At 46.9% G+C, this 144,179-nt stretch overlaps 1 protein-coding gene across 3 annotated transcripts; it reads right to left on the bottom strand.

Annotated features, from left to right (window-relative positions):
* Nucleotides 1-35,385: 35,385 nt before the first annotated feature.
* LOC119390864 (evasin P672) lies at nucleotides 35,386-97,276 on the bottom strand. 3 transcript variants are annotated; one of them, XM_049414967.1, is made up of 6 exons: nucleotides 97,158-97,276; nucleotides 71,127-71,156; nucleotides 53,345-53,395; nucleotides 43,520-43,560; nucleotides 40,333-40,416; nucleotides 35,386-35,611 (listed from the first exon to the last, which is right to left on the bottom strand). In XM_049414967.1, exons 2-6 carry the CDS (start codon nucleotides 71,143-71,145, stop codon nucleotides 35,489-35,491), a joined length of 318 nt encoding a protein of 105 aa, XP_049270924.1. In that variant the 5' UTR covers nucleotides 71,146-71,156; nucleotides 97,158-97,276; the 3' UTR covers nucleotides 35,386-35,488. The 3 variants fall into 3 exon arrangements, with proteins under 3 accessions (XP_049270924.1, XP_049270923.1, XP_037514501.1); XM_049414966.1 differs by lacking the exon at nucleotides 97,158-97,276 and adding an exon at nucleotides 88,981-89,120; XM_037658573.2 differs by lacking the exon at nucleotides 97,158-97,276 and adding an exon at nucleotides 78,254-78,313.
* Between the last annotated feature and the right edge of the window lie 46,903 nt (nucleotides 97,277-144,179).

Raw genomic sequence — 144,179 nt, 5'->3', positions numbered from 1 at the left:
TGAGTATGAACGTGAGCACCGGTGTGAGTAGGCGTGAGTCAGTACTTACCAGTGTGAATGGGTCGGTGAGTACCGATGGGTATGAACAGGTATGAGTATGAACGTGAGCGAGTACCCATAAGTGTGAGTACCCTTGAGTGTGAACGTGAGTACTTATGAGCGTAAGTGGGCGTGAGTATGAACGTGAGTGAGTGCCTATGAGTGTGAGATAGCGTGAGTGTAAACGTGAGTGAGTAGGAGTAGATGTGAGTAAGAGCGTGAGTAAGTGCTATGAGTGAGTGTACGTGTGAGTGTGAACGTGAGTGAGTAGGTATGATAGTCAGTGCACGTGAGTATGAACGTGAGTGAGTACCAATGAGTGTGAGAGGCGTTACTGAAAGTGAGTGAACATTTATGAGTGTGAGCGGGCGTATGAACACGAGTGAGTACCAATGGTCGTGACGTGTGAGCATGAACGTGAGTGAGTGCTTATGAGTGTGAGGAAGCGTGAGTATGAACTTCAGTGGGTGTGAATGTATGCCCTTCAGTATGCCCATCAGTGGGTGCGGGTGGGCGTGAGTATGAATGTGAGTGAGCGCCTATGAGTAGGAGTAGGTGTGAGTGTGAACGTGATTGAGTACGTATAACTGTGAGTAGGCGTGAGTATGAATGTGAGTGAGGGCCTGTAAGTGTGAATATGAACTTGAGTGAGTGTGTGTGAGTGTAAGTAAGCGTGAGTATGAACGTGAGTGAGTGCCTATGAGTGTGAGTAGGCGTGAGTATGAAAGTGAGTGAGTGCCTGTAAGTGTGAGTATGAATGTGAGTGAGTGCCTATGAGTGTGAGTAGGCGTGATTATGAACGTGAGTGAGTGCCTATGAGTGTGAGTAGGCGTGAGTATGAACGTGAATGAGTGTCTATGAGTGTGAGTAGGCGTGAGTATGAACGTGAGTGAGTGCCTATGAGTGTGAGTAGGCGGGAGTATGAACGTGAGTGAGCGTCTATGAGTGTGAGTAGGTGTGAGTATGAACGTGAGTGAATGCCTGAGTGTGAGTACGTGTGAGTATGAACGTGAGTGAATGCTTATGAGTGTGAGTAGGTGTGAGTATGAACGTGAGTGAGTGCCTATGAGTGTGAGTAGGCGTGAGTATGAAGGTGAGTGAGTGCCTATGAGTGTGAGTAGGCGTGAGTATGAACGTGAGTGAGTGCCTATGAGTGTGAGTGGGCGTGAGTATGAACGTGAGTGAGAGCCTATGAGTGTGAGTAGGCGTGAGTATGAACGCGAGTGAGTGCCTATATGTGTGAGTAGGTGTGACTATGAACGTGAGTGAGTGCCTATGAGTGTGAGTAGCCGTGAGTATGAACGTGAGTGAGTGCCTACGAGTGTGAGTAGGCGTGAGTATGAACGCGAGTGAGTGCCTATATGTGTGAGTAGGTGTGAGTATGAACGTGAGTGAGTGCTTATGAGTGTGAGTAGCCGTGAGTATGAACGTGAGTGAGTGCCTATGAGTGTGAGTAGGCGTGAGTATGAACGTGAGTGAGTGCGAAGGCTGAAAAAATTGGGGTGAGTGAGTGTGAGTGAGTATTCTCCTACAGTGCCGACCTATGGCCGTGACTTACGAGATCGAACTCGTACAGAACATGGGAAGCCACATTGTTCACGTAGAAAACTTAAGACCCTATCTGAGCCCCATTGCTCACATGGAGCAACCTAATGCTTTGCACTAGAGTGTACATGTGTGCCGTGAAGTGTAAATAATTGCTAGTGTTTGTATATACTTTTGCGTGCGTGGAAGTGGAAAGACTGATTGATTTTGTAAATAGTTCTCAACCGGACTCTTTAGGTTAGTTTAGTTATGTTTCACCAATGTTCCCTTTTAGTTTTACGTGATGCATTACATCGGGACGACCTGTTTCAAAACCCGGGCATGTCACGAGCGATAGCAGACGACGCTCGGTGTGTGTCTAGCGCTTTCGCGCGAAAACGCGAAGATCGGCGCCGAGCTCGCGCGCGATCGGGCAGCTTCGAAGAATTAAGAAAAGGGTCTGGTAGTCCCTTCCTGGTCTTCACTGTGTTCGGTCGTCTTTCTTACGCCACCTCGGAACCCACAGAATCCATGGCCGCAACGGCACGTCACACCGCAATAAATTGTACTTATGGAATGCACTTGTGGAGATTTAGCACAAAGAAACGACCCAGTGCGACAGAAAAGCAGGGAAGCGCGGTAGCGTTCTCGTATCTAACGCCATCCTCCGTCATTCCTTTGCGGTGAACTACAAGATATGCAATACCAACAAGCCCGTTAGTCTCTTCTTTAATGAAGTTGTTAAATGAAATACTAGAAAGCTAAACAAAAAATAAGAAAAAAAACGACGGTAGTGAGAGGCGTCGGCGAATAAACACATCACATGCAAAATAATTCAATATTTCAAGTCACAAAACAACATCAGAAATTCTATTTTTTGTCGAACCGCACGGTCTTTTCTTCTTTTTTTGCGGTCGAAGGAAAGTCCGAAGGAATCCTCGCCTAATTTATTTGTTTCGGCCGGGCTGTCATGCACGTCTAGCAATGTTGTTTGGGCGACAACTGATACCTGTCATCTTTAAAACCCATTCCCTCTCCCTTTCATCAGTGTCTAAAGAAAAATAAACATGCTAGCGCTTGCCAGCGAACCAAGAAATCGAGGGGCCCCACAATCAGCATGCTCGGACTCTCCAGATGTTGCTGCTATCATCGTCTCCATCGCTATGCATACGTATGGACGCACTGGAGGTGGGCGCGTATCTATGCGTTGTCAACCTTTTGAACAAATTCTTTTTCAAGCTTGAACATTTGCTCTTCTGTCAGCAGCACATGAGGCTCAGAAATCTCAGTTGATGTTCTGACAAAGAACCCTCACATCGTCGTGTGTCCAATTATGGACTAACTGTCCCTTCGTTAGAAACGCCAAGCCACTTGTGCATTGAAATTTGTCATAGTGCTTTGACTTGGGGCTCAGATGTCAATGTATGTACATAAAGGCAAGAAGATTTGGCATTATTGTCTGTTAGTTCTAATTAATAATGTACTCACTTCCCTGGCATCCCCTGACCTCCACGCATGTGGTGCTTCAGCTCAGGGTAACTAAAAAAATAGCAATCCAACGCTTTCGCTTACTTCTTTGCCCTGTTCGTCATGTCAGCTTCGGTAAACAAAATGTTCGTGGTTATTGATTGAGATGTGTGCGTATACCGTTTGCACCTAGCTCATTGATTTGCCCACTAGGCGAATGTTTAAAACTAGGAGACAAAACTAGAAGTTTTGTCAAGAAACTAGAAACTAGAAACTAGGAGACAAAACTAGAAGACTAGAAGAAATGTATACTTCGCTATTATGTGTGGATCACTTTCTAAATTATTTCTGATGCAGCGAGTCAAAGCACAACGACGCGTGTGTGCATATCGACAACCAGAAATATAAATATAATTTGTTACACATACATGTAAGTAGGTAATGGCAGGCCTAATAATTGGCGTGGCCAGAGTAGGGGGGTTTGGGGCCCAGAAAGTTTTCTAGTTTTGCATATGTAAACTACACGCACGAATATACGCAAATGATGGTTTTGAACTCTCCCCCTCGGAAACATTTGCTGGTTACGCCACTGCGCTTAATGTTATAATGTAGCAATTGATAAAGCGACGAAGAAATGATGTGTTGATTAAAGCGCCGCATGGTGAGCTGGTTTACGTGGCGGCAGTGCCTGCATGTTCCATCCCACTCATCAAGATGCCCACAATTGCGTTCCACTTTCACGCGCAGGTATCAACGCCTCAGGCTTGCAATGTACGGTCGCACATGAAGTTTTACGTAGTCTCTTTCAAGCGTCTCGGCAAATTTGCTGAGCTGAAGGGGAGTATTAAGTGATCTGTTGTGATTTCGTGTTGTTGCGTCTTATTGAGATGCACTGCACATGCGTTACACCTTTGTTCTTCCATCCATCAAGGAGTTCTTCATTTAACGTCATCGAGACGTCGTCGGATACTACGTGCTTCACTGTGTTCATGGTATAGTGTGGGCTTACAGAGACGGGAATGTTGCCAAACGCTACGAGGTGTCAAATTTTGTCGCATTGTTGAACTGCTCAAGAAGTGGTCAATTTGTCACGCAATGTGAGTCTACCGTTAACTACACAATTTTTTACCTGGAAGGAACATTTTGAATCTTCCAGTTTAAAACAGCGAGGAAACGGGCAGCTGGTCACGCCAATGCCCGCGAGCAGTCGCCATTAATTGAGCAGTTGTCGCGTGCCTTCAGAAGCGGGTATCTTTTCCGCTCCTGTCACTATCAACAGACAAACGAATAAAGGCATCCGCGATTCTGGAGCTGTGAAAAGGTGATATTGAGCATAAAAACCTAGCACCTACAGCTGCGATGTGAACCCCGGTCTTTTGAGTGCGAAGCAGGCATTCTACCCCACACCACTTCTACGCAGCCGTGCGAAACACTTATACGACGACACATTGCAGACTACCGATCGCAGCGCCAGAAGCGGATTGGCCCTGTTTGGGCTTCACTTTTAGAAGCTAGTTCCGGGCCCTCCCCTGTTCTAGTACTCTAGCCGCATACAAATAATATTCTTAGCTCGAGGATGCTTGTTTGATTGCTGACCAGAGTGGCCGAATTGCGGTGGAGCAAAGTGGAAATCTAGACGTGAACTTAGCTTTGGGAGGACGTTAAATAGCAGGCACCACACATACGATGCTGCACCGAATTCTTCTTTTCGCGCTGCTTCTTGTCTGCTTCGGTCATCCGGTCCAGAGCGAGCATCTCATGTGGAATTCGTTTCCTTCGCGGGTCGCCGCCACATCGTCGACTGACACAGTGCTCGGAGACATTTCGGACCCGTTGTGGAAAAGAACGCCCATTTCAGCGGTGGATGATGGTCATAGCCTGCCCGTCAACGTCTTTAGCGAGGCCCTGTTGCCCGTTGCTGGCAATGGAGCTCACGGTGGTGACGTCACCTACGATCATCGAAGTTTTGGACTGCGCATCCGTGTGACGTCGGTACCACTTGCTTATAAACGCCGGCGCATCAGTGTTTCTTAAGCGGGTGAGGCAGCAGCCCCGCACACACGATGCCGAACCATATTCTTCTTTTCACGTAGGTATGCTGCCGTAAAAATGCTTAGTCTTTTCGCTCCGATAACCCCTAAATGTTGCTGCTTCCTCGCCCACAAAGCTATGGTCTTGATCATTTTTCACTATGATCTCTTCTACTAAATTGCTGCAGCTGTCTTCTTTTCTTCCATTATGTTTATACAGGCTTCGTCGATGCCCTGATTCCGCAGTGCCTGCATGACTACTGATGTCTCCACCGAATCAAATCCCTTCTCGTAATCTATGAAGGGTATATATAGGGGATGGTTGTATTCCGATCATTTCTCTATCACCTGATTGATAGTATGAATATGGTCTATTGTTGAGAGGCCTGTACGAATTCCTGCCTGGTCCTTTGGTTGATTGAACTCTAATGTCGTATTAATTCTCTTGGCAATTACTTTTATAAATGGCATGTAGAAAACAGACAGTAAGCTGATGGGCCTGTAATTTCTCAGGTACTTGAGGTCCCCTTTCTTATGGATCAAGATGTTGGCATTCTTCCAGGATTCTCGTATCCGCCCCGTCTAGAGTCACTTCGTATACAGGGTGTTCAATTTTTCTAACATAATCTATCCACCGTCTTTCAACAGGTGTGATGCTGCCTTATCCTCACCAGGGGCTTTGCCTATTTGCAATGAAACGAACGAACATACATAAAGTATATGGTTGAACCCCCACCAAAAAAATTTCTGGCTACGCTACTACTGCTTCAGGTAATATTGACGTATTGTTGCTTCCCTTGTTTCTTTAATATTGTTAGTCCTAACGCAGATTTGCGGCAACGATTGCGACGCAAAACAGTCCTCTACAGTGCCCACTTTCCCGTCTGTGCACGACTGTCTGGCTGAAGGGCTTCAAGATCGGCATTATGATCTGAGTACTTAGACGAAAAACACAGTTGTACATGTTCAAAAATATAATTTAGCAAAGTGTTGGACGTACTAACAGCGCTAGTAATCTAAGAGACGGACACTTCATGTGGTCTCTCTTTTTTTCTCGTTGCTAATATGTAATTTCAACCATCTCAGCTTTCTGCTAATGTGGGCCGGTCATAGGTCAAGCGACACTCGAGGCTACCGATAAAAAGGTAGTTTTTATTGTATGCCAATAAAAAATGTACTCGCTTCTAAACACACGTCGTACGCCACACTTTTATTGCGAGAGCAATTATATGGGCACTCTCGGCTGATTTTTGCCGTCGCCGTCTGCTGAGGGCCGTCATGTCCCGGAGATGCATATGTATGTCTATATATAAAAAAGTACAAAGAAAAATAAAGCAGAAGAAAGAATTCTGAAGTACCCGACCACGGATTCGAACCAGCAACCACTCGCTCCCCAGCGCGCACCGTTAGGCAACTCAGCCACACGCCATGTATGCGCCGGCGAAATAACGGCGAGCTATTTATATACACCATGTACCGCTGGTTGTAAGCAAATCTCGGAGGAGCATGAGTGCGTTTTCTATCACGCAACGCTCCTAATTTTCTTTCAATTTGAAAACTGCCCTTGAGTCGCGCACGACAATGTGGCCCTTCTCTCTACCCACAAGTGATGTGGTAGAAAAAAATTGGCCGCGTATCTGCGTGCGTCTCTGCAAAGGTCGTCTAAAGACGACAGAAGAGGCGCTACGTGAGATATGGGCGCCATCTGGCTATACGTCGGGAAACATGAGTGCTGTGTTGCGGGCTGGTAGTCCCGGCGCAGCAGCAGGCGAAGACCGGCGGTGACCAACGCGACCGGCGGGGACGCCAGCCAGCCCGAACACGCGGTTTGGCGGGAAGCGCCGAAGCAGAAGGAACGTCCGCACTTAACGAGTGCTCTCCACACACTATTTTATTTACACGTCGCCTGAGTAAAACAGAAATGCCAGAGCGGCACCCCATGGCATTCATACAGTGCAATACGGAACCGAAACCTAAACACAACAATGAGCTCGTGCAGAGGGCACGGAGGAAGACAAGTTTCAGCGCAGTCGCATTTGCAGCGCAGCTTAAGAAACTAGAGTCTCTAGAATTACGTATATATGTATTTTCTATTAAAGGAACACAGCACCTAATACTTACCTAGTGATGTTGCGCCTCAGATATGCGTAATGTTTGCTTTTTGATCAACAATGTACACAAGTATGAACCTAGTCATCCGTTCAAGGTGGCTGGCCCTTGGGCAAGTGGTTCAACTTTGGCCACGTGGCTGAATCGAGGGACGTGCCGACAAACAGAAAGACAGACCAAAATTTAGGCGTTTAAGTTCCCCAAGAAAGACTATCGTCTTTAAAAAGAAAGAACACCGGGAGCACCTTGCATCAGGCGCCCCGTGTGGCTGGAGACGCAGGCGGTAACTCCACGTGCCACAGTTTAAAAGAAAATATTACACCACCTCCCGCTAAAGGGGACCATGAGGAGATAAGAGACGGAGCACTTGCACGATCGCGTTCGTTGGCGTCCGTTGGACATGCTACCAACCTCGCGTCATGGAACGTGAACAGGAACACGACGGGCGTCGTGTCTTCCCTCTAGCCTGGCCGTTAATTCTCACAGGGCAAGCGGGGAACGCGGTCGACAGGCGCGCGAGAGGGAGGCAGCGTAGGAAAGGAGAGAGATGGGGAGGGGGCGCGCATGCGCTGGCGCTCATCGTGGCGATTCGCAGGAGACAATTTCGGCATGTAGAGTCCGCATTTCAGAGGAGTCAACCGAAGCAAGCGCTGGACTGAACGCGCTCAGCGCTGTACCACTTGAAGGAGAGGAGACTAGAGGAGAAGGGTAGCGCATGCACCGCGAGAGCAGAAGCGAGAACGCAGGAGAAGCGCAAGCAGGTGCTGGTAGAGAAATGGAGAGAGTAACGTCCAGCTGTTGGAGAGAAGGAAAGAGGAGAGTTGCGCATGCGTAGTGTGAGTGCGGACTACCAGGCCGCGGGACATACCCCGACCAAGAGAAGCTTCGCACCTAAAAGAAATATCTAAGGGCGTCTGATTCTCCATTGTCGACACTTGCAGATGCAGTACTCCTAATTTTTATTTATTTCGAATATTTCGACGCGCACGACAAAGTGGACATTTTCTATACCCACTCAGGATGTGGAAGGAAAAAAATACAAAGAAAACAGGGCACACCTTGCATCAGACGCCCCCTGTGGTAGGAGACGCAGAGGGTCACTCCATGCGCCGCAGTTTAAAGGAAGAAGAAATATCTAAAAGCGTCTAAAATCTAAATATCCCCACTTATATTACCCGCCGGTTTCATGGCCAATCCCCCGTAGTGGGTAAGAGCCAAGAAGTAAGGGTCACGCAAGCAAGCAAGCAAGCAAGCAAGCGTGTGATTCTCCATTGTCGACACTTGCAGCGTGTTGCTCAAGCACATAGGCGTAACAACTCTCACAGTTGTTAGTTCACGCTCGCCCTGTGCATACCTGTGCGTTTATTTAGGGCGTCCTTCTTTGTGCTTCAGCTGCACGCTGCAAGTATCGAGCTGCGTGTGGTTCTTCTTGTGACATTTCGATTTCTTTCTATCGCATTCATTGCTTCGCCCTTGGGGCGAAACTGTGACTTTTTATTTGTGCGACGCATTTTCCGAATATTTCCGACGGACTGAAGGCACTGTGCAGTTGTTATCTCTCTCAGTAAACGTGACTAGCGCCATACAAGTCACCACGCCGAAGCGGACTACTCTGTTTGAAGTGTTCCTCAACGTTTGCTATTCGTCCGTAGCCGCAAAAAAGCAAGCGGGGCTCGCTTTGCGTTGCAGTTTTCACGCATCGACTTCCCCGCGCACAACTGCGAGCTACACGCCGGGAAGGGAACAGGGTCAAAATGCGCGAAGTGGCCGCATTTGCGCTACGCACTCGGAGAGCGGTGGCGCCATCAACTGAGTTCTCTCTTTATCTCTAACTTGATCTCTTTCTTGATATCTATCATGCATCTATCTAAATAAACCCCTGGCATTACGTAAAGCCCTCTTCTCTCTGCAAAAGCGGGAAGAAGGGTCCGATGACAGGGGCCAGCTACCAGAGTCGAGACCACCCGAACCCGAGTCCTTACAACGATCAAATCGACGAGCACAGCCTCATAACTCTCGTCGACACTGGAACAGATTACTCTGTCATAATTGGATCGTTCGCCACGAAGTTGAAGAAAGTCACCACCTGGGTAGACCATGAAATCCGGACCACTGGAGGTCAGCCATTAACGCCGCCCAGAATCTGCACAGCAAGAGTCACCATTAACAACCGCATGTATCCCGCGAGCTTCGTAGTCCTGTAGCGTTGCTCAAAAGATGTCATCCTTCGTGTGGGCTTTTTAAGCCTACACGGTGCAGGCACTAACCTGACATCGGAGTCAATAACACTATCCAAAGACAAAGCACTACTGCCACGTACGCTACCAAGAAAGCACGCTTTGAACGTGCTAGAAGACCTAATCACCATTCCCCCTCGCTCCAGCCTCATGCTTTCCGTCGGCACTCAGAAATCAGCAGACCTGGAAGGCGTCCTTGGAGGCGACCAGCACCTGCTGAGCAACCGCAAAATCTGCGTCGCAAGAGGAGTAGCCAAGCTGCGCGGAGGGAAAGCCACAGTGATGCTCATGAATTTCGGCAACGAATACAAGCACGTGAGCTTGTATACAAGCACGAGCGTTGCCTACATCGAAGAAATTGTGAAAGCCACCAGTGCTTTCGCCCTCACCTATTCTACCGAACCTACTCCGACGAACCAAGCTCCGCAACCAGCTTTCGACGACGTCAATCCCAGCCTTCCGTAGCATAAACAAGAACATCTCGAAGCTCTGCTCCCGAAATACAAGGACTGCTTTTCGTCGAAAAGAATTCACCAGACCCCAGTCGCAAAACATCGCGTCATAGCAGACGAAGCTGCCAGACCGCTACGCCAGAGCCCGTATAGAGTTTCGACGCCAGAACGCGAGGGGCCGTTAAGAAACAAGTCGACGAAGTGCTACGCGACGATATCACCCAACCGTCCAAGGGTCCGCGGGCGCCTCTTGTGGCGTTCGTGAAGAAAGATCGGACCCGACGTTTCTGTGTCGATTATTGCCGCCTGAACAAGATCACGAAAGAGGACGTGTACCATCTTCCACGGATAAGCGACACCCTGGATCGACTCCACAACGCGAGGTACTTTTCTTCTATGGACCTCAAGACCGGCTATTTGCCAAATCGAAGTCGACGAGAGAGACCGAGGGGAGGCTGCTTTTTTAACATCAGACGGCATCTTCGATTTCATGGTCATGCTCTCTGGCCTTTGCTCGTCACCTGCGATATTCGAACGTGTTATGGATACAGTAATGGCAGGATTGAAGTGGCAGACTTGCCTCGTATACTTGGACGACGTCAGTGTGTTGTATTGTGTTGTATGGAATGGACGACATCAACTCCGGTGAACACCTCCAGCGCCTTTACGCTGTACTTCAAGCATTCGACACCTCTGGCCTCACCTCGATGCCTGAAAAGTGTCGCTTTGCATACGAGAAGCTATTGTTCTTTGGCCACATGATCAGCAAGTCCAGAGTGTGGCCAGACCCCCGAAAAACAGCTGCCGTCGCTGCCTTCCCGCCACCCACCGAAGAGAACGCCGTACGCCGATTTCAAGGCGTGTGTGCCTGTTACAGACGCTTTGATGCGTCACTTACTTTTCACGGATGGCCGAGCCGCTCACGCACCTCACAACGACCGGCGCCAAATTCTGGTGGGAAATGGCAGTTCAAGCATTTCAAGAACTGAAACGGCGCCTGCAGACGCCTCCTATACACGCGCATTTGGACGAATACGCCGATACGAAAATCCACGGCGACGCAAGCCGCGAAAGACTCGGCGCCGTCCTTGTGCAGGGGACTGACGGACTGGAAAAGGTTATCAGTTATCCTAGCCTGTCGCTATTCAAGGCGGAAGCCAACTATTCCACAACAGAAAAGGCTGCGTTCCCATCATCTCGGCAACATCCAAGCTTCGCCCCTACTTCTACGGCAGGCCCTTCAAGGTTGTGAGCGACAATCACGCCTTGTTTTCGCTAGCTAATTTGAAAGACCCTTCGATCGCGTGGCACTGTGAAACCTAAGACTTCAAGAATTCGACATTACTGTCGCTTACAAGTCCGGAAGAGAACACTCCGACGCCGACTGCCTGTCTCGTGCCCCCGTCGATCTACCACCGCAGGACGATGAGGATGATGATTGCTTCTTGGGAATCATAAGCGTCGTCGGTTTCGCTGAACGACAGCGAGCCGACCCGGAACTCAGTGGCCTCGTGGAATACCTCGAGTGCACGACGGCCGTTGTTCCGAAAGTATTCAAGCGAGGACTGGCGTCGTTTTTCTTGCGAAACGACGTTCTGCTGAGGCTCTTCTGGCCACTTCCAGCCAAGTACATTTTCGTGGTGCCCTCAGCATTACGACCAGAATATCCCCCAGGGCCTACACGGTGATCCGACGGCTGGACACCTCTGTGTTTGCCGCACGCTCGCAAGAATATAGGATAAGTAATACTGGCCGTGCATTGCCGCCGACGTCGCTCGCTACGTAACGACGTGCCAAGACTGTCTGCGACGCAAGACGCCGCCAAGAGAACCAGCTGGCTTTCTTCAGCCGATCGAACATCGTCGTCGACCATTCCAGAAAATCGGAATGGACCTACTAGGGCAGTTGCCGACGTCGAATTCCGGAAATAATTGGATCCTCGCAGCAACCCGCTACGCCGAAACAATGGCCCTGCCCAAAGGTAGTGCCGCCGAGGTAGCCAAGTTTTACCTTGAAAACATCGTCCCGCGTCACGGCGCCCCAGAGGTCCTCATTACTGGCAGAGTTGCGGCCTTTACTGTGGAGCAAACCCAGGCTATCTAGAAATAGAGCCAGACATGTCACCGCCGGACCACCGCCTACCACCCACAGACCAGTAGCCTCACCAATCGTGTAAATGACATCGCCGACGTGCTGGCCACCTACGTCTACCTCGAGCACAAGATTTGGGATGCCATCCTTCCGTATGTGACCTTCGCATACACCACAGCCGTACAAGAAGCGGCGCAGATGACGCCTTACAATCTGGTCTACGGAACGAGCGCAGCAACGACGCTCGACGCAATGCTGCGAACTGCCACCGACGAAGGCAATCTCGACGTCTCCACTTCTTTGCACCGCGAAGCTCGACAGCTTCTTCGGCGCAGAAACAGCAGAGGGTTGACAGCCTTCACTATAATCATCGACGACACCACACGGAATACCAACCCGGTGACCGCGTGTGGGTCTGGACGCCGATACGCCGACAGGGACTTAGCGAGAAGCTTCTTCGGCGATACTTCGAGGCATGCAAGGTGCTTCGGCGTCTCGGTGCTCTGGACTACGAGGTTATCCCGGACGGCGTTACAAACTCTCAACGGCGCCGTGCACGACCTGAAGTCGTCCATGCTGTGCGCCTTAAGCCGTTTTATGTGCGTTAGCGAACGTACGGGCTGTACGTTTTGCTTTGTTATTGTACTTTTCTGCATGTACTTATTGCTTATTTTGCTTCCTTTGTAGCTACACTTTTTCTCCCCTTCCACGCTCTGTTACAAGCATCGGGGCGATGCCGTTTCAGAGCGGGGCAATGCCACGCGCGCTTTTTGTTATTTTTTAACTAGTCCGTTGCGCACGTAGCCGTCGCCTTGCCCAAGCCGTGCCGTAATGTCTGGGAACATTTCAGATTATCTTAGCGTCTTCTTATAGGCTTGAGCGCGCAAACGTGCACAGCAGCGTTTATTCTCGAACCTACGCGGGCACCAGCGATAAGGCTCGCATGTTCTATGCCGCACGGCGACCGCCGCTCTATTCGCCGCTATCAGTATACAGCTCGCATTGCTTGCTTGCGGTTTGTCTTGCCGTTTCCTAATCACAAGTTCAGCCAAATAAAGAGTTACGTATTTCCGAGTTCTGCTGGATCCTTCTTGACCATTACGACCACGCGACAATATACAGCAGCTGGCGGATATATGCTGAAGGTAACGTGAACCTCTATAGCTCCTTTTAGCGTATGAAAGTGTGGACTGATGGTATTCAATGGTCCCTATGATCAGCGGTGTCACTACAGGGCCAAGAAATACCGAGAGTCAGCGAATACAATTACCTCGGTCTATGTGTAAATGGTGTTGTTAGGTACATGGAGATGAAGGGAAAAGCCTTGGCAGTAAAGCGAAATTGGAATGCTGCAATAATGAAGCACAGAGCGTTATGGGGACACAAGAGGTACGAGGTACTTCGAGGTCTGTGGAAAGGTGTAATAGTTACGGGGCTTACATCTGGGAACTCGGTGGTACGCATGAAATCAGAAATACAATCGGGACTGGATGCGAAACAAAGAACTGTGGGACGCCTCAGGTTGGGCAATCGCGAGGAGACGACAAATGAGGCTGTGAAGGGTGATATGGGATGGACAAGCTTTGCGGTGAGGGAGGGTCAAAGGAAAATAAGGCTCGAAAAGAGGCTAGGAAATATGAGACAGAGTAGGTGGGCAGAGAAGGGGTTCCGGTATTTGTATAGGAAGAGCGTGGACACACAGCGGAGAGAACTCGGAGGCCCAATTGTAAATATACGGCTGGTCGTATAGGGTATATGGCCACATACAGCATTAACGGAAAAGGCGGACAGGATTTATTGGATATAAGCGATCGAAAGAAAACGACTTTCAGTAACTACCGAAAGGGTAGTTACTGAAGTGATTTCGATAATGATAATGATTTTGAAATGACTGAAATAAAATTTTATGATAATTCATGGGGAAGCGCTTTACCGTTCGCAGCCATGTGCGAATTGCCTTAGAACGCTACTAATAAAGCAAGATTCAGTAAAGAAGAAAAACAATGAGCATGCTCATTGTTTTTCTTCTTTAGCCCTTGTTGTGGTTGAATACTGAGATATCTACCAAGTGTGTGTTTGTGCGCGAGCCTACATGAAGCATTGGGTTGTAGGGTCAACACTGGAAAGCTAAACACGTTGGCTATGGAAATAAGTAAGAGACGGTTAGAGTATTGGCGGTAGAAAAGCAGAGAGAAATCACAAAAGTAAATAGCCCTTAGCATTCTGACCGCAATAGTCAGAATGGTAGGGGGCGAATTTATGTTTTTTTTTTCTCTTTGGTACGCTCGAATAGGCGAAGTATAAAAAGGCATTAGGACAATTTAAAAAAACAAACTGAGATCCGGTTATAAACCTCGACTCTCATTATATCTACCCATCTATCCATCCACCCATCCATCCATCCAAATGTCTTTTCGACTGTGAAAAGGAATTGTAGCAAAAATCCGGGACGATTTGCAGCGAAGGTGGATTTTTTGGTCGGCGGTTCACGACAGTACGAAAATTTGGGGGGGGGGGGGGGCAACCCCATTCCTGGCTACGTCCCTGACGCCTACGTGTTTATGTAAATTTTTCAAACCCCAGACGTCTACAACGAGCTGGGCTACGCGCGGCTTTCAACGACTCAGTTGTTGTAATACGCGTGGAATAGTGGCCTCATCTACAACTTGCCGTCTCTTGATCTGTTTACCAGCCCAATGAAGGTGAGGTAACCGTTCGAGAAAGCATTGCGCAGCACGATTGGAGCGAGAAAGCGTTGGTCCAGCGCGCATTTTCGCACCAGAGCGCGTGCTGCTTTTAGCGTTCCTGCTCTGCAGGGCGAACAAGCAGCGCCGAATAAACACGCAATTTACATATTCTAATGCTTCTGTGGTTTAACACAATAAAAACATTGCGTCTTATAATTATTAAGAGTACGTAATAACAGGCTCCCTTGAAAGAATGTGTTTCCGAGTGTTTCAAAGAAACAAAATTCAGAATGTCTTGTACCCGATACATTAGGATTGGTTTTAAAGCGCAATTAATCTCAAGTATCTGAGAAGTAGGATCTATGCTGGCGAAACTACTCCGTAGTTTGAACCCGGAAAGTCCAATACACGCCTGGAAGTACACAAGGACAATTAATTTTTTTGCGATGTAGTTGTTGCTTTAAAGGTAGGACTATTAAGTAGAACTATATTAAAGCAGAACTATTAAACATGGAAATATATTGGAACTAAGCACTTGGTCCTTTAAAGGTCGAACGTTTGTAAATAAATTTAGAATGCGTACGTCAATGGGGTCAATGATTCTTCCGGTAGTGAGGAACATCACAGTGAGATCGTAGCTGACGTCTGTTGCCGCAGCGTCATCGATACTTAACTTCAATTTCAAAAGAAACAACTTCCGCAAGCAATGTGTCCTTTCCCGGTGTGCTACAGAACAGCCTAGCAGGCTCATAGCAGACCATAGAGCAGCGTAAAAGAAACACGGCCAAAATCAAGAAACACAACATCAATGCGCTGCCACTGAAATCATAGTTCTGTTTCAATTAGATGGATGGCATTCGTAAGTAATCAGGAATCAGGATGGCATTCGTAAGTAATCAGGAATCGAAGTGCAACCAAGTGGCATATGCAGTCACAGGAAAGTTTAGACCATGCTGTGTGAAGAAAAGCCAGGGCTAGTTTAAGCGCTGATAGCGACGACAAGTGCTCTAGCAGTTACGCGATACTCCTAGTTTTGTCCGCTTTATATTTTGCAAGAAACCTCCGAGTACTGCGTAAATCAAAGAGCTCGGTGCAAAGGTATCCGCATGCATTTCAGTCAATAACATCGAACACTTTCTTGACCGATGGTGACTTGACGAACGGGGCAAACAAGCGAGTGAAAGCGTTGGGCCGCTTTTCTGCTTTTAGTTAACATGTGCTGACGCACTACGTGCGCGGTGGTCAGGGGACACTAGTGAAGCGAGTCACGCGAAGCCACCGGCTCACTAAGTCTTTGGAAGGGCCGCAGATTATTTGCAGCGTAAGGCACTCGTGCTGCCTTCTGCGAATTTTGACGGCGCACTGACATTCTCCTTACTTGCCACCATCGCGCGAAGGATAGTCCTCTCGCACGCGTGCATTTCTTGATTTTAAGAGAGTTGACTGTTGGGCTAGTTGGTGTTCAGATATGGGAACCATCGTTAAAGGCGCAACACCACACAACACCGCTCGTCTGGTCTTCTCTTGTGTTGTGTGGTGTTGCGCCTTTAACGATGGTTCCCATTTCTTGATTCCACAGCGCACAGCACACGGGACGTTTTTTTAACAGCGAAACCGTTTAAGCTATCCGCCTCGTGCGCTGCTGCTTTGAGTGGTGCTGGTGGCGCCACCAACGGCGAGCGGTGGCGAAAGGTGGATACGCGCGGCTCATAGAAGCCGTGGGCAAAGCGCCCGTTACTCGCCGTTTTTCTATTCATTTTTCATTCTGGTTTGATATTTGTGACCATGATGCGTATCTGCACAGGTTTGAGACGATTGCTAAAAGCCAAAACTGGCCGTAGCCACAATGAGCTGCGCCTTTGAGTATATTTTGAGCGGCGAAGCGTTGAATGTGTACGGTAGGCTGACGACAACCGACGCAGCTGATTACGCGAAAGTGAAAGCTGCTTTGCTGAAGCGATTTAGTATTCACGGTGGAAGGCTTCCCGAGATCGTTTTAGTACTGGAAGGCCAGCTTATGGCGACAGGGCTACGCAAAATGCCGCGCGACTCAGCCATTATTTTGACAGGTGGATTGAACTTTCAGAGACGGCACAGGAGTACGGCGCACATAGAGAGCTTCCGATTAGGGAGCAAATTCTCATCAGTTACCACCCGAGCCTGTTGCCACCCGAGTTGCCACCCGAGCTATATCTGAAAGAAAGGAAAGCCAAATCGCTTGTGGACATACTGGAATTGGCTGATGAATTCTTGGAAGCACGAGGTAGCAGGAATTTGACCAAACTCAAAAAGGAGGGTCCCGAGGATGCCAAGAAATCGGCACCACAAGAAAATAAGCATGCACAGGAGAATGTTCCGCGATACTTTTTGTGTAACCGAGCTGATCATCGCGCTAACAGTTGTCGAGTTAACTTTACGCGTCCGAGTGTGATGAAATGTTTTCAATGTGGACAAACTGGGCACAAGGCAGACGCATGTCCAAACGAAGCCAGTAAAGTCCAACCGGGAGTCTATCGAATTGAAGAGCGGGAAGAAGATTCCTATCGTTGATGCTGTGCCCACAACACAGGCAAGTTATGTCGTAAGTTGTAATTGATACCAGTCGAGTGTGCAATTTGTGTGATGCTTCTACTGCCTTGACTGCGAATGTATTTTGTTTGTGTAATAAACACATCGCTATGACTCGGTCTTTTGACCACAACCGGCGTTTGCTGGCGCAAAGCAGCTAAGCAGCTGTCGCAATGATCAAACTTTTACACTCCTATGTTCATTTGCCTTGCCGGACCTCTTCTAAATATTACCTAATATATGTTAGCACTTCAACAAGACAATGCTGGCGACACACTCTGAAGTGCTTGTTTGCGCGTAATAACTTTGACATACAGTTGTGTCAGGCGAGTCACTCAATGCTGGAAAGAGCGAGTAATTGAATGCTGCAATGAGGTACCTCGCTCAGTTTGTGAATTAAGAGCGTGATTTTGTAGAGGAAGTTATGTAAATGCAATACCGCGCACTACAATGTATCAAGCATGTCCAGTCTTACTGCTTTGTTTTGTTTTTACTACGTAAATGTTTTTCAACTCATTACCCCACTTTTTTAACGCCATGTAAAAGTTTAGTGTTTCTTTAATTAATACAAATATGAAATGTCTGCTTCACGTTTGAACATAACGTGCTTGCGCCGTATTGAATAAGGAAATCGCGAAATGTGCGCAACATATAATGGAGTAAATGCTTTTTTCCAGAGTATATGTGTCAAGAAATTATTGAGATTAAAGAAACCCAGGTGGTCCAAATTTCCGGCGCCCTCCACAACGGCGTCTCTCAATTATATCGTGCTTTTGGGGCGTTGAACCCGACATTACTGTTAAGAAATCATTGAGAAGCAAGGGCAATGTTTGTAAACCCGCCTTCTAGATTCACACTGGAGCACTGAACACGCACTCGCAAGTACACGTATACCCTTTATTATCGCGATTTACTTAGGGCTTCATTGTTTACTAACACAGGCCCTGTACCGCTTCCGGTTTCCTGCGCTGGCGTAGGCTAGTAGGATTGGCGGGGAACAAAAGCCTTGGCGAGTAGCCCGTAGAGTTTCAACACTTTTCTCCCTGTGTCTAGCAAAATATTTGAATTAAATATTCTTCTAAGCTACACACAACACTAAAAGAGTTAGTCTTTAACTATAAGCGCCTTTCTTTTATGTGAAAGTGGAAAAAGAGTATTCCCTTACTCTGAGAAAACTTTAAAAAACGCTTCACGGTTCGGCGTTGCAGAATAATAAATGAGGTGACCGAAGATTCTTGGGGTACACAACGTGCTCCTGCTATCCCAATCTTGAAGCCGTCTATACATAGAACAAATAGACAAAGGTTTTAGCACGCTTCTGAACGTCTGCGGGAACGGTGTCAGTGATTGCTCTGGAAGAAACGAGCAGCACAATGACCTCATAATTGACGTCAATCAAATCATGGTCATTACTAGGTGCACTTGAGGTCAATTTTACGAAAACAATCTGCTAGCAATAAAATATGCTCCTCTGTTAGGTACAAAATGATTTAACAGATTCAACGCACTGTAGTAAAACCAAAAAATTCGGCAGATCCCACGTACCATGGGAGTCGATGTTATGCGAAGCATGCGGCGGGTAGGCGACAGTGGCGTAACTTTTTTTAGTGAGCGACACGTAACAAAATGATACTAAAGATTTGAATTAATTTTATACGCACATATATATATATGCTGAAGAGCCACATATGTGTTATATAACCAGTTGTTTACGGTTGGGTAACGCTGCCAATGGCAACGTGGGTATTACCAACACCAGAAGCGTTAAGGTGATATGTAGTGCTTATACGTGTCCCGAGAACACACGCACGTTTCACGAACCCGTGTACATGTGTGGAAGAAGTTCTTGACAGTTCTTGAACAAGGGCGTCATCACCGTGATCAGTGAGCACCAGCAGCTGGTCATGACTTGTTATAGTATCCGGTCGTGATCGTGGTGACGAGGGGTCCATGTATAGTGAAGTATGTGGTATAGTAGAGCTGTTGGAATTCGTGGATGCCTCGGTCATTTCGTCGACAAATTGTCTGTCGACAGAGCCGGCGACATGTTGGAACCTGAAGCCACCCTTCGCGTTGGTGAGGTATAGGCCGTCGAGGCTGGTAGGCCTGGATAGTGCCACGCAGACCAACGTCAGTGGCTCGTGTTTGTCGTATTCGTAGGCTACCTGGGCGTATGTGGCCTACGTAGCCTAATCCACAAAGCGGCTGTCAATCAATCTGGCATCATCCTCGGTCAGCATGAGGCCATCGCCCAGCCTCGTAAAAAATGAAGAGGAGACTGCGTCGTTCTGGCGGACGAAGTGCACTTTACGGTGCGGTGATGTGGATATCATATGTAACTTTCGTTAATGTATTCCTCTGGGGTCGAGGAATGCTTCAATATATCTTGCTCAATCATAGGAATACAAATGTAATCTTTATAAGACTGCTATAAAAGCGGAGCCAACACTGGAACTACAGACGTTAACCTGATATGACGCCTGCATCGTAGGAGTACACATCGTAGGAGTATCATGTAGTGTTTATTGCGTTCTTTTAAGATTAGACAGCCAGCACCACAACCACAATTGACGTTGCACCGATATAACGCCTGCGTATGCTGTTTTTCCAAACCAGTTTATAGACCTGGCGTGGCTCGGTGGTAGAATATCTGATTGCCACGCAGAATACTTGGGTTCGATTCCGGCTGGGATCCTAATTTTCATTCTTTCCATTCGTTGAGTCAACGCTGCCGATGTTGGTTTTCCTTAACGATCTAGCATTTAAGTTGCCAATGTCTCTCCTCGCTGTTCCTGGGTAGATATAAACTGTCGATCACCTGTGGCGCATACACGTACCCCGCGGCCCGTGGTAAACGGGTATGTGCCACACGTGTCTAGTGGAAAGGGTTTGACGACGTACGCGACAGGATTTTAATGTTATTCATGTCCTGAACCGGCAATCATATTCGTCAAATACTCTTACCCTCCCATGCAAATTTTGGTCCACACCAAGTTAAGGAGGCGATCATGAGAGCACCCAGACGTAGGCGGCTAGATAGATAGATAGATAGATAGATACGTAGATAGAAACGCTCAAAGTGCCAGAGGTTCGCAAAGAAATGCTTCGCATTTAAAACACCGACTAAGGAAGGAACACGGGCACAAAGCGCTGACTATTTTAAATATTGAAATATTGTTACACACATGCTCTTGAAATAGCAGTGCATATATACATATGTATCCAAGTGCAAAAATCTTAAAGGGACTGTCTACCGCTTAGAAATTTTTTTCTTGTTGTGGTGAAAATGAGAAGATCGTTCGTCACTTCGTCAGCAACGAGCATGCTTTTTGCCCCATAAAAAATGAATTATACTTTTAATTTGATGTTGAAAATCGTGAATGACCGCTAGCGTCACCCAACAGCAATGTAGTCAATCTACTGGTAGGGCAAAAAATCCTCGCAGACAGACTAATTTTTCTTAAAAACAAACATGTATAACCTGGAATTGTATTTTACGCACATGAGGCAGCTTTCGGTTGCGTCAGAGAGTAATTTTTTGCTTTTTTGTGCTCACGCATCCAAAAAGGCGCCGTCTCTGATTTCGTCTGCTTCAACTCATGCAGCCCTCCGCGCTCGTCGTACTGTGCCTCTGTATTGTTAGGATGTCTCACATGTGCTCCTCTGTGAAGACGTGCTTTTATCGTATCTTTTTGATGACTCAACTAGGCTTGGATTGCGGTAGCAGTGCTAAAATAAACGCAGAGACTGCGATTACAGCAAAACAAGCGTTCTGTAATTGTATATTAAGGCATCATTTAACAACTACCGCGCTCAAAAAGAATGTTGCATTCATTGCATTCGTGTACAGCAAAAATAAAATAATCCTACAGAAACCACATGAGCTTTCAGTTTTAATTTTTACCGGCACTCCAATCGTGATCGTGTCGGTCAACCAGTGTTGTGGGCATGTTTCACGCCAATGGAATAAGACCGAACGCAGATAGAAAAATTTTGTTTTAAAAATTTCTTCTCACATTCCAGAGAAACCGCTGCAAGGTTGGACACTTCAAACGATACGCTCTCTATTGCGGTACAAAACAGAAAAGCGATGAAGGACTGTAGACAGTTCCTTTAACGCGCGCAGGGTGAAGGAAAGCTTCGAAGATGCGGTAAAAATTTGGGCACCCTTAACGGACTTAAGGGGGCCCTGCAACACTTTTCCAAGTAACCATAGAATGGCTTCATTGAAGGAGTTTGTTTTTAGAGCTTAGTCAAGAGTTCGACGAAAGTTCGTGTGGTCAGGTGTCATGATGAGGATGTAGATGTGTGAACATGGAACCCGTGTGGGTCCCGAAACGTCTCTGTGTTCTTCACCTTGACTTGGTCAGTGACCGCATCTACATCCTCATTTTTAGAACACGTGAAGTACGAGCGGAGCTGCAGAGATTTGTGGCACCCTGTAATCGCTTTCTCTCTTCTCACGTCCCTACGAGCGCGCTTGAAGCTAAGAAACGAGGGATGGCATGGGGCAAAGAAGTTACATCACGCGCGCGTCGTGACCTTGAGCACTTCTTTTTTTTTTCTTCCAACGCGTGGCTTACTTTCGTTGTGATCGCACGGACGCACGTGGTGGCCTCAGTAACTTCAACGCTCATGATGCTCAAATCAGCCGCGGCCACGAATTTTAGTATCTGGCGCAGTCATTTGGGTATATGGCATCATCTTTTGAAAGGGAACAATTTCTAGCTGACTTTGAAAATGAATTGTAAATTCCAGGCCGCGTGCAGCGCTATAACATTTGGCTCGCGTGTTTTCAGGAGCCCCGACTACCGATGGACAGCGTTGTATGGCGATGCTGAAAATGTCTTGTAGGGCCGCTTTAACGTCGTAAATACCAAGGGACAGCGGAGCTGAGGGGAAGCCTCAGCAATGGAGTGCAAAGTAATGTAAAGCTAGGACGTCATCAACTAACGTCACACTACCTGCACTCCGCGCGACTGCACATTGCAACACTATTCCATTGCAATCCTTGCAATAAACCAGTTGTTAGTAGCACCTGTCCTGTCTCTCACATATGTCTGTCTTTTTTAACGCTAAACCACGATTTTATGCCTTCTCCCACACCGTACTCCGCCCTACCATCTCCGCCGCTGCTCCTTATCTTCGCTCAACGTCTCCTCTTGTCCGCTTTACCACCTGCATGTCTCCAACCTCCAACTGCTATCTGCCAAACTATACTATACCCTCCCTCCTCACTTTCCTTGACCACTCTTTCTATGATATATTATACAAGGCTATGTTATGCTCTACCTTCTCCCGTCATTCCTTCCTTCCTGCTCACCCTCACACCACTCCTCCTCCTCTTCAATTTCCTTTCCCACCCCATTGCTATACTATATATGAATATGCTCTTATAATAGCCGTTTGGCACATACCAGCTAGGCGGTTTACAGGCAGCTTCTTCATTTTGAGTGAACCGGATGTGAGTAGTGGAGTTTGCCCAATATCTGTGGCACATGCACGCTTCGATGCGCTGTGAACACGGACAAGACAAATCAAGCTCGGCTACAACAACTCCGCTATATAATTTCACGGTAACGAGTATTTTCAAATGCTTCACTGAGAGGCGTTTAATTTGTGATCTTTGTATTGAATGTCTTTGTGGTATATTCTTTAACCTTGGCGCGGTAAAGAATGAAACTAAGTGGGTGCTTCTGTATGAGTTAAGCCTCATTAGCTTTATGTGTTAAGCCTGCTAAGCTTCATTATACTGTTAAGAGCGTGTCCCCTCAGAAAAAAATCCGGCAGATCCCACGCACTGTGGGAATCGATGTAATGCGAAGCAGCCAGCAAAGAGCTGCATACATGGCCTTGTTTGTCTTTGGGTCAAATGAAACCATTCATGCCATGACATCTAGTTCACTATATATGGCGCTGGTGTAGTTGCGCATCGCCGCCTGCGAGTTGCCTATTATCACCTCGGCCTCCGTGGTTGCAATCGCGAGGGCTATGGCAGCTTCTTCGGCCGTCTCAGTCTCTTCTGTGCGTATCGTAGCCCTCGTGACGCAAGTTCCTCCGTGATCCATGATCGCGACCGCGAAGCCGCGTTGGCACTCGTAAAGGGCCGCGTCCACGTAAACCGTTTCATTGCTATTGCCGAATTTCTTTTACGTGTCTTGGGCGCGCCTGTTGCGCCGACCGATGTGATGTGTCGGGTGCACTTTCTTAGGCAACGGCAGAACGACGATGCGCTCGAGAATGCGTCTGGGTATCCCGACCTTTTCACCGCGCTGCGTATGGTAGCTTATGCCCAGTGTATCGAGGATGTCTCGACCAGTTCTGGTCTTCGCCACACGTTCGTACTGGGCGATGTTGTAGGCTTTGATTATCTCGTCTAGGGTATTTTGTAACCCCACATCGAGAAATTTGTCCGTGCTAGTATTGACCGGTAATCTGATTGCGCGTTTGTACGCCTTGCGGATGAGACGATGTAGTTTGGTGCGTTCAGTCGCCTGCCATTCGAGGTGGGAGGCGACGTACGGTATGTGGTTCATAACGAAAGCATGTACTAGGCGAATGGTGTTGCTTTCCTTCATTCCGTTATGTCGATTTGTTACGCGTTTCAGCAACCGGATCGTTTCATTGACCGCGCCCTCTAGTCTGCGAACGGTTTCGCCGTTGTGGCCGTTGACAGACCGGCGCAAGCCCAGTACCCTATTGGTGTTAACTTGTGGGATGACAGCGCCGTCTGATGTGACTACAATAATTTCTCTGTATGCGCACTCGGTAACGGAATCGGCGTTCTTGGGTTTACGGCCCCTGCGCGAGGATCTGTAGAGCAGGAGCTCCGATTTAGCAGCGGAACATTCGAGACCCGTGTGACGAAGCAAGTCGTGCAGCACGTCGACGGCCTCCTGCAGCGTTTGCTCTACGTGGCCGTCATTTCCCTTGGCAACCCAAAGGGTATTGTCATCGGCGTACAAGCTATGGCCGAGGCCTTCTATCTCACCTAGTTTTCGTGGTAATCTGACAAGCACGAAGTTAAAGAGCATGGGCGAGATTACCGAGCCCTGCGGCGTGCACGTACGGCTCATGTATATGTCTTCCGATTCTAGTCCGCCGATTGCTAAGCGAGCCCGGCGGCCACTACGTAGTGGTACGTTCTCTCGTCCAGTGCCAACGCTCCTATACTTTCAAGTATCGCGGCGTGGTTAACGTTGTCGAACGCCTTTTTGATGTCGAGCCAGAGTGCCGCTTTGGTGGATCGTGTCGGATTGTCTACGATAGCGTTCTTTAGTTGAAGCATAATGTCCTGCGTGAAAATGTTACGACAGAACCCCAGCATCATGCGTGGGAGCATGTTTCGGTCCTTGAGGTAGCTGGTAAGGAGAGCGAGAACCACATGTTTCATGACCTTACCAACGCAAGACGTCAGCGATATCGGTCGAAGGTTCTCAATCTGTACCCATTTGCCCGGTTTGGGGATCATAATTATGCGCGGCATTTTGCACGAACTCGGTATAGCGCCCACATTTCAGCACTCGTTCATGGAAGCCGTAAGTTGTTCTATCGACTCATCGTGCAAGTTACGTAGCGTTTTGTTGGTTATCCCGTCCGGGCCTGGCGCCGATTTTGCGTTGAGCTTGTTCAGTACCGCCCTCACTTCTGCAACGCTGAAGTCCTCGCCTAGCTCCGCGTTGCCCTCAACCTCCCAGGCGTATGCCGAATGCGCGAGGGGGCTACGTGACTGGAAGTAACGGCTTCGCACGTCATCTAGAAAGTCCGCGGATGTGCCTTTGTAGTCGTGCAGCAACTTGTTCATATTATGCGCGTGCGCTGTTTTCGTCTCCTCCGGATCCAAGAGGTGCTGGAGGAGATGCCACGTCTTGGCCAGTCCCTGCTGGTTCTCCATCCCGTTGCAGATTTCCTCCCATTGCGTTTTGCATACCTGTAACGCGTGCCCTTCCATGTCCCTGCTTGGCTGTGCTATGCGTCTGCGCAGCGTTCGATTGTGGCGTTGACGCTTCCAACGTTCTTGCAGGCTGCGCTTGGCTGTCTTTTATCAATTACTTTATACGTGAGTTAATTTTTCTGTCTGAATAAATAGCAGAGGTCTGTAAGCAAAGAAACTTTTTCAATTCAATGTACGTTCTTAACTCAGTAGTAAGGTTGTTTTCTAAAACGAGATCATTCGGTGAATCACTCTGTATTTGACACGCTTTGAATCACTCTGTATTTGACACTAGCAACAAACTGAAATATCATGCGATGAAAAGCTAGCAGCTGCTATCCTTTAGAGCTGCTAGTTTGTCTTCTCATATCAGGGTATAGCATTCACCAACGCATACTCGTTTAAGATCGAGATGGCCGATACCGCCGAATGCAACGACCGTGCTGTCTAAGAAACTGCTGAGCACCTCTTGTGTTACTGCCCGACTTACGTAACCGAGAGGTTTCACCTCCGTACTCTTTCAAAGCACCTGGACGGAAGAGCCTTGACTGTCGAGAAGATATTGCGACCATGGGACCCTCCATGACAGTTCCGAAAGGGAACGAAAGCGCTCCTGAGATTTCTTAATACTGGACTTATGCACCGTCTGTGTTGTGAAACGCGGAACTGTTACGTCAGCTGCCACAGTGACTTTTTCTCTCCTCATCTGTAACTTTCCTTCTTTCCCAGTTCAGGATAGCCTACCGGGCTAAGCCCTGGTTAACATGCCTGCCTTCCTTTTATCCGTATCATCCTCCTCCTCAGTCAAAGCCTCTTCAAGTGATAAGGGCATGAGCACAGACGACCACACCCAGTAGGTCGATGTGTGTCGCCGGAGGAGCGCAGGCACACTCCTACGAAGCACGCGCGGGGTACACCCTTTAAAGCGTGCCCTTTTGCCGTATGCGCCATCTCGTGGGTCATAGTGAACGAGCCTCTGCCAAACTGATTCACCTCAGAGATCCGCGTACCACAAGCGCTAAATGGTGAATATATATAACTCGCCTTTAGTATGCTGGGTGATCTATGCGCTTGTGGCCGACTCGTCTAACGTGGAGCGAGTGCTCGCGGGTTTCAATCCCGGTAGTGCACTTCGGAAAAATTTTCTTCTCGACTATTTTTCGTCGTGGGTTTATATATAAACGTACCTATACATATAGAGACTGGCAAGGCGATGCCGACGGCAAAAGCCCGCCGAGACTGTCGATATTATTGTTATCGCAATGCAACAAATAGCAAACTGAATGCAATAAAGAAAATAACCTAACAATGGGCAGTTCGATTGCAAGAGTTCACTTTGTGCTAGAACGTTCAAACGCACACGCTTCTGTACAAGTTGTATCCACAGTATGCAGAATAACACATCACTTTATACATAACCACACATGAGTGTCCATCGCAAACGCTTGGCACTAGTTCATTGTCCGCTAAGAATATTTTGATAGACGTTCGCCTTTTCTGAGGACGCTTATCAGGCAACGGTTCAAGTAATATTTGTAATGTAAATGTACACTTGTTCCAACTTGTAGTTCTTTCTGAGTTTCTGCTTTCATTTGTGGACTTGGTGCATTCCTGAAGAATGTGACCAACGTTCTTAATTTCATCTGCACAACAGCAATCAGGGAATCGGTGTATCTTCAGCAGGAAAGTAATTCTGTACGCTACTTCCAGACGTCTCTTAGTGTCGCAGGAGATCAGCCGTCATTGAGAATTTTCTTTGCGCACCAGTTTCATACAACAGTGACAGCTTTTACTTAACACTCTCAAACCGTAGAACAGTGGTTGGAACCTTGAAGTAAAATAATTCGGAGTCGTTGGAAAGGTTACCTGTATTTAGAGGGACCGAGGCTACAGCCTAGTAAAAGAACAAGTGATCTCAACTCGCATCCAATCATACGTACACAGTGGGCCAATATTTAGCAGGAAAGGCTATTTATGAAAACGAAATACGCTGAGTGATAACGATGAGCAGCAAGATATACGTCAGACATTCCAAAATCATGACATGCTATTTGGCGCAGTCACCAAAGCGGAAAGTGTAGCCACTGCATTCTGCCAGTTCTAACATACGGAGGTGAAACTTAGAGGACAACAAGGAAATTCACCGTGTGTGATATCAAACGCGGCACTAGGAAATTCGATAAGAAATGAAGCATCACGCAGTGCACAAATCAATATATAGATATTGTAGCGAAAAGCTTTCTCGTGGCTCTGTCTCTATCGTGCATTGCTCGTGGAGGCTGCTCGTGCTCGGAGTCCTTGCTTTGAGCGGTTGCTTGAGTTACTGGTCGACCCTCACGCCGGCGTTCAATAGGCGTGTTTACTATATATATATTAGATGCGAAGCAGCTTAAGGCAGGGGCTTTGTCCATCCATCCCTCCCGTGGCGTTTACACTCCCACTGCGCATGCGCGTGCCCTCCCCCTATCTCTCCTCTCCTACGCTCCCTCCCTCTCGCGCGTCTCATTCTCTCCTGCGCAACGCCGCGAAGAGCGCCTGCGCCTGCGCCCCCCCCCCTCTGTCTCCTCTCCTACGCCCCCCCCCCCCTCTCTCGCGCCTCTCGACCGCGTTCCCCTTTCGCGCTGTGACAAGTAACGGCCAGGCTAAAGGGAAGACACGACGCGCGTAGCATTCCTCTTCGCGTTCCACGACGCTTTGAATGGATGGATGCAGCTTACGGCGATAGACTTCGCCCCATCTTAAGAACCTGACGAGACAGCTCCTAAAAAAAATTACACCATCTCCCGCTCAAGCGAACCATCTCCCCGCTGCTTCGCATCCACACATGGTTCCCTTTAGCGGGAGATGGTGTAATATTTAGGAGCTGTCTCGCCAGGTTCTTAACCTGTGGCAATGTCCCGCGTCGTAAGCGTAACCTTAGATCCATTGGCGACCGCTACAGGCGCAGCTCGCGCGAAAGAGTAGTCTTATTGCTCTTCTTCTTCGAGCGCCTTGATAATGATATTAACGCAGGTAAAACCACATATAGCATAGCCAACTGTAGCATGCGCACGCTCGCGCGAAAGAAAAGTCTTCCTCCTCTTGTTCTTCGAGCGCCTTGATGATGACATTAACGCAGGCAAAACCACATTTCCTCGATTTCCTCGACCACACTTTCGGCCACAGCTGCAAGGTCTTCGACCGCTTGAGGTACGACAAAAACCTGATCACCATTGCTACTATAAAAACGAGTGACGTCTTTATAGGACAGTAGAGGAATTGTACGGAGCGTTCACAGTATACCCGATTATCTCCGAGCCAGCTCCTCAATCATCATTGACTTCGTGGATACGGCGTAATTTTTTTGTTTCTTAAATTTATTTAGTTCACGACTAAAGGGGTAGCCGTCGCCAAGGAATCGTGGCCACTCCTTCCCTTATTTTTGATAGTAAGAGAGAAGAATCGATGGGTCGGGGGTTGAACGTCCCCAACGCGTTTTAACGCGATAGCGTTAAAGAGCTCGTATCGCAGAAATTCAGCCGTCGGCGTCGGAGCCGTTGGTTGTGAGCGAAAAATCATCATCTTGTCCGTGACAGAAAAATCGAAAAAGCTGCAAATAAAATAAATAATTAAAACGCTGGGTCCGAGTGAGAATCGAACCCAGGCCGTCTACGTGGTACGCATGTGTTCTACCACACAGCCACGCGTTTGCTTGGCGCGGCACTGAAAGTAACTTTCATGCTTCCCAAAAATACGCGTCCTGTATACGGGTGTCACAGTACGAGATGTAATATCGCAGTAATATTGCGTTGTACAAGCATACGTTGCCATCGGGCGTCACACCATGTCCATATCATAACGACTTGGTGGTTTAAAGACAGCCACCCATTACAAAAGGCACACACATTGCAACTTCGATAAAGTTTCTCGCGCATAATTGCTTCTGGTTTAAAGCATGCTACGCATTACATAAGGCACACACCTTAGCGCGCATTCTGGTAAACACTCGTAGTGTACGAAATGCGCACTAGAGCCAGGATATCGCTATCGCGTTCAACTCTTAAAGGCGGAGCTTAAGCGTCTCCCAATTTTTCGTAACTGCGCCAGTGGTGGTTTGGTTGAAATAAGGAGTTTGTGGGATTAAGATAGAGTCAGGTATCGCAAGACAGGCTAAATCGCGGTCGTAGGGAAAGGCCCTCATCGTGCAGTGTACAGAAAACCGGCTGCTGCTGATGACGATATATGGTGTTAATTGGCGCACGGGCCATTTAACGGCCACAGAGCGCCAGGACATGATGTGGGACGTGATCTGTAATGATGTTTAGTGGCTGTGTATAGGGGCCTGAAATGTCGCGCGCTTGGGCGGGCAAAACAAATACGTATTACAATAATGAGAGTGACGTGAAAGGTGTATAGTGAGAGTGAATGGGCGCGTCAGTGACCGTGTGAGCGCTGTTTAAAGTCACTCATTGCGCAGTTTTTGACCACCCCGCAGGATCCTCGGTGGAAGGTTGAATCAGCTGATTGGGAGTGGTACCGAATTCTTACGTGACGTTGGCTGTAGTGTCCACTCTAACCATAGATGATGCTGTTACGTATTTTACAGCTTTTCTACTTAACGCCGTAGCTGAATGTATTTTTCAAACGAGGCATGGGTTCCAGGCGGCGTGTTCCATGATAAAACGATGCATGTAGGAAAAGACGGAGGAATCAGGACAAAGAGTGCGTTACTCCCCGAACAGCAGAAAACCTCTAAAGTTTCAATCAGGTCAAATCGCAGGCGAGGAGAACGCGTCGAGAAGCTAGACGAGAGAGCTGAACAAAGTTTACATCGAGTGTCAACTCGTACACATATGAGGGAAAAGTTTAGATTTAGTGAATAAAGTTAAAGGGCAACAAACGCATTCCTTGGCATTAGTAAATAGCCACGGGGAAAGCTTAGAGGATCAAGCTAATTTTCGAGGCACACATTTTGAGCACACATCGAGCTCCTCAAACTATTCTGAAACCTTCCGAAAGTACAAAGCGCGAAGAAAACAACTAAAGATAGAAAGAAAACCTGCAAAAAAATGCGGCGCACAATGAACCATTCTGCTTAACAGAATTGCAGGCAGCGCTGAACTGTTGTCACACATCAACCCCAGGTTCTGACTGCGTAATACATAGGGTGCTGAAGCAACCAACCTACGAAACACAAAAAGCCTCCTTTCTGTTTACAGCCTTATATAGTTTTTCTTGTGGCTTTGTGCTACAAATGGGTGGTTGTCCATTTTCTCTTTCTCAATTGATTGAACCACACCTCGGCAACTCACCACTCACATCAAAAACATGCCGGACAGAGGTCCCTCTCTGTCGGCTTAGAATAGGACGCAAACATAGCACGCACGCACACACGCACGCGCGGACACAACACACACACACACACACACATACACACACACACACCTTATGTCCGGTGGTGAACCACCCAGGTGTGACAGATGCGGCCACGCACATACCGTACTTCACATACTCCTTGAATGCGATCCAGCAACATATACCTCTTCATCCAGCCATGTTTATTGGTAATGGACCTCTTTTTAAATATGATACATTAAAGCATTTTTAAAATATGGAAGTAATTTTCATGTCATTAACACAGCTGATCACTAGCACAGCCGCGGTTGCTACAGGCAAACATCTCCAGCTTCATTAAAATTTTTATCTCTCTCTTTCTCTTTAAGAGAGAGCACCTACTTGCCAGCTTTTGGATCAAGGGCGCTGACGAGGCATCCATTCTAATACAACATTTCTATATTTTAGCGTCACGACCACTTACAATTCATTCTCATCATGCACGTTTCACTCCACTGTCATGATAATATTAATTATATTTTACGCACTTTAGTGCGCAGAATTTTAGGCCCTTTTACAGTCATGAAACATAATCACTAACCACACCCCATATTATGACCTGGCGCACTTTGGCCGTGACTGGCCCTCGCGCCATAAAGCACTTTATATTATTACTGTTATTGTTATATTGTTTTGGACCTTGTTGGTTTATTTTGACCCGGTTTGGGGCATTGCTAGCCTTCTTTCAGGCCTTTGCTGACCACTTGATTGTGAGCGTTATCGCGCCACATACGATCTATGGGTGGACGACAAGCCGGGTCCTTAAAGAGCTACGCGCGTAAAAAATTGGGGCGGCTGTGCACTAATGCGATAACTGAGAAAATAGCGTAGCTGGTGGCGTTCCCCTCCTCGTTTAGATACGAAGCAACTTTTGTTAGGGGCTGTGTCCGGCGGGGGCGTCCGCGCTCCACTGCGCATGCGCCTACTCTCGCGCGCTCGCGCCAAGGAGAAGTCTTCTTCGTCTTGTTCTTCGGCCGCATTGATGATACGTGCAAAACGCGCGCTCGCGCCAAGGAGAAGTCTTCCTCTTTTCTTCGACTGCCTTTATGATGATACGTGCAGAGCACTTTAGGGGCCCGGGCTGTCGTATGCTGTCCTAGCGTGGCGCAACGCAGACAAAACCACGTGTGCTCGCACGCACTAGCGCATTCGGGCCTGTGTAAGGGGCTGGGTAAGAGGCTGTGGCCTCGCCCCCTAACACTCTCTCAGCAATCACGTGATCGCGTCGGGGAACGAGATTCTGCAGACGCGCGATGAACCCGCGCAGCGTGCTCCTACAAAAGTTCGGGACGACTAACAGTAACATTAACTACAGTGAATTCATGGTGTGCTCCACTTGCAAGGACGCGTTAACATCGGGCAAGGTGCCCGTGATGAACGGAACTTTAAGTCGACCCATGCGCTGCTTCGCATCCCCACATGGTTCCCTTTAGTGGGAGATGGTGTTTTTTTATTCTTTCCATTCGTCGTGTCAATGCTGCCGATGTCGGTTTTAGGGGCGAAGCTCCTTAAAGCGGCACCCGTTCGTCCCTCGTAGTGCGTAACCAGTCTTAACGCTAGTACCAGATCTTGACCTCCAAGGTGGTGCCGGTGGGAGATCTTTCCTGTGCGTTGTTGAACAATAAAAAATTCGCAGCGTGCGCGTTAACTAAAAGCCGAATTCTTCTGTCTCTCATTCCCCATTAGCAGCCATTGGCATGTTCCAGTAGGAAACGGTAGTAGAAGTAGAAGTGTAAGTGTTAGCTAAAAGCCGACTTCTTCTGTCTTTCATTCCCATTAGCAGCAATTGTATGCCTCCAAGGTAGTGCCTGGTGAGATTTCTCCTGTGCGTGATTAAACAATAAAAATTTTGTTCAAAACGCCGTTGATTGATGAAATAAACCAACGAAAGACGCCAGATGTTTTCTAAAAGCAAAACGAAAAGACGCCAGATGTTTCTAAAGCAAAACGAAAAGACGCCAGCTGCTTAACGAAAGACGCCAGATGTTTTCTAAAGCAATGGTTTTCTAAACAATGAAAATTCACAGCGTACATGTAAAATTAAAGTGAGCTGCAAATCGTCATAACTCTCATCGAACCTTTAGGATAAACGCGCCCGATCTCACGTCGGTGATGATGTACTGGGCAGAATTCACGGAAGATTCACGGTTTACCGATGAACCTCCGCAGCTTCGCCCACTCATCATCATTCACTCCGTGGATATGCTGTGATTTTTTTTTCTTAACGCTCTCGCATTTACGTTACCAATGGCTGTTCTCGCTATTCCGGGGTAGATATAAACTGTCAATCACCTGTGGCGCATGTCTGTACACCGCAGCCCGTGGTAAACGGGTATGTGCCACACGTGTCTGGACGAAAGGGTTTGACGACGTATGCGACAGGATTTTCACGTTGTTCATGTCATGACCCGACAGTCGTATTCGACAAATCCTTTTACCCTCCCATGCCAATATTGGTCTACAACAAGTAAGGAGGCGATGACGAGAGCACCCAGATGTAGGCGGCTAGATAGACTGATAGATAGGCAGAGACACGTGGATAAAAACCCTAATAGTACCAAAGTTTCCCAAAGAAATGCTTCGCACCTAAAAGAATACAAAGAGCGAGAAAGATGTCGAAACAAATAGATAAAAAAAAAAAGAAATAGGAAGGAACGTAGAGAATAGAGAGAAAAAAATAGGAAACATAGACAAAGAGATAGAAAAAACAGAGAAAGAGTGAAAGAGGAAGAAAGAGAACAATAAAGACAAACAAGCAAGGCCGCTCAGCTCCGCTCTTCCTTCAGGCTTGGCACCACTAATGCACAGCTGTCTCGTCTTTATTTCTTTAGGAATAAGGAAGGCGCCGGGGCGACACTCTCTGTTTTTAAGTTTGTCGCGCATTGACATCGTGGGCTTGAAACTTAGCAAACACATTCCTAAACAGATAATGTCACAGCAAGCGGAAAGGAATCTGTGCAATAGCAACAAATTGTAATGTTATACGAAGTAAGGCTAACAGCTGGTTTTTGGATGCCGCCTCGAGCAACCCTACAAAACCGTGGTGTAAGGGAATGTGGCCGTTCCAGGGAGAAAGTCTGTTCCCGTCCAGCCTTTCGCGTTCAGAGCACAGCACGTATAAGTGTATACGTGCCGTTTGCTGATGCGTGCTGGGATATCGCGCGTGCCAGCGATCGCGGTATTTGTCCTTAAGTATATAGGACTATGAGAACCCAGTAAACAGAAGTACGTGGCGTGCATGCGGTTTTACGCGGTACCAGGCGCTTTCAGATCATTCCCTTGCCTATCAGACTCACGTAATCTATGAATAACGGCACACAAGTTCGAAATCGTGCCTAGCCGCTCGTTACCAGACGCTGTATCAAGATGCTTTCTTGGTGGCTATGTATATTCGTGCGCATGATGTCAATGTCGGTTGCGCGCTCATGGCAGGGATTATCGCATAAAATCACAGTTTCACTGCAAGGGCGCGTCGTGCTCGCACGGGCTGCTGGAACCCAGCCACCAAAATCTTGACGATCAAAGATTACGCCGGTGGTACGCAGTTCCCGGAAGGCGCACCCAAAAAGGCCCCCGGCGTTTATTTACACTCGTATAGCATGCCCGATGACTTCATTGCCGCATGCCTTCCGTGAGCACAGATACGGAAGATAGACAGTGCAATGCGACTCAGGCGCGATAACTGCGCGCCAGCACTTAGCAGCACAACCCCTCCCCCGTTTTTTGCAAACCATATCGCGTTATGCCCAGGAACACCAATGCCGGGGGGGGGGGGGGGGTGTACCGAGCATTACAAAAAAAACAAGAATAACGCGTGGTGCAACGAACAATGCATTAATAAAATTCCTTCATCAATACCCCAACGCACTGGACGCTTGACGTCTCCCCGCTCTAGTCACATACCCTGTTGCCGAGGGCACCTAATTAACCAATAATGAGGCGACGGAATTGTCGCCTCACCGTTCAGCCTGATCATCGGTGTCTGGGAGCTGGGAACTCATAGCTCCCTTCGGGTTTCCCCTATTTCTGCAGACGGTTCAGCATCCTTCTGTTACGCTTTAGCGTAAAGAGCGCATCAGTTTTTACCGCGTAAGACCAGGGTGTAGCAACTGCTGCAATGACCGTGGCTTTCATTTGCATGTCGGTCACCCAGATTTATATCGCCAAGAGTGCGTTCTCTTAGTCACCTGGCTCGGTGGCGTTTGTTAAAAGACTGCACTTTCCGCTTCCTTTCAGCGCGTTCGTTAGCTTTCACGTCCAAAAGACCACACTTGACTGGGCCACGCAACTGCTGTGCCATTGAAACGAGGGTTCGAAGACGCCGGCCCATCAGAACTTCCGCAGTGCTGAGCCGAACAATGCCGGGTGTCGCCCTGTAGGCGAGAAGAGCCAAGTATGGGTCCTCAGATTTGAGCACAAGGCGCTTAACTGTCTGCACCATTCTTTCAATCTCCCCGTTAGCTTGCGGATACCTCGGGCTTACGGTGATGTAAGCCAGATGTATCCGCAAGCTAACGGGGAGCTTACGGTAATGTAAGCCTGCAGGTAGAACATACGATGCGCCGGAGGATGTTATCAATTTGGACTTAATACGGAACATGAGGGCGACGCCGACGCCAAAAACCCGTCCAGAGTGTCCGTATAATTGCTCTAGCAATAAAACGGCTGAGAAATTTAGTATTCTTACAGTGGAACATATACATTAGGGCACCAAGTTTCTTTCAGGCGTAGTATTTGTTCGTATTTCTGACACATCTGCGGGAAAACAGTGATAACTTCGACAAAACAATTCCATGCTTCGTATTACCCCGGCACGCATTGTCTAACCTAATGTAAAGTCTGTTTCGATTCATCTATCCAGACCACAGATTTGTTTCTATGGTATCAAATTTATTGCCTGACATATCAAACAAGTATATACACCTTTTTTCACAGATAACGTCAGCGGGCTTGAGGAACATGGTGTGTTTTCGCTCCGCTACCAGCAGTCGGCGTATGTGTGGTTGGATATACATGTCCCATTCTGGCAAAAACCAATAGTGCAGTTGTACATTTTCGGTGATGACTGTCCCAGTGTCCTTTCTAGATCACTGTAAGAAAACTAGAAGAGGAAAAAAAGAAGAAATAAGTACGTAATTATGACAAATTTATTTAATCAAACAAAAATGAAAACAAGTTTTCCAGTTTTATAACGTTCACATGCTAACTTCTCTGCTCGCATTTTGCAGAGGCACTATGTACTCTCATAGCTGTGTCCAAACAAGGCATATGTTTTACGGGCATCTATTTCTCTTGCTCCAAAAGTTCATTTTTTACCAACACAGTGGCTATATTGTTCGAAACATAAATTACCCGCTAGTTTGCTTCTTTTCACAACTGTGCTTGTCGTCTGCAGCATCGCGTGATTATATTTAGTGCTTACTCGCTGCTCACTTCCAGAATGAGATGAATGTGGTGATATTGTACTTTAATTATAAAAATATTATCTGGAATCTAACCTCCCAAAACCACATTACGATTATGAGGGACGCCTCATAATCAAATGCGAAAACTGTTCTTGTCTGCAATCTCGCATGAATGGAATTGAAGGACCAGCATTGCAACAGTTAGCATTCAGGGTGCGCCACTGATAGTTAGGTAGACCGCACCGTTCAACATGACTAAGCTGTAAGCTTAAATATCCTTTGAAGCATTTTCTAAATTTTGTGCATACTCGCTGTTCACTTCCACAATGAGATGAATGCGGTGATGTTGTACTTTAAGGTGGTAGACCACCATCAAAAGTCAATTTTTTTCGCGAGGTCGATTTTTAGTTTTTAGCTTTTTGTGCACCCCCAAAACATTCAAAAAGATCTTGCAACAAAAATTATCCTCTTGTGATCATTAGTTTGCGAGTTACAGAAAGTTTTTCATGCCCCATGCTCGTATAGCGAAACCAAAACCACATTGCGTTGGTTTCGAAAGTAAGTGTTGTTTCGTCTATATTAATAATATTAAAAATACTTTATCAATTTTATTTTTACTGTTACATATGAGGATGTCATTAAACATAACTTCGTGTTTGTAAATGTCTTTAAATCTCTAAAACCAGCCACAAGGGGGACGCACACCTTTTGCAAGCTCTGAAATCTTTCTTTGCGTTTTTCCCAAAATAAGAATTTGCTCCAAAACTTGTGGCGCTAACTTTCATAACTTTTTTGTCAGTGTGTACACTGAACTGAAAATTTGTATAATAATTTACAACATAGATATCTGTGCAGTGAACTAGAAGAAAATAAATTTATGGAATGTCTTTTAATTCACAGCTGATTTTGCAAACAGGTTCAGTCTAAATAGGCTCTTCCCCCCATCTTATTTGGTTTTTTTAACATTACTTCCTTGATCTTTACAGCATAATATTTATCCCAGTTCATTGCATAGCTCCAACGTTTAGTTACACAAACGCCAAAGCTTTCCTGCATTAAGCCACCTAATAGTCACGTAGCACGGTTGGTGTGACTACCATTTTTAATGCAATTTTTGACGAAGATCACCTCTCAAAAAAATAAATAATAAAAATTTTGCGCTATAAATGGCTGGGTAAGTGAAATAAGACATGCTTGTTTTGGAGAAAAAGTTATTTCGACGCTGGCTGTTCTAAAAACATTTTTTTTCAGTGGCCTACCACCTTAATTATAATAATACCTGGAATTTAACGTACGAAAACCACATTATGATTATGAGGGACGACTCATAATCATATGCGTAAATTGTGCTTGTCGCAATCTCGCACGATTGGAATTGAAGGACCAGCACTGCAACATTTAGCATTCAGGGTGTGCCACTGATAGTTAGCTAGACTGCACCGTTCCGCATGACTCAGCTGTAAACTGAAATATCCTTTGAAGCATTTTCTGAATTTTGTGTTTACTCAGCTGCTCACTACTAGAATTAAATGAATGCGGTGATGGTGTACTTTAATTATATTATTAATATCTGGGATTTAACGTCAGCGTGCGCACCAGCGCTCAGGACCGCGTCTTTTTCCGAGCGACGCAATGCCCCCAGCGTTCGCACCGGCCCCCCTCCATGCTCGTTCGCCCGACGAAAACAGGGCGGGGAGTTTTGTCTGCGCTTGAGGAGCAATCGACGGCAGGGTCTCGCACACGGGCTGATGATATCGCATGTCGCACGCTTAGTGCGAGACAGCCGGATCGTTTCATTTCTGCTTCCGCCGCGTTCGTCGCCAGCGCTCGCGAACGTAAAACATACGGTGCGCGTGTCGAATCCATTTGCACTATATAGGGAACATGACCACGACGCCGACGGTGACGACAGCAACCCGCCGAGGGTGTCGACAATTGTTATCACAATAATGTTAGCGAAGAATATCTTAGCAACCCTGCGATATGCTGACGATATAGCTCTCTTCGGCTATGATGGTGACGAATTAGAAAAAAAATTGCCCAGCCACCAATGAATAGCGCAAGGCTGAGACAGAGCAGAGATGGTTGTCACTCGGCTGCTCCCGGCTTGGCTAGGCACTCACACGCCGATGCATGAAGTATTGACATGATCACTTTGGAAATCAGGACTATTGGCTATGTATCGATCGGGTTCGATTGGGAATCGCTTGGCAGTCGCAGTGCCAAGTGGCCTAATTACATTAATTATAATAATTAGCTGAATTAGGTAAGTTAGCTCAACTGACTTAATTTGCACGTTTCGAGGTTTCGTCTACCGTCTTAATTATAGCTTACTTGGCCTAACTAAGCGAATGAGATTACTTAGACTAATTTGCATATTCGACGCGTGGTGTCGATTAATTCATCACAAGTGAACCTAGCCTTAGTTAATTAGCATAAGTAGCACTAATCAACTATTACTTAGTCTTAATTAGGCTCAGCTTGGCTTATGCTGCCGAGCTCGGCATGACTGGGTACACCAGAATCTAAACTATGCCTAATTATTTGACATAATTAGCTTAATTATGCTTACCTAATTAAGTATTAGTATGATCTACTAGGGTTAACTATGCTTGGCTACAATGAGCTTGGCTCAATTAGGCTTGGTCATGCTTAACATGTCTTGACAAGCCGTGCCAGCATGATGATAATTTGTTGTCTACCACGAGAACCGGGCAAACTGCGTACATAACAGCTCTGCTGTACTAGAGCGCGAAAATGCAAGAAGCGCTAAAATGAATATGCGAAGTACAAGGTTAAGGATTATTAGCTTAGCGAAATAGGAAGACTTCCAACCTGTGTAGTCTTACAAGAGTAAGCATGCCTAGGGCAATTACTGAGAATGGAGTCTATTCATGAAAATAAATCTACGAAAGAATAAAATTCCGCGTGAGCTGCTGCAGGAGGCACTTCCAAATACTGACAGGGAATTTACCGCTAAGGCGTAATGTGTCCCTAAGGTGTAATGTTTACAACCACTATATACTGCTGATACTAGCATTTGGGGAGAACACTTGGACGATAGCAGAGAAACTCTGGAATAGTTTAGAACCATAAAAAGCGCGATTAAACGAAAAACGATAGGTATTACAATCTGATACAGAAATATAGTATTGTGGAATAGAGAAGAAACAGTGGTAGCTGACATTCTACTTAAAACCAACAACTAAATAAAGGTAGATCCGGGTAGGCGTCGTAATACGATGGATAACAGTTGGTCAGCTAGAGCAACATAATAGATAAGGAGATACAGGAGACGTTGCCAGGGCTGGCAGATGGTTAGACGGGGTGACGATCTCGGGAAGTTGGCACGCAATAAATGGAATCTGCTCGCACAGGATATGGTAAATCGTAAAGTCATTGGTCTTCGGCCTGCAGTGAACATAACATAGGCCGAAAATGATGATGACAAAGATAAAATTTTATATCGAAGAAGCACAACACCTCTTTATCGATTTTACAAGCTTGCGAACTTAAAAAATTGATCGACCGCGGTCAACACTCCATCAAATGAAGCTTCAACAACTCTAGTAAGCACACTAAGCGAGGCGATATGAGAATTAATCACCTGTGAAATAGTCACCGTCCTTTTTGTGCTATTTGGTAGCGCAAAGTTTTTGCGGCACACTCTGACGAGAAATTACGCTACCTACCGCAAAAATTTATACCATTTGGCCGAATAAAATTGCCTGTTATCTCCACTACCAGTTTGGGCGCTTAAAATACCAATGTCGCTTTCCACACTCGAAAGTGCGTGCAGTAGTAGCAAACCCCGTACGTCTTTATGTATGAGAACTCTTGGAAGATTTGCGAACACCTGATTAGAATTCAAATGTGAGCCTACAACACTGCATATTCAAGTACGCAACATTGCCACGGGTCGACATCAGCCTGAGGCCTCGTCATCACGGCTCAATACATATTTTTTTAAGCGCACAATACACTCGAAGACATCTATTCAGGTATTCCGGCTGAGTGAAACGACGGTGATGAATAATTTCAGTCTCACTAAGTTGAATGTTCGTTCGCCAAGGCGTGTCCGGCTTAGCAGCAATACTTTGGTGAGCTCGAGCTCGAATAATCTCCTCTGAGCAAAGATTTCCTTTGGGAGAGAGCATCAAAGAAGAATTTTATTTTGTGAAAGAGTCAGAACTATATTTTCAGATGGTTTTGCCAATATGTATTACAGAATGTGTCAAATGGTGCGCGTTAGCAAAGGAGCATGATCCTTCGGGTTACTGAAAACCCACAATATGACCTTTATCTTGTCATGCTATGGAGACTTTCACGCACAGGGTGTAGGGTTTGGATGGGAGAGGATAGTCAGTTAGAGTGGTCAATTAAACGACTTCAAGGCCGAGTTGTGCGAGGTACTCACAAAGCACGTAGAATTATCCGGTTCCGTTTGATTCCACGATGCGGTAGAATTATGACAAGGCACGGTGCAATTCGGAGGCGCCAGCTGAAAGAAGAAAATATTGAATGAATGAGACTATTCTTCAACTTGCAGTTTGCAACGTTGAATTCAAGTTTTACTTTGAAGCGCGGACACCAAGACGATGCTCGTGTTCCCTGCTGGCGTCGATTCTGCTTAAGCCTTCCCGTTCCTTCACTCCTGTGGCATACGCAGGGCTTAAAGTCAGGGGGAGCGTGGGGGGCCCGGCCCCCCCTCCATTTTTTAAGGAGGTGCCCGGCCCCATCTTCGGCAGTCCGACGGTGGCACTGCGGCACCCATTTGACAAGTGCTGGAGTTGAATTTTTTGGCAGTAGTGCTTTGTGCGGGGAAATTATACTCTCTAATTTTCCGAATAATGATTTAATCGCGAATGTTTGGTTGACGGGGCGTCAGCAAAACAGAAGAAAACAGGTATCGTCGTACTGCTGTATGCGATTCACTGAGACACTGAACACCACGGGCAGCGCCTCCTGAAACCGCGGGTCACCACACTGTTCGACAGAGCGTCTTGGCACAGCATTCTGTTTCACGAGGCACCTGAGTGTGAAGCCACCAGCTCCTCAATCAGTAATGATTCCCCTTGGTGTGTTTAGTTTGCAACATAATTTTCATTCTTTTAGTTGTGCATCACAAGTCTGCAGTAATTGCAAAGACGCGTGTATTTTGCCTACTTTATTAGGCAAGTGGCAGTGTTAATAAATATAGCATTGTCGTGCCTGAGATTCTGAATCCAGTGAGTCAACTAATGTTACTTACTTTGAGCTCAAATATATTTAAGCTATTACATCCCGTTTTTTTTTAAATCAATCCTAAAATAATTTCATGTAATACTTGATGGGATCCACACGTTGAATAAATCCCCGAAATACATTCGGAATAATATATGTATGCACTGTGCATATATATATATATATATATATATATATATATATATATATATATATATATATATATATATATATATATATATATATATATACGGGAAGACAAGAGACGCAACTAAGCGGTTATCTTCAACGTTGGCAAATAAAATTAAGATAACCGCTTACTTGTGTCTCTTCTCTTCCCAAGTACGTTTAGTCCATTGTAAAAGCTTCTTGAGTGTATATATATATATATATATATATATATATATATATATATATATATATATATATATATATATAACTGGATACTCGGTGATACGATTCTGCAAAACACGTTTTTCAGCCTAATACGTTTTTGTTTTATATTTGGCCAAGATTGGCTCTTGCTACCGCGAAAGTGGATTTTGGCCGATATATCCATAAATCCTGCGTTTATTCATCGGTATGCCAGCTCGCATCCATTGAGATCCATCCATTCAGGGCATTCAGATTTGGCGAGCAAAGCTGCTCGTGAACAACGCACGAAGCCGCAGGCGGCAGAGAACGGTTGTTTTGCTGTCTCAGTTAAACATGAACGACCGGCTATGAGCTAAATGGCAGGACATGCATGTGGTGCCGTCATATAAAGGGCATGACACGCACAAATTTTGGTCTGTCTTTCTGTCTGTTTGTCGGCACGTCACTCGACTCAGCCTCCCGGCCAAAGTTGAACCACTTGCCCAAGGGCCAACCATCTTGAACGGCTGACTAGGTTCATACTTGTGTACACTGTTCATCAAAAAGCAAACATTACGCATATCTGAGGGGCAACATCACTAGGTAAGTATTAGGTGGTGTGTTCCTTTAATAGAAAATACATAGATACGTAATTGTAGAGACCCTAGTTTCTTAAGCTGGGCTGAAAATACGACTGCGCTGAAACTTGCCTTCTTCCGTGCCCTCTGCACGAGCTCATTGTTGTGCTTCGGTTTCGGTTCAGTACTGCACTGTGAGAATGCCATGGGGCGCCGCTCTGGCATTCCTGTTTTACCCAGGCGACGTGTAAATAAAAGAGTGCGTGGAGTGTACTCGTTGAGTGCGGACGTTTCTTCTGATTCGGCGCTTCGCGCCAATCCGCGTGTTCGGGTTGGCTGGCGTCACCGCCGGTCGTATTGGTCACCGCCGGTTTTCGCCTGCTGCTGCGCCGGGACTACCAGCCCGCAACACAGCACTCATGTTTCCCGACGTATTGCCAGATGGCGTCCATATCTCACGCAGCGCCTCTTCTATTGTCTTTAGACGACATTTGCAGCGAAGCACGCAGATACGCGGCCAATTTTCTTTTCTTCCTTCGTCTACAGAAGACCAAACATCATCATTATGGATGCTCCTCACGAGCTGACGCGTGTTCACGTGGCAGCACTGGCTCGCCCTCTTCTTTTCTTTTTTCTAGTTTCATTAAAGCGTTTCATCTTCTAAAGGCGTGTTTTTGGCTCCATGTTAACCGCGCCGCAGTTGGAAGGCTTAGAGGTCCAACAATAAGTGATCAGATACCGCTGTAAAGCACCGCTCGTCGTTAAACACTCATAGATAGGAGAATGTACATGAAGTCACGTACCCGTCCGACTAATGTAAATCATAGGTAGTAATGGGATTGGCATGCCTTGCATATAATGGCTCTCGTGGAATCATTCGAAGATGACGCCACTTGTATTGTTTTTTTTTTTACCTGGGACGAAATATTGTATAATGTCCAGAAACAGTCACTGGCGTCCGTTCTAGCGCACCTTGACAGTTGACAAATGTCTGTTGAAACAATTCTTGCATGTCGTCAACAGAAAACATCGCAGCTGAAGGCGACGACGGCACTGCTGAGATTTATAAGAGAGACGAACTTGGACAAGCGGCTGTGACAGAGATGTCGCGTACTACGCAAGAGTGACCGACGGAGTATGTGTGCTGTGTCATGTGCTATCTTTATCTCTATCTTTCCTCTCCATCTTTAAATCTCCCCCACCCTTTGCCATGTGTAGGGTAGCAAACCGGTTTTCCTAAACTGGTTAACCTCCCTGCCTTTCCTTCTCTATTATTTCTTCTTCCACAGTGCACGCAAGGTGTCGGAGTTTCTTGCATAAATTTTGTTTGTTACACACGGTTATGTTTTAAGGTTCAGTTCATGCTATTGATGATGTCCTCAAGGTCTCTTACTACTTGCGAAGCACCATTTATCTACACCAGAAAAGAAACAATAGGACACTACGTACCAGACCAACTGTAGAGTTCGCAAAGTGGCACGTCACCGGCCCTGGAAAAAAAATCTGCATTTAATTAAGTATCGCCTAATCATTGCATAATATCTCTTTACTGGGAATGTATACCCAATGTAGTATGACTAGCCTATCACAGTAACCACGAGAAGCTTGTACAAAACAAATAATAGCACACGGTAGTTTAAATCAGGGATCGAAACAAACGAAAGAGGCTTTTTGTTCCATTTCTTTGGTTTCAAAAACGCTCCATTTCAGGCAGTTGAAGCTATGGTTCCGACAAATAAAAATGTATAACGGTTCGGTAGTCACCTCACTACACTAAAATAGTTAAGGATCCGGTTTGGCACACCAGGCATTTATATGCGGCTAGTTCTGAGTGATGCTGAGTTAATCGCGCTAACCTAAAACGTTAGAGCCAGCACTGCTCAAATGGCTCCATTCGAATACTCACTAGAACTCATATTTCTTAACTTCCCGTTGCGCCTTCGTGACCGGTCTTGTGTTATACCAGAATGCATGGCACATCCTGAAGTTTTCTCGGAAGGTGGAAGAAATCAGCCGGTTCGCAGACTTGAAGCATCGGTTGAGATTTTTCATATATGCTGGTGAAAATTAGTGCAGATAGCAACATTACGCGTACTCATAAACGCAGCAACGTGTGAGCAATGGTTTCTGTGGAACTGCTACGGCACTGCTTTATTGTGTTCCCCTGTGAGGCGTCTACTCTGAGCTGTGTCTTCCTCATCTTTCCTTCTTTTGCTATTTGTGCTGAGAACGCTAAAAGACCGGAGATTTATACGCATGTGCGAAGAGGGAGATTTTCGAGCCGCACCAAAGCACGTTTGTTGGAGGATAATGAACAACAAATATTCATATCAATAAATCAAAAGGAAACGTTTCCTAGTTCGTTCAGCAAACCGTTCAGCAAAACGTGTTTAACGTGGAAAGCACGGACAGATAGGTGTCGTGCACGATCACGACGAACATAAGGGTAAAAAGAAGAGCACTACGAACAACGTGAATATGGTGTGAAGTACAGTGCTCCGTGATTTAGAGGGCGCAATATTGAGTTTAGTTTTGAGTGAATAAAAATAGGATGGGATTGCAAGAATAATAAACAGCTTTGTCTAAATCGAGGCGTGTTTCTTTAATAGCAAGTATTTTGCATTAATTGACATGCCTCGCGTGAAGTTCAGGGACTCGGTCGTTTACGGAAGGACAGCAATGCACCGCTTACGTGAGTCCCCATTTGAATCAGTTTTTCCTTGGGGGCTGCAGCAACTGATGTAGCTTATACATTTAACAGATATGTTGCAACTGATAAATCATATTATGTTTGTTCTTGTTGGGGCGCATTCCATAAATGTCGGCTCATGTTCGTGTTCAGCTAAGGTGACAATTCGGGTACGGTTTCTGGACCGGGTTCCGTTCGACAACGTGGTTTAACTAGGATAATGCGCCTCACTTTGAGCCCGCATAGACTGTTAGGCCTTTCTTACTATACCAGTTTCATGCTCTCGGTTGTTAGCCAGTTTCATGCTCTCGGTGTTAACCACTGCCTTCCCCCTTGAGAGATAGTAAGGAAAATATTTGTACTCCGCATGGAAAACGGCAACAAAGTAGGAGCTTCATAAATCGCTGATTACATTTCAAGGAAGCTCATTGCATTCAAGAGGAGCCGGGCATTCATCAATAATTATAACGCAGTCAAATCAATATGGTGTTTTTTAAGCTTTCTGATTGTTAACAGAGAGAAAAGTATATGTTTACTTTTACAAAGAAAACATTTAGTAGGCGTAAAGTGCTGTATCGTGAATATAAACTGGGATTAGCTTATCGTAAAATAATTAACGTAAATGGCATTATTCTTGCGACATGCACATTTTCTATCATCCCTTCGGCGATGGGCGCATATGCCCGGCGAAGCAGACGATGGACGACCACGCTGAAGCTGTTATTGAAATTGTTCAGCGCTTAACCGACGCTGCAAATATGTCGTCTAAATAGTCTGTTGTGTCGCTGCCCCGTCATTCCAAAGTCGATCGTGCATGTTCTTCGTCATTCACCTCAGTAGCACTGTCACATAAAATTGCCGGAAATATTGAAGCCGAAGAAGAAACAACGAGAATCAGTTTTTTTTTTCTCTCGGAAGTCTTGGAAAGGCTGCAAACATACCGAAACCTTTCATGATGTGTGGAAGTAAACATAGGAGCGTGCAAGTGTTGTTCTGAATAATGTTAATGTTACTGTCCAAAATAAGTACATTTTGGTCGCAGCAACAAGTTCGGCAGCGCGGTTTACTAACAAACTAAGCATGAAGACGTACGAGCATGAAGCCGCGCTCTCAGAATGTGTTACTGATGTGAAAATCGTGCAATGTCTACACACTTAAAAAAAAATCCGTAAATAGGGGGTGGGTGCTCGAGCCCGAGCACCCACCTCGAGCACGAGGACCGAGCACCTACCCCCTGTTTACGGATTTTTTCAGCGCAGCTTCCATCTTCCACTTCCTGCCGTTTTTTGGTCTACACACTTAGTGTTTTACTATCAAAACCTGGAATGTCAAATGGCGCAATATATTTTGCGCATTCGATATGCCATAATCCCTAGGCCTGATGTGTAACCGCATATGGTAGATTACAGCGATGAGGAAAGGCCAGCTGCGATTAGGTTATATTCTGTGATCAGCTTGAAACCACTTACAAAGTGGTTAGAAAGTAGTTAAACTGCTTACAGTTACAAAGAAATATTACACGGATTATTTTATTTATTTTCTGAGAATGAGCTTGTGAATAATAATTGATGGGATGAAGACTAAACATACTTTTTTTCTGAAGTCTTCACTTGTCTAATTTTGAATCCTCCATCTATTCGGTTCATTTTGGCTCAAAATTGGCTACAAGGTATTTCTGTTTGGAGACTTTGGCTGATTCAATATTACTGGTGGAATGGCTGTAGACTCTGTCTTGTCGAAGGCAGTTGAAAATAAAACCATATGAAGGCCAATAAAACCCTAGAGATATTGATGTGGCAGTGCGCATAACATCAAAAAAAAAAAAAAATACAGCATTCATCAACGGCATTTCGCGCTCTTCCATTCGGAGAAGTATAACGGAAGTATTATCGCCATTCGTGAAGCGCCACTTACCAAACATATTTGTATGTTTGCTTAATCAGCCCTTAAACGTCATATATCAGCTCGCCCCAAATCTAGTAAATGCGTTTACCGAGCTCGAGCGACCCCTTCAAAATCTAAATGCAAAACTCCGTGATTTCACATTGTGCAGTTGGACAGCGTACGAAATGGAGTAGGACAACATCGAAACTGATTATCAGGGAAACGAAATAGCTTCTTCGGAGGGCTTCATTTTTATAACGATAGAAGCAAGTCATGTTCTTAATTTACGTCCGAAATTTTCGGAAAATATCGTGACAGAGTGATGCATGACAGGCTAAGGAAGCATCTTTCGTGGCTTTGAAAGTTAGTTTGTCTCATTGTATATTGCTACATGTATATAATATCTTTTCTCTAAGACCATGCCCAACGAAGAGGACGCCGCTGTCTTCGCTCGAGCTGTGAGCTGAACTGCTAAGCGCTGCAATCGCTGCTGTAAATATATCTTTTAAATAGTCGAAAGTATAACAGGACGCGCCACGGTGCTCGATTGCTGACCCGAAAGTCGCAGGATCGAATCCCGGCCGCGGCGGCCGCATTTTCAATGAAGGCAAAGATGCTTGAGGCCCGTGTGATTACATTAAAGAACCCCAGGTGGTTGCAATTTCCGGAGCCCTCCACTACGGTGTCACTCATAATCATATCTTGGTTTTGGGACATTAAACCCCAACAGTTAATATTTAAGTACAACTGGCTGGACATTCACGTAATATATCGGTGGAAGTGCGGTGTGTCGTCATCGGGATCCTCGGCCGAAAGCTAGATGTTGCGGTGGCTGCGCTGCTCCGTGGAGAGGACGGGAACCTTCCACCTGAATATGAACGCTAGTACTACCAGGAATGTCCGTCTATTCCTGCAATACGTCATTAGATTTCTGTTGAACAAATGATCGAAATGCAGCAGGCATCATCAGCGACAAATCTTTACAGAAGCTGCATGAAACAGCGTTACTTGCATGTGTACAAGTACAAAGTCACACACGCCTAACATTTACATGGCTTGCGCCACTTCCCTGCTGGTAACTTTAAACCTATGGACTTTTTCTCGCTTTTTATGACTCAAGGAAACGTTGACAAACTGATGTTTCCCGAAATTTCTGGCTCTTGTTTTTCGTGTTCTCATATGCCTAATCAGGAGACCCAGAGCTTAACTTCCTCACGTGAATTCGCGCCTTCCTGATCCCAATTAATAAGACGCGCTGTCGTCCGATCCCTATTCGTTTGCTGGTACGCTCACATGAGACATAAAATAAAACAGCGTTAATACGGTAGACAGTATCGTTTTTCTTAAAACCTTAGCGATGCTTCGAATCATGTTAATCCCTCGCGAAAAATCCTCCAATTCTGCAAGCGGCATCGAGAAAGCAAATAGATGGTAGGTTTGGTTAAACGGTACTAACTTATCACTTCTATTGTAAATAGAGCAAGAGTACCTTCTATAAAATTGCGAAACCACTAAAGGTCAACGGCAAGCGTTACGTGCTAATGCAGGAATGTACGTTGTTCGCACCACCTTAATTTGTAGCGATCTTTCTGCAGATATAAGTAAGTATTCTCGATGTGATCGTTTTGTCCTAAATTGACGAATTAAGCGATTCTTCCGTGCTCTCTAGTGTCTACTCTTTATGCAGGCTTCAGACAGAATATCAATATACTGCTATATGCTCTTTGTTCAGGGGCCCATATTTCAATGGCGTCCACTAAGAGGACGTCCATGCAAAAATTGTGTGTTGAACCGCGAGTGCATAGCAAGCTGCATGAGATGTCACTACAGATAGGCCACACGCTATTGACAACAATCACATCGCCATAAAACCGTGTTTTATCATTGTAGCTATTTTTCCTGAATGTTGTGTATTGTGGCAGGAAATCTCGCGTTGTTTGTTTACACTGCGTCTTTAGGACAGAAATAACTTCTATTGTATTTAGATGGGAATTCTTACGCGTTGTCGAAGTCGTAAAAGCTATATGTCAAGCATTCAATCAAATCAATCAAAAATTTTATTCCGGTGTACAGCGAACACTGTGACGAAATTGGGCTAAAGGTGTGTTAATACAACTGACGAGGACCCAACTTTCCTTCAGTATTTCAGGCACATGTTGCAGCATGAATTTGACAAAAGTGTTATGCAGTGATGATACAATAATATACAATGTTACACAATGTGTGAGTTATGCAATGCATAAAGTCACTGCCTCGAATCAAAGTATCTACCATGCTAAACGCAACAATAACAAATTATAGCTAATTGATTATTAGTGTACCACGTTTAAAGTGTTACTTCTGTGTGTTTGAGAAAGAGTTTAGTTGGAGCTTACAGTCCCAAAATTATGGCACGAGGCCTCCCTTTTTTGCCTGCTCGAAGATATTTGGTTACTTCGTGTGCAGCGTCCTTGTTTTCAATGTTAAAGCGTCGTTCTTCCAGATGTTTGCATGAAAGACATCATCGCGATATCAACTGTTCGCTTGAACTGTACAGATGACAATTTGCAGTGAGGTAAAGAGGTCGGCGAGTTGGAAACGATGCACACTTGGAAAATCATACATGGAAAAAAAATGAATGCCAATTAGTGCTCGTATATTTTTCACGTTCTGCTTATTTCTTTAGAAACCTGAATACTCGTAGAACCGAGCACTGCCAGGTTCACGTAAGCTTTAATGCCTCCGCTGATGAATTACTACATGTCCGCCTAGCCACTTTATCAGCTGTGGCTTTAAAACTCACATGAAAATAATACAGAAAGCCCTTATAACTGTTTTAAAGTTTCCGATGGAAAGTAAGCAAGAACGAAAGAAATGAAGAAGGGAAGGAAGAAGGAAAGAAACAAGAACGAAAAAAAGGAGAAAAAAAGAAGGAAAGAAAGGAAAAAGGAAGAAAGGATGAAAAAACATGGAAGGAAATAAAGAAACAAACAAACAAGGAAACAAGGAAAGAAACGAGTAAGGTAAGAAAGAGAAAAAGGAAGAAAGAAAGAACGAAAGAAAGAAAGAAGAAAACAAAGAAAGAAAGAAGGAAGGAAATAAATGAAGAAAGAAAAAAGAAATGTATGAGAGAAAGAAAGGAGGTAGGAAACAAAGCCATAAATAAGTAAGCAAAGACAGAAGGAAGGAAGGCAAGAAAGGAAGAAGCAAATGAAGAAAGAAAGAACTGGATTGCTTTTCCATATTCAGCTGGGTGAATAGGTGGTCTTCCTATTTTGTAACTTACAAAGAATGAATTCACAAAGTTTGTTATTCTTTGTCTTTTTTCCCATGGAGTGTTATTACTTGAGCTGAAGAGATACCGAAACTTTTCTTAAAAAGTCCCTCAATCGATGTTGTATATGTGCCATTCACAAAGAATAGACACTGAAGAATTTACGGAATTTTTACAGGATAATGTGAACATATGCACAAAAAAGGTTCCAATTCCGAAAGACTACGCTGCAGTTGACGGAGAATACGAACACTTCAGAGCCATTACACGCCGGTCTGAAAGAGCTTACCGACGGAGCGCTAGTTTAGAAGCTTACAAAAGCGCTCTGAAAATCCACATTGTCATGTGCAAACGCATGGAAAATTTAGGAAAACGGCGCTGGCGTGGTTTCTGCGGCACGCTTTCTCCTCACACCCCTGTTCCGAGAACATGGTTGGTAATTCGAGCGTTTAACGGCCCTGTAACACAGAGCTTCCCATTTCGTGCCCTCGCTTTAGCTCTACACACGCAGGAAATAGCGGTTGCTGATGAATTTTGTGAACTTATCTGCAGACCTGGCTCTACATCAAATTATGCAACATTTAATAATTCTGTTGCGTTAGCAAAGCATAAAATTAATGCTTGGCATTGGGCACAACATCCTCAACTAGACGCCGCATTGACATTAAGCGAACTGCAATGTGCAATTGCTTCATGTCGTCAAAAGTCTGCTGCTGGGCCGGATGGCGTTACTTACAATATGCTAAAAAACCTCGGGCCGACAGGCATCAAAGCTCTTTTAGACATTTATAATAATCCATGGACAGAAGAAGTTGTAGCACAACCTCGGAAAGTCGCTGGAGTTATTCCGATTCTAAAACCTGAAAAGACGCCCTTGTACCTTGATTCTTTTCGTCCAGTCAGCTTGACAAGTTGTTTATGCAAGGTAATGGAAAAGATGATTGGCGCGCGACTTGAGTGGTGGTGCAACAAAACGGATGTGTTGTCCAACTACTTAACAGGTTTTAGAAAGCAGAGATGCACAATGGATGTTATAATGGACATAGTAACGTACGTGGAACACGAACGCGCCTGCGGTAACGTGACGGTCGCAGTGTTCTTGGGCATAAAGAGGGCATTCGATACCGTCAGTCACGTGCATGTTCTACTCAGTATGTTGGAACTCGGAATGTCCGGCAAGTCCTTGCGATGGATTTCTGAATTTTTATCAGATCGCAAAATATTGGTCCAGACGGGTGAAGGAAAGAGTGCAGAACACGATGTCAAGCAAGGAGCGCCACAGGGAAGTGTGCTTAGCCATTTTCTATTCAACTGTGTCATAGCTGATTTAGCAAGACGACTGCCATCTCAGTTACGATTCTCGCTGTATGCAGATGATGTGTGCATTTGGACATCTGGAACTAATGTTCAGTTAATTCAGACGGCACTACAAGAGGGCATAAATACCATCAACAACTTTTTAATAGAGAGAGGGATGGCTCTGTCGCAGCGAAGACAGCAGCGAAGACGACCTTTATTGATTGTGACACAGCATCGATTCCTTGGCATAGTACTTGATCGGCAGCTATCCTGTACACCACACATAAAAAAACTCGAAAACGATGTTAATGCAACAGTAAATATACTTCGCAGAATTGCTGGTACGTCGTGGGGTGGATCAGTGTCGTCCCTACTCACTGTTCACAATGCTTTAATAAGACAAATAATTGCGTACTCTGCGGCAATCTTACAAGGCCTTTCACCCACGTCGGAACAGAGACTTCGAAGACTTTTAGCTAGGGGATTACGCATATGTCTAGGAGTTCCACGAGCGACTTCCAGTTCCCTTGTAATAGCAGAGACTCGCCAATCTCCCTTCACAGTCATGAGAAGTATAGAAACATGTCGACATTTTTTTCGTCTTCAGACGCAACATAAAACCCACCCATTGGCTCTGGAGATATTACAAAGGAATAGAAGTCATGTTCATAAAGAAATTAAGGAAAGAGCCAGTATATTGCCAAGAAATGAATTTTTCAACTCTGACATTGATTTTCCTCCATGGCTACTTAACCTACCAAAGGCCGAAGTGTCAGTGGACGGCATATTCAGAAAAAATGACATGTTCATTCTAGCCGCCCAACAACTAGCGCTCTGCCAGATATATATGCGATATGCGGACTACATGCATGTCTATACAGATGGCTCCAGTGTACCAAAATCTTCAACTTCAGCATTTATTATACCGCACCTCAAGGTACAAGATTCATTTAAATTATCTCGCGTTACATCGTCTACAACGGCTGAACTATTCGCTATTCTAAGTGCTATAAAATTTATCAATTCTGTAAGAGATGCTCAGAAATGGGTAATTTTAAGTGATTCGCAGACGCACTAACATCACTCTGTAGCACAAAAGCAGAAACAATTAATAATAGTCTGATCTACGAGACACTTAAAGAGCTCACCAAGGCCGATCAAAAGCACCATGAAATAATGTTCCAGTGGATACCGGACATTGCAACATTCCTGGCAATACAGCAGCTGATGAAGCAGCTCGACAAGCACACCGCAAAAAAGATATCGTTTATATCCCAATATCGAAAAATGAATTGCGGAGCATTTTAAAGACACAATATTTCAATATGTGTAGAAATGCGTGGTTCGACGAAAATTCTAAAAGCTGTGATTTATATCATGTCGATCCACTTATCGAATTCGAAATTCCGCTGTCTTTACACAGAAGTGTGGAAACCCTTATTCACCGATTAAGGCTAGGAACTGCCTACACCAAGCATTTGTTACATAAAATTGGCCGTGCTGAAACTCCTGAATGTAATTGTGGATTCGTAGATGAAGACATATATCACCTCCTTCTAGAATGCCCACAGCACGACGCACGAAGACGCCGACTTCAATCATCGTTAATAACATTAGACCGCAGACCACTAAGTTTAAGGAAACTTTTGGGCCCGTGGCCAGCAAGAGGCTTACAGAAGTGTGCATTAAAAGCATTGAAAATTTTTCTTGAAGAGAGTGGCATCCTTGGCCATTACTAGCGCATTTTAGCTTTGTATTGTATTAACGGCAGAGTGTATATTTATGTGTGTTGACTATTTTTGTCTTGGATATGTTATGCAACAGTTGCTGTTCTTTTTTTTAACATCACCGTGTATACACATGTATGTGATTGCTGAATATGTTGTTTTGACTGTTATGTCTTGACTGTTACGCTAAGTTGTATATTGTATGTACTACGGGTTAATTGTGATTAGAAATTTGGACACTATGTACTTTATGTTTATGAACCCTATGTACTCCAGAGCTAAGGAGTAGCCGGCGCCTTATTTGTGCGCCAACATCCACTAACATAATGTGAATTAAAAAAATAGACACTGATATATCTATATCTAAAAATCACTAAGCATGGCGTTCCCGGTAAGAAAGACGTGCAGCGAGTATTTCTTACCATACACTCCACTGTAATCATAGTCCTCTTCACTTTCAGTGAGTTTTGAATCTGCAATATACGTAAGAAAACAAATATCTTGTGACCTGAATAAAAAAACACGTGCAAGTGAAAGAGTTTTAAACGCTAACCTACAAATTCGTTTCTGCAATGCACGATGACTGATTATGCCGGTCTACGTTTTATATTCAGTGGATTAATAATAAAGATCCCACTTTTTCCCGAAAGCTGAAAGCGCCGCCAATGGCATTCCAGCTTACGGCTATAGACCTTATGCAAAATTGCTGCCATCTGTCGGAGGTTTGACGAAACTACCGATTCGGCGCCATGTTGGAGGCTTGTGTCCGCATCGTATTGCTATCGCTGCTATAACTTCTTGCTTGTATCTGCGTCGATAGTCGGCAATCGGGGCATAAAAATGTCAGTCGAGCCTGTACACGTTACCGGCATTTCCTAGTTTTTACGTTGGCAATTATTACGTGTGAAGAACAGCCTCGCAACGAGAAGAAGGTACATGTTTGTCACCGAGTCACATGTAAGCTGGTCGTCGCTGAGACTGAAGCTTCGCGCTTGGTTGTAAATTTTGTCTCTTTTTAGTGTAGCGAATGAAGCGTTGTTATATAGCTATCGGAATATCATGTGTGTGGTTTAGCGCGCGACGCGGCTGAGCACAGCGATGTCGGTAAGAAAGTGCTGTTGACCCATTTCAAAGTGTATTTCATAAGGGACAGCTACGTCGACCTAATGCATTGTGCATATTATTTTTAAAAAATACGTTGTCCTGTTTGTTGTTTTTGAAATAACGTAGTCACAGATGTATGTTTTGCATAGAGCTACCGCACGATTAAAAGGTAAGAAAGGTCCGCTTCTCACGCACGTGAAAATTGAACATGAAACGCGTTAGTTACTCCAAGAAGTAGGCGCCGATTAGCTAGTATTTTATTGAATAGCCTTCCGACATGTACTCGTAAATAACACAATCCGCCAAGAGTATTCGCGTTCACATCGTCGCTTTCGGGGCCTACTCGCGCCTTACAATTTCAACCCGTTGCAGCAAGGCACTTTTGCGTCGCCGACTGAACGCTTGCGAAACCACCTCAGCGCGTAACCAACGGGAGCGCACCGATGGTCGAATGTAACACATCTGCGGGAACAGCATTTTTTTCCCACTTTCATACGAAAAGTGCCACACAAAAGCATCTCTTAATATTTCATAGCACACAGGGGTGGATACAGGATTTTTTTCCGAAGGGCGATCAGCGTCAGCTGGGAGAACCTGACATGTGCTCTTCTCGGGGTTTAAATAAAAAAAGAAAGTAGGGGGGGAGGGGGTGTCAGGCAATTCGGCCCGCCCCTCTGAATTCGGCAGTGATAGGGTGATAGCACATGCTTGAAAATACGCATAGCGAAGCAATACGCGCGCAAAGCACCCCACCAGACGCTACATTTTAAAACTACACAATCGAAAACAAACTACAAACACGTTCGAGCACAATTGGTTTGTTCGCTGAGAATCGATGACGCGCACTAGCTACCTGTCTAACATGTAACTGTTATCGAAATGAAATAAACAAAGTATTGCTGTCAACAGCAGCGCAGGCATGCGCGAGTAGCCGCGATGCAGCTTTGGAGCTCGTACACGAAGTAGGTTTGCCTGTGCCTGCAAAAGTACACGGCGAAAAAAATGTCTCGTTCCGGCATGACACGAAAGACTGTTCTCCGATGAGCTAGTGCCGATGCTGTCACATACCACATCTGATAAGAACGGTGAACGTAAACACGGCGTTAATCGTAAGCAGTAGCTGGAGCAACGGAACGATCTGCTGCTTCCCGTCGGCCGCAAGAAAATCTAATAACACATGGAGGCTAGTTTCCTGCTAACCTTTTTTCAGCATCCCATTTTTCTCAATCTCAGCAACACGGCACACGAAATTATGTTGGCATTGCCGTTCCTATCAGCCGCCACACGTGGATAAGTACGCTCCGTGTGTGCACATGCGGAGCGCGCTTAGCCTTCAACATGGCGGAAATGCGCACTGCGGTCGCTAGATGGCAGCAGATTTTGCATAAGGTCTATAGAAGAGCTGTTCGCTTTATCGAGCATGTTTATTGCAGCAAGCATCCGGCGTGCTACACAATTACTGAGCATGGTCTCTCCATGCATACGCGAGCTTGAAAATACTTCACTCAATGACCACGAAAACTGGCTTTCAGAACGCTGGCGAGGTTTATACAGCGAAACTTGTTCGGCTACTGCAAGCAACAACAGTAAGCAAATGCATGCAATATTTTAACCTATCTCCCAGATAAAGTGCGTTGGCGGGCTAGTTGGTTCTTCATGCTTAGTTTCTACAGCGCGACTGGACGCGGACGGAGAAGGAACACGCAAACACACACACAGCGCTGACTTTCAACTGGAATGTTTATTTTTCATATGCACGTGACGCTTATATAGACACACGCGAGCAGGTGCACACAAAACAAGAAACAAAAGCAGGACCCAAACGCGCATGTTCTGCCGCAATCACAACCAGTTTCCACCAACCTAGAGTGACGCATCCAGATATCTCTTTTCCTTATCTGTTAGAGACAAGGATGGCATGCTGACACAGGTATCATTCATTTTATCTATTTCGTACGCTTCAATAATTTCTCTAGTCAATCGATCTCTTGCCCTGTTGAGAATACTAGTTTTATCAAAAATGGGAAAACAGCCACATTTGGCAGTGAATGGCAAGGTGTCCGGAAATAACTTTCGTGACATTGTACTTATGTTCGCGCAACCTTTGATTCAAACACCGGCCGGTCTGGCCAATGTACACACGGGAACATGACAGCGGGACGGAATATATAACGTCTTTAGCGCAGGCAACAAACTTCTCGCTATGTTTAGTGGAACACGAAGCATTTTCTTTTTCCCTTTATAGCGCTGTGTGTGTGTTTGCGTGTTCCTTCTCCGTCCGCGTCCAGTCGCGCTGTAGAAACTAAGCATCCCAGATAAAGCCGGCGGTGAAGTTAGACACGGCGTTATACGGGGATGCGCACGGAGATATACTCAGACGCCGCGGATGGCCACCTCGGCTCGCTCAACAGTTGACACTTCCGTTAGTTACCTGCAGGGTAAGAGGACCACGACCCATCTTACGACCTCTGAAGCACGGGAAAATGGGCTGACCGCTATTCCGGCTGTCTAAACGAGAGGTACGTAGATGCTTCACATTGAACTCCACTGCCTATTTCATAACGTACCGTGTGCGTTGTGCATGAGGATCTCATCGCACATGAGCTTCGTGCTGACTTCTTCGGCGTCGACGGGAGGTTTTTGACGTAGGGTCCCTATACCTGGTGCCGCAATAAAGCTGAATGATAAGCCGGCGCTGGCAACGCGACTAGTAGAAATCTTACAAAGAACAATGGCGTGTTATGAAACTAACCTTTCTTTCCATCCTCACGCTGGTGTTTATTGTTTTGCTATTAGAAAAGCCACCTACCTTTGGCTCACTTGTCTTCCCTCTACACGACGCTACCAACGCGATTGTTGGCACAGAACCGCCGCAGCTTGTTGTACTTGTGTAAGCAAGGCTACACTCGCGAAATGAAACTTTTAGCGGTAACGAAACACCCGGACTGTGAAAATAACCGTTTTGATGGTAAGCAAACGAGGCAATGAACGGAATAACGTAGAACTGTTTCGTATTCCATATCCCTCACACCTATTCCCTATCCCTCCATGATCTCCATGATTGGATGTGATCGCTTGTCTGTCACGTGATTCAACAGAAGCCACGATGACGTGTAATCGCACACTGGCTATTTGTACGCGGTTAGCCAGTACCCAAGAGCACAGTTATTTTATACTCATTCTTCCTCGCCATCAGTTATTCGCTATCGCTATGCGATTTTTGTGTCGCTTAAGATCGTCTGCCTCCCAATTGACGTCATAAAACCGTGCAAACTGTCGACGTTGAAATGACTTGCAGACACAAAATAGGTCGTTTGTGTGCGAAAGAAAAGTTATACACTCTCACCGAATATCTGGAGAGCGCCGCCTTCCGAATGAAACAGCAAATAGCTGACTGTCAATCTCCTTGGCGCTGGTTACTGATACCTGCCGGCAAGAATGGACTTATTGGCGTAAAGCCAGTATCCTTTGTGGTGTATAAAAACCGAAGAGCCGTCTTTGCGTGTTGCGACGTTACTTCGTGATATTCAACGCATGAAATAAAAGACTCGCGGCAATGCCCCCCTCTGAAAAAGCATCGTCCCGATGCTTAAAAACAGAACATGAATACATGCAATACTAAAGAAAACAAATAAAGAAAGCAAACATTAGAGTCCTCAGGTGCGTTAACGAGCATAGTACGGTTTAAGGCGCACCACATGCACGACCTCGGGTCGAGCTCGGCGCCTCTGAGAGTTCGTGATGCCGTCGGGGACAACCTCGTAGTCGAGTGCACCGAGACGTCGAAGTACCTTGTACGGTCCGAAGTATCGTCGAAGAAGCTTCTCGCTCAGTCCGCGTCGTCGTATTGGCGTTCAGACCCAGACACGGTCGCCGGGCTGGTATTCCACGAATCGTCGTCGAAGATTGTAGCGACGGCTGTCGGTTTGCTGCTGGGTCTTGATGCGCAGGCGGGCGAGCTGTCGTGCTTCTTCGGCGCGCTGTAGGTAGGTGGTCACGTCGATGTTTTCCTCGTCGGTCACGTTTGGTAACATGGCGTCCAGCGTCGTTGCCGGGCTCCGTCCGTAGACCAACTTGTATGGCGTCGTCTGCGTCGTTTCCTGTACGGCCGTGTTGTACGCGAAGGTCACGTACGGAAGGATGGCATCCCACGTCTTGTGTTCGACGTCGACGTACATGGCCAACATGTCGGCGATGGTCTTATTTAGACGATCGGTGAGGCCGTTGGTCTGTGGGTGGTACGCGGTGGTCCGGCGGTGGCTTGTGTGGCTGTATTCCAAGATCGCCTGAGTTAGGTCAGCCGTAAACGCCGTACCTCTGTCGGTGATGAGAACCTCTGGGGCGCCGTGTCGAAGGACGATGCTCTCAACGAAGAACTTGGCTACCTCAGCGGCACTGCCTTTGGGCAGGGCTTTTGTTTCGGCGTAGCGGGTGAAGTAGTCGGTGGCCACGACGATCCATTTATTTCCACAAGACGACGTTGGGAACGGCTCCAGGAGGTCCATCCCGATCTGCTGGAATGGTCGCCGAGGAGGCTCGATCGGCTGAAGGAAGCCTGCTGGTCTTGTGGGCGGTGTCTTTCGTCGCTGACAGTCTCGGCACGTCCTTACGTAGCGAGTGACGTCGGCGGCAAGGCGCGGCCAGTAGTACTTTTCCTGTACTCGTGCGAGCGTGCGGGAAAGTCCGAGGTGTCCAGCCGTCGGGTCGTCGTGCAGGGCATGCAGGATTTCTGGTCGCAGTCCTGAAGGTATAAATAACGACAAGGTAGCTGGCTCGGGCAGGAGAGAAGTTCTTCTTTACGAGGACGTTGTTTTTCAAGGAAAATGATGCCAACCCTCGCCTGAATACTTTTGGGACAACGATGGTTCTACCCTCCAGGTATTCAACTAGACTCTTCAGCTCCGGGTCTGCTCGCTGTTGTTCAGCTAAGTCGTCGGTACTTATGGCTCCCAAGAAGCTGTCATCATCGTGGTCGTCGGGCGGTGGTGGGTCGACGGGGGAACGAGACAAGCAGTCGGCGTCGGAGTGTTTCTTTCCGGATTTGTAAACGACGGTAATGTCGAATTCTTGAAGTCGTAGGCTCCACCGTGCGAGCCGACCTGAAAGGTCCTTCAAGTTAGCTAGCCAACACAATGCATGGTGGTCGCTCACAACTTTGAAGGGCCTGCCGTAGAGGTAGGGGCGAAACTTGGATGCAGCCCAGATGATCGCTAGGTACTCCTTTTCTGTTGTGGAATAGTTCGTTTCTGCCTTTGATAGCGACCGGCTAGGATAACTGATGACCCTTTCCTGCCCGGCAGTCTTCTGCACAAGGACTGCGCCGAGTCCTACGCTGCTTGCGTCGGTGCGGATTTCCGCATCGGCGTATTCATCGAAATGCGCTAGTATCGGAGGCATCTGAAGGCGTCGTTTCAGTTCTTCAAATGCTTCGATTTGAGCCGTTTCCCACTTGAATGGCACGTCGGTCTTCGTGAGGTGAGTTAGCGGCTCGGCGATTCGTGAAAAAAAATCACAGCATATCCACGGAGTGAATGATGATGAGTGGGCGAAGCTGCGGAGGTTCATCGGTAAACCGTGAATCTTCCGTGAATTCTGCCCAGTACATCATCACCGACGTGAGATCGGGCGCGTTTATACTAAAGGTTCGATGAGTTATGACGACTTGCAGCTAACTTTAATTTTACATGTACGCTGTGAATTTTCATTGTTTAGAAAACCATTGCTTTAGAAAACACCTTGCGTCGTTCGTTAAGCAGCTGGCGTCTTTTTCGTTTTGCTTTAGAAACATCTGGCGTTCTTTCGCTTTGTTTTTACAAAACATCTGGCGTCTTTCGTTGGTTTATTTCATCAATCAACGGCGTTTTGAACAAAATTTTTATTGTTTAATCACGCACAGGAGAAATCTCACCAGGCACTACCTTGGAGGTAAACAATGGCTGCTAATGGGAATGAGAGACAGAAGAAGTCGGCTTTTAGCTAACACTTACACTTCTACAGAGACAGAAGAATTCGGCTTTTAGTTAACGCGCACGCTGCGAATTTTTTATTGTTCAACAACGCACAGGAGAAATCTCCCACCGGCACCACCTTGGAGGTCAAAGGGTAAGACTTGTTACTCACTACTACGAGCACGACGAGGGACGAACGGGTGCCGCCTTAAGGAGCTTCGCCCCTAAAATTCCTTGACGAAGCGCCTGTAGTAGGCGCACAAGCCGAGAAAACGGCGCACGGATTTGGTGTCGCTGGGTGGCGGGAAGGCAGCGATGGCAGCTGTTTTCCGCTGGTCTGGACGAACACCATCCCTGCTGATAACGTGACCCAAAAACAAGAGCTCCTCGTACGCGAAGCGGCACTTTTCAGGCTTCAAAGTGAGGCCGGAGGTCTTGATTGTTTCAAGTACAGCTTCAAGGCGCCGGAGGTGTTCGTCGAAGCGTGAGGCAAACACAATGACGTCGTCCAAGTACACGAGGCACGTCTGCCACTTCAAGCCAGCCAGCACTGTGTCCATAACACGTTGGAATGTCGCAGGTGCCGAACAAAGACCGAAGGGCATGACCTTGAACTCGAAGAGGCTGTCTGGTGTTATAAAGGCCGTCTTTTCTCGGTCTCTCTCGTCGACTTCGATTTGCCAGTAGCCGGTCTTGAGGTCCATCGACGAAAAGTACTTCGCGTTGTGGAGTCGATCCAGGGCGTCGTCTATCCGTGGAAGAGGGTACACGTCCTTCTTCGTGATTTTGTTCAGGCGACGATAATCGACGCAGAAACGTAGGGTTCCATCCTTCTTCCTCGCTAACACTACGGGAGACGCCCACGGACTCTTGGACGGCTGGATGATGTCATCGCGTAGCATTTCGTCTACTTGCTTCTTAACGGCGTCCCTTTCTCGCGTCGAAACCCGGTAGGGACTCTGACGGAGTGGTCGAGCATTTTCTTCCGTTATGATACGGTGTTTAGCAAGGGGCGTTTGCCGGACCCGTGATGACGACGAGAAACAGTCCTTATATTTCTTCAGAAGGCATCGGAGCTGTTGGTGTTGGCGGGCGGGAAGGCTTGGGTTTACGTCGAAGGATGGCTCAGGCATTGCGGTTGTCGTTGTAGCTTCGTTAGAATCTGAAAAGGCAAACGCATCGCTGACAGCCAAGATTTGTTCGATGAACGCAATCGTCGTGCCCCTGCTCAGGTGTCTGTATTCTTGGCTGAAATTCGTTAGCATCACGCTTCCTTTCCCTTCATACCGCCGAGCAATGCCTCTTGCGACGCAAATGTCACGGTCTAGCAGCAAACCCTGATCGCTCTCGATGACACCTTCGATGCACTCAGCCGTTTCGGTGCCGACGGGAATTATGATGCTGGATCTAGGAGGAATGGTGACTTGATCCTCGAGCACGTTCAGGGCATGTTGACATGGGTTCGTATCCGGCGGTGTCGCTTTCTCCGACGATAGGGTTATCGACCTGGTTCTTAAGTCGATGACGGCGCCGTGGTCACTTAGGAAGTCCATTCCAAGTATCACATCCCTGGAGCAGTTTTGTAGGATTACAAAGCTCGCAGGATAAGTCCGGTTGTTCATAGTGACTCTCGCCGTGCAGACACCAATCGGCGTTATCAGATGGCCTCCAGCGGTCCGGATCTCGGGGCCTTCCCAAGCAGTCCTAACTTTCTTCAACTTTGCTGCGAACGGCCCATTGATGACGGAATAGTCTGCTCCAGTATCGACGAGAGCGGTGACGTTGTGGCCGTCGATCAGAACGTCGAGGTCGCTAGTCCGCCATCTTGCGTTGCGGTTACGTCGCGGCGTCGGGTCACGGCTACGTCGGTCTGCACCGCTGCTTCCGCGTTGCGTCGTCAGGTCTGCTTCCGGTCGCAAAGTTTCGTCTTCAGGACGTCGACGTCGTTCGGCATGCGGCGGGGGCTCGGAACTTCGTCGCGGTGTCGTCGTCGACGGCGGAGGATCTCCAGGATTTCGTCGTTCAGCAACCGCACCTCCACCGGTTGCTGCCCTTAGTTTTCCGGATATGGGCTAGGCGACTGGCCCCGGTTTGGGCCAGTGTACTGCCGGCGGTGCGATGACATGTAGCGGCCGGGCGACGGTGAGCGGGAAGGTCGTCGTTCTTGCCACTGTGTGCCTGTGAGGTAGTCGTCGATGTCGCGAGGCCGTTCGCCTGGCTGCGGGTGCGGCGCGTTGACGGGGAATCCGCGTAGCCCCATCTGACGGTACTGGCAGCGGCGGTACGTGTGGCCGGCCTCCCCGCAGTGGTAGCACAGCGGGCGGTTGTCAGGGGCGCGCCAAACGTCGGTCTTCCTTGGCGCGTAGCGCGGGGCATTGCGCTGGGCGACAGGAGGACGGTAGGGTGTCGGTGGTGGTGGCGGCGGTGGCGTCTGGCGGCGGAACTGCTGCGGCGACGCGGCGTCTTGACGTGGACGAGGAGCGCGGGCGTTGCGTCGGGCTGCTGCAGCATAGTTCATTGCTTGCAGCTGCGACTGCGCTGCATCGGGGGTGCCCAGCGACTGCTGGATTTCCTCGCGGACCATGTCGGCGATCGAATCCACTTAAGGCTGCACTGAAGGCAACAGCTTGCGCAGCTCCTCCCGCACTATCGCTCTGATGGTTTCCCGTAGGTCGTCGGTGCCTAGCGAGTGCGCTTCGGTGTGGCCTGTCGACAGGGTTGAGCGGTTGTATTGCTTCGTCCTAATCTCGAGGGATTTTTCAATTGTTGTGGCTTCCTTTAGGAATTCGGTGACAGTTTTCGGTGGGTTCCGCACCAATCCTGCAAAGAGGTCTTGTTTCACTCCCCGCATAAGGAAGCGGACCTTTTTATCCTCAGGCATGGCAGCATCGGCCAGGCGGAAAAGTCGCGTCATCTCTTCCGTGTAGATAGTGACCGTCGCATTCGGTAGCTGTGCTCTTGTCTCCAGCAAAGCAGCGGCCTTTTCCTTGCAGACGATGCTCGCGAAGGTATTGAGGAACGTCGTCCGAAAGAGGTCCCAGGATTGAAGGCTCGATTCATGGTTTTCGAACCAGGTTTTCGCGGCGTCTTCTAAGTAGAAGTAGACGTGGCGCAGCTGCTCCTCAGTGTCCCAATGGTTGAAGGTGGCGACTCGCTCGTACGTCTCCAGCCAACTCTCCGGGTCTTCAAACGACGATCCACGGAAAGTCGGTGGCTCACTTGGCTGTTGCATCACTACCGTTGTAGGTGGCAGGGGGTCTGTCATCGTCTCGGCGGTCGATGTGACGGTCTTCGGCTGCCTGGCGTTTTCGGGAAGGAGCCCGTACTCTGGTTGTAGTCCCTTCTGCCGGCGGCTGGTTCGAGGATGCGGGTTGTCCTTAGAGTCGTCTTCTTCGCGGCTTGGGCTTGGGTCAGCGCTCCGCGGTGGCGTCCGGATCATGAAGCAGCACCTCCACCAGATGTCACGGGGTCGTGACGTCGACGAATACAGCAGTCAGCACGTCCGAGATGAAACTGTTTATTTGGCCGAACTTGTGGCCGGGGAAACTGATAGTCAAACTACAGCAATACACGCTGTACAATAATAGCGGTGAACGGGGCGTCGACCGTCGATCAACTGACAAGCAGTCAAGCGCGTCGGCTTTTATACAGGCGCTATCGAACTTTCCAGCGATATCGCTGTTGGCGGCGTTATCTCTCGACAAAGCTGGAACATTCTCGTGCGGCGCGTAATCTTAACGGATTGTTCCAAAACAATCGCGAAGCTTCCTACACATCACGGCGAGGCTTGCGCAGCGCGTTGCCAACAGTCTTTGTGGGTGAAGCTTCAAGGCATGAAATAAAAGACTCGCGGCAATATTATTTGCTCAGGAGGGGTCTCGCCGCAAGCTTCTCCGATCGTTGCGAGCTACGGCACGATACGAAACGGGTGAACGAAACAATTGGAGTCATATACGGAACCCTCAATCTCCGCTTTATATCGGCGCGTTTCGCCGAACAAGTCTCAATTACTAACGCGCGCGTATTTAGTCGTGTGAAGCGATTAGATAAATGGTGTCGGGGTAGGCGACCTTACATATTCTCTAGAGAGACAACGAGATTTCCAGTGTACTGGAAAGAAGATGTTATAGCTTCACACTCGTGCTTGCGTTGCCATTGACGAAAATCTGACGTTAGGCAGAACGAAACAAAAACACGACCGAATCCATGCAAGCCATCCCGCCTCATAATCAAGTGTCTTACGGCGGAAGTCTTAGATATGTATTTATTGAAGGGGTCCCGAACCAGTTTTCAAGTAATAGTCGAATGACCCCAGTATCAGCCTCGCAAATTGATTGCCGGAAAAATTTCTCTAATCTGGAAGAACGAGCGGCGTTAGGCGGATGTGTCGATCGCATCAAGCGCTTCCTCTCTCCGCGCACCCTGACGAACGCGATGGAAGCCACACAGGGAAAGAATGCAGGGGGAGAAAGGAGTTACTACAGTGCGCGTCGTGACCTTAACCGCACGTAATTAAACGCGATCGCTCTCCCCCGATTACAAACATGGAATTGTCCATTGTGATTCGTGTGCGTACTGCGTAATGTTAGCAGACTACGGAATTCGGCATCGGCACGCGGCGGCAGACAATGGCAAGAAGCGCATCTGATCCCAACGCCGCTTTTGAATTTCGTCAGCTGTTAGTCAAAAGCATGCTGTTTGTTCTTCGACGTCAAAGAGCAGGCGCCGGCAGCTCGGAAAGGAGTGAGCATACGCCTCTGCATTAAAAGAGGGCGCCTGAGAAAATGGCAACCTTACGCTCAGGTTGTATTCTCTCCTTGGCGCGCACGACTGGAAGCATTGGCTGAACTGTTTATTTCTGCGTCTACTTTCCGCAGGATATGTTTTTTCGCCAAGCACGAGGGCTGGTTCACAACCCCTTTAAGCATTTCTCCTTTTTTGCTGTCTCGACGAACGCTTTCGAAGCTGCACAGGGAGGGATTATATGCGGAAAGAAACTAAGTCAGCGCGCATCATCACCTTGCTAGCGCGTGAAGAAAGTGATCGCTCTGTCCTGTTCTGATTTCTGTGTGCGTTGCTGTGAAAACTGTGCACTGTTAACATACAACGAAATTCGGCACCAGCATGTGGCGGCACCCGACCGTGAGCACAACTCGATATCTACAATAACGTTATTACTGGTAATGCTGTCGCGATAAAGAAATCACTCATTTTGAGTCCCATGACATTGTGCTTGCTGCTGAAGCACAATGTCGATATCATAAAGGGGACGCTATTTGAAGTTTACTGCTTTTGATACAGGAGTGTGATTTCGGTGCTTCTTATACTCCGCTGTTGTTTGTCTCGGGTATTCATACTTAGTGGTGCTCACCTAGACATTGCAAACTGTTGCAAGGCGTCTTTGAGCACCTGGAGGGTGTATATCTGGTGAATCTCTCTGTATGTGCGCTGTTGTATGTGGTGGCTAACGTCAGAAACTCTTGTTTAACTTACACTAGCTTTGCGAGGGACATTTTTTCAGGTTCACAACGAGATAGTCAGCAAGGAATGATTTCTGGGACAAAAAACTTACATAGTCTCTCATGTGTTCGCCTAAGACGACTCGAAGGCGTAAGCTGTCCTCATCTTTTTCTTCTAAGTTAGCTTTCTGCAACTAACGTGGTTTTGCACTGCCTCCGTGATCGGCTCCCAATTGACCGAGCGACGATGTCTTGTGTAACGTCATCACGTGACCGTCACAAATTTTGACGATCTGCGACGTCGTCACCTGATAAGTTTTGCCTCACCCGTGATGACGCCGCCGGACGCCGCCGACTCCGATGGCCATTTCTTGTGTTTAAAGGGACACTAAAGGCAAATAACAGTTCATGTCAGAGTGAAAGCTCAATGTATGACAACGTTTAAAACGGCAATATTATCAACAGCACTGCCCTACTCACCGAGAAATTAGTTTTAGTGTATCACACGATGAGACCCACGAGCGGGACGTTTTGGAATGGCACTGACTACGGTGATGGGGCCCGTCAGCGCAGTACCGTCGTAAAAGTGACGGGGCCCGTCATAATAGCGAAGTACTTATAGTGACGGGCCCCGTCGTCGTAAAGCGGTGACTACGGTGACGGGGCCCGCCAGCGCAGTACCGCCGTAATAGTGACGGAGCCCCTTTACCGTAGATTTTTGGTCGTTTTAGACGTCGACGTCGTGTGATGTTCATGGCGTAGTTGGTTGGCGCGCTCTCCATAGTGTTATGGCTGCAGGTCGTCAGTTCGATTCCTCCCGATTTTCTTTTTTTTTTGTCAGGTTATGCGTCAACGTCAACGTCACTGCTCTGATGGAGTCGTAACATCTTCGTTCATGTCTGCGGCAGTTAGAGAGCCCTGGCGTTGGGATGATGCGTTGTTCCTATGCGACCTCGGTTCTATTCGCGCTGAATAAGACAATTTTTTGCATCTTTTTTTTCTTTTTTCAACATTGTTTCACAATACCGTCCCGAGCTTCCAGCTAGTCAGCATTAGTTACTCCTTCGTGGTAGCACGGACTTAGCGTGGGAGAGCGGAGCCCATTAATCAGCATGTCGCTGTGCCGCTGACGCTGCATATCAGCATGCCACCAATGTCACTGCGTCGCTGCTCCCCCCCTCCCCCCGAAATGTTTTCGTACTGACGTGCACCGCCGACCAAAACAGCCACCTGCGCCTGAAGTCTTCCTGGATTTTTTCTAGAATTGCTTTCCATGGTCGAAAGAGATCTCGGAGGGAGCATTGCTGATTTGACTGGCTGTCCTCGCTGTGCCCATCATGGCATGCGCAGCGCATGACCGTCAGCGGCGCAACGACATGCTGATTAACGGGCTCCGCTCTCCCACGCTGAGCCGTGTCACCACGAATGAGTAACTATTGTTGACTAGTCGGAAGCTCGGGACGGTATTGTGAAACAATACTGAAAAAAAATGGAAACATTTTCTTATTCAGCGCGACTAGAACCGAGGTCGCATAGGAACAACTAGGCTTGTGCGAATAGTATATTTTAGGTCCGAAGCGAATTCGAAGCAACTTTGAGTAGTAGCAGGATTTGACATTCGGTGAAATGCAAGTGATAAGCTGTAAAATATGTTAATTAAAATTTACTATAATTAGAGCATATAAACCGGTATAACAATAAGATTTTAAACTTAAAGAATGATGAATCGATGTGAGGGTAATACAGTAAAACCTCATTAATTCGAACTTTTATTTCGAAATCCCGCATAATTAGAAGGATTTCTATGGCCCTGTATTTTTCAATGTAAATCTGAGTGGATAATTTGAAGCAGCAGTGAGTACCAGCCCGGTTAAGTCAAAAACTTTGGGTGCCATGTGCCAATTCCCGATCCCGATTTAGCCGCAAATCCGCAGAAACGATGGCCCTTAGGAGCCACAAGGCAATGCAATGTAGCGATACTAATGAGTGACAAGTGAAGCATCCCAGCCTCGCTGCTGCCAGCGCAAGAAAAAAACAAAACAAAAGGCGGTCTCGTGCAAACTGTAATATACGCCTGCGGCAAAGAAAACGTGCTTCACTGAAACACAGCGGTGACACGCGGGCAGCATAACGAATGCTTCTCTCAACGTCAGTGCGTCATGATTTAACCATTCTTTCAGGCAAAATAGAGAAATTATTAAAGGGCGGTCTGACGGAATTCGCGATGTGTGTGAACCTCCGATCGGCGGTTACTCCGGCAATTTGCGCACTTGCACTGCTGGCGGGGTACTTGCCCGCAACGCCTACTTCGAAAACTCAGTTCGAAAGCTTCAATGATCCTCTTTTTCCACCCAGAACACATCGCGAATTCCGTCACACTGGTCATTATTACATTCTTTATTTTACCAGAAAGAATGGGCGAGTGGCCGCATCATGACGCACTGACGCTACGAGGAGCAGGTGACATGCTGCCCGTGTGTCACCACTGTGCTGCAGCGAAGCACGTCTTTTTCACAGGCGCGCATTTCAGTTGTCCACGAGACCGTTTTTTTTCCTCTTTCTTTTTAAATGCGAAGCATTTCTTAGCGAACTTCTGCGACTTTGAGCGTATCTATCTATCTATCTATCTATCTATCTATCTATCTATCTATCTATCTATCTATCTATCTATCTATCTATCTATCTATCTATCTATCTATCTATCTATCTATCTATCTATCTATCTATCTATCTATCTATCTAGCCGCCTACGACTTTGTGCTCTCCTGGTCGCTTGGTTCATCGAATGTGCACCAAAATTGGTATGGCATAACATGACTGTATGACGAACATAAATTACAAGTCATAACATGAAAATCATGACACGCATGTCATGTACAGCATGATTTACATGCTACGCTCATGGTGCGCTGGCGGCCGTTCCGCTAGTTTGATATACACCAAAATTGGTATCTTGCGACGTGACGGTGTAGCGAACATAAATAACACGAGTTAACATGAAAACCATGACACGCATGTCATGTACAGCATGACTTACGTGCCACGCTCATGGGGCGCTGGCGGTGGTTTCGCTAGCTTGACCTACCCCGAAATTGGTATTGCGTGACGTGACTGTGTAACGAACACAAATAACACGAGTTAGCATGAAAATCATGACACGCATGTCATGCACAGCATGACTTACGTGCCACGCTCATGGAGCGCTGGCGGCCATTTCGCTAGCTTGCTCTACCACGAAATTGGTATTGCGCGATGTGACTGTGTGGCGAACATAAAAACACGAGTTAACATGAAAATCATGAGACGCATGTCACGTACAGCATGACTTACGTGCCACGCTCATGGGGCGCTGGCGGCCGTTTCGCTAGCTCGATCTACCCCGAAATTAGTATTGCGCGACGTGACTATGTGGCGAACATAATAACACGAGTTAACATGAAAATAATGACACGCATGTCATGTACAGCATGACTTACGTGCCACGATCATGGCGCGCTGGCGGCCGTTTCGGTAGCTTGATCTACCCGGGAACTGGTTTTGCGCGACGTGACTGTGTGACGAACATAAAAACACGAGTTAACATGAAAATCATGATACGCATGTCATGTACAGCATGACTTACGTGCCACGCTCATGGGGTGCTGGCGGCCGTTTCGCTAGCTTGATATATACCAAAATTGGTATCTTGCGACGTGACCGTGTGAGGAACATAAATAATACAGTTAACATGAAAGTCATGACACGTATGTCATGCACAACATGACTTGCGTGCCACGCTCATGGGGCGCTGGCGGCCGTTTCTCTAGCTTGATCGACCCCGAAGTTGGTATTGCGCGACGTTACTGTGTGACGAACATAAATAATAGGAGTTAACATGAAAACCATGACACGCATTTTCCTCAATGACATACAAGACGATGTATGCAGCTCTTTGCTGGCTGCTTCGCATTACATCGATTCCCACAATGCGTGGGATCTGCCGGCTTTTTTTTTTCTTGCATTGGCCTCAGCGAAGCCCGCCGTTTCCCCGGTTTAGCGGCAAAATTCGTACCAAGTATTGCTGGAAAAAACCCTTGTAGCCGCAAACTAGCAGGCACAGCAAACGACCACCTCCGATTACTTCCAGTAATACAATGTTCCTTGCATCCCGCCTTTTGTATATTTGGTTAATTCGAAAACCCGCTTAATTAAATTTGTCACAGTCCCAGTGACTCTGAATTAACAAGGTTTTACTGCATGTTCATTTAACCTTGAAGTGGGGCTTCGCGGCAGTGCGGACTTTTCTTGGAAAGGTGTGTTCACGGTAAAACGCACCTCTACTGCAGTGAAACCACCTTTACAGGGGGTTACATGCGGTTTTATATATGTCTATTCGTTCATTTCGAATACTTCGAAATTTCCTAGAATTTAAATTCGTTTCGAAGCGAATTCGAATACCGTAATGTTCGTTCGAATATTCGAACTGCTCGAATATTCGCACAAGCCTAGGAACAACGCATCATCCGAACGCTAGGGCTGTCTAACCACCGCAGACATGAAGGAAAAAGTTACGACTCCGTCAGAGCAGTAACGTTGATGTTGACGCACAACCCGAAAAAAAAGGAAGAAAAAGCGGGAGCAATCGAACTGACGACCTGCAGCCCTAACACTCCATAGAGAGCGCGCCAACCAACTACGCCATGAACGCTTTTTTTTTCTTTATTGCCTCACACAAGTAACTACTAGGCCACGAACGCCACACGACGAGGGCGTCTAAAACGACCAAAAATATATGGTAAAGGGGCCCCGTCACTTTTACGATGGTACTGCGCTGACGGGCCCCGTCACCGTACTTTACGATGACGGGACCCGTCACTATAAATACGTCGCTATTATGGCGGGCCCCGTCACTATTACAATTTACACTAAGGTGACGGTCCCCGTCACTTTTACGACGGTACTGCGCTGACGGGCCCCGTCACCATAGTCAGTGCCTTTTGGAAATGATCCCGATGACGTGAGAGAGTCTGACTACAAATGATCACTCGTAATAAAACTAGCTGCAAATAAAAAAGAACCGTCCGTGCATCAAGAGATGTATTAAAATGCTGCTTGTTCTTTTCTGTTTGATTCATGGAAAAACGACGCTCTTTCGCGTCGCCATGGGTAACGGCGCGCGTGGTTCAAAGGTTCCATTTTCGCCGAACTGCGCTTCGCCCGGCGCCCTGCTTCGCCCACGCGGTCGCGTCTCAGTGGTAGTTTCGGTATCGCTTACTGGCGAGTGTCTTTTGCGCGCTCGTGAAAGTCGCTCTGACGGAAAGTTCGACAAAATGCCGCATGCGTGTGTGATGTTGCCGGATGCCCGAATGGCGCAGGCCGCTGCGCAGTAAAGCGGGCAACGTTAGGCACGGGAACAGCGACGTCAGAAATACCGCTTTCTGGCGGGTGATTTGAAGTGCGCTAACGCAATGCGGACCACTAAAACGTGATTTTCTTTCAAAATAAGCACTTCCTTAGCACAAAAGTAGCACTACCAGGTTTCTTGACCGCTATTTCAACTCTCAACGTCGACTTAATATTTGCCTTTAGTGTCCCTTTAAGGTTTCTCCTAAGCAATTCTTTGACTTTACTTCCCCTAGGATTTGAAAAGCTACATGGTATCTCACCGATGAAATCATAGAGCGATATACAAGCTCATTTAATCAAATGCTTACCTTCACAAACTGCATACATGATGTGGAAGGCTAGAAAAAAGCAAGAATACGTGTTAGACAAAAAGTTGCATTGTTTAATCTTAAGAAAATAATGCAAACACCAAATATGAGAGCCATGCATTCGGTATATTCAATGGAAGCAGAACATAATTGCCTTGGAAGTACGTGCCACATGCAATGCATTTTAACACGAAAGTGTTTTATGCCGGGGTCCACCAAGTCTTCAGTGACGTATTTCCGTCACGGAAATGACGTCGAAAAAATATACACAATCAGATGGCAAAGAAAAAAAGGTACCGTCAGCGGGCGTCAAACCCACGACCGCTCGGTCCGCAACAACAGATGCCGGGCACGCTATCCACTGCGCCACGGTCACAGACTCTAGGGGCTTTACAAACGCGCCTTTTATATGTAACACTCTTCCGGTCGGCGGGGTGGTGTTGCCCTCTGGGAGCGGTAAAGTAAAGTAATTCGTCATTAAAGTGTCGAGTTGGGCTTGTTGGTACATAATTCTGGCACACTGCAGCGCAAAAAACACAACGGACGGAACACGAACGACGAAGACGAGCGCTGAACTTTCAACAACCTGCGTCGGACAGCATAAATATATGTGAAACTTTTCTAATAAAGGTTTTTGCAAGTTCAGCGCTCGTCTTCGTCGTTCGTGTTCCGTCCGTTTTGTGTTTTTTGCGCTGCAGTGTGCCAGAATTCGTCATTACTCTGACCTCTGCGATTAGCACCTGCAACGCGTTACACGTCCATCCCATTCGGGGCGCTTTCAATAGAAGTTCAATTTTGTCAATGCCTTAACACACCGGGAGGTGGCGACCTTAGCCCAAACATCGTAAAAGCGTCGGCCTCGCTCATAGCGTCACGCTAATCCAAACGAAAAATAGCTCTGCGACGTGCGCCTGTCTCACCTGGCTGTCACACCGCGTTCCCCGCTCACGCGCTCCTCCGAAGAAAAATCGCGGCCGGGCTACCGGGGCGGCACGACGCGCTTTGCGTTTCCCTCTAGTCCTGCCGTGGTGTTCAATCACAGTTTAGCATGCTGTAGGATGGCGACCAAGTTTTTCTTCTAATATGCGACGCTCTTCTGGCTAACACACCTCGTTATCTGATGACGCTTTCACCGTTAACTACTACAGTTACCACATAGGTTTGCGTAATCATTTAACATGGACGTTAGTCGTCGGGATGAAGATGTACCACCAATCATCAAAGGAGGTGCGTAAACGTTAAACGGTGCCATAGCTGTCAGACATTAATATACATTGTGCAAACTCTATTATATCAATGTACAGTAAACATACAGTTACTTCTGTAAGGGCACGCTTTACTTTCGCGTTATTCCGATTCCTATGACAGAGGGTCAACCATGTTTTTTTTTTAACACGAAAGTGTTTTATGCCGGGGTCCACCAATACTGTCATGACGTATTTCCGTCACGGAAGTACGTCAGCAAAATGAATGCGATCTGATGGCAAAGAAAAAAAAACCATAAGAAAAAGTTCCGTTGACGGGAATCGAACCCATGACCTCTCGGTCCGCGACGATGGCTGGCGGGTGTTTAGCCCACTGAGCTACCGCCAAACACATTACGAAGGGGACATGAACGTGCCTTTTATATTTAACACTTGCCTCTCACAGTGATCTTGGATGGATGGACACTATGAGCGTCCCATTTATAAAGGGACGGTGACATCTGTGCCACCAAGCTCGAAAAAAAACGCGCCGTTGCAACGACCGTCCCACTCGGCGCGTTTCCAATACAAGTTTAATGTCTTCAACGCTTTAACACACCGTGAGGTGGCGGTTTTAGCAGTTTTAGCGCAATCCTCACTCATAGCATCCATCCATATCGACAAATAGCTCTCCGGCGCTCGCCTGGCGGTCTCACCGGTTGCACCGCGTTCCCTGCTCGCCCTGTGAGAAGTAACGGCCAGGCTAGAGGGAAGACACGACGCGCGTAGCGTTTCTCTTCGCATTTCTTGACGCTTTGAAGGAGTGCATATCGAGTATAAGTGTTTATTGTGTGCTTGTTGTTGCCATCTTTGCGCGGGATTCACCATATGTGGAGTCCACGTATATGTTAAGAACTTCATCTACCGCAAGGGTTAAATCATGATCATGGGCGTTCGTCGTCGGTACGGAGATGTGCCACTAGGCGTCAACTTGAGTGCGATGGTCCACATCAAGTGGTGCTATATCTGCCAAACAACAGTAGACATTGTACAAGCTCTCATATACCAATGCACTATAAAGAATAAACTACTTCTGTGACGACACGTTTCACTTTCGTGTTATACCGATTCCTATGACGGAGGGATCAACCAACCATCTTTTTCAGATGGTGCGAAGGTTACACTATCAAACGGTGCTGCTACTAAAGACAGCGCAGCTGAACAAGAACCTTGCATTGCTCTTGTTCATGAATCAAGATCAACGTTCTTTGCGCAAAGCAAGGAAAAAACTGGACACGGAGGCAAAAATGCATGCGTAACACTTGAACGAACAAACAGCAGTTTATGGCGATAAGAAACAAACAATAAATACGTAGGCTACACACAGTCGCAGAGATGCCCCACCTATTGACGCCATGTAGAATTCCTGATCAGTTGAACTTCTTTCAATCTGAGCGATATTGACAATGCACTTACTCATGCACAGTAAAATACAAAATTTTGCGGGAGGCCGGAGATCCGTCCAAAAGATGCCTCTGGGACTCTAGGCGGCGTAGTTAGTGCGTCGAGGCTGCGCTGGGCGATAATGAACGCATGCGCGTCCTATATAAGCTCGTTTGCCTGCCTGATCGCTGATTTCGCGTAAGGCGCTGCTTATTCCGCACTTGGGCGCGGGCAGGCGCTTTTCACTGCTCGCGATGCTTGAGCCATGCGGCCGTCGTGCTCGGCGTGCGGACTGTCAAGTATCTAATCGCATATGTTTACAGTGCGCGCTGCGTTTATGTTGCGTCATTGAGGAGATAAGCAGCACTGTCTGTTTTGTTTCTTTATTTTATTAATCATTTCGATTTTGCTTGCAATAGAGGCCGGATTTTTGAAAACTGCTTGCTGCAATGAAAACCTCTACTCGAAGAAACTCAGTCCGTATGCTTGGAATGCGAGCGTTACCGTGCACCGCCACCCATTCGGAATTACCATGCCGATGCAGAGCGTATAAGAACGAAAGAATTTTTCGGCAACGTATTTTTTGTCGTGAAACAAAACAAGAAGAAAACAATGCCGATCCAGGGTGCACTAGTACAGGGTTGATTTCTAGTACTTGGTGAATTCACCGCCAGCAGCGACAACGCTTCACAAAAAGACATGTCATAGGCCAGGAGCGTAGGCAGAATTTTTTTCCGGGGGGGGGGGGGGCACCACCTTGATCTGAAGTGGGGTCAGGGCAGGCAGATGTGGTCGAGTGTCATATTGTGCTCTGTGTGATATGGCATAAAAAATTTCAGGTAGCTTGAGCCCGGGGTTGGGGCAGGACAGACATAGCGACTGAAGAAAAGAAGATAGATTTCGCCTTCGAGTCGTCTTAGTCTAATGCGTAAGGGACACTGTGAGTTTTAGGGGCGAAGCTCCTGATGCCGTGGGTCTGTCCATCCTCCGTTTGTTCGTTTGTTTGTAGTAGCCACCTGTAGTTCGTGAGAAGCGCGCTTTCTGGTATGCAGTAAAAGAAGACGACGTTGACGAGCGAGACTCTCGTTTGCGTGTTCGCCTGTGTGGCGTTCTTTCTTCTTCACTACGTCTCGTGTTTTCAACGGCGCCGGAAGACAACATTTCAGAAGTAACGCGCCATGAGGCTCCCTCTTGGCGCGCTTTTTCTTTTAGGGGCGAAGCTCCTTATGCCGTGGGTCTGTCCATCCTCCGTTTGTTCGTTTGTTTGTAGTAGCCACCTGTAGTTCGTGAGAAGCGCGCTTTCTGGTATGTCAAGCTTGTAGACGATGTGAAATGGGACCCCATACTTACTGCGGTGGACGTTCTCTATCTTACCGAGACGTGGAACGCCAAAAGACCGTATATCAAAGGGTACCTTCCAGTCGTGTGCATCGATGATGGAGAGCGTACTGCAGGTGGTGTGGCCGTATACGTCAAACAAACAGAAAAGGCACAAGATCTGAAACTACTACCAACGACACAGAGCCACAACGGTGAATATGCTGCCATCGATTTTGGTGAATGCATCATCATGACCCTGTACCTTGCACCCAATTTGTCGAGTGGGAATATGAAGACATTCATTGACACGGCATCGTGTAAATATGAGTACAGGAATATACCATTTCTGTTAGTTGGTGCCCTGGATGTCGATATTACCGAAAATAACAATGAGTGGTTAATACAACATATGGAAGCCGAATATGCTCTCTCGTGCACGTCCTTTGATTATATGAAACCAACGACCGTCCGAGGGACGCGTATAGACCTGGTATTTTCAAATTTCCAATTGCAACCCGTACAGGAAGCGCTATCCCTTCATTTCACGGACCATAAAGCCGTGATAATGAAGGGACAACGTAAGCCAAGCATAATCTAATTAAGAAAAATAAAAGTTTGATGTTTGTAATATACACACAGTTTCTCACTCTATATATGGCGATTGATGGGGCGTTACACAGAAGATTCACGGTTTACCGATGATATCCTCCGGAGATTCGCCCCACTCATCATCATTCACCACGTGGATATGCTGTGATTTTTTTTCAACGAATGATGGGACTTACACTCCGAGGAGTGCTTCTCGCAAACGTATTCACTACGCGTGAGCTCTCGGTCTTTGCTTAGTATCTCACGAGCCCACGCTTCCAAGCTCACTGGATCACTAGGAATATTGAAGGTAATTACCTTCTACTTGCAGGCTATGTACCCATTTCTGAAGTTAGGCACGACACGTTTCCGCCCAATCCCGAAGGAGCACTGATGCAAATCTGCAAAATGCTGCCCTTTGTTGCGGCGCGACAAGCGCGCGCAAAAAATGAGATATCAGCGCCGCCGGGGTAACGACATCTGAGGGCGCAAAAGAGACAGAAAGTCTGCAAATCGCGAAGGAATGGGCGTCAGCTTCCTCAACCGCATCGGCAACTTTCCCTCCCAAGTCCACCTACGCACGCATGCGCACAACATACGAGCGAGGAGCACATGCATGCGGCAGACGTCATCTGCTTAGGGGCCACACAAGTAGGAGCTCGTTTCAAGCGCTGTGCGGCCTATACTCCGGGCAGTTATCTACTAGTAACTGCAGCTAAAATATCTGTCACATCTTGGAATTGATATAACAGACGAAACCTGAGAACTCTTGCAACGTACGACGCGGTATCACGATTTTTATGCGTCGCGTCCATAGCAGAGCATGCAAACGCATAGAGTTAATTGTAAACGATGGCAATACACCGGGAGTGTCATCTGACGTGCTGCGGCGAAAACCGCATTTTCTCCGCGACGCTATCACGTTGCCCTAGCGCGCTGCCGCGGCCTAGAAGATTCTCCTCCTCAAATACTTCTTTCTCCGTGGGACTCGGTATAACAGGAAAGTGAACCTTGTCTTCAGAGGAGTATAGTTTATTGTTTATTATACATTGATGTATGAGAGATTGCACAGTGTCTATTGGTGTTAGGCAGCTCTAACCCCGTTTGGCGTGGATACACCCACGTTGACGCCTAGTGACACATCTCCATCCCGAGCACTAGCGCCAAAATCACGTACAAATAGAACCGCTGTAGAACCCGTGTAGTAACTGAAGCAGTTAACATACACATTTGAACACAGACTGCGAACTGTTTTATGTTCATAACAGTGTACCGATTCCTCTGTCTCAGTACATGCCCTGTCCTGTAATGAGACGCAGGAAACGACGGACCGTCAGAACCAACGCACGTCTCATTACAGACGATGTAACCAGCGAGCTAGCGACCTTCAAAAGAAGTATGGCAGCAGTAACAGGGTCGTATACGTAGATGCCACAAGATATGGAGAAGAGAGAAGCGCACATGCAGCTGCGGTCGTTGATTCTACGGGTAAATGCCTCGCGTGCGCCACGGTTACCACAGGACATTCGGAGGCGGCCCAAGAAGCCGCGATAGCCCTAGCATTCGCCGCAGTGCCGAACGCTGCCATCGCGATCAGCGAATCGCAAGCGGCAGTCGACCGCGGCATCGCGCGCGGCCGTGCCTCGCGGGAAGCGGCCTGCATCCTTAAAATGCTCGATCATGGCAACTCGGCGTCGCGCTCGCAACCCCGAAATTCGACATTCTTTATTGTGAGGTATGAAAAGAATAAAGCCTCAGCCCGCACCTGAAGAATTCCTCCTACGGACTCCGGCACACACCGACGTACCGCTCGCGGGGAACGAGGCGGCCCACGCCGCGGTTCGAGGTCTACACTCGCCGAGCCGCGGAACATTACGTGGCCGTCGCCTCCGTTCCTAAGAACGTGGCTTTTGGTCTGCGGGATCGAAACACTTCGACAGCCATGCAGCAACAACAAGGATCGCAATGGTCGTGGGTTGATCGTCTCGCAACGTTCAGAGACATTTCATTACAGTACAGACTCGAAAGACGTACATTCCCGCACCGCACGATAAATTACCCAGGCGCGATGCTGCAAACGCACTTATACCCTAGCCCGGCCGTACTACGCCACTGCTACCCGAACTTATACCCCACCATTATGTGTATAGCGTGCGGGCACACAACAAAGCTGAGCGGCATGCTCTGGGAATGTGCTGGTAACAACGGTCCTGAAACGGCCGCCATTCGCGATGCGCCTATAACGGCCGACAATACCAGGTCACCGGAAGTCCCGAGCTCAGTCGTTCCCGCCGCTACCCCGGCTGCGAAAGCCGGGGGGGATATTCTCCGTCGGCGCCGCCGCCGCTGGGAGGCGGCCTTCAAACGCTCGGAGCTGAGCGACCAGCTCTAGGCCGTCCTCCAGGCCGAGGATGCCACCCGCGTCGAGGGACTCCGAGGAGCCACCTGAGGCTACCAAGACCGCACTGCCGGCCTACTCGAAAAATAAACACCATTTCTTGTGGCACACGTTGAGCGCCCATCCTTATGATTCATTCCAAGGTTTTGTCTTTTTCTAAAACCTATTTTCCACCTGCCGACGAAGTAACTTACCGTAGAGAACAGAAACCAGTGCAACGACTATCTTGCGGGCCATTCTGAATCTTCCTTTCTTTGCCTTGAATGAGAAGTGATAAGCCAACCTACGTATTCCTTTTATACTACCTGTCCGAGTGCAGGAAATGACGGATTGTACTGGAAGGCGACTGCGTCATTTGGGGCTCTTTCTTGTGTCCCTCACATCCAAGGTTATTGGTCACTACAGACGACATGCCATGCGTCACTACAGACGACACCAGAGAAGGCAATTAAATGCCACTGTTTTGACATTGTTCACTTGAGAATGCCGTTGCTTACGGTATCAGGATTATAACGAAAGAAACTATTTTATTTATCTCATTTACTCTATGCCGAATGTATTGTTTACACACTAAAGAGTGCATTTGGAAGTAGAATGCACGAAAGTGTTGAGAAAGGCGTCATTCATTTCCTTGTCCATAAAATTCCCGAAAACTGATGCCACGGCTTTAAAGGTCGGAATTACCGGAAGTAGCGCCAGAATTCAGTTAAGTAATGCGGGCTAGATAACAGTGGACCGCCTTTTTTTATGCGACGGTACGTGGCATCTGCCGAATTTTTATTGTTGTTGTTTTGTTTTTGAAGAAAATTCTACTTTGACCGCAGAGTGGCCTGCAGTACCCGTGAAACTGAGACAAATAAGATATTTGCTCGCTCTCCTCATAATTACTTTTCCTGTAGCGACAGACGTCGTTAGCTGAATAGAGACGGCAAAAGAAAAGCAACAACAAATAGGTTTAATCAATTATCTCTTTCATTAGTGGAGGTAGGCTGTCGGGTCAAACGACAAAACTGAGGTCCTTCCTGTGTAGTGCCTCTCACGTTATTCAGCTTCAAAAAAGTGCCTCCTGGTAATTAATACAAATTTATGAAACCTGACAAGTTTCGGGAGAGATCCTCCCTTCGTCAAGACTTTTCTTAAAGGGCCCCTCACCAGGCCACCTAGCAAATTTTAGTTCGACGCTGGAAGTTGTTGTGTGCCGAATGAAGAGCAGCATACCGCAAGAATTTTTCAAATCGGTTCATTACGAGCTGAGAAAAACAATAATTTGTAGCGGCGCGAAACCATGATGCGAGGAGGCGAGTTCCAAACCCTTGCCACTCGCCTCGTGTAGCCTTAGCAAACCAAATCCCTTCCCTGCCCTCTTCACTTGACACATACGCATCAACACGTCATGCGCATGCATGCTCACGTGCGCATGACGTGCCCGAGCCAGCCCGAGCACGCGAGCGGCGTTGCACGGCCAGGCGGATGAAACTTCGCGGTTTTTCTGTCCCGTGACTCCAGCGATCCTAATGTTTGGGGGCTGTACTATACCTTCGAGCATATATGAACGTTCGTGTTCCATTTTATATTTATTACCAGTTTACTTATTAACTCCGGTGCTTTTAATACGCAAGTGAACCTAAAGGTTGCAGTTCGGGATTGCGAAAATACGAGCGCCACCCGGAGTGGAAAACGGGAACTGCACCGTCTTCTCTCACACGGTGAAAAAGGGGCGTTTCTTGTCACGCGCCCGTGTATGCTGCGGCTTACGGTGTCCCAAAGGCCGCTTTTACCACTGTAAAGTTTGTTTCAGCGAAAGTGGCAAAACCCTTGCAAGCTTCAGCGAAACAGACGCATGAATGTATTCGCGCCGATATCACAAATCGTGCTGTGCTGAGCGGTATCAAAATTCTTCACGCCGTACCGCGCCATAAAATTCTTTCGGATCCGCGGCGGACCAAAGGTACGATCTGCATGCTGCTCGTTTTGTTTTTCTACGCTTGCACGGCATATCAGGATACGGTTCCAGCAGTAGCTGTGTAATTTAATTGAGCATACACGTGCATGATTTATTTATTACATTCTGATTGTCTGCTTTTGTTTTTGTGTTGTGTTTTTACTGTATGAATGGTACGCTTAGGCAATAAAAGATTCAAAAAGCTATGCTTTTTATTTTTGTCTAATTTATGTGTACACGTAAACAAAAACACAGCCTTACGTAGAATAAGTGGTGCAAAATAGGTGGATGGGCAAACCTTCATTAATCAGAACGCAACGATTGTCGTTTTGATCATGTGGCGGGTTGCGCAACAGGAAGAAGGTAGCGCGCTCGCCATCTGAATACCTTCCACTCGCTCAATTTGGATTGCTGGTGCATCCCAATTGAATTTGGCGCTAAATCGCTCCCCCCGGCACTCGGATCCTCAGTCCTCATCAAGATGGCGTCCCCCAGTGCGTGTCTGCAATGCGCCGCCATGTTTTAGCACCGCCCCCAAACACCAGGTGTTCGTCTGGCGCTGCGAGCGAATATCGCGTTCCATGGATGGATAGGAAGTTTCACTCCCCTGGCACGGCCGCTACCTTTGTTTTTTTGTAGCGACCGTGGGCGTTTTCTCCGCGTTCTCTGTGGTGTACTGCCTGTTTCTGCGGGACGGGCATGAAAGTTGGGACATTTGTACGGGCACGAGAGTGGTGGTATCATGAGCCAGTGTCGCATTAACGTTTACTTGGACGCGGTAGAATAAATGAGCATAATGAGTGCTCGAACGCGCCAGAACATTACTTTCGTTTCCAGGGCTGGCGTCTGCTCGATGCGCTAACCGCGGGTATGGTGGCTAGCATACCGCGGGGACACGAACGCATGGGAAAGGGAGGCACATTAGCCCCGCAACTCGCTGCAATTCACGAAAAAAAAGAGAAAGAGACGCACACATTCCCTTTGTGTGTCTTATTATTTCTCTCAAGTTTTATTAATCTATTCATGGAACAAGTTACACAAACTACACATGTCGAGTCAAATAATTATCGCAGTGTCACGTGCTACTGTTGGCGACGTCAGAGCACAGTCGTCTACGTAGAGGAGCGACGTCACAGCACTACCATCTACGCAGGGCCGTTTTCTCATGTACGTCATCCCCTCATTCTCTAAAGCGCGCCCGCGAGAGGAACGGCAAGCAGCGTTCACCTTGAAATTTGACCCATTTCCGCGGCGCGTAGCGTTGCAAATTTTGGCAGACGTGATCGTGAACGCCCAGTCTATGCATTGCGCTCGTTAGCTCAAAATTGTCAAACCTGGTGAGGGGCCCTTTAAGAATATATATATATATATATCTATATATATATATATATATATATATATATATATATATATATATATATATATATATATATATATATATATATATATATATATATATATATATATACCAACGCCACGTGTTCTTTCTTTTGTACTTTTTCAAAATGATACACGTCAGACTTTCTTTATTGCAAATAATGCATTGGAGGTTTGTGAAGACGCTCTCGAACTTTGCAAATCCCATTTCTTGCCTAAATTCAATATTTACCAAGTTACTTAAATAATCCTAATTAGCAAACTGTTTACAAAACAAACAAATTTCAGTAGAGGGCAAGGCGGCTGTCAGCTATAACCCCTTGGCACAAGTCAGCTGTGTGTGTGTGTGTGTGTGTGTGTGTGTGTGTGTGTGTGTGTGTGTGTGTGTGTGTGTGTGTGTGTGTGTGTGTGTGTGTGTGTGTGTGTGTGTGTGTGTGTGTGTGTGTATGTGTGTGTGTGTGTGTGTGTGTGTGTGTGTGTGTGTGTGTGTAGCCGCCATTCTCACATGACACAGACGTTCTGTCTGGGACGATAACAGTGTAGTGAAGCAGCCAACTGTCTCTATAACTGAACAAACGCTTATGAAGGTTATACAAATAAACGTATTATTCGTAGCGTATTTCCGGCATCTATTCAATCTGCCGATGCAATCAGGCACTAAATGAATTGGCATTTTGGATACGATTTTAAAAAAAATTGCTTGCGATGTAAAGGAAAAAAAAAGAATCATCCGCACTGCTTCATGTAGGAACAGCTGCGAGCAAGCAAAAATGAAAACGTATGTGCACGAACTTGACACCTCCTGCCTCGGCGCTGCATCGCAGAGTAAGGACAGAAGTGGCCAGAAAGGTGCGTGCGGAGCACAGCGCATTCACGTCACGATCGGAGCATCTGCATCGTAGGGAGGTTCAATAAATTTTTTATCGATTATCTTTTCAATGATTTAGCTCTTAATCGAATATTCTCTAACGATGATGCTTCGCTCCTAGATTAATCGAATAATTGACAATTTTGGCGGCCGCTTTCAGAAAGGCTGAATCGCAGTATAAGTTCGGGGAGCACACTGTTTATTTGTATGGTAGGTGCAAAATAGAAGGAAAAAATTCGGCAGAGCCCACGCACTGTGGGAATCGATGTAATGCGAAGTAGCCGGCAAAGAGCTGCTACATGGCCTTGTTCGTGTTTGAGGCAAATGAAGTAATTCATGCCATGGCATCTACTTCACTATATATCGTTTCTATATGTTTGCCATGCATGCATGCATGTCCAATCCGTTATATACGATGCTAATGCAACGTGTAGTCTGGAATATACGATGCATGACCTGCCATTTATGTTAAGCACGCACTCGTGTCATGCCATATCAATTTTGGTATATATCCAGTTAACAAAACGGCCGGAAGCGCACTATGAGCGTGGCACGTAAATCATGTCGTACATGACATGCGTGTCATTGTTTTCACGTTGCCACCTCTCATTTACGTTCGTCATACAGCCAGGTCGCGCAGTACCAGTTTTGGTGTATATCAAGTGGGCGAAACAGCAGCGATTGGGCAGTAAGGTGGCATGTAAATTATGCCGTAAATTATATGCATATCATGATTTTCGCGTTACCACCACTGATTTACGTTGATCACACAGAATCGTCGCGCAATACCAATTTCGGTGTATATTAGGCGAGCGAAACGGCAGCAACGGACAATGAGCATGCTATATGTATAAATCATGTACATCACTTGCATGTCATGATTTTCACGTTAGCACCTCTAATTTACATTCTTCATACAGACTCGTCACGCAGTACCAATTTATGATGTATATCAAGCGAGCCAAATGGCCGCGAGGGTACCATTAGCGTGGCATGCAAATCATGTACATGACTTGCATGTAATGATTTTCACGTTACCGCCTGTGATTTACGTTCATGATACAGTTTCGTCGCGCAATACCAATTTTGGTGAATATCAAACGAGCGAAGTGGCCACCAGGGCGCCATGAGCGTGGCATGTAAATCACGTCGTATATGACTTGCATGTCATGATTTTCCCGTTACCACCACTTATTTACGTTCATCACACACTATCGTCGCACAATACCAATTTTGGTGTAAATCAAGCGAGCCAAATGGCCGCGAGGGCACCATGAGTGTGACATGTAAATCATACCGTACATGACATGAATGTCATGATTTTCACGTTTCTATGTGTCAGTTATGTCCGTCACACAGAAATGTCTCGTCTTAACAGTTTTGGTATCTATCCATTCATTTAAACGGCCGCGAGCGGCCCGGGACCATGTAATGTAAATCATGCTGCACATGACATGCGTGTCATGATTTGCACTTTAGGACCGGTCATTATGTTTGTCATACACTCTTGTCACGCCATAAAAATATTCGTATATATCAAATTAACGAGACGGCCGCAAGAGCCCCAAGACCGTGTCATGTATATCATGCTATTCATGACATGCATGTCATGATTTTCATGTTATGACAAGTCATTTATGTTCGTAATACGGTCATGTTGTGTCGTACCAATTTTGGTATACATATCATTAACAAAACGGCCAGGAGGACGCAATGTCGTAGGCGGCTAGATAGATAGATAGATACATAGATAGATAGATAGATAGATAGATAGATAGATAGATAGATAGATAGATAGATAGATAGATAGATAGATAGATAGATAGATAGATAGATAGATAGATAGATACGCTCAAAATCGCAGAAGTTCGCTCAGAAAGGCTTCGCACTTAAAACAAGCGCGTAACGTTTTCATAAATGTCCTATATACTATCGAAACACCATAAACTATAATGGGTGCGATTGACCTGTGAAGCGACGAACAAAGATTGGTATAAAACCAAAGAATTCAAAAATCGATGCTATGATGGAGAGTTGAAGGGTTGAAATATCATGGAAGAAATGCTTCTAGAGTATTACGGGACATCGAAAGCCGCAATAAATGGCACTTATGGAATGCACTTGTCGAGCTGTAGCGCGAAGAAACGACGCAGGGCGACATAACAGGGCAGGCGTTCTCGTTTCTAACGCCGTCCTCTGTCATTCCTTTGTGGTGAACTACAAGATATGCACTACCGGCAAGTCCGTTAGTCTGTTTTTGTAGCGTTAGCTACACTTGCCTAGCCGGAGCCGATTTCGCGTGGTTCCTCATGAGCCGTGCTGCGCATGCGCGAGGATCAGTGCGGAGCCGGCATCTCACGCCCTCTCCGCCACCGCCGCGCGCGGCTCGCCGCTGCTGGTGGCGGAGTGCGGGAGGAGCGGCGTCGTAGCCGGGCAGACAGACTGGCGCCGGCGCGCGCGACTCCCTACTGCTGCTCTGCGCATTCGAGAGGGGTGACGTCGTAGCCACGGCGCGCGCAGCTATTCGCCTTCGCTGTGCAGTCGCCGTTTGACAATGCGCTGGTGCCGCTTGATAGCGCATCTGACTGGCGTTTGCAGGTGGGTAACGCCATGGAGAAGGAGAGCGCAAATGCTGCTCAACGGCACAGAGGAGCCGAGAAGCTTAGGTCATCGGATCCCGAAGTAGTTGCCTGGCAATTAGCGGTTCAACGTATGAAGAATGAAGAAGCAACCTGACGTTGAGCAAAAATAAATATGCATGTGCCATATAATACGAATACCGTGTGTGTGTCATTGGAGCAGCAGTAAGCATCACAATGAAGCTAATCCTAGACAATCTGGAAAACTCAGAATAATCAGCTGAACCTTTGCTAACGCTACGTATATCCTGGAGTAGCCGAGCTAAGCCACTGAAAATTCTTAATGAACTGGTTAACAAGATATAAGAAACAAAATTTAGGAAGGGGCGAAGCATGTAGGGAAGGGTGTTTCACCTCCTGTAACGTGAAACCTGTGGAGGGGCGTAACATGCAGTGTGCGCCGGTGTTTCCCTCAGAAAAATCACTATTAATGGGCAATGAGAGAAAAAGAAGATTAGACACAGAGACCCGCAGTCAGCTTTCAGTTAACGCGCGCGCTGCGAATCTTACTGTTCATTTACACACAAGAGACATCTGCCAGCGACCCTACATTGCAGGTCATATATATACGGGGTGGCCGGTGAACGGTTGTTGAGCGCGAGCAGTCGGTTTTTTCAGTCACTAATCTCGCTAGGAGACGCCGCCTGCGTCGGCGTTGTCTCTCGCGGGCGAGGGCGCGTTCTCGTTCCTTCCGATCTGGTAGTTCACCGTTCATCGCAGAAAGCGCGCTTGCATAGCCAACGCCCGCCGTTCGCTCTCTCTCTCGTCACACGGCGAGCGCTGAGGCGGTGGCGTCTTGTCTTGCGTTCAAGGAAATGGACAGGACACGACGATGCAAGCGGCGACAGCGGACCACGATGCACCGCCGACAAGCCGAGACCCTAAGGTGCTTCGCCCCTAAAACGACGCTAGTGAGAGGCGACGGCGAATGAACACATGCAAAAGAATTCAATATGTGAAGCCAGAAAACAACATTACAGGTTCTCTGTCGCAGACGACTCCCCGCTGCAGGCACAGAGGCAAGAGATCAAAGCATCCCTGGCCAGCCCTTAAAGATGACCACCCTCAATTTTCGCCCACTACAAATATATTGCCACACGCGCTCCTTTTTTTCTATGCTTGTGTTACTGCCACCTTACACGTGTTACTACAGCCTTGCGCATACCGCGCCAGAATGTCTGCGAACCTTCCAGATTATTTTACGATCATCTGTTAAGCTTGAGCACTTAAACGCGAACAACTGAGTCTATTCTGGAACTATCTTAGAATCAACTGAGTCTATTCTGGAATTATTTTAGGATCACCTGTTCCAGATTATCATAGGAAGAGCTGAGTCTTTCTGGAACTAACGCCGCCACGAGCGATAAGGCGGGAATGTTCGATGCCGCATGTATAATTGTGGACGCGCCTTACCGCAGAACGGATTATCGAAGGCTGACGCTCTGCTCGCCGCGATCAGTGTAAGCGTGTATAGTTGTAAGTTGACTTCTCGTTTCCAGTCCATAAATTCGGCCTAATAAACAGTATCGTCTTGGACACGCCGACTGGTGCCGATGTCACGACCCCATGACAATATAATCCTCTCATTTTGAAGACGTGTATTCACAATACCGTCTCTACAGCTTAATGACGAGCGTCCAGTTACAACAATAGTTACTCCTTCGCGGTAGCAGGGATCAGCTTGTTAGAGGGGAACCCGTTATTTAGCGTGTAGCAGCGTCGCAAAATGGCAATGCGTGGCACTGACGGGAATGCGCTGGTTTTCTAACAAGGTTTTTTGACAGCACTGCGTTGCACAGCGAGATAGAGTACCGCCAGGGGCGAGCAATATTCGCACCATAGTGTCTTTTCGACTGTGAAAAAGGGATTTAAAAAATATCCGGGATGATTTGCGGTGCAGGTGGCTGCTTTGGTCGGCGGGACATGAGAGTAACAAAAATATTTCCGGGAGTGGGGGGGGGGGGGGGGGTAATCTCCATAAACTCCCACCTCCGGCTATGCACGACTACGTATTAACGCAAATTTTTCATAGCCTCGTTTTCATAGCTCGGTTACGCGCCACTGTCCACTACTGACTTGTAACACGCCTAGAATTGCGGCCGCATCTACAACTTGCCATTCTTGACGTGTTATACCAGCCCCACAAAGGATTCCGCAGTACGATTGGAGCGAGAAAGTATTGGCCCAGCACGCATCCCCGCACCAGAGCGCGTGCTACCTTTTAGTGTTCCTGCTCTGCAAGGCGGACAAGCACCGCCGAATAAACATTTCTTAATAATACGGTTTTCGACGATACAATGAGGGAAAATGCGCAAAAAAAAAAGTTTTGATAGAGAATTCGTTTTCAAAGGCTGGCTACGCGACGCAATGCATATGCATAGCGGAGGGAGAGCGCACGCACTTGACTAGGATGGCTACGGCATTACTTTGGGACTAAACGAAACAGTCGTCACCAGGCAGCCGCTCCTACTCGAGCACTAAGCACTTGCCGCGCATCGCTGGCGTCGCTCTTGCTCAGCATTCGAATACAACCTCAGAATTTTCGCGTCACTCCTGTCAATGTCTTTAAATCAATTAATCGAAAGTGTTTAATCGATTAATTCTATTACATTAAATGTGGCAATAGAATAACACTTAAGATATTTATAAGCGATGCCTTCGGAGGCCCTTAGGAGTAGGATATATAAAAAAAATAAATACATAAATAAATACTTGAGTTACACATAACAGCCCTCTGCTTTGAAGTAATGTAACATTGCGTTTTGTTGTAATTATGAAAAGTGAGAAATTACTTTTCCTTACAACAGTGTCTTTCCGAGTGTTCCAAACAAAAAAATTCTTAATGTCTTGTAACCGTTACATAAGCATTGGTTTTTACAGCGTATTTAATCGCAAATACCTCAGATGTAGGGACAGCGTTCGCAAAACTACCTTGTAGTTGGAGCCTGGAAAGTGCATACACACCTGGAAATACACTCGGATCATTTATTTTTGTGCGATGTATTTGTTACTTTAAAGGTAGGGCTAATACTTAAAAACTATAATAAAAGCAGCACTATATTAGAACTACATACTTGTTACTTTCAAGGTGGAATGTTCGTAAATCATGGGGTCATGGATTCTTCCGGTAGTGACGAACATCACAATGAACTCGTAGCTAACGTTTGTTCCTGCAGCGTCGTCTATAGTTCAGTTTCAGGAAAAAGAAATTTCCGTAAACAAGGTGCCCTTTCCCGGTGACGTGCGCAGCAGTTTAGCGGGGTCATCGCAGACTATAGAGGAGCGTAAAAGAAACACGGCCAAAATGAAGAAACACATCAATTTGCTGCCACTGAAATGATAGTTTTATTTCAATGAGATTAATTGAATGCGTGGATAATTATGAATCAAAGTCCAAACACCTCGCATATGCTATCACAGGAACGTTTTGTATATGCTGTATCAAGAAGAGCCAAAGCTAGGTTAAGCGCTGATAGCGGTAGCAACTGTTCAAACAATTACAAAAGACTCCTGGTTTTGTCCGCTTTATATTTTGGAAAAAAACATTCGCCTACTGGGTAAACCAATGAGCTCAGTGCAAACAGTATACGCACACATCTCATTCAATAACCGCGAACATATTGTTTACCGACGCTAACATGACGAACAGGGCAAACAAGTCAACGAAAGCGTTGGATTGCTTCTCCCTTTGTTTAGTTGACCTGAGCTGAAGTACCACGTGCGCGGAGGTCAGCGGATGCCAGCGAAGCTGCAGGCTCACTCAGCCTTTGGAAGCGCTGCAGATTATTTGCAGTATAGCGCACTCCCGAACCCTTCTCCGAATTTTTAGGAGCCACACTCAGTCTCCCAACTTATCACCAGTGCGCGAAGTATGCGCATACGCATGCTTTCTCTGGGTTCCACAGCGTATTGCACGCTGTGGAAACAGGCATGGCAAGGAACTGAGTGTTTCGCCAATAATTGTGTAAACCACAACTTGCAAATAGTACCCTTTGTAACGTCACTTGGCGACAAACTTGCGGCTCAAGATAATGTGAGCCTCTTTTAAACAACAAACGAAATTGGTTTAACCTCGTTTGCGTGGGTGCCACTCACCTCGTTTCCTACGTCGTTGTGTCCAACCAAAGGAAATGTAGGACCTGCCGCTTCGTTGACAGGGTGAACGCCGCTGTTGATTTTCCCATCACGAGTGGTGAGGCGCCTGACCATAGCGTTTCCCCGAGTGTGGCTGTCAACTGCAGTGAAGAGGCGGGAGAAGCGATCTGGGATTCTGGGAATAACCAACGCACGCACTGATTATTTGCATTTAAAACCACCCTTTGTTCAACACACCGTTACTGTACACACATCTGACACGTGTTTCGTTTTAAATAACTTCGCAACGAAAAGAAAATGTCACGTAAAAGGAGGCGGGAACCTCGTTTCGCAATAGGCACTGGCTATGCACGAATGAAGGCCTTCTTTTCTGAGAAATCGCTTCAAAATTTGCTTTCAGAATAAGCCCGGCTTTGCGGCGGCATATTCCGACCCCCAAGCGCATCCTCCGGCAGTAAGGAGCAGGTCTTGAGTGGTTACTGACCGCGTGTTTTACAAACGCAACTGATCCTAAATAATCAGAAAAACATATGCGAGTACGAGCGCCCGAACGACACCCAGAGCGCAGACGCCGTCCACGTCGAGATCAGACATGTAATATGTTAGAATTACCGCACATAGCTCCCACAGTCAGGTACACTCACTCGATTATGTTATATCGTCAAACGTTATCGCAGATGTAGGCAAACCACGAAAACAGCAAACAGAAACGAGAGGAAAGAGTGCACGGCGGCGGCCGCACCAACGCGCGCCGTCGAAATAGGGATGGTCGATCAAAATTTTTAATCGATTAATCGTTAATCGTTAATCGATTTAGCCTTTAGTCGATTAATTGCTTTCGGTGGACCCTTTTAATCGATTAATCGATTAATCGACATTTTTAATGGGTGTTTTAAAACCGATATCTCTTTGTTTGAGAGGCATCGTTCTTGTTTAGTATGGGCCAAAATCTTTTCATTAGACGCGCTGACGATCCAAAATTCCCACTTTTGAAAGTGTCGACGACGGGCCCCTTGTGTGCAGTGTGCGAAAATTCACACTTTCACACACTGGACACAAGGGGCCCGTCGTCGTTGGTTGATGTCGCGGATTCAAGCATCTGTGGCTATCATCCCTGAACTATTCGGCAGCAGGTCGCATTTTCTCGAAGCCTGCCTACTCGAGCTCATCGAAACCGGAGGCGCTTTCGGGGACCACACTGGTTGGAAAGTCGCAGTTGAAACATGCAGTGTGGCGGAGGGTGAGGGAATCCCGAGAAAGGTAAAAGAGAGACGAGGAGAAATTAAATAAGACGCTCGCTCTAGTAAGCAAGTCATCTTTTCTCGGTTTGTCGGTTAGATATTGTGGAAGCCTTACATAATACTATAATTGCGGACTGACGCGATCTTTTTCTTGAGCTCACCTATGCAGATTACACAGAAATATACTGGCCTCAAACAGACCATCTGTACAGGCAACTTCGGGAAATAGAAGGAAATAAGACATTTAGGGGCTCGTTTTTCTTTGTTAGACATAATATTAATTAGAACTAAGAGACAATATTGCCAAGAAAAAGTATAGGGGGTGTTATTTGTAATAATTGGGATATAAATCTGAAGAAAGTGAAGTGGACGGAAAGATAACTTGTCGCCGGAAGGGACCAAACCTGCGACCTTCGAATTACTTTTAGGGGCTCATTTTTCTTTGTTGGACACAATATTGATTAGAACTAACAGACAATAACGCGAAGGAAAGTATAGGGGAGGTTAAGGGTGTATGACAAAGAAAAACGAGCCCTTAAAAGTTACCTTTTCCTCATTCATAGCGAGGGTCTCGTTCTGGAAGACTTGGTGCCTTCAGGTAGTATGCGAGGGATTATTGGTCAGCTGCCAGCTCGTAAAAAAAAGGTCACTTGCTACGTGACGCCAAAAGGCAGAAAAAGAGTGTTCCACACTCGCCGCCATGGCTGTGATCGGCGCTGACTAACACTCCTAGGTTTAAACGCACATGTGTACGCTATGAAGTGGACGGGGTATGACCGCCGCCGTAGCTCAGTGGTAGAGCATCGGACGCGTTATTCGAAGGTCGCAAGTTCGGCCCTGCTGGCGGCAAGTTATCTTTTCGTCCACTTTATTTTCTTCACACTGATATCCCAATTATTACAAATAACATCCTCTATACTTTCCTTGGCATTATTGTCTGTTAGTCCTAATTATTATTGCGGGAAACAGAGTGACATGTAATCATGATGACTGTGACTGCCCGGAAATTTCGTCTATGATGGACAACGCTCGTCTGCTTATACGCCGCCACCTCCTAAAGCAGCACCAAGACCAGCGTGTCGGGAACGGATCGTTCCCTCCCCGTGTTCGTGGTCGTGGCTTGCCTCGTCGTTCCAGAGCACTGTTATATAAACTAAGAGTCAGCTCAGTATTGGTGCGCGAACGCTTATATCGTCAAGGACGTGTGAACAGTCCGTCGTGTGCAGCTTGTGGCTCCTGTGAAACACTTGAGCATCTTATAATACTGTCCCGCGTTTGCTACGCAGCGGGCTTTGCTGATTAAGGAATATAAATTCCTCGGATTTAAATGCGCGACCATCGACGATTACCTCTTTCCGAGAGGTTGTGCATCTCGACGTGACCAGGCCCATCGAGCTCTGCTGGCTGGACCAAACAGATCTGGCCACCCCCGTTTATAAGCGCTTTGTGTGTGTGTATGTGTGTGTGTGTGTGTGTGTGTGTGTGTGTGTGTGTGTGTGTGTGTGTGTGTGTGTGTGTGTGTGTGTGTGTGTGTGTGTGTGTGTGTGTGTGTATATCTCCTTTCCTCTTTTTCTCCTCCTAGCTTCCTTTCCTCTGTCTCTTCCCTCCTCCCGAAAGAGCAGGCAGGCGTTGTGCCCCTTCTGGTGGCAGTTGCCAGCTTGATCTCTCCCTCTTTTCTCTGTGTCCTTGTGCTTGTATGTACGCGAATCAAATAAATAAATATAAATATTAAGTTTCTGCCTCCCGGCTAGAAAAAACAGCAGCTGCGCCAGTATACTCCGCAGGTTCCACCTGATCTTTGCCGTAACACGGCGCCACTCACACCTTTTCAATTGTGCGTACATCCTGAACTGTGAGCGCTATCTAGTGTACCAAACATTACAACATAAATTGCGCGACTGTCCTTTCTTGTCACAGCAGAAGACAGGGGCCTCTAGCTGAAAGCTGTATTTCTCCCTAAATATGCGACCATACAGTATTACTAAGTGCTACAAGGTCACTTCTTCAATAGTAATGCACTGGATGCTAGACGTTCGGTAAACCGACGCGTAAAGTTGCCGATTACACAAAGGGTCTATAAGGGCCTTTTCACAATTCGCGAGTGCGCATTCCTGCACTACATTTTCTCTCAACTAATGGCAGCAACTTTCGTGCTTCAAGAGAAGACGAGGTCGTAGTTGCACGTGCTGGCGTTTGTCTATGCGTGTTCGTGTCAAGAGAGCCGAGTTTACACTTTCCGCGTCCCAGCGCAAGGAAACCGCGCTTGAACACTCTGTTTGAAGAAGTGACTAGCTGCCATTAATTGGGCTAACTGCATCGCAGGAAAGTTAGCTCAACAATTATGAAAATGGTATATATACCCTATAAGACGGACAGTTTGGCTAGTTGGTATACAGCAAATAAAAGATGGTTACTAGCATCGTTGTCCTCTTTACGCTAGCAAACGTATCTTATTATGTATATACGGATTACCTAATCATCTCCCCATCATCGTACTTCATCACTCTTTTTGCCCCGTTGCGTTTCCCCCGGTGCAGAGTAGCAGGCAGGGGCCTACTAGCTCAGGCCACCATCTCTGCCTTATAATACATTTTCTCTCTCTGTTTCATTGGTAAACAATATTTTATTTGCTAAAGAGTAAAAGTGAACGGCACTAAGAACCAGTGAGCAAATAAGCAAATAAGCAGCGCAAATTACAATGCCGCACTTACACAAGAAACGAGTAAAATCTGAGGGTTGAATAAAATACAAAGAAAGTTCCGATTGACACTTGACGAAAACTACTCGTTTATCAAATGTAAGAAGACATGCGTTTATGCGGCAACACGATGAAACAGCGCGGCAAAAAACAAACACGAACAAAATAAGCAACAAGACGATGCGCTGGCACTTGTGAAATTTACAGAAAAGAATAAACTTCTGTTTTGAAAGTTGGCGAATCCACATGCTGCTTACTTTCTCAACAGTCCCCTTTTGTTTTGTTTCATGGGGTTGCTGCTCCGAACCACATGCTTTTTTCTACTGAGCGAAGAAATGTCAGTTGCCCGAGATGCTCGGGCGACAACCGACACCTCCTTTGGGTCGCCACACATCCAGCATGCGAAAAAAGGCGCTCGGATGCTACTGACGTTGTAGGAATTGGCAAATACTCCATTGCAACGTCAAACACATGATCTAGGCCAGTTCGCATGCTGTGCCAAGTCTCAAGTGGGTTCGGATTGGTGCGGCGATCGACTACAGGGTTACTATAGTATGTCTTGAACTGAGAAGGCATTTAGTTCATCGGATCGTACTCCAGTGCAACGCAATTGCGTAGAAGTGCGCGATCGACGGCATCCCAAATAGAAGCAGAAAAAGTAGTTGTATTCGGCTTTGCAATTTCCTGCGTCTAAGGATAGCGTTCAGGGTCTGCGTCTCAGGATAGCGCGCCTCGCAGTCATGCGCTCCGGCCAAGGGGCGAGGATGGGGGCGGGAGTGGGGGATGCCGTAATCGATTAATCGAATAGTTTTAATCGATTAATTCGATTAATCGAAAGGCACAAATAGATTATAATTAATCGATTAATTGTAGACCTTTAATCGATTAATCGATTAATCGTTCATCGATTTTACCATCCCTACGTCGAAAGTGTCGAGCTTTTCACCTTAACGGCGAGGCGTGTCCAACTGCAGTGAGTACCGCGTACGCGTTAGGAACATCGTAATATACAGGGTGTTTCAAGAAATGTGTCCAGTATTTTTTTTTTAAATCACAGAAAGGAGGTATCTGCGTGCTACCTGCGGCGTTACCTTTACTGTGGGAGAGGGCATTTTGAGATGCGTACAAACATTAATTACGGCAGTAATTATAAAAATTAAGAAGATTAACTTTTTAACCAGTGGAAATAAGTGGTCGAGTCAAATGGGCGAATGGAAGCAGTTGCTGAGAATAGCCCATAGCCACTCTGAAATTTTTGAAAGGCGGCCACTGGTAATCACCGCGGAGCGATGAAATCTGGCTAATTTTGCTGGCGATACCGAAACCGACGCACCAAAAAGCGCGTCTGCCATTCACTGCGGAAACGCCCTCAGTGACGACACTGTTTTCCTCGCAGGGGGCGGGGGGGAGGAGGATAAGCGAACGCCGTTATCATCCGTTGATCTAGATATTTCGTTTCGTTGCTGAGCTAGAGCACATGCTGAGCGAGCTTGACTGCTGCTTCCGTCGACGTCAGGACCCCGTGAAACTATAACCCAGTTATGTTGAAGACGTCCCCGAGGCAAACGTGTATTCACAATATCTTCTCTACAGTTTAATGCCCAGCGTCCGGTTACAACAGTTACTCCCTCGCGGTAGCAGGGATCAGCTCGTTAGAGCGGAACCCGTTAATCAGTGTGTCCCAGCGTCGCAAAATGGAAATGCGCGGCACTGACGGGAATGAGCTGGTTTTGTGACGGCAATGTGCTGCACAACCAGATAGAGGGCCACCAGGGGTGAGCAATATTCGCACCAAAGTGTCTTTTCTTGGTGTATGCTTGGTGTTTACTTGGTATATGCGATGGGTTATCGTAGTGGTGTTTTGTTGATTCACTCTGTGATAACAAGGGTGGTGTGTGGCGACAAGGATGCATGTTATGCATATATTAGATTGTTCTTTCCAAAATAAATTTTCAATTGCTAGTAAGCGCTTCGTCCTGTGTCCTTTCTGAGTCTTCGTATATTTTGCGCTTGTTTCATCATGAACCTATACCAACACGCCCAACTGGCAGTCATCCTAAATGTACATATACACCCGATAACGTGGACGGGCGGATGGCCGCCGCGGAAGCTGAGTTGGTAGAGCATCGGACGTGTTATTCGAAGGTCGCAGGTTCGGTCCCTGCCCGCGGCAACCTATCTTTTTGTCCACTTTTCTTTCTTCACACTTACCTTGCACCCAGAAGTAGGCGGCTATACAGATAGATAGATACGTACATGGAAATGCTCAAAATGCCAAAGATTCGATAAGAAATGCTTCGCATTCATTAAATAAAAAATACGTCATTTACATATCCCAACGCTGCTCTGCTTTGACGCAATGAAAACGTTGAGTCTTGTTATAATTATTAAAAGTGCAAAACAACAGTTTCCCCTAAAAAAGTTTGTTTCTGAGTGTTTCAAAGAAACAAAATTCAGAATGCCTTGTAAGCGATACACTACGATTGGTTTTAAAGCGTATTTAATCGGAAATATATGAGAAGTAGAGACAATGCGGGCAAAACTACGTTATAGTGTGAACCCGGAAAGTCCAATGCACGCCTGGAAGTACACTCTGACCTTTTATTTTTGTGTGATGCAGTTGTTACTGTAAAGGTAGAACTACTAAGTAGAAATATACAAAATGCAGAACTATTAAAGGTAGAACTATATTGGACTACGTAGTTTTTATTTTAAAGGTAGAACATCCGTAAACCATGGGGTCATTGATTCTTTCGGTAGTGACGAAAAGGACAATGAACTCCTAGCTAACGTTTGTTCCTGCAGCATCTTCTATAGTTAAGTTCAGCCTCACGAAAAAGAACTTCCCGTAAACAAGGTGCCCTTTCCTGGTGTGGTACGCAGCAGTTTAGCAGGCTCATAGCAGACTATAGAGCAGCGTAAAAGAAACACAGCCAAAACGAAGAACCACATCACAGTGCTGTCCTCAAATGATTGTTCTGTTTCAAAGAAACAGATTGCACACGTAAATAATTATGAATCAAAGTCTAACCAGTTGGCATGTGCAGCCACAGGAAGGTTTAGAAGATGCTGTATCAAGAAAAGCCAGATCTACGTTAAGATAGGTGAAGCGCTGATAGCTGTAGAAACTTTTCTAGCATTTACAAAATGCGTCTAGTTTTGTCCGCTTTATATTTTGCAAGAACTTTTCGCGTACTGGGTAAATCACTGAGCTTGGTACAAAGGCGTTATGCACTCACCTCACTCAATAACCACGAACACTTTACCGACGCTGAGATGACGAACAGGGCAAACAAGTGGGCGAAAGCGTTGGGTTGCTTCTCTCTTTGTTTAGTTGACCTGAGCTGAAGTACCAGATGTGTGAAGGTCAGGGGACGCCGATGAAGTGAGTCATGCGAAGCCGCAGCTCACTCAGCCTTCGGAATCACTGCAGGTTATTTGCAGCATAGGGCACTCGTGACCCTTTCTTCGAATTTTTACAAGGCACTCACAGTCTCCCAACTTCTCACCAGTGAGCGAAGCATGCGCGTACGCGTGCTTTCTCTCGATTCCACAGCGAATTGCACGTTGTCAGCGATGGCATCTTATGCAACTTGGACTTCAGACAGAACATCACAAAGACGTCGGCGATAGCTTTTCACTTGCGGTGTTCCGAAATGGCCATCCAAAAATTAAAGCTTGTGGGAAAGCATGACTTTATTGCTTGCGGACGACACACATTACAGCAACTGATACAAGTGAAACGTTTCGACATACACACGTTTTTTAAGCAAGGAGAACTTTAGGGGTCTTGTTTGTCGTCCATCCATGCGTATCATGTGGTGTGATCACGCTCACAGTAAAGCGTTCAGTACAGGTGATAACAAGGCTAGCAATGCTCGAAAGAACGAACGGACAATGTCTGCACTAATATAATTACCAGAAATAACCAAGAAGTAATGGCAATAATTACGTAAAATGCTAAAGACGCTTCGGAAACATTTGGCTGAGTGCAGGGGGAGGGGCATTCGCCCGAGCGGGCGGATACCCCTCCCGCTGCGCTTCGCCGGCGCTGCGTCGCTACATACGATAAGGGAAACAATCTGACGGATCTCGCTGCAGACGACGCATATCTGAACTGCCGTAACAAGCAGGAAGTCGATAAAGCGCAGCAAAAGGTAGCGCACATGTCACACACCGAGTATGCGAATCTGCCTAACAAGATTTTACTGGGTGCTGGTCAAACCTTACACGCTTACCTCAAACATTGGCGTCATCGACGCTTTGGTAAACGGAGCCGTGGGAACTGCACCAACGGGAATCGCTGGGTGCCCAGCTGCACACTTTCTCAGATTTCGCAATAGTGGAACTGCTATACGTTTTCAAGCTTCTGTTCGTGAGCGTGTCCTTATCACCGGCGCTCTTCTTGAGAAGAACCTACGCGGCTCGTGTGACCCATCGCCCTACGGCCTTCACATGGCAAGGCACGACCCCCTTGGCGCCACAGGTGCAGAGTGCGGTGGCCACGCCCCAGTCGAAAACGTTGACCTGGGAGGGCGTGGGCGATACCCTCATTAGTGCTGAGTGTGACGTGATTGGAACGTGCCAACATGAAGCAATTCCCCGATCTAGGGGTCTGGGGAAAAGCGACCCTTTCAAATGAGCCCCCGCGGGCTCATTGGACACGAAATCGTCGTCATTCAGAAACGAGATCTTCGTCATGTAACAAGATGTTCGTCATGTAAAACGAATTGGTCGTAATGTAACGAAATGTTCGCCATGTAAATAAACGCCGTTAAGTTTCCCTTGAGCCTCTTCACGCTGCCTCTGAATCTTCGTCCCGTGGCTCCGGTGCGTGCAAATGCCGGTCGCAAGAATATTTTAGCATAATGAGCATGTACTCGACAATTTGACGTCACCAAACTTTGGGGTTCCGACACGTCATTTGACTGACAGGTGAAATGACCAGTCAGGGAGCGCTAATGGCAGCCAAAAACAGAATACGCAATATGGAATAGCAGTTCGTTATACGACCTTCTCGTACAAAATGAAGGAGTTTCCTTTCATTGCTCATGTAGAAAACACGGTAGCAATTGTGGGAATGCATTCAGCAGCGCTAGCGCTCGCGCAATTCGGCTTTGTAGGCTTGGCTTCATTGCCAAGCAAGGTTGTCCGCGAGTACAGAGACGCTTTAAAAAGACAGAGGTGTATGTATGCACTTCCTACCTTATTGTCATCATTCACAACTCCCCGTCCCCATTCCCTGGGTCAGAGCAGCCGGCCAGGCGGACCTGCCTGCATTTCTACAAATAAATCTTCGTTCCTCTCTGAAGGCTACTTTATCTAGTTCTCTTGCCAAAACATTCTCTAGCTTTAGGATTCTTTCAGGAAGAAAGGATTGCGCAAAAGACATGGCTGACCCCTCCTTCATAGGAATAAGCATAACACGAAAGTGAATCGTGTCCTCACAGAAGTAACGCTTATTGTGTAGTGATATATGACAGCTTCGACAATGTCTATTGGTGTTTGGCAGCTATAGCACCGTTTCACGTAGATGCATCCACACTGACGCCTAGTGGCACATCTTCATCACGACGAATGACGCCCATGATCACAATTTAACTGTCGTGGTAGCTGATGTATTTAACACATATCTGGAGACAGCGTATCGTGAAACCCGCGGAAACATAACATCAACAAGCACATAGACCCTGGTACTCGATATGCACTCCTTCAAAGCGTCGTCAGTAAAGGTAAGAAATAGCACGTATTATTCGCTCCCGAATAATGGGGTAACCACGCATGCGCTCATCCACACACTACCACACTGCTCGTCAGCAACACGGGAGGCAGAGGTTCATAGCTGGAGGCGCGAACGCCCGCAGGCATTCCACGTCACACCAGCCTATCTCACTCCACGAAGGCACGAGATTCTAAGGACTGGTCGAACGAAGTGAGGTTGATGTGGATGTTCGCATTTATTGCCTTTCACGAATTCTTACAAGTAAAGATATTTGATTTACCTGAAAGGAACTCTTCTTTTGTTTACTTTTTTTTTATTTCTTATTTTGTGAATTTAAAATCGGACGAAGCGCGAGAACTGGATCGTTTGTTGCGTTTGTAGCGCTTGCCTCCGCTTTCCGTTGCCACTCGCTCAGGGACATCAGAAGTTGGATCGTGCTCGGTTGTCTCGCTCGGTTGACGTACCAAGCATGAATACGGGAAGCATATCTGAGGTTGCGTGCAGCGTACGGAAGCCGCAGTACCACGTCGAGAAGATAGGCTAAATCGGGGCATCACACGTTTTGTGCGGCTCTGCGGTGTGTTAACCCAGGGATTTCCAGTTCCGCGAAGGGTTTTCGGGTTTCCTAGTGGCAATGGGTGAGCACAAGTATTTGGGTCCATTATTTGAGCAGCTCTTCATTGTGCTTGAGTACATGAGTAACCAAGTTCTCTACCAGCCTTAGTGGACTCACATAAGCGTAGGTGTCGCCAGACTAATTCATCATTACGACAGCCTACCTGCTGCCGGCAAAATACGTTTAATGAAAAGCTTGCATGGGTATTGGTTCGGCTACACAGTTTGTTCATATTTTACTTTTGACATGTAGTTCAAATGATGTGAAGCAATTTGGGCTCCTTCCTGTTCACTGAAATGCATGCAGCCGGTTTGAAACTTTTACGTTAATTCGTTAAACATTTACGTTAAACATTTACGTGCGGTGACAACTGCGTTGAACATTTATGTTAATGATTCGCAGTTCCTTACTATAGGGCACTTGGCATCATTCTTTGTTAGCTCTCCCTTGTTGACTGCGTGTTTTGATTCTCGAGTTGCTGTTTTCGCCTCAGGTCAAAATGCTCACCGTCGATTCTCCACTTGTCATGCATAAGAACAACTTGCTTGCCCTGTTGCTTTTCATTTAGTGCGCTACTCCAGAGGACTTCCCTTTTATTTAGTGCGTCTAGTGAGTAATCAATTTGATTTGATACTTTCATTCTTTGCGTTTGTACGCAGGTTTAGAATGTTCTGTTCGTCGCTGTAATCCTGGAAATATATTGATACGAAGTGTCACTGTCGGTGAAAAACAAGGGAAGCGCGGGTAGAGAAAGAGGACGACGACAAGCTCCTACGATTTCCGCGGTCTCTCTGCCCATTAAAAACCCCCTTACGCTACTTCGGTGTACGTAACAATATTATTACAGACTTAGTTTTACCATGTTTACCGAGACGGTGAATTCTGCCCACTGAACTACACGGTGTGTTAAGCTTCTCACAAAACAGTTCAGTTACAATTTTCTTGTTTCAGATGTTGTTCAGTTTCACTAGCCTTTTCTGGTTTGGATGGATGGATGAAAGAACTTTATTGGTAAGGTCCAATGGGTCATGCTAGTTTCCTAGCCCGAAGCGGGCCGCTCCCACGTTGGGACCGAAAGACCTAGATTTTCGGCCGCTTCGAGGGCCCGTTGGACTGCTCATAATTCTCCCTCTAATGTCGGACTGCGCAGTCCCACCGCTCTTCAGTATTTTCCTTGTTGCTGCATAACGTGGAGCAACGCCAGAACATATGAGTGAGATCTGTGGTTTCATGGCATTTGTGGCATGTTGTAGGAGTAGAGAACTCCGGATATATCCTGTTAATTAACAACGGGTTCGGATAGGTTCTTCTTTGAAAGGGCCTTAGCGGCCTGTGCTCTGTTTAGTTTCCTGTGCGGAGGGAGGAAGACCCTGCGTCCTAGGTAGAACTGCTTGGTTAGCTCGTTGTAAGAGAGGATGTGATCCCTGCATTCTTAAACCTCAGTATCTTCTTGCCTTGTGGCTGCACGGTTGGGAAGTCCTCGAGCAGCATTGTGGGCAGATTCGTTGAGGTTCGCGGGAGCACCGTTGATTTCTCCCATGTGAGCAGGAAACCAGATGACCGTGTCGTTTGATTACTTTTCCTTTGAAAATTGCCAGAGCCTGTCTGAAAATAACTCCTAGAATCGCTGTGGATCCTTGATCAATTTGGGTCTAAAAGTACCAGTGCGATGGCTACTTGCTCAGCAATTTCTGTTTCTGTGGTGTAGGTTGAAGCCGAGTTGACGTGTTCACCTTCGCCGTTCACAAATACTACTGTGAAGGCTCGTTTATCGCACATGAAAGCCGCGTCGACAAACGAGCATTCTTCAGCCTGATTTTTAGCTTTTTTTAGCAAGCCTTGGGCTCTGGCTTGCCTTGTGCTCACATTATGAATGGAGTGAACATTCCTTCGTACAGGCAGAACTGTTATCTTCTCCCTCAGATCGCTGAGATTTTCTTTCGTTGCTTGCAGTCTTTGTCGGCCGTCAAGTGGGGTCCTCCGCATAGGCAACATTTCGGTGAGCATTGATGTGTCTGCTCTGGCTTGGGTGCACCACAACCCCTGCAAATTGATTCTTCAAGGCTCGGACACACATCCGCTTGGTGGCCCAACTTGCCGCATGCATAGCAGACGTCCATGATTACGGGTGAGAAACAGCGCTAAAAAGACGGGACAAGAAAGGACACGAGACGACGGCGCTGTCGAATTCTTGAGCGCCGTCGTCTCGTGTCCTTTCTTTTCCCGTCTTTTTAGCGCTGTTTCTCACCCGTAATCATGAACCAACCAGCCCAAATGCGTACCCTTCAGCAGACGTCCATGTTCTTGCGGTAGAGAAAACATCTCACCATGGTCGGGACGTACCCATAGGCGTATCTACCGGGGGGCAAGGGTGGCGCTAGCCCCCCCACTGAGAAATGTTGGGGAAGGCGGAGCCCCCCCCCCCTCCACTTTCGACAGTGGTTATTGTCGACTGCAGAGTGGGAAACTAACAAGTCAGGCAAACTTTTACTCGAATGCAGCAATAACGTAATTTTGTAATAAAATTTGTCCCACGATTCTGCGGTGATGACTGTCCTCCGTGTGTCATGACACGCACTGTAGGCTACCAGCGGTGCGGGCTGCCTATTCCATGCTTGTGCGTTTTGCGCTCGAGCATTTCAGAGGAGGCTAACGCTCAGCAGGGGCTCTATAACATTACAGCAATCTGTCATGATTTTAGTTTGTCCTGCCTGGCTTGAAATTTAGGTAATCCGCGACGCACATATGGGTGGAAAGCAGTAAACGTTTTATAGCCCGATCAAACGCTCTCCTTTTTTAGGAAATTCAGTTTCGTTGAAAACAAATAGCATCGCGACTGCTCCACACACAAGCTGCTGTGAGTTGATGAGTGTGCAGAAGTGTTCAGTATTTTAGTTGTATATATATATATATATATATATATATATATATATATATATATATATATATATACGGCGGACATAGTGAGCGACGCCAGCCGCCCCACTCGCGAACGAGTTGGCACGCCACTGGCCGTACCTTAAGAGTTTGGGTACTTTAAGACCGTAAAATGCAATGATGACCGTCCCCGTGTTCTTAATTCTCTTCACTGCTAAGGCTAGCGGATTCCTGTCGTTGACAATGCTACTTTCCAGGACCGCGGGACCATCACTGGCATAAATGCTGCGTATTACCCCTTTGCACGTTCTGTGCGGAGCCGTTTCGTAGGCGCTGATTTCGAAGCCCTTGCCTCCAATCTGAATCAGCCGAATTCTTGAGTATTTGTCCGCTTTCGTGCCTCTGAGGAGTGCTAGCAACCATGATATTCTGCTGACAGTTGGGACAGATTACGTCGTCCTCGTTGGTCTGTGACGAGTTGAGCCCGGCCGCCTCGACGATTGCCCTTCCAATGACGGTGGGCCCAGTCATGGTTATATTGTCCTCCCCTTGGTCGGATCACAAATTTGATGCGTTCCTTTGGCATCGGTGGCAATCGGGATGCACTCACTATCCAGTTTTTCAATTTATAGCCGCCCGTCTTCATGCTGGGCGCCCCACTGACGCAATGCCCAGCCTGACTCGAAGTGCTTACGTGGCGGTTGACACGGCCGGCTACGGCGCTCGATCTCTTCGAAGATGCTGTTTTCCAGCCATATTCCTCAGTAAACTCTTCGGGGAATAAATCCTCCCCTTCCACAATCCGTCATCGCTGACTTGTCGGGAGAAGTCGCCGACCCTTCCCGCGGCAGCGGCGTGTGGCGCGAGGGCCTAGCAGAGCGTTGGCGGTCCACCCACCGTGAAAATGTTGGTGTCGGAGTAATCCACAGCACTTTACACGTTGATTGGTACACTTCTCGGGAGAATTGGGTGTGATGATTTGCCCGAAAACATTTGCGACACAAAGAGTTGTGTTGACGAACTTGAGCCAAAGAGTTGTGCCGATGAACCTGAACTCCAGCCTTGTGGTGTAACCTTCGATTGATCGACAGTTAATCATTTCCCTGCATACTTAGTTCGACGCTGAATTTAAAGCCCTTCTTTAAGACGTTGACGACGTCTTCCGCTGTGCTGATATCTTCCATGACCTGCAGCGTCGAGCCTCGGTCTTTAAATCTTTCAAGTGCAATGTTCTTTGCACACAAAATTGTATTGTTTGGGAAGCTAGCCGTCTCATGGACTGAGGCTTAAAGCTGGCAATCTTGACAGGGTCCTGTGAGGAGCATATCAGATGTAGCTACTCATACAAGAGCCGGAACTGCCTCCGAAGTTCTGAACGGAGGATCCTGCACACCATCTTGACGTGACTAATCGAAGGTCTCACGAAACCAAGTAAAGCGATGAGATCCTGAGGCACCAGCCCTTTTCTTATGGAAAAGCCGAGAACGCTATCACGGGGTCACTCTGGGAAACTGCAATTTTTTTCCTTTTTTGCCTCGACCTCACATTGCATGCACGACGACACTTCCTTCTTCCGCCTTCTCATCTGCGCAAACGTCTATTTTCAATCCCGCCAAGCATACTCAACACTTCACCGTCTTTTTCATCATTGCTGTACCAATACACCGGTGTCCGAGCGTTCCAGGAATACCTCGCGAGAAACGAAACACACAATATTCCCCATACAGTCTGCTAACAATAGCAAAATAGCAAAAGCCACCTACTGGTAATATAGTCAACACACTCTCATACGCCATCTGCTAATAACGTCAGTCAACTGCCAAAGCAAAATTTCATGTTTACACACAGTGCAAACGAAATCACATACACCAGAAGAAGAAACGACAAAACACGAGCGCTGACTCACGACTAAAGGCTTATTCACGCAAAATCACGCATATATAGGAAACAAATGGCGCATGTAAAAGTCAGTACACCTGGCCCTCCATTCAGTACAGCGCCAAGAACCTTGAGAAACATGACCAAATATTAAAGTGATTATCGCTTACCTGCATCAAAAAATAATTTTCCCCTGCTGTGCAAAAGCAAGCGCTCCCATTCTGATGCACCTATGGCCACACATAGCGATCTGATAGACTTCAGAAATCATGTGGTCTTTAAACACAGGCCGCATTCGCTCTGCGTCTCAAAATGCAGATGTACCGACTTGCCAAACTACCTACTGTATTTAGGTCAAGCCAAAGTGTCACATATCATCTATCTGTGCGCCCACGCGGTCGATCGCACGCTCTCCTTACAGCTACGTGGCTTCCAAAAGAATAAAAAAGAAAAAAAACTACGTGCCACACTAGAATCCGGTACAAGGAAATCAACCGCAATTGCCACCGTGACATTTACTGCTACTGGCTAATCTAGCCCCCCAAAATAAAAACACCAGGTTATTGTGAACAGGCACTCGGTCGCAGGCGTATCTGCGCTTTGGAACCACGCGTTTTTCCGAAAAAAAAAACAGCGTGAAATGAAAAGAACAACACAAAAGCCAGAATATGAAGAACTGCTACAAGGACGCACGCAATCACTTTCTCTGAAGCCTTATCTCATAAGTTCGGTAAAACGAAAGGCAAAAGTATGCAAAAAGTTCGATGTACGCTACTCAAAGTGTCAAAAGCACTTCCATCATCGTTCCAGCGCCCTAAAACCACACATCCCTTCCCTCGAACCACTGTCTGTCCCCGGTCAGTGGTGCCACGCCGGGCGCGCCGAGAACTGCGCCCGAGACGTCGTTTCGGCGCCACGTAGCAGGCTGCACAATCTTTCTGGTGTACCGGTCGTGGGCCTCATCGTGTTACGTGACGTGGGAAAATGCGAACGGACAATTGTCGTGTTGGGTCGGCATGAGGATGCCTACGCATTTGAAAGCGACGTTCCACGCACTTCGTTCTAGCGTATGACAAAGTTTACTGAGCATGGGATCTCTTGTATCGCTTCGCTTTCCTTAACATGTTAATTGGAACCTTGTTGCCAATCATTATGAACGAGTTACCACCAAGGATTCATGCTTCAGAAGTCATTTTTCAATTTCGTTGCACGCACCAAATTATCATTTTGACGACATTTGCTAAGCGCGCCATGAACGTACAACATCTACCGCTACTGCTAGCTGTATGCCGAGATAGTTCAATAAAGGGTTGGATTTCTTTGGCTATCCTGAGATAACCGGAGTGTTTAGCATAATATTTTTCTGTCCAATACGTGGCCCATCTTTTTACCTAAGTCGTACTGCACGTTCAGTTCTACAGAAGTAATGGTGAAGCATTACTCAACACATCGTCATATACAGCGGCTCCATCATCTGTTGCGCAACACTCTTTGTTCGTTTAATTCGCGTTTTCATATAAATTGTTTTGTTGGATAAAATGTGAATTGGTTGACACTTGTGCCCACTTACCTGGCTTGTTTGTTGTGTTCCTCGCGTTTTGTGGACAAGCCAGACAACTGGTGTGAATATTTCACGAGGAAGACTAGTGCGCATATGTAAGGTACGACGCACCTATCATAAATTCAGGCACATAAAGTAACGACATATGTAGCTGATAAAGGACTCTCTACCGTTAAGGCGGCCAGCCCTCGAAGCTTCTACTTTTTGGTGGTTGTTTCCGCAACATAAGTTATTTGTGCTGTAGATGCCAATGCTGCGTCTGTGGCGAGATTGCAGGTCTATGAAGATAGTTCCACGATACAATTCGTTGGACCAGTTCTTTGCCAAGGCGTTGGACTGGGCTAGTCGGTACATTGTCATCTTTACGCACAGTTGATCATTTCGTGCGCCAGGATTGTCTTTGATACAGGCTGAAAAAGGAGGTTTCGTTGTCCTACCTAAAGGCGCCTCCAATGACAAAGTCTTGGCTGCAATCTGCATGAACTTAAAGAAGTCAGTTGTGAAACCAAGCAAGGCAAAGACGGAGGTCATTCGGCTCCTCAAAAGACCACACCTTCAGTGGCTCGAAAACGAGGTGAAGGCAGGCAAATGTGACAGACCGCACGTGTTCTTAACCGCAAAGATAAACAAACCGGAGTGCCCGTTACGAGCCATAATCACAGAGGATGGTTCGTGGCAGAAGTTAGTTGGCCGTTGTCTTCAGTTCAAGCTAGTCGTCTTTTGAATCAACGACACCTGCGCCGTCTTGAAAGGTGCACTTCCGTGTGTGAGTTCAGGATTTTTCGTGGACATTGAAGAACTATATTATTCCGTCTCGCATGATGAGGTCCTATCGGTCGTGCGCGAATTCATGGCACAGCGCCATGGCAAGCGTTGTCCTCCTTTTTCAGTGGACAGTTTTTCGGACTTTTCGAGACACTACCTGAAGTCTACGAGTGCGAACTTCCGCCGCGACATGCATGTACAGAAACATGAAACTGTACTCCGGTATAGCACCTGTGTTGACAAACATGTTATCTTTTAACATGTTGGCAAACATGTTACACGATAGCCTAGACGGCGACAATATGGTGTAGGTTTCTAGATACGTGAATGATTTTTTAAATGCGAATATTTCTTAGCGAACGAAATACACTTTGCGTGTTTCTATCTATCTATCTATCTATCTATCTATCTATCTATCTATCTATCTATCTATCTATCTATCTATCTATCTATCTATCTATCTATCTATCTATCTATCTAGCCACCTAAGTCTGGATGCTCTCGTGATCGCCTTTTTAACTTGGTATGGCCAAAATTGGTATGAAAGGGTAAGAGGGTTTGACGAATCTCACTGTCTGGTCATGACCTGAATAATATAAAAGTGTTGTCGCGTACGTCGTCAACACATTTCCTCCAGACATGTGTGGCATATACCCATGTACCACGGGCTGGTACACGGGTATGCGACACAGGTGATTGTGTATACCTACCCAAGAACGGCGAGAGCGGACACTGGTAATTTAAATGCGAGAGCAATCAGAAAAGCCAGCATCGACAGCGTTGACCCGACGAATACAACGAATCTAAATCTGGATCCCAGCAGGAATCTAAACCAAGTATTTCGCGTGGCAGGGAAGTATTCAAGCACAAAGCCACGTAGATCTCGAGACAGCTTTGGAAAAATACCCTATGCAGGCGCATTGTCGGTGCATTGACAACTGTGGTTACAGTTCTCGCTATCTAAGTTTACAAAAAAGCAATGAATACTACATATGCACTCCTCCGATACAGGCGTCATATCGGATTAACGTGTGTGGTTCCAGTGTTGGCTCCGCTTTTATTGAGATTGCAGTCTAATAAAATTTACATTACAGATTGCACTCTAATAAACATTACATTTGTACTCCTTTGGTTCTGCAAGCTTATTCAAGTGTTGGCCGACCCCGGGGCAACACGCTAACGAAAGTTACGTATGATGTTCATATCATCGGACGGTAAAGTGCACTTCGTTTTGGATAATACTGACGTCTTTCCTCTAACGTGAGTGCTGTCATTCCGTCAGCCCATAAGTTACCCTTTAAACGCCACTGTTGTCGACAGGCCTGGTAAACCCGCGATGTCCACGTAGCTGCTGCACTTACAAAAACACATCGATTCACCTCGTAAAGCTTTGTTCAAAGCCAAAAAATGCAGCAAAGACAAATTACTCGCCAACTGCTTCGCATGAAACCGATTCGCACAAGGCGCGGGATCTGCCGAATTTTCGGTAATTGTAAATATGTTACTTCACAATGGTATAGAATCTGTGGACAGATATATTCTTAAGTGTTTTAGTGCTCGTGCTGTGGCCCTTCGTTTCACTTGTGAATTACAACAAAATAACTAGAAATACCGTTCCGTGCAGGCATGAATGTGTGGTGCACGTACACTCCACGCTCTAAGGACATCCTGCCGTACAGCTCATGGCACTCAATGTTAACAAAAAGAGGGACACAACAATATGTGTGTTTTAAGAACGCGTTGAAAAATAGCTGCTTTCACACGATACAGACGAGTGTGAAGCAACAAGTAAGTGGACTGAAGTCGGCTGGGTACGTAGACAGTGAGACGACAGCGATTGCCTAGAAGCTGTTCAAAGAGCAGAAAAGGTTCCGCAGGGGTTCCGCGGGGGTTCCGAATTACCTTTGTCACCCGAAGAAGCATCTGCTTCTTCGGGCGACAAAGGTAATTTTGTGGCTATACCACATGTGCATGAGTTGCACATTGTAAAGAAGGGGGCAATCAAACATGACATGCGCATGGTGTTCTCGGCCCCGCAAAAGTTCAGTAGTCAGTGCCGCCGCATCAACCGCCACGCGCAGATAGCTCAAGGGCTTCGTGTGGCAGAAATCATGCTTTGAAATTTATGCCTTGAGCTAGACATTTTATTTATCACATCCCTTTATTGTATGGCAAAGCATTGATCGGTCAAACTGGCCGTTGTCTCAATGATCACCTCAGAGAACAAATATCCTTCCTTTCCGCGAATGACCGTGCTCATCTCCAAGACATTGTAGCCATTACGGGTGCCCTCCGGCATTTGACCACTCGAGTATTTTAGATCGTGGGAGGACCAAGACCCAACGAGAAATTGTCGAAGTGTTCTATATAAAGGAACGGGGAAACGACTGCGTCAGCGACACGTCGTTGCACTTGTCTGTTATAGATATAAGTTTCCTAACGCCATGGCAACATGCTAAGATTTTGTATATTGCGACGCATGGTTGTTGCGGGCGAATATAAATTAGCCTTTCAACTGTACATTTTATCATTTTTAAGTGCGAGTACCTTCCGTTTCCCGCTTGCTTTTATCCGTTTTTGACAGTTCTTTATTATCTTCCAGATTTACAGCGTGGGCGACGGAACACAGAAGAAGCCACACGAGACAGAAATAGCGCTGTTCAAATCCAGCTATTTTTCTGGCCTTTTCACCTCATTCTTCGTTTTATTGCGATAGCAATTATATGGACAGTCTCGGCTGGAAAATCTCCGTCCCCGTCGCCGTCATTTACCGTATATGTATAAGTATTTATATATATAAAAAAGCCACAAAGAAAAATAATTCAGAAATTATTTCCGACGCGCGGAATCGAACGGGCGACCTCTCGCTTTGCAGCCCGCCGCGTTAGACGTTAGGCCACGACAGCACCGTCTTTCAGCCTGTTAACGGCGAGCTATTTATATACACCATGTAATTCAGCATGCTTTCTTAGTGGCCACATAGATGGCGTGACGTGCGCGCGTGTGGCGCGCGTTAAAGATCGTCGCCCCGCTCGTGTGAACGCCGTTGCTTTTCGCTCTACAGGGCGTGGTCGCTTTGGTGCGGTTATCTCGACAAAAGAGAACCTTGGCAGGGAGAACCTTGCCCTTCCGCTGTCTGCTCGCGCGGTTTTCTCGTGGTGAGGGGAAGAGGGGTGTTTCGAGCTTTCACCGCGATGTCCGCGCTCATGTTACGGAGCGTACCAAAGCCACTCGACCTCAAGAGACGCCGCTAAACGAACAAACAGAATATGAGCGCGAACTATCAAGTGTCACAGCTCGACACTTGAAGCACGCTAGTTTCCTTCGCTGCTTCGGCCGCTTTTGCAATAGGAGCGCTGTTAAAACTGAGAGTACCATTGTGACAGCTCATTCGCGCTCGTTCGGTGTATATCTGTGCGTTCGTTTCGTGCTTGCTTCGCTTGTTAGCTCGCGCTCATCTTCTGTTTGTTCATTTAGCGGCGTCCTTTGAGCTCGAGGGACGCGCTGGAAATTCCAGGCTGCCTCCACGCTCTTCGTGTAGCGGTCCCCTTTGTTGCTATCAGATTCACCGTTAAGCTGTTTTCAATGAAACGAAATGCCCAGCAGCTTAAACGAATTGCAGACGCGCGGGGGTAACAGCCGCACCGGATGTGATACCGATATACGGAGAGCCGCTGCAGTGCATTCCGCTGATAAGTCACCTTTCGTGGCGGCGCCACCGCGGCCTCGTCACCCTCGTGGCGTAGCGAGTGTTCGTGAAGTGAAGGTCGTCTATGCTTCCCCTGCCCGCCTGGTCAGCCAGCGTTTCCTAACTCTTACCAGCCACAGTAGTTGCTGCCGGGGACAGCTGTTTCTGCAGCGTAGCAGCGCGCCCTCTGTCATGCCCCCGCGTCTCTTCCGAACACCGGCCGAACAGCTTCAACGAAATGCTACTCGTGCTGAAGCAAGGCGGGCTCGCATACGTGCCCAGACGAAGGAAAAAAGTGCTGCTGCACGTGTCTCTAACGCAGCAGCTCAACGCCGAAGGCGCCAGGACGCGGTCCTGCGAGAACACGAGGCTGAGGCGAGGCGACAGCGTCGACAAGACCCGGCAGTTCGAGAGCACGAAGCAGAGGCACATCGTGCCCGTCGTCAAGATGCCTCAGTGCGGGAACGCGAGGCCGAGGCGTGGAAACAACGCAGTTCGGACCCTGCAGTTCGAGCGCAGGAAGCGGCTGCGCATCGAGCTCGGCGTGACGATGCAGCAGTGCGAGAACATGAAACCGACTCAAGACGACAGCGGCGCTTGCCTCAAGTAACCGCGTCTTGCCCGCAGGCATCACATTTGACAGCAGCCACCGCACATTCCGAAAAACAGTTCTTCAATAACCCATTTGGATATGCATGTGATGTTTGTGATCGCCTTTGGTTTAAAGCTGACCTCTCGCCCATCCGCGTGTGTCATGTGCCCCTGCTCGCTACCGAGTTTCCAAACGAAGACGTGCATTCCTTCATGCTGTGTTCAACATGCCGCGGGGCACTGCAAAGGAATGCAGTGCCAGCCCTCTCTCGGAGTAACGGTTACGTTTACCAGGCCATTCCCGCTGAGTTGCCTCCACTGAACTTGGTGAGTGAGCGTTTGATCGCTCCCCGTCTGCCATTCATGCAAATTCGTCGCCTTATGTACGGTGGAGGACAGTGTGGCATCGTGGGCCTCGTCGTTAACGTTCCTGCCGAAGTTGATACAATGGTTAAATCGTTACCGCGAAACGTCCAGGAAGACCATGCCATCAATGTTCACATTAAGCGAAAGCTTCTCAACAAGACATCATACCTCTCTGGTGTTGTGAAAATATCTGAGTTGAAACCCTGGCTTGATGTGTTGTGTCGGAGTACATTGTACAAGTACTTTGGTATAACTCTGGACGCTTCTGCTTTAGATGCTCTTCCCGACGACGATGCATTGCAAGTGCTTGAGGATTCCGTCGAAAGCTTGCCCTAGTGTCCCGACGTACAAAATCCTGTTGATGCATGTGTGGCGCTTAATGCATTCGAACACTCTGTGGTATGGGACCAAGAGCGCTACCTGGCCATAGCTCCTGGTGAACACAAACAACCTCTCAGCATACTGTACGACGAAAGAGCGGAGGAACTGTCCTTCCCTGAAATATACCTTGGGAACTCCCGGCGAGTTAAACCAGAAGCGCATCCCACACCCTTTACGTATGCTACCAGTGAGATACGTCGCAAAGACCGTCGCGGTGTTTCGCCTCGCCACGTCCTGTTCATGGCAATGAAGGTGCTCGGATTTAGAGTTAGTCGCAGCCTGGCCGTCACTTTTCGTGTCAACGACGGCACCGAGAAAATCACGCGCCAAATGCTTGAAGACGATCACTTCATTCAGGATTCTATTGACCAAGACATGGCATTTATGAAGGGCGTTCCCAACACTGTCCACTACTGGCAGCAGCGAAAGAAAGATGTTTTCGCTATGATACGCCAGCTTGGCAAGCCGACTGCATTTCTTACCCTATCAGCCTCAGAGATGCACTGGCCGCGATTACTCACTCCGCTTGAGCGGTTGCGCCATCAAGATCCTGGCTTAGAAGTACACGTGTCGGAAATGACATCTATCTACCGTACCCAGCTCGTCAACAGTGACCCCGTAGTGTGCGCCATTTACTTTCACAGGCTCGTGTGCGTCATCCTAAACATCCTGTGTAGCCGCACTCACTCTCATTTCAAGCCTTACCGCGTCGTGGACTAATTCAAGCGAATTGATTTCCAGCACCGAGGCGGTCCACACGCTCACATCTTGCTTTGGCTGGTGAACGCACCTGACGAAACCGTCTCCCCTGACATGCCAGAAACGATGCGCCTCGCAACGGACCTCGTGTCACATCGATACCTCTTTGTTGCCGGGCCTTCGTACTCAAGTGCACCAACACACGCACACTTGTTACAAGCACGGAAATGCTCGTTGCCGTTTTGGCGATCTTTTTTGGCCCACTGAAAACTCCATGGAGCTGCTTCCCTATCCGCCCACAGAAGAAGATGCCGAAGCCGCGCGGCGCGTGACACTTAAAGAACGCTTCTTGCATATGCACGCCGCTCTAGAAAGTACACACTACGACAATATCAGTCAATTCCACGTAGTCACATCCCATGAAGAGTACGTCTCCGTGCTCCGCGCTGGCATTACGCGTCCGACCTTGTTTATTCAACGAACAGTGCAGCAAAAGTGGATCAACGCATTCAACCCGTGGGTCGCCAATATGCTAGACTCAAACATGGACCTTCAGGTGATCCTGGAAGCGTACTGGTGTGCAACTTATGTCGTAGATTACGTGAATAAGTCGAATCGCGGAGTCTCAAATCTACACAAAGCTGTCTCGGACATTTTGGCAAGCACTCCAAACTTACCCTATGACTAGGCGCTTCGTTTACTTGGCGTTAAGATGCTCAAAGCTGTTGAGATGAGTGCTCAGGAAGCTGCTTGGACACTGCTCCGACAGGATATGTCAGAGTAAAGTAGAAGGATCTTGTATATTGCCACATGCCTCCCGGAAGAGCGCACACGCATTCGCAAAACGCGCGCGCAGATGGAAGCAGCTGGACTCGACGCGGCGTCAACGGATGTGTGGAAATTTGGGGTGTTGCGGAGATACGAATACCGCCCCGACAACTTGGAACACGTGTGCTTGGCAGATTTTGCAGCCCTTTACAATATCCACTCCTACCAAAAGCGCCGCGATCCAGCCGTCATTCGTTACCGCTGCTACTCCATCGACGACTCAATAAACTACAAGCGAGAAGCGGTTACGCTGTTCCTTCCTTTCCGCCGGGAAGTGGACATTCTTGATGGTAATGCTTTTGAACATATTTACGCCAAAAACATGGACGCCTTGCTTCTGAAGCGATCTGAATATGACAGCAAGTTCAACATGCACCAGCTGTGTGACATATGCCTCCGGATGTGCGCAAACGACGCTCATGATACCGAACTGCGCAATGAAATTGACCCACAGCACGCTCGTTTGGTCGACCAGAACGACGGCGCTGATTTGCTTGGAGCCCCTGATGCCAACTTAGTAGCGGCAAAAGGTCGTTGCGCTGCCGTCTGCGCACGTCAGGACGTCATGACCGGTGTCGCCTACAGGGAAATGATGCGGCTCACCAACAAGGAGCAGTTCGAAGTTATTCGGGAAGTCATCCAGCGCCTAACGTGCCCGGCCTCCGACACGTTCAGAATTTTCCTGGCTGGCGTGGCAGGTTGTGGCAAGGCCTTCGTTCTGCGGCTTATTATGGACGCCTACAACCGCTACACCAACACCGCCTCCACATGCACGCACAACGCGTACGGCTCGTGCGCCACAACAGACAAGGCAGCGGTTGCCATCGACGGACTCACCGTGCACGCCGCGTTCAAGCTGAGTATGCGCACCGACGGGGGCTTGCGCGATGGAGACCTCAACTCCTTCCGTTCAGCGTTCACCAATATCAAGTGCGTCATTGTGGACGAATGCAGCATGATGAGCAGCCACACTCTCGCGCGTGTGGACGACCGTCTGCGACAGATAACTGCAAACTACAATGAGCCTTTCGGTGGCTTGGACTTCATCCTGTGCGGTGACTTGCGCCAGTTGCCCCCCGTTCGCCCAAGCGAGGTGTACAAACGCAGCAGGACACGGGACAACATCTTCACCACCGACGTCACTTGGCATCACCTCTCCTACTTTCCACTTACAAGTCGTCCGCCAGAGCGACGCCAAGTTTTCCACCGCCTTGTCTAAGATCGGCGATGGTCGTGCGCTCGAAAAGGAGGAAGTCGACATGCTTCAAGCCCGCTTCGTCTCCAAGGATGACGCGAAGCTCCACTGTCCTCACGGCGTCAGGCTGTTCTATTGCAACAAGGAAGCCGAGGCATACAAAACGCAGGACGCCGTCCAGGACGTGGACGCTATTTACGAGGCTAATGCAGACAACACCGTTGTCGGCTACCGCAGTGATGCCGACTGTGAGAGCGCGAAGCGTCGGTTACACTCCCTTACCACTTCTGAGATTGGCAACCTGCCGCGAAAACTTGTGCTATGTTCGGGAAAGCCATACATGCTTACCCTCAACATTGACGTGTCTGACGGCTTGGTTAATGGAGCGCTGGGTCAACTCAAGCACGTGCAGTTGGATGAACTGGGCCTCCCAAAACGCATTTGGCTCCAATTTCATTCTAAAGCAACAGGCAACATTGCTCGAGTCAAGTCGAAGACTATTCGCGAAGTTGCGGGCCCTGTCGTGCCTGTCGATTCCGTTCCCATCGAACTGCGCACCGCCATCATCACTTTGGACAAAAAAACGGGTGTCTCTTGCCGTCGCAAGCAATTCCCCGTAATGCAAGCGAGTGCTGTCACCATACACAAATCTCAGGGGGGAACATACAGCCAAGTGGTGTACGAGTATCACAAGCGCCATCCTCAGAAGCTCGTCTACGTTGCTTTAAGTCGAGCCACCACACTGGACGGACTTTTCTTAACAAACGCAGAACAGGACTTCACATTTTACCATGGTAGAGAAAATCCCGATCGGGCCTTGGCGGACGAATTTCGTCGATTGGAAAGTCATCGACTTAACACGATCACCTCCAGGTGCCTCGCCGTCCTCCAGTCACCGCACACATTTGCAATTTGCAACATGAACGTACGCTCGTTGCCCGCGCACGTCGTCGATGTCTCGCACGATCACGTCATCCGCGAGGTACCTCTACTGTGCTTCACGGAAACCTGGATGGACACTGCCGTCGAACTGCAAGGATACAAGTGCGTGAGCCTCGCAAAACAACAAAATCACCGAGCTGCTGGAGTCGCCGTTTACGAACGCTTCGACGAAACCACACTTTTACCGCGCAGCGTTCCATACCAACTCATCTCGCTGCCCCAGATGACTTGTGGTGATGCATGTGCCGTGAAAACATCACACGGCTTCGTCGTCGCAGCAGTCTACATTTCGCCGGCAACATCGCAGCAAGACATCATGAACTTCTTTCTGCACAACTTCAGTACGGTGTGCCAACAGGATGTGCCGGTGATCGTCACTGGAGACTTTAATGTGAATGTACTACTTCGACGTGATAATGAGTGGCTTGTGGCGTTTCTCGGTGCTGAACTTGGACTCCACCTCCTGTCTGACGTCACACAGCCAACTACACGCAACAACACCTGTCTAGATATTGTGTTCGGAAAGGGTGTTGCGTCACGTGTGCACTGCGTGCCATTTCCAACGTACTTCAGTGACCACAAAGCGGCTGTCGCGGTCGTCGAGTGAACTCTGATTTATCCTCACCTGCGTTTCGATCAAGTACTATATCTCCTTCCTTTCGTTGATGCACGTAATTAAACACGTCATTTATGTGGCCTTGTGATTCTTGCATTACTGTCAATTTGAACACGCCCGAGGGAGGGCCTGACCACGTATACATGTGCTCTACACATAAAAAGCTGCCCCTAGCTTTGTATGTGTAGCTTTGTGACACACAACGTAGAGAGCCCTTCGTACCAGCACGCGCTGTCCATGCATGGGAGGCACTTCTGATCAACGCCGTCGCTCCGCACGCACCTTGTCGTGGTCGTCCACTCTGGCCCCGCCGCAAGAAATTTCCTCACTTAGAAAGTGCATGTTTGCTACAAATCATATTGCTCCTGAAGCTGTGAGCTTCACTTCGTATAGCATTACAGCTTCTTGCTATCGCATTCATTGCTTCGCCCTTGCGGCGAAACTGTGACTTTTTTGAGACATGAATATCATGGCACTTGTAAAAGATTGAGAGCAAAGTGTCAGCTGCCTTCGACATATAGACGTCTCCGCTCAAAACACGTCTTTCTTTCCGCCAATAAAAACGGATTTTCCGTTGTTTTCAGCAGACGCGCCATGATATTCATGTCTCAAAAATCAACAATGAGGCGGAAAGGCCAGCGAAACACCTGGAATTTACCAGCGCTCTGTATGTCACAATCGCCTTCTGCTTTGTGGTTCGTACGCGCTGTCAATATGGGTGTTTCCTGTTATGTGACCTTCCAATACTGATCACCACAAAAGAAAGATTTGTTGTTCTTCTTCTTTCTTCCCCAGTTCCTCGCCAAAGCAGTTCTTCGTCGTCTTTGGCTTACTGCACACTCCCTGGCTTTGTTTTCTCCCTGCTCTGGATATAGGGAATCACATTGCTGAAGGCTGCTATTTCCATGACGCCATCTTCCATCATGTAGCCGATGGTCTTAAGCATTCCGTCTTTTGTAGCAGTTTTCGTCAATTTAAATGGTCTCACAAGTTTTGTACTATGACCGCAATAGCCTTTCCGTATCAAAACCAGATTGCCTAAATTATTATCGGGAATTTTCGTGGCATGGCGCTTGTCAAATCCTCGTTTAAGCGACTCCTTGTGTCTTTTCTGGTTCTGTGCAGTCTGCTTGGTCTCTCAAGGTGCCTGCAGACGACCCCGTGTGTCGTGTGCAAGCAGATACGCCGGCTCACTGAAGGCGCCATACTGAGGACTGCATCCCAAACCACTTGTCTATTATGATGCGACACTGCCGCTTGAAGGCAAAATTTCCACCCTCCTGGGAATTCCGGGTACATACTTATATACTGTTTTATGTCTTGTATGAGCAATTCTGGGAGCCCATTGGCTGACGGGTGGTATGGGACTGTAAACTTCAGAGTGATGTTCTTTTCTTGTGCCCACTTTGCAAGTTACTGGCTTGTGAACGTAGACCCATTCTCAAACACTACGCATTTGAGTCCCTTAAACATGTCTCTATTCAGCAGTGCTATGACAGTTTGTACATTCTCCCTTCCAGGCTCGGCAGCTAAGATCCTTGAGCATTCATCAATGCACACTAAGAAAGACTGAGTTTTCCTCACAACTTCGCTTTCTTTCTTTAGCTCGGCAAAGTCAACATGCACTGTCTCAAATGGCACATTTGGACGAAGCGGAAATGTCATGGTGTCCGTTTCCTGCTTCTATTTGACCTTGTTGAGTTGGCACTCATGACAGGAGCTGATGTAATCACCAATATCCTTCTTCATTCCTGCCCATGTAAATCTTAATTTGCAGCAGGTTCGCCAAAACCCGTGGTGTCCTCCTGAAACTGGGCTGTCGTGGTAAAGCTCAAGAACCTTTCGTACCAACGTAACTGGAACACGGAACTTTCCTCCTGAGGGCATAAATTTCTCTGTACCTTCCCATATTTCAAGCAAGTTCACACTTTCCTTTTTCCTACAGCCACTGATTACTGGAAGCCGAGAAAGTGCATCGGCATCTGATACTTCATGTCCGCTTCCGTGTGCGATTTCAAAGTCAAACTGTTCTCACTAACCCAGCGGGCAATTCTCCCTTTTGGTTGTGAAATCTTTAGTGGATGGGTAAGCGCCTGATGATGAGGACCGATAATACCTAATTGCTAGCACAATAGTCAATGCCTTCTTCCCTGTTTTATTGTAGCTCGGTTCAGCCTTCGCAAATCTATATGAAAGGTACCAAATAATTTGGGCTTTACTTTCGTGTTTTCGCTGATACAGAACAGCACCTGCGCCGAAGTTGGAAGCATCAGTCATGAGTTCGAAGGGAAAAGCGAAATCAGGCAGCGTAAAGAACCGGGTCTGATGATATGGCTGATAGTAAGTAGTTATAGACCTTGTCGCACTAATCAGTCCAAATAAAATCTGCGTTCTTCTAAAGCAGGTTATTCAGTGGCTTCGCTCGGGCCGCAAAGCTCTTTATAAAGTTTCTAAAACGCCCGGCAAGCTCATGGAAAACTCTGAGCGCGTGTACATTATCTGGCTTCTGCATTTGTTGTACACGCTGCACGGACTCTTCCTTATTGCTGTTAGTAAATCTGTCAAGGACGCGTCCATGAAATGCAATTTTTGCTTTGAAGAACTCACTCGTTTTAAAATTCACTTTCAGTTTAGCTTCGCTCAGTGCGATCAAAACCGCAATCAAATGACCAGCGTGTGAACTTTCATCTTTAGAATATAGTAAGACATTGTCGACATAGACGTTGCAAAACACTCCAAGGGTTTCAAAACGCCATTCATCATCTTTTTACACCAGGCAGCGCTGTTCTTCCACCCGAAAGGTAAGCGATCATACTCATATACGTCAAAGGGAGTGAAAAAGGCCATGTACATCTTATATTCCCCTTCGAGTGGTCCTTGCCAAAATCCTTTGCAAAGATCTATTAGGGAAATTATTTTGCAACCTCCTGTTCCTCAATATTCCGTCGTTCCTTGGAATCGTAAAACGAACTAGGCCTGTTTTGTGATTAAGGATTCGGTACACAGTACATAGCCTGAGATATCCATCTTCTTTGGGGGCCAGCGTAACCGGTGACGCGAACGTGGACACCGATGGCCGTATTATGGCAGCATCTAACGTATAATGGATCTCGCTTTTCAATCAAATTTCTTCTCGCGCGAGATGTTGTACGGCTTTCTCCTGACCGATGTAACATCTTTCAGCTTGAAAGAAACCGAGAATTTTGTCGTTGACGGTGGATAGTTACTTAAGCAGACAAGTTCGAGGAAATTGCGGCGGCCGTCTTCTTCACCTGTAATAAGCCAATCCGCGATATTCAAGAAAGCGCAGGCCTCTTTAATCACAGTCACTTCATCGTTCCAGCAAAGGTTCAGCTTTAGAGTCTTCATATGAGGTCTAGAAAGTAGAACTTTGTAGTCACACCCTTTAACTACGACAGCGTCGGCGTCAGCATTCTCGGTTTCATGAGAGACATTTGTTCTCATCGATTCATCATACGTTTGCCTCGGCCATCAAAGCTTTGTACTTGCACCGGCGTCCCTCGAATAATTTCTTTCCTCTTTACAAGTGCCTCATTTATGACAGAGACAGACGCCCCACTATTCACCAGTGCATCGACATCTTCACCATTTACCTTTATTTTCATATATAGAAGGATAAGAGCCGTTAGAAAAACAGCTTCCAATTTTGTCGTCAGGTGGGATTGTGCACCCTTTTTTATTCGTTTTTTTGTTTCAGTTGCTCCTGGATGCGAAGAAGCGACATGCTATTGGTCGTTACTGGCATCGGAGATTAGATTGGCCGCTCGGTTTCGACCATGTCAGTTGTCAAGCTCGCGTGACCTCCATGATGCTTTCTCGGGATGGTAATCTGGCCGACGCGGATTCTGCGAGTTCAAATCAATTGATATGCTTCTGAAAGAAGCTAGACGTTCCTCTACAGTTCTGGGCGATTGCACTTGCGCCCGTCTCTGGAGTTCCTTAGGAAAGCCCTGAATGATGAGCGGAACGATCGCAGACTCCAGAAGTTCTGGGCTTGCCATTTGAGAAGCCGCCTCTTCTCACAAAAATACTCTAGATCCTTTCCTGATTGATATTTGTAAAAATCGCGCCAGTCCCACGTTTCAACTGGGTTTTCGTTGAAAGCTGCCAGGAAGCTCCTCTTGCGCTCGTTCCATGCGTCGGTTTCGTGTCCAGCGTAGAGGAGCTCGTACCACTTAGCCAATCCGGTAAGAAACGGACGCAAGCTCCTGATGCGATCCTGGACTCATGCCACGAGTTGTGCTCACATGCTTGTTCGTAGAACTGGATCCAGGTCTCCGGACTTGTGCTTTCACCGTCGTATGGATCAGGATTTGCTATCCCCTTGTTGGGCTTTTGCTTGCTTCAGGGGCGTAGCCAGAAAGTTTTTTCGGGGGGGGGGGGGTTGAACCATACTTTATGTATGTTCGTGCGTGCGTTTGTATGTGTGCGTGTATATATACACATTCAAAACTAAAAAAATTCGGGGGAGGGGGGAATTGAATCCCCCAACCCTCCTCCCTTGGCTACGCCCCTGGCTTGCTTGTATGACGGCAAGAAGGCTCCATCAATTTCTTCTGTTGCTCTGCGTACTGCCGCTCACGGTGGAGTACTTCTAGGATGCATGAGACAACAGAACAGTCTTCTTTGCTTGTCGAAACCCTTCACGACGTAATCAGTACGGGCTGCATGATATATTCTTGAAACTCTGAGTACTTCAGTGGAAGCTTCACTGGTGTTTTGCGGCCGAGCTGCTCCGGCACTTTCCAGGGTTTTCGAGCGCCGAATTCGCGCAGTTGGTAAGTCGTGATGCTCTCAGGCAACTCATATTTGGCGTCTTCATCCACGTCGCACGTCGAAAAATAGGGCTTGTCGCTCAAACTTCGGTATATCGTCAGAATTACCCATAGAGTTGCGGTCCTGATTCTGCCATAGTCTGTGCCAATGAAACGTTCCAATACTGATCACAACATAAGAAATATTTATTCTTCTTCTTTCTTCCCCAGTTCCCAGCCAAAGCAGTTCTTCGTCGTCTTTGGGTCACTACATGTTTGCATAGGACCACTTTTCTACCAAAAGAATTCGTCTATCGGCCGTTATTCCACAACATAGATAAGCGTTTGATTAAGGGTAAGATCCCGAAATACTGATTTACTCAACCTATTGTTGGTATTAATCGTTTTAAACACAGGCTCTGAGCCTATATCGAGCATCTATTAATTTTCCCACTGAATTTAGAAAATTGGGGCGAGAGACCTAGAGCTGCGTCATTTCCGAGGCGTTGGTGCGCGAACGCATTAGCACAAACTCTGATCATAATTTATAGGAATCCTGCAAACTTTCAATTATGTATCTCATAATCGCATTGCTGGTCCTGTTGAGAGAGCAATTTGGCGATTAAGAGAAAGACAATTTGCTTCATTTCCAGAAGGTCAAGTTGGCACGCTTGTAGTTTCTACTCAGATGTTGAGATTATGTGATTATGGGATTATGAGATTATGTGATTATCGACCAAATCCGCACCTCTTAATGGCCGCGCCATAAATGTGAGACGGGCACAAAGTCGGCCTTTTTTCAGTCGTACCTCTTAGTCATTCGGGCCTGCGCGGTGATTCTATATAGGGCAGCGTCATGGCTACGAGGTCGCTGACGCTAATCGCGACCGGGGAATGTTGCATTCAAGAACTGTATTCTTCCCACTTTATTTCCGGAAATCTGGAGGCCGAATGCGGGTTGTTCTGAAGAGGACGTCATCGCTTCATTTTGATGTTTACTTCTCCACGTGTACTCTGCCCAGCACGACTTTCTGAAACTTCCGCATTTTACGCTGAGTTGTCTCCAACTGCCCTGTCTTTTTTTTTACTTTCTGGGAGATCGTAATGACTTTCTTTGCGTCGGCGTGTTTGACACTTTACGAACTCGCACTTTTACAAACCTTTCGGGAATCCTGATAATTGCGGCAAAAGTGTATATCGAGGGCGAAGTTCGTGATGATATGCAGCTAAGGAGAACGAATACAACAAACTAACCTTCATTTCCACTTGCGTGAACAAATCATTTAAGTAAAAATAAGCTAAATGTTCGCATCGTATCTGACATTGCATTGCAAGATTTTGTTCACTTCTCAAAAACACACAAACCGTATTAGCGAAAGTAGTGCGGACGTTTTCTTGAATTCTGCCGAGGACTTTTGATTTATAATAATTTTTGAACCAACATCGTCGTATTGTATTGGAGCAACATCGACCTTATAATTTGGCCACCTAGAGCAGTCAATCTTTATTTTAGAACTCCTTCAGATATACGATGTTTGGAGGACTTCATTGCACTTGCAGAAAGCAAGTTACATTTAGACGCTTTTGCAAATAGTCGTGGAATAAACTCCATAGCTGATTTTTCAGCATAAATGAACAAAGATAGTCGCTCATGGAGAAAACATCATGAAGAAAGGTTCTGAGTTTGCTTTGCCGTATACAAATAAAATAGTAGCTCTAGGATGCTTGTTTGATGTCTGGCCAGAGTGGCCCAATTTCGGTGGAAGAAAGTGCGAAACCACACGTCTACGTAGATTTAGGAGGGCATTAAATAACCCCAGGCGGTGAACATTAGGCGAGTGTACCCCGCCTGCGCCGTGGCTAGAAATGATATGATTTTGGAACGTAAAGCCACAGAAGTTATTTTTAATAATATTACACATAATGTTACTAATAAACAACAATGGTGTGCGCGCAGGCATCCATAGAGGCCTCATGCGACAACCGCGATCACTCACTGTCACAACGTTAGTGCGATAAACAGAGATAGACAGAGGTGAGCAAAGGCGTCACGTAGAGCCTTTCTCGAATTCTCCCCAAAAGATTCGAGATAAGGTGCCCTGAAACAACAACAAAAAAAATTGAGCAGCAATTGCACTCTGCGAATGTGGATGACCAGCGAAGCTATTTAGCACATGACACAGAAGTGATACAAAATTTTCAAAGCACACTTACTATAATACTTGTTGGGGTTCAACGTCCCAAAACCATAAAATGATTATGAGAGGCGCTGTTCTGGAGGGCTCCGTAAATATACCACCTGGGGTTCTTTATCATGCACCCTAATCTAAGTACGCGAGCCTTTGAGGCTCCTTTAAGGCTTTCCACTTGAGCAGCATGCGCCTTTCTGCCGCGTCTTATCTGCTTAGCTGTATGCGTTGGCCTTTAGTGCAAGTGCAAGATCTTAATTACTGCTTGCCGCCTATGTGTTAGGCATTTTAGTGCCCGCGGACAACATTTCTTGTAAATCAAGGGAAAGTTACGGGTCAAAGCTTCTGCGCATGTTTTCCTACGCGAAGTAGTCCGGTTTGGCCACCACCTTCTGGAGGGTGCTGGTAAGGCGCGTGTTTCGTACCGCGGTGGAAAATGATACCTACGCGCAGTCACCGTTGTATTTGAACGCCTACGCCGCTTAGCGTTTCAGGTATGGGTAAAAGGCTTCCCACGCCTGGAAAAACGCAAAAGTGACAACATATAAATTAAAACAATCACAAATATCTCACTGATGTGCGCTGCGACCTGTCTCAAAAAGCTACATGTAGAAAATCAAGGAGTATTTTTTTGTATATCAACCAAAAAATGCGGACACAATTGTGGCAGTAGCTGTATTAGCGGTAGACGTGCGACTCGACTTCATTGCCAAAAAATTGTCCATGAGTATAGTGGACCAGCGGTGCGTAGTACGGTTTGCCCAATTTTTGAGGCACATACCTATTTTCCCGCGGACGACGGACAACGGACGGACATGCCCTAGCCAAATACAGTTTCGTTGATAAGGGTGACAGTTTCGCCGCAAGGGCGAAGCAATGAATGCTAAGCAGCAAATCGCGATGTTAATCGAATTAAGGTCATTAGCTCACTTAGCATGCGTCTCAACAAAACGCTGGCGTAAGGGAACGCGGCTGCTGCAGTGAACGAAGTTACCTTCGTGTTCTGCGTAGCTTCAGGGGAAACATTGTGATGAGAACACAACAAGCTCCAAGGAAGGAGCCGTCTGTTGATACTTGTGATGAAACGGCGCACGCGACCCCGGAGGCCACACCCGACCGGTCGAACTGCGCCGCTACTACCGGATCCGCGCAGCCCCCCTCCTGCACCCTCCCTCCCTTTTCAGGCGGGTTTCGCTAGACGGAGACGGCCCGCGGGATTCCTCCCCAATTGAGCCGCGATCTTCGGCAACCTGCACACGCGCTTCACTCGCGCTTCGAACACACGACATGCAAGGCAGCGTTGTCGATTTGGATTATATAGGGAACCTCACGGCCACGAAAATAATGCGCCTGCAGTGTCGATATAACCGTTGTTTCAACAATAATAGGCCTGCAGGAAGACAGCGCACCGGATTGGTGCTACAACCCCGTGGCTATCGAATCATGTAGGTCTATGACATTCACTGCTACGGAACGCTGCCTGCGTGTGTGCGAGAACATGCAGTAGATCCAGTGCGCGCTTCAGTGTCATTGAGACGCAGTCGGAAGACTGACCGCGTGTGCACGAGAGCTCGCAGATGGCCCGCGACGCCGCTCCATGGAGAAAGGGAACAAACGGCAGTTCTCTTTCTCTTCAGTATAGGCACCTCGCAGTGGAGTTTTTCAGTGTGACTCAACGCTAGAACACACAGCCTAGCAGATAAAAAAATTACACATCATCTCCCCCTACGGGCAACCATGGTGGGATGCGAAAGCATCGCGGGGGGCGCGCATCGAGTTTCCGTCTCTCTTATGTAACTGATGAGACGGTGGTTGTCGAGGGGATTCAATTACCGCATCCTGACGCTGACGTTGGGCTTCCCGAGCCTTCCTCTGCTCCGCGGCGGTGGCGCTGCCGCTGCAACTGGCGCCGACGTTGACGTTGTTCATGGAGTTTTGCACACCGTTGCACAAAGAGAGAATGATGGAAGCACAGCGAACGCGCGCTTTAGCAGTCTCGCAGCGTCGAGATTCGCTTGCCGGTGTTGCCTTTTACGTTCAGCTTCGCAAACGTCCATGGCGCTGTTGCGAAGGAGAGTGCAACGCTTGCCGGCGTTGCCGTATACGTTCAGCTTCGTGAGCGTCCATAGCGCCGTAGCGAAGGAGAGCGCAACCGGAGCGAGCGCGCGCCGCATTATATACATATTGTGCATTGACGTCACCACGGCCGCCATCTTCGGGTACCTGCTGGTTGAGACGCTGCGTGAACTCTTACTCGAACGTGCGGAGCAAGAAACTGTGACATCAGATTAGTACCGTTGCCCCCTCGCGTTCCTTTGTGTTCACCCATGGCGCGGCTGGCGAACAAAACAAAAGCGGGGGCAGCACAAAAGAACGCGGGGACGGAATGGCTGTGAGTCCTCCCCAGTCTAACACTCTCTAACCAGAAAGAAAGTTCACGGTGGCCGCCATGTTGAGGTACCCAGCGTACAGAACCTGTCTGTGACGTCACGTGAACACTATGCATACGAGGGCACAGCTGTGGCGGAGAGAGAGAAATGGGAGAGGAGAAACGAAGCGGAGGCAGCGCTCCCGCCCCCTCCTGGCGCTCACGCGAAGAGAGGGGGAGAGTTGGCGCATGCGCCTTATGGGTGCGGACGACGCAGAACGAACACTGCCCGGAGCATAAGATGCTTTCCAATCTAAAACCAATATTGAGGCGGACCCGGACAAAATCGAACGCGATACATGCGTCTCCCGCCAGCAGGAGTGGCGGTGTGGCCGAGCTAGAGGGTCACGCGTAGCGCGTCTGTTTTCTGCTTGCCCCTAGCGGCCAATGTGAGAGAACTTGGGACGGGCCACTGCGAGCAACGCAGTTCTTTCTGGTCAGCCAGAGGTAGCTGCGCGTAACGCAGTTGGTGCGCGTAAAGGCACAAGTTGTAGCCACTCGCTGCAACGGAGCCGGCGAGTAGCGGCCGCAGCTGATTTTGTTCGCTCAAAAGACGCCTGAGAGCAGCAAGATCACGGCGCGCGAATGGGCTAGTCACGTGTTTTTTTTTTTTTTGAATTTCAGGGGCTTTCTTTGCAGCTTGGTAAAAATTGTACATGTAAGAGTTTCTTCAGAATCGCAAATAATTCAGTGAGGGTTTGTGAAGACGCTCTCGAACCTTGCAAATCCCATTTCTTGCCTAAAGTCAATATTTAGCATTCTATGTAAATGCTAAAAATGCTAAGATGAGCACAGTACGGAAGAAGACGACACTTGGTGATCTCTCGTGCAGCCTGGGCTCCACCTTGTGTGCCTCCCTTCGAGTGCTGTACATGCGTTGTAAATAAGTCTGAAACGCCTTTTCTCACCGTAACACTTCGGTGGAGAGGGCGAATTCGCCCAGATTCAACCTTCACAACGATTCTACGCAGCGGACGCCCCTTGGATGTCTTTGCGATGTCTACTCAAGACGAGAACGAGGACGCAGCGGAAACTACACCGACGGCGCCCCGACCAACCACCACTAACCGCACCGTCGTCCTGACACAAACGCGCGACCCAGGCACGTTTTGCGGTACCGCCAACACTGATGTCGGGGATTGGCTTAAGCCTTACGAACGGGTGAGCGCACTGTACAACTAGGACCCGACGCTCATACTGGCCGATATCCTACTTAACTTGAGAGAAAGGCGAAAGTGTGGTTTTCCAACCACGAGCAAGAGAGCACGAGTTGGGACGTGAGCAAGCAAAATCCCATCGATCTGTTCGGCAAGCCCATTGGTTCCTGTCGTGTTGCATAGAAAGAACTCGCGTGCCGACTCCAGACCTGCACCGAATCATATGTGACATACATTCCACATATGCTCGCGCGCTGCCGCAAGGTGGATAGCAGGATACCGGAAACTGGAAAGGTCGCGCACATCCTCAAGGCAATCGCGAATGATGGGTTCACTCTCCTGGTGTTCATAAACTCATCGACAGTGGATGACATCATTAACGAATACCGACGTTTTGAAGAAGCGAAAAGTCGTCGTATCCACACTTTTGTGCCTTCCCAACACGGCTGCAACATCTACCTGCGAGGACGCCTGTTTACCACCAGTTTCTGCTGCATCCGACAGTATTGGGCGCATCGTGCGCCGCGAAATTAAAATAAGCATCTCCAATTCCTGCTCACGTCAGTGACTGCGATCATTCTTCCGCGACGATTTCTCTAATTCAGGCCGTTGTGCTTATAGAACTGGCCACCGCAGGACTCCAGACGCATTGCCCAGTTAACATACCTGATTACCACCTGCCCAGTGCACCGGATCCGTTCCGACCACGTCCCGACGCTTGTACACCCGTCCTCGTTACCGGAACTCGGCGGAACAGCGAACATGCGATGATAGGCCTATCTGCTTCTTTTGTGAACGCGTCGGCCATATTTCACGTCACTGCCGCAGTTCTTGGAACTTCACGTTGATATATATACCAATATGAAGAGCGAAGCCGCTCTTTTATTGTGATAGGGCGGAACGGAGAGCTCGCCTTCTCGAGAAATTCGTAATTGGCCGTCAGTATCAAAGTCACACCGCACAGAAGCAACACTTGCCCGGCTAAGAACAGGACATACACACAGTACACTGATACCTTTTCTCCGATGGTGATCCACCTTTGTGTGAGAGATGTGATGAAGCACTAACCGTGCTTGACATTTTAATCCAGTGTAGAGAACTAGACACGCTTAGAAAACAGCACCTTCCACTACCCTACCGACAACAAATACCATTTCACCCATCAATATTCAGGATGGCCTTCAGGAGGCATTTGAAGCCAAAAAGGCCAGAAAGTGCTCTGACAGACAGTGAAAAAGCTTAGTAGGAGAAACTGCACAGAAAGCTTCAGTCAAACGGTGACGCACGGTAATGAAAGCTTGCCCAAAGTTTTTCACGTTCTCTCTCCCTCTCTAACACATACATGCACACACACACACATGAGAAAGCAGAATGAGTCGACCAATCTGCCGTCACGTTTAATCATAGGTTCGAAATGCTTCTTCATATCGGCACTGCACACTATCGCACGGCTCTCTTGTTAAAGCTCTCTTATACGAAGTGTTTTTTCAACATAAAATTTCCAAGCTCGGCTACAGTCTATTTTTGTCTGGTCTTTTCTGCCTGATGCAATGCATATAACCTGATAACCCTATATGGGAGCACTGGGCGCCCATCGAGAAGGCTAGTGCTTTATCGCTGTATTAATTTACTGGAATTTCTCACGTCCTGCCTTTTTCAGTCATCTGATTTTTTTGGTTAGAACCAAGTTAAATAACATATTTTCCGCATGGTGACCTTGATAAGTAATACAGACGACCTGCTGTATTATTTTCACATGATTTTTGTGCCCCCTTTTTCAAAGCCCTGAAAATAAAATAAAGAAGTGCTCAACTTTCTAGACAAAAAATTCGGCAGATCCCACGTACCGTGGGAGTCGATTTTATGCGAAGCATGCGGCGGGTAGGTGACTGTGGCGTAACTTTTTTTACTGAGCGACACGTTACAAAATGACGCTAAAGATTTGTATATATTTTATACGCACACATATATATGTTGAAGAGCGCCGTATGTGTTATATAACCAGTTGTTTACGGTTGGGTAACGCTGCCAATGGCAACGTGGTTATTACCTACACCAGAAGCGGTAAGCTGATATGTAGTGCTTATACGTGTCCCGAGAACGTACGCACGTTTTACGAACTCGTGTGCATGTGTGCGAGAAGTTCTTGACAGTTTTTGAACAAGGGCATCATCACCGTGATCAGTGAGCACCAGCAGCTGGTCGTGACTTGTTATTCGCAATGCCCATAGACTGTCGCGCCGCCAAGCGGAATTCAGGAGCGTCCTCTCGAGGAGGGTTAGTAGACGATAAAATGGCAGCACTACGCAGTCGCTCCCTTCTTCGGCTGTGCTAACCTCAGTGTTAACGCGTTGGCAAGGAAGGAACACTACGACTTTGCATGTTCCCTGCATCAGTGAACAAACCGCGCCCTCCGTGACACGAGAAATCTCATTCGTTCTTGCGAGGCGCGAAGTTTTTCGTGAAAATACGTGGCAACTCGCGCTTTCACTGCTAGCCCACAGCGTACGCATATTATCAGCTTCGCGAGGCTTTCTGTAGCCACGTAGGTTAGTTAAATGTTATCGTCTGACATATTCTGTTGAAGCTCACCCTGTTTTACTTGCATATAGCATTGGTCAGTGTGTCTTGTAGTGCATGAGTCCCATAACACTGTACGTGGGAGGGAGGTCGCGCGGGCTCGCGATGTGCTCATGTATAACTGAGCGATCTCAAGTTGGCGATACATTAAAATAGGGCCTCTATCCTTTGTCAGCAAAGCGCTGTTACGAATCGTGCGAGCGACGTTTCAATCATTCGAGGACGCGTCTGCTCGACGCTTTTCGTGGAGCTAGCGCTTTCCATCCACGCCGTCCTTCGCCAGTGTGTTGGGTTTCATAGCCACCGCTGCGCCGCTTGTTTTTGTACGTTTGTTGATAGGTGGCAGCACACTGCAAGCGATTTGCTTGATTTGCTTCTTGACCGGTCTGAGAGCAAAACGTTCTCCGCGCCCAGACGTGTGTCTAATTGTAAACGTGGTGACGCGGAGTGGTCGAAGTCGTTCGGCGGAGGAAATTCTTCAGATTGCTTTCAGCAGTGATGTTGAAAGAAACCATCTTGACGACGAGGATTTTTCACTGGACGTAGAAGACTGTGAAAGCACCGAGAGTGACAGCGACGATGAACCACCAGCTGCTAACTCACGAGGAGCAAGTTGCACTTCACGTCCTCTCGTGCGTTAATGTTCTTTCACGCTCGTAAGTCACTTTGATTGCATTTAATGTATAATATCCTTGAGCGAGATCAAAATAAAAGCATAGTTCCTCTTGTGCATTGCATGTATCACGATTGTTGTGTTTATTATGGAACGCCGCATGCCGCCAATACGCTCGAGCTCTACCAGCGAAGCGAAATGGTTAGAGCGATGGAACGTGCAGTCACGGCCACATTCCACGCCTCTCGGCGAACTTCTTCGACGTTGCGAAAAGCATACGTGTTTATTCATTCCGATATTCATGTTTCGATCGTGCTGATCGAACCTGCAACATGCGAGTGAAGTACACACGGCTAGAGTCAGCATGGCTGTGACACAAGCGCTACTGAATGGCATGTTAAATGCTTGTGTTCCGTTGAAGACGTAACTCCGCGTTTTCGACTGCGCAAGTAATGACGACGGGGTATTATCACAGAACACTTTTATGTTTGCAAGCCATCATCACGCGCAGCAGCGATGGCGCTACTCGCTGGCGGCGTACTACTGCGGCAAATCCGTCAGGCAGGCTCGGTACGTACTAGCGAACTGGGAGCGCGGAAAATACACAAAGGACGAGCGCTCGTCTTATGTGGTTCCTCGCTTCGTCCTTTGTGTATTTTCCGCGCTCCCAGTTCGCTGAACGAAGAAAATGAATTACCAACTGGCCCACCTTTCGATCCTCGGTACGTACTACCTCGGAGTGCCGTTCAGCTCATACGTCAATTTTATTTCATGCAGTTTTATGTAGCACGCACAGGATTTCGCAAAGCATCGTTATGCACGGTAACGGAGCTGAAATCTAACCTTTCACACCGCAGCAAATAATTAGGTGGCGAGTACTTTGCACTTTCCATGGTTTGGGAAGTATTTTAGTCTCATATCCAATTCAGCGCGGCTCATGACTTCATCCGGTGGAAGTGGCACGGGCCGTACGTCCGCACGTCCTATCTGTTCCTATGCTAACAAACGGGTTGACCCTCCTCCTGGCGCCATATTGAAAAGCACGGCGCGCCACCTATAGTTCGTGGGCATTGCGAATAGGATCCGGTCCTGATCGTGGTGACGAGGGGTCCATGTGTAGTGAAGTATGTGGTATAGTAGAGCTGTTGGAAGTCGTGGAGGCCTCGGTCATTTCGTCGACAAATTGTCTGCCGACAGAGCCGGCGACATGTCGGAACCTGAAGCCACCCTTCGCGTTGGTGAGGCATATAGGCCGTCGAGGCTGGTAGGCCTAAACAGTGGTACGTAGACCAACATCAGTGGATGGTGTTTGTCATATTCGTAGACTACCTGGGCGTATGTGGCCTACGTAGCCTAGTCTACAAAGCGCCTGTCAATCAATCTGGCATCATTCTCTGTCAGCATTAGGCCATCGCCCAGCCTCGTAAGAAATGAAGAGGACACTGCGTCGTTCTGGTGGACGAGTGCTCTTTACGGTGCGGTGATGTGGATATAATATGTAACTTTCGTTAAAGTATTCCTACGGGTCGAGCAATGCCTCAATATAGCTTGCTGAATCATAGGAATACAAACGTAATGTTTATTAGACTGCTATAAAACCGGAGCCAACTCTAGAACTACAGACGTTAATCTGATATGACGCCGGTATCGTAGGAGTACACATCGTAGGAATATCATGTAGTGTTTATTGCTTTCTTGTAAAATTAGATAGCCAGCACCACAACCACAATGGACGTTGCGCCGATATTACGCCTGCGTAGGCTGTTTTTCCAAACCAGTTTATAGACCTGGCGTGGCTCAGTGGTAGAATGCCTGATTGCCACGCAGAATGCTTGGGTTCGATTCCTGCTGGGATCCTAATTTTCATTCTTTCCATTCGTTGAGTCAACGCTGCCGATGTTGGTTTTCCTTAACGCTCTAGCATTTAAGTTACCAATGTCTGTTCTCGCCGTTCCTGGGTAGATATAAACTGTCAATCACCTGTGGCGCATACCCGTACACCACGGCCCATGGTAAACGGGTATGTGCCACACGTGTCTATTGGAAAGGGTTTGACGACGTACGCGACAAGATTTTAACGTTATTCATGTCATGACCCGGCAATCATATTCGTCAAATCCTCTTACCCTCCCATGCAAATTTTGGTCCACACAAGTTAAGGAGGCGATCATGAGAGCACCCAGACGTAGGCGGCTAGATAGATAGATAGATAGATAGATACGTAGATAGAAACGCTCAAGGTGCCAGAGGTTCGCTAAGAAATGCTTCGCATTTAATAAACGAGGCTTATGGACAACGTAGCTACGACCAAAGACAAGATAGCGGCAGACAATACACCAGACACTTTTCATTTCACTCTTTGCGTCCCGTTGGACGCGAAGAATGAAATCGCAGTTATGGCTGGTTCACAACGGCGACTAGCACCGGTCGCGCGACCAAGTCAGTCGCTTTGAGACTGGTCGCAAACGGTCGCAAAAAGTCGCGTTGGTCGCAAAGAGACTGATTTGGCTCAGTCGCTCGCTGAGCGATTTTTCAGTCGCGCGACTGCAGTCGCAGAACGGCTAGAACCAATCAGCGAAGCGCAGACGTGACGTGAGCATCTGTTTACATCCTGGCTCACTGCTTTTTTTTTTTCTTTTCTATTGCGCAGGCCCACTGCCACCAGGTACAAACGAGTGCGTTCCTCTGTGCCACCATGGCCACCACGGAGTACTCGGTTGCTCTTCATCTACCACAAGCAGCACCCGTGCTTCAAAGACCGCACGAAGAAAGACGAAGCATGGGCTGAGAGGGGAAAGATGATCGGCCTGTCGCGTAAGTACCATAATTTCTTGTTTGAATTGATAGTTGTGCAGTTTGTGGCTAGTGTTTAAATGAAAAAAAAGGGAGATCGGTATTGAGCTGCTAAGCGACATGGTTAATTCGCAAACTGGATTTTTAACGGTGCGTTGATAGTGATGAATGCGATCGCGGTCGCTGTGCACGTTAATTCTCGAGACATCTGTGTGCCCGCAACATCGAAAGCAACGTGACAGCACTTTGCATGGTTGTTGTGAAAGTACGGAAGCACAGAATTTTTGAGAATACAAAAGTTAGTAACAACGGTTGCGCATGAGACGTACGGGAGCTTCGTCATGTCGCCTTGCATACTGCTGGCGTACTAAAACGGCGCCGTGATAACCGTCGCTGTCGTCAAAATGCAGCATGCTAAAGATTATAGTATGCATCATGGCGTCCTCACAGAGGCTTCGACGTACGAAATGCTCCTCACGGTTCCTCATTTGCCTCGCGCACCTTCCTTGCTGTGATTTTGCGTTCTCGTCTAGCCAAGGCAATGTGTGCTTTTACGGCCTTTGCAATGCGTAATATCTAGTGGTCGTCGACGGCGTGTCGAGCTTGTTATTTCAGTGGGAGCCGTCGTAGAAAGGGGGGGGGGGGGTATGCAGAAGGCATCATTATGGCACGTGCTTTATCCTCAGACATTCTCGTTGAGAAACGCTTCAAGAATCTGAGAGACATCTTTAAAAGAAAACAACGGGAGGTACGTGACAAACAGCGAAGCGGAGCCGGAGCAGCCGACATTCCTACCATAAAATGGCCCCATATTGAAGCCATGCTCGAACTCACAGAAGGTGAGTCTGAACGTTTGGTGTAAGTTCAATATTTCTTGACAATCAAGTACTGTAAAGCTAAATGTACTTTATGCACATGACTGGAATGAGTACACAAATACACACATATATAAAAAACTGGGGGACGCTTAAGCTTTGCCTTTAAGAGTTGAACGCGACAGCAATATCTTGCCACTAGTGCGCACTTCGAGCACTACGAGTGTTCAACAGAATGCGCGCAATAAGGTGTGTACCTTATGTAATGGGTAGCATGCTTTAAACCAGGAGCAATTATGCGCGAGGATCTTTTTCGAAGCTGCGATGCACCCACTACGTTGTCTTAAGGGAATACGCGCAGTAATGTGTGTGCCTTTTGTAATGAGTGGCTGTCTTTAAACCACCAAGTCGTTATGATATTGACGTGGTGTGACGCCCGATGGCAACGTACGCTTGTACCACGCAATATTGTCACCAGGCTAACTGATAGATGGTATAACACACAGGGTGAAGAAACAAAACAGGGACGTTTACTCCAGAAAAAGGCCGACACCCAAAAGCGCGCGCACACCGATTAGCTTCGTTCTTCTCTTCCCAGGGGCTGGCCAGAACAGTTGCCAGCCTACCTCGCGTCAATATTACTGCCATATTACACCTCGTACTGTGACACCTGTATACAGGACGCGTATTTTTGGGAAGCATCAAAGTTTCAGTGCAGCTCCAAGCAGAGGCGTGGCTGTGTGGTAGAACACCTGCTTGCCACGCAGACGGCCTGGGTTCGATTCTCACTCGGACCCACCATTTTTATTATTTCTTTTATTTGCAGCTTTTTCGATTTTTCGGTCACGGACAAGATGATGATTTTTCGCTCACAACCAACGGTGCCGACGCCGACGGCTGAATTTCTGCGATACGAGCTCTTTAACGCTATCGCGTTAATACACATAAGTGCACTGCACATAAATACACTGGTCGCAGGAACTCATTCACAGTGGACATGCATGTCATCATAAATTTGGTGACAACATAGTATTTTGATGCAGAACAACTGGGGCTACAGCAGCAAAGTGTTAACTCTGCGTATCATTCTTTCAGAGTACTGTGCAACATGAGTGAGGCTGAGCAAAGCTAATGAACAAAGCTGGCCCTTCATTGAACAGATGATTGAATGTTTCGATTTCCGCAACACAATGCATGAAAATAACGCAGAACTATAGCACGACGCACAAATGGCATGTGGACAACTTCACAAAGTAGGGCTTACGCGTGTTACAGCTGAGGAAAGAGACCATTGCGTGTATGTCTGTGCTTGTCATACGTCTTAGTTACCCATTGGTGGGAAGCTCAGTGCAAAATCTAAAACGTTGGAGAGGAGAAGGCAGGCTCACCTTCAGTGTGTCCATGATGCCGTTCATAGCAAGGCATTGTACATATACATTACAGAGAATGCAGTATAAGTACACTTAAATTGAAGCACAACAGTAAAAAGTGTTGAACTTTGAACAGAGGATTGAATGGTTCAATTTCCGCAACACAATGCATGAAAATAACGCAAAAATATAGCAATACGTACAAATGGCACGTGGAAAACATCAAAAAATAGGGCTTACGCGTGTTACTGCTGAGGAAAAAGACCATTGCGTGTATGTCTGTGCTTGTCATACGTCTTAGTTACCCATTGGTGGGAAGCTCAGTGCAAAATCTAAAACGTTGGAGAGGAGAAGGCAGGCTCACCTTCAGTGTGTCCATGATGCCGTTCATAGCAAAGCATTGTACATATACATTACAGAGAATGCAATATAAGTACACTTACATTCAAGCACTACAGTAAAAAGTGTTGAACATTGAACAGAGGATTGAATGTTTCAATTTCCGCAACACAATGCATGAAAATAACGCAAAAATATAGCAGGACGTACAAGTGGCATGTGAACAACTTCAAAAAGTAGGGCTTACTCGTGTGACTGCTGAGGAAAGAGACCATTGCGTGTATGTCTGTGCTTGTCATACGTCTTAGTTACCCATTGGTAGGAAGCTCAGTGCAAAATCTAAAACGTTGGAGAGGAGAAGGCAGGCTCACCTTCAGTGTGTCCATGATGCCGTTCATAGCAAGCATTGTACATATACATTACAGAGAATGCAATATAAGTACACTTACATTCAAGCACTACAGTAAAAAGTGTTGAACTTTGAACAGAGGATTGAATGGTTCAATTTCCGCAACACAATGCATGAAAATAACGCAAAAATATAGCAGGACGTACAAATGGCATGTGGAAAACATCAAAAAATAGGGCTTACGAGTGTTACTGCTGAGGAAAGAGACGATTGCGTGTATGTCTGTGCTTGTCATACGTCTTAGTTACCCATTGGTGGGAAGCTCAGTGCAAAATCTAAAACGATGGAGAGGAGAAGGCAGGCTCACCTTCAGTGTGTCCATGATGCCGTTCATAGCAAAGCATTGTACATATACATTACAGAGAATGCAATATAAGTACACTTACATTCAAGCACTACAGTAAAAAGTATTGAAAATTGAACAGAGGATTGAATGTTTCAATTTCCGCAACACAATGCATGAAAATAACGCAAAACTATAACACGACGTACAAATGGCATGTGGACAACTTCACAAAATAGGACTTACGCGTGTTACTGCTGAGGAAAGAGACCATTGCGTGTATGTCTGTGCTTGTCATACGTCTTAGTTACCCATTGGTGGGAAGCTCAGTGCAAAATCTAAAACATTGGAGAGGAGAAGGCAGGCTCACCTTCAGTGTGTCCATGATGCCGTTCATAGCAAAGCATTGTACATATACATTACAGAGAATGCAATATAAGTACACTTACATTCAAGCACTACAGTAAAAATGTTGAACATTGAACAGAGGATTGAATGTTTCAATTTCCGCAACACAATGCATGAAAATAACGCAAAAATATAGCAGGACGTACAAATGGCATGTGGACAACTTCACAAAGTAGGGCTTACTCGTGTGACTTCTGAGGAAAGAGACCATTGCGTGTATGTCTGTGCTTGTCATACGTCTTAGTTACCCATTGGTAGGAAGCTCAGTGCAAAATCTAAAACGTTGGAGAGGAGAAGGCAGGCTCACCTTCAGTGTGTCCATGATGCCGTTCATAGCAAAGCATTGTACATATACATTACAGAGAATGCAATATAAGTACACTTACATTCAAGCACTACAGTAAAAAGTGTTGAACATTGAACAGAGGATTGAATGTTTCAATTTCCGCAACACAATGCATGAAAATAACGCAAAAATATAGCAGGACGTACAAATGGCATGTGAACAACTTCAAAAAGTAGGGCTTACTCGTGTGACTGCTGAGGAAAGAGACCATTGCGTGTATGTCTGTGCTTGTCATACGTCTTAGTTACCCATTGGTAGGAAGCTCAGTGCAAAATCTAAAACGTTGGAGAGGAGAAGGCAGGCTCACCTTCAGTGTGTCCATGATGCCGTTCATAGCAAAGCATTGTACATATACATTACAGAGAATGCAATATAAGTACACTTACATTCAAGCACTACAGTAAAAAGTGTTGAACTTTGAACAGAGGATTGAATGGTTCAATTTCCGCAACACAATGCATGAAAATAACGCAAAAATATAGCAGGACGTACAAATGGCATGTGGAAAACATCAAAAAATAGGGCTTACGAGTGTTACTGCTGAGGAAAGAGACGATTGCGTGTATGTCTGTGCTTGTCATACGTCTTAGTTACCCATTGGTGGGAAGCTCAGTGCAAAATCTAAAACGATGGAGAGGAGAAGGCAGGCTCACCTTCAGTGTGTCCATGATGCCGTTCATAGCAAAGCATTGTACATATACATTACAGAGAATGCAATATAAGTACACTTACATTCAAGCACTACAGTAAAAAGTATTGAAAATTGAACAGAGGATTGAATGTTTCAATTTCCGCAACACAATGCATGAAAATAACGCAAAACTATAACACGACGTACAAATGGCATGTGGACAACTTCACAAAATAGGACTTACGCGTGTTACTGCTGAGGAAAGAGACCATTGCGTGTATGTCTGTGCTTGTCATACGTCTTAGTTACCCATTGGTGGGAAGCTCAGTGCAAAATCTAAAACATTGGAGAGGAGAAGGCAGGCTCACCTTCAGTGTGTCCATGATGCCGTTCATAGCAAAGCATTGTACATATACATTACAGAGAATGCAATATAAGTACACTTACATTCAAGCACTACAGTAAAAATGTTGAACATTGAACAGAGGATTGAATGTTTCAATTTCCGCAACACAATGCATGAAAATAACGCAAAAATATAGCAGGACGTACAAATGGCATGTGGACAACTTCACAAAGTAGGGCTTACTCGTGTGACTTCTGAGGAAAGAGACCATTGCGTGTATGTCTGTGCTTGTCATACGTCTTAGTTACCCATTGGTAGGAAGCTCAGTGCAAAATCTAAAACGTTGGAGAGGAGAAGGCAGGCTCACCTTCAGTGTGTCCATGATGCCGTTCATAGCAAAGCATTGTACATATACATTACAGAGAATGCAATATAAGTACACTTACATTCAAGCACTACAGTAAAAAGTGTTGAACTTTGAACAGAGGATTGAATGGTTCAATTTCCGCAACACAATATATGAAAATAACGCAAAAATATAGCAGGACGTACAAATGGCATGTGGAAAACATCAAAAAATAGGGCTTACGAGTGTTACTGCTGAGGAAAGAGACCATTGCGTGTATGTCTGTGCTTGTCATACGTCTTAGTTACCCATTGGTGGGAAGCTCAGTGCAAAATCTAAAACGTTGGAGAGGAGAAGGCAGGCTCACCTTCAGTGTGTCCATGATGCCGTTCATAGCAAAGCATTGTACATATACATTACAGAGAATGCAATATAAGTACACTTACATTCAAGCACTACAGTAAAAAGTGTTGAAAATTGAACAGAGGATTGAATGTTTCAATTTCCGCAACACAATGCATGAAAATAACGCAAAACTATAACACGACGTATAAATGGCATGTGGACAACTTCACAAAATAGGACTTACGCGTGTGACTGCTGAGGAAAGAGATCATTGCGTGTATGTTTGTGCTTGTCATACGTCTTAGTTACCCAAGGAGGGAAACCTCAGTGCAAAATCAAAAACGTAGAGGAGATTGCAGGCTTACCGTCAGTGTGTCCATGAGGCCGTTCACAGCAAAGCATTGCACATATACACAACAAATATTGCAGCATAAGTATAGTTACATTCAAGCGAAACAGCGAAATGCAGTAGCACTGGGAGAATTACACATTGCATGTTTTAGGGGCGAAGCTCCTTAAAGCGGCACCCGTTCGTCCCCGTCGTAGTGCGTAACCAGTCTTAACGCTAGTACCAGACCTTGACCTCCAAGGTGGTGCCGGTGGGAGATTTCTCCTGTGCGTTGTTGAACAATAAAAAATTCGCAGCGTGCGCGTTAACTAAAAGCCGAATTCTTCTGTCTCTCATTCCCCATTAGCAGCCATTGGCATGTTCCACTAGGAAACGTTGGTAGAAGTAGAAGTGTAAGTGTTAGCTAAAAGCCGACTTCTTCTGTCTCTCATTCCTATTAGCAGCCATTGTTTACCTCCAAGGTAGTGCCTGGTGAGATTTCTCCTGTGCGTGATTAAACAATAAAAATGTTGTTCAAAACGCCGTTGATTGATGAAATAAACCAACGAAAGACGCCAGACGTTTCCTAAAGGCAAAACGAAAAGACACTAGATGTTTCTAAAGCAAAACGAAAAGACGCCAGATGCTTAACGAAAGACGCCAGATGTTTCTCCTCTCCTATATAGCCCCAACCCGCGTTTTCTTAAGTGAACGACCGCATTTTCTGCACACATAGGGAACACATGCACGACATTGCTTAACAAGTGTCCAGTTATAAACCAATGCAGGCCCAGTGTCGATTGCATTACAGGCGAGGCAAATATGAAGCAGTAACGCATCTGCAGCAGTGAAATGATAAACGAAGAATAAAAACAGCGCTAAACACGGGATGAGAAGAGGTCACATACACGGCGCCGACAAATACACGGGTCTTCTCGTCCTGTGTTTAGCGCTGTTTTTATTCATTTACCAAGCAGCACCAACCAGCCCAATCAAGCACACTGTTACAGTATGCTCAGAAATACGTACGCAGCAGGTTTTCAAGAAGCAAAACTGAAATCACGCACAGTTTTTGATCAGACCCAACGTTTCTACAGCCATTTCGAAAAGACTGCATAAATTTAGTACATGCAGCCAGGGAGACCACTGTTTCAGATGTTCACATTGAAGTCGCACATAGTGTATGACGACCAACATAATAAACACATTGAAGCTGTGCTTCTGCACATCATTCATACTGTCATGTTTTGAAAAGAAGTGATGTAAAAGACTTAGTTTAGCGTTAATAACCCCTTCAGTGCACTTGGGTTTTCAGCTGCGCGTAACACACACATGTTGCAAAGAATCATGACAGCGCATGTACCACTGGCATTGTCAAATACATGGAGAACTGTTGTCATCACTGCAGTTCAACGCCAGGGACAAGTCATGCAGTGGACCCCGAAACCGCCAAGGACACGGCTGAAGAGACCGGTATGGACACCTGCAGCAATGAGTAAAGAAATCTGTAAATCCTACTAATTATTGACAAACAAAGCCCATTTCAAGTCATCCTATCACGTCTGACTAACACGCTTTGTGACTTGCTTGTTGTGCTTGTATATATGGGAAATATGCCTTTTGTTTCTGCAACAGGTGTTTCTGCAACAACTTCATGCAATTGTAATGCTGCGTAGGTTGTACTGTAATAGTGGTTTTTATTGCAGTGACATCCCAGCAACCACCTAAGCAGAACAGCCACCCTTGAAGCGGTGTGTATGCAAAGTATTTTGTGTTCTCCTGGCGCGAGATCCCAAATAAAATTCATCTGAAAAGGGTGCGTTTCTGCACACTTCAGCAGGTGACGAACGTCATGGCGGCAGAGGGGCTGCGAGGGTGCTTGGTGAGATCTTCCATAAGTACGTGAGGATAAACTTGCAGAAATTTTTCTTACAGCCCAACACATGCTACAAAACGGAATGCTTTATCAAGTAATAGTGCAACTGCAGCATTCATACGCATGAATCACAGATCGCACTTCCTCTACAGCAATGGAGGAGAGAACACAAGCCAGGAGGCTGTTTTTCAGGCGTGTATGGAGCACCTAGAACATATCAAGGAGAACAGGGGGGCCATCAACAAAGATAGTATAGGTTTCTTTCATGTAGGTACCGACGCCCGCCTCAGAGAGCTACCAGTGCAGGCTGCGCAAGACATCATGCATGCAGTTGAGGTGATGCTGTACGAGGTGGAAGTCAGTCTGCATGGAAGCAATGTGGCAACTTGAACTGTTCATATAACACATGTTATTTCGTGTACGGAGGAAGTTGTACTTTTGCTTGAAATCCAGTGCACTACTCCCGTGTTCTTGTTACGTTTAGCACAAGTATGACATGTAAAAACTTTTTTTACACGTACGAAACTTTTTAAGTGAATCCTCCCCTCTTCCTCGCAATATCTCAATGAAATAAGTCGCCTACTGATATAGTTTCCTCTCTAAATCATGAAGATTTCTTAAAGGCCAACTCCGGCGATTTTTTGGCCATGTCAAAGTAATGGTGCTTTTATGTTCCTGAGACGCTCCTGTTACGGGCCCGATAGCAGAAATACTCGGCAAATTGGAGAATAATTTTAAATAAGCAAAAAAGCGCAACACCGAAACCGAAACCCAACCGAGTGTACTGTCTACGTATGACGTAGATGTTGTTACGAACGAACCGGAAATCGTGCAAGGCATGCCGGTGACGCCGGCGCGGAGTATGAAAACTGTGATAGCCGGGACGACCAGCGAAGCGCCGGCCAAACCAACGCTGTCTGTCGCCTTGTGCACAGCAGACTCTCGCTGTAGCGGCCGAAGCGCCGAAGTTAGCGGTGCCCTCGGCTGCGTCACTTCCGCCGCCTTACCAATACTGACGTCACAGACGCAATGTTGCCAGTAATTGTGGGAAGCCAGGAGGGCGTTTGCAGACAATCTTTAAAATTCATTTGCAAATAATCTCCGCATGTCTCAAGCCTGTAATTTGGCATAAATGACGGAAACGTGCAAAGGAACGTACCCAGCGAATTTCATTGAGATCCATCGAGCTCGAAAAATCACCGGAGTTGGCCTTTAACGAAGTTTAAAGGTTATTTCCACGTAAATGAATAATTTTGCTGTGCATCACTTCGTTGTACACAGTAAAGTTTTTTGTCAGTTACCAATTAGTTCCCAATAGTTTCTTTTCTTCTTGCTTTTCTCTTTTTGTTTTTGTGGTGCTTTGCTTTCATTCATCCGCGCAGTATTAGCTGGAGCGCGATTGTACTATTATGAAATTGTATGCTTATATGTGGATGTATATACTGTGCACATTTGTATTATTCGTAATATTTCTTGTTCCGACTAAATATGTGCTCCGTTGTTGAACTACCAGTTTGAATGCATGCATTGCCTTTTCTTTTTTGTTGTGTTCTGGTCTTACCTGTTCGAATGTGTGCTCTGTAACGGAAACCGACTCATTGTAACTCCCCTATGTAATGTCTGCTCAGGCCTATAGGGTACTTGAATAAAAAAATGCTACAACATTTGTAAGACAATTATCATTAACAACCTGAAACATATACTGACACAGTAGATACTCATTAAATGGAAATCTCATAAACGAATCGCTGCTTAAATTAACAACTGTCTTTTGACCGATTGGTATTACAATTGAATTCTGCACCCCCGTACATTTCGCAGTAAACAGAACTCCTGTTAAACGGATCACGTTTTCCTGGTCTCTTCAGGTTTTGTTTAACAAGAGTCTACTGTATTTGCAGATCAGAGGAGCAATTTCTGAATCAAAGGTTCTATACGTCATCCATAATTTTGTAGATGAAATGTACGTCAACTAAGAACATGGAAAATATGAAACTGCTATTAGTAGCAGTGCGCACGAAAGATCTCTGATGGTTAGTGAGAACAACATAATGTATACCAAGGTGTGGGAAACAAAGTATAGAAGTGCAGAATGGTTTATGGGGTAATCAAGCTGACATATTTGCAGGCATTAAATGTAATGAGCTCGCTCAATTCACGGTAAATTGGAGATCACTGGGAGAGGCCATTGCCCTGCAGTCGACAAAGATCAGGACTATCGTAATCCCCTATAAAGTGTGAAGTAATGCTGTGTAATTTGGAAGGCATCATTGTTACCACTTTGTATTGCGTGATTTCATGAAAGCTTCAGACATGTGAGAGAATTTTTCTGCTGTACCAGTGCGTCAAGGTCAACATAAACATGCGATGGTTGTTTTTCTCTTTTTAGTGTTGCGAAACTTGCATAAAATTTGGGGCTGTTAGTGAAACTTTAACTTTTAATTGCTGTGTGACACATGTTTATGAGTCAGGTGCAAGAAATTTCGAACATGTGGGATCAGCTGACTTATAGTGCAGGTGCAGTAAGTGCGCTTCACATGTTTATAGGTAGGAAAGTGACGTGCACATTATTAAGAGAAAAGTTGCTTTGAACATTTGTACCCACGTTCTTAGAATGCTAAAGACAAGTTTGTTTACTGCTCACTGAGAGGCAACTTTTAGGCTACAAAAAGAAACATTCATTATGAATGCTCATAGGCCAGTTAGTGTAACAGCAGTTCTACTGTGAGCAGTATTGTTTTTAAATGCCATCGAGTTGTAATTCACTCCTGGTGGTGGTATGACTTTGTAAATGTCACTTAGACACATTTCTTGCAAACACTGTAATGTCATTAGGACGTATTACAATAACATCCGTGCATGTTGCACACGGGTGGCGTAATTGTTCTTTTGCTGTCCAGTTTCTCTCCACTACTTTTATTTAGTTGACCTCTTGGACTTTCTTATGATGACATCATATGTTACAAGGTTTGTTTCGAAACAAGGTTCACAATCAATTTCAGATGTGTCAAAGCAATTTTAGGGGTTCTTTTCAAACTGTGTGTGCATTTGCAGCTAATGATGCTGTGATGTTTGGCGGAATTCACCTGAACAAAAGGCGGCCCTGTTCGTACATGCCTCAAATAAGGCATTGACAACTCAAACATGGGACGAGGAGAATAACAGCGGCTTGTCCTCATGCTTTCTTTTTCCCGTGCTTGCACGTTTGATCCCGACTTTGAGGCAATTGATTTCTGTGATAAATGCAGTGATAACACTCAAACAAATGACACGCTCCAACTTGAGACAAATGGTGTTGATTTTGGTGGAGAGATTGTTGAGGGCTCAGTTTTGTTTGTAAGTGGTGACAATTAGTCAAGCCACCAGCTAGGCGGCTCCCGAGAATGCTTCTTATCTGGTCTCATTTGGCGCTTCTGCATGGCTTGCAAACGAGATATAAATGACAAATGGCACGAAAGAGATTTTGCATGTGAGAAGAAAAGAAATGCATGCGCGTCATGCTCAGCCAGCACAGAACATTCAAGGTATGTGCAGTGCGTATGAATCACCGGCAAAAGCTGCCTGGGTCCCCTTCACTCATTAGACGTAACAAAAGGATTGCCATCAGATGTAATGCATGATCTCTTTGAAGATCTAATCTTATTTGCGTTTAAGTGTGTGAAAAAATTACACCATCTCCCGCTAAAGAGAACCATGTGTGGATGCGAAGCAGCGGGGAAATGGTTCGCTTGAGCGGGAGATGGTGTAATTTATTGAGAGGACGAATGAGAATGTGTTGAGAATGTATAAGAGGAGAGAGAGAGACGTTTTGTACATGGTGGTTTCATATTTATTTAGAGACCGCATGCGATTCCTAGCGTCGGTGCACGCAGCGCTTTGAAGACGTCGGCCTTGTGGTCGGCGAAGTGTAGCGTCAAGGGCGCGCGAGAGGGGGGGGGGAGCTTATGGGTGCGCTCATCGCGGCGTTGCTAGGGGAAAGAATGAGGCGCGCGAGAGGGGGGAGCGTAGGAGAGAAGAGAGAAGGGGAGGGGACGCGCATGCACAGTGGGTGTGTCGACGCCACGGGAGGGAAGGATAAAGCCCCCGCCTTAGGCTGGTTCGTATCTAAAAGAGATTTAGTACCCAGTCGTGTTTTTATATTAGATCACTTAAAGACAG

The sequence above is a fragment of the Rhipicephalus sanguineus genome, chromosome 4 (genome assembly GCF_013339695.2).
Source record: "Rhipicephalus sanguineus isolate Rsan-2018 chromosome 4, BIME_Rsan_1.4, whole genome shotgun sequence".
In the NCBI taxonomy this organism is placed as follows: Eukaryota; Metazoa; Arthropoda; class Arachnida; order Ixodida; family Ixodidae; genus Rhipicephalus; species Rhipicephalus sanguineus.
The sequence above is the reverse complement of the archived record's forward strand: the minus strand, read 5'-3'. Positions and strand labels throughout refer to the sequence as shown.

Bases quoted from the DNA above. Each gene is read 5' to 3' on its own strand.
- LOC119390864 (XM_037658573.2), bottom strand. From the start codon at position 78,296: ATGGCCCGCAAGATAGTCGTTGCACTGGTTTCTGTTCTCTACG. The intron at 71,157-78,253 runs GTAAGTTACTTC...GCTTTTTTCTAG, and splicing joins ACTGGTTTCTGTTCTCTACG to CCTTCCACATCATGTATGCA. The intron at 53,396-71,126 runs GTAAGCATTTGA...CGTATATTGCAG, and splicing joins CATGTATGCAGTTTGTGAAG to ATTCAAAACTCACTGAAAGT.